The 124577-nt window shown below is 40.8% G+C and overlaps 7 protein-coding genes across 12 annotated transcripts; 2 read left to right on the forward strand and 5 right to left on the reverse strand.

The window, feature by feature from the left end:
• Positions 1-7008: 7008 nt before the first annotated feature.
• Positions 7009-16738, reverse strand: slc25a37 (solute carrier family 25 member 37). Its single transcript, XM_049579258.1, has 4 exons — positions 16447-16738; positions 10911-11139; positions 10509-10565; positions 7009-8309 (listed from the first exon to the last, which is right to left on the reverse strand). Exons 1-4 carry the CDS (start codon positions 16639-16641, stop codon positions 7780-7782), a joined length of 1011 nt encoding a protein of 336 aa, XP_049435215.1. The 5' UTR covers positions 16642-16738; the 3' UTR covers positions 7009-7779.
• A 3678-nt stretch (positions 16739-20416) lies between these two features.
• Positions 20417-28109, reverse strand: entpd4 (ectonucleoside triphosphate diphosphohydrolase 4). 2 transcript variants are annotated; one of them, XM_049579265.1, is made up of 13 exons: positions 27944-28109; positions 27438-27567; positions 27128-27325; positions 26836-27041; positions 26520-26670; positions 26222-26325; positions 25856-25915; positions 25575-25705; positions 24789-24955; positions 24374-24698; positions 22629-22714; positions 22346-22507; positions 20417-21667 (listed from the first exon to the last, which is right to left on the reverse strand). In XM_049579265.1, exons 2-13 carry the CDS (start codon positions 27443-27445, stop codon positions 21433-21435), a joined length of 1833 nt encoding a protein of 610 aa, XP_049435222.1. In that variant the 5' UTR covers positions 27446-27567; positions 27944-28109; the 3' UTR covers positions 20417-21432. The 2 variants fall into 2 exon arrangements, with proteins under 2 accessions (XP_049435222.1, XP_049435221.1); XM_049579264.1 differs by having other exon boundaries at positions 25551-25705.
• Positions 28110-29313: 1204 nt separating this feature from the next.
• si:ch211-214j8.12 (uncharacterized protein LOC100000539 homolog) lies at positions 29314-34026 on the reverse strand. Of its 2 annotated transcripts, none has more exons than XM_049579493.1 (5): positions 33905-34026; positions 32841-33153; positions 32513-32679; positions 31043-32235; positions 29314-30423 (listed from the first exon to the last, which is right to left on the reverse strand). In XM_049579493.1, exons 2-5 carry the CDS (start codon positions 33082-33084, stop codon positions 30063-30065), a joined length of 1965 nt encoding a protein of 654 aa, XP_049435450.1. In that variant the 5' UTR covers positions 33085-33153; positions 33905-34026; the 3' UTR covers positions 29314-30062. The 2 variants fall into 2 exon arrangements, with proteins under 2 accessions (XP_049435450.1, XP_049435451.1); XM_049579494.1 differs by having other exon boundaries at positions 32841-33148; positions 33905-34019.
• Positions 34027-38209: 4183 nt separating this feature from the next.
• On the reverse strand, positions 38210-49065 carry gda (guanine deaminase). Of its 2 annotated transcripts, XR_007449572.1 has the most exons (15): positions 48902-49065; positions 48176-48264; positions 47892-48063; positions 47584-47671; positions 45288-45393; positions 44596-44623; positions 44394-44501; positions 43986-44093; positions 43805-43902; positions 43542-43609; positions 42413-42559; positions 42051-42169; positions 41922-41949; positions 41643-41827; positions 38210-39132 (listed from the first exon to the last, which is right to left on the reverse strand). XR_007449572.1 is itself a non-coding variant. In XM_049579463.1 (14 exons), the coding sequence occupies exons 1-14, from the start codon at positions 49028-49030 to the stop codon at positions 41751-41753; spliced, it is 1365 nt and encodes a 454-aa protein (XP_049435420.1). In that variant the 5' UTR covers positions 49031-49065; the 3' UTR covers positions 39166-41750. The 2 variants fall into 2 exon arrangements, 1 of the variants encoding a protein (XP_049435420.1); XM_049579463.1 differs by lacking the exon at positions 38210-39132 and having other exon boundaries at positions 39166-41827.
• A 7258-nt stretch (positions 49066-56323) lies between these two features.
• On the reverse strand, positions 56324-59093 carry lg6h9orf85 (linkage group 6 C9orf85 homolog). The gene is made up of 4 exons (XM_049579794.1): positions 58902-59093; positions 58418-58524; positions 57474-57587; positions 56324-56817 (listed from the first exon to the last, which is right to left on the reverse strand). Exons 1-4 carry the CDS (start codon positions 59001-59003, stop codon positions 56583-56585), a joined length of 558 nt encoding a protein of 185 aa, XP_049435751.1. The 5' UTR covers positions 59004-59093; the 3' UTR covers positions 56324-56582.
• Positions 59094-59476: 383 nt separating this feature from the next.
• abhd17b (abhydrolase domain containing 17B, depalmitoylase) lies at positions 59477-79048 on the forward strand. Its single transcript, XM_049577939.1, has 4 exons — positions 59477-60012; positions 61669-62145; positions 74908-75087; positions 75537-79048. The coding sequence occupies exons 2-4, from the start codon at positions 61679-61681 to the stop codon at positions 75754-75756; spliced, it is 867 nt and encodes a 288-aa protein (XP_049433896.1). The 5' UTR covers positions 59477-60012; positions 61669-61678; the 3' UTR covers positions 75757-79048.
• Positions 79049-81264: 2216 nt separating this feature from the next.
• cemip2 (cell migration inducing hyaluronidase 2) lies at positions 81265-108351 on the forward strand. 3 transcript variants are annotated; one of them, XM_049577941.1, is made up of 24 exons: positions 81266-81494; positions 84721-85072; positions 85184-85324; positions 85465-86032; positions 89260-89429; positions 90484-90675; positions 91968-92137; positions 93474-93686; positions 94642-94847; positions 96966-97035; positions 97671-97799; positions 98624-98712; positions 100154-100285; positions 100471-100506; positions 100823-100978; positions 102690-102867; positions 104464-104679; positions 104991-105202; positions 105556-105738; positions 105980-106199; positions 106271-106372; positions 106472-106617; positions 106795-106901; positions 106992-108351. In XM_049577941.1, the coding sequence occupies exons 2-24, from the start codon at positions 84739-84741 to the stop codon at positions 107189-107191; spliced, it is 4170 nt and encodes a 1389-aa protein (XP_049433898.1). In that variant the 5' UTR covers positions 81266-81494; positions 84721-84738; the 3' UTR covers positions 107192-108351. The 3 variants fall into 3 exon arrangements, with proteins under 3 accessions (XP_049433900.1, XP_049433898.1, XP_049433899.1); XM_049577942.1 differs by having other exon boundaries at positions 81279-81386; XM_049577943.1 differs by lacking the exon at positions 106992-108351 and having other exon boundaries at positions 81265-81494; positions 106795-106906.
• Positions 108352-124577: the final 16226 nt, after the last annotated feature.

Consider the following 124577-nt stretch of genomic DNA (forward strand, 5'->3'; position numbering starts at 1 on the left):
ATGTGTTTTTACATTCCTTTACTGAGGGGGGCGATGTCTGTGCACCAAACTGAAACCTCTGGCTGACTTGTCAGCGGACTTGTCAGTACAGAGGAGTGACCGCATATAAAGACAGAGAAAGATAAAAATAGATAAATGCGTCTTTATTTCTTCCCACTGTACAAAAAAGAAGCCAATATATCTTGGACACGACCGCTGCCATCTTGCGCTAGTGACATCATTTGGAGCCAGAGTCTATGCAGTAGCAATCTCCATAGCATTGAGTTCTTGTCCATACAGCTGTCAAAAAAATCGTGAGCAGCATCACTGATCACAAGCACAGTGACTGGCACACACAGCTGTCAATCATGATGTCAAAGCCTTTTTATTGCATCAAATAACCAACTAATACTAAACTAATCAGATAAATGAGCACTTGAACACATTGACATGATAAGAACTACTTAAAATGACAAACACTGTGATTGGGAAAATATTATTTGACATGACCTTTAACTTTTTATAGTGGAGTACTTTTATTTGGCCCACGTACCATCGGCTAATATGGAGAGGGCAGGATGTACTGCAGCCAGCCACCAGGGGGCGATTGAGATGTTTTGGGTTCACTTTTGGGAAGCTGTCATGTTGTCCACCTTTATTGTGCCATCTGTGATACAGAAAGCAAAGTTTGCATTAGCATATTGAAAGTTTTGACAGCAAACATGGTAGAGTGTGTTTGTAGGTGTAAAGTGAAACCAGTGTGAACACACTGTGATACCACACCAAATATTAATGTGTTTCACAACCACTAACACTGTGTCAGCTAATGCTAGTTAGCCTACAAACTGTCAATCAATATAAAAAAAAATAGGAAATGTTAATCACACGTACCATTCTGATGCAATCTACTTGTCACAGATGTAAGTGCAGAACAGTCTCCTTATTTAAGTCTGGGTCTGACTGAGGTTCAAACATGAAAGGCTGAGTCTCTGATGCTTCCTCGAACATTAATGGAAGCCATCTTGATAATGCGTACTGCCCTTTCACCAGTCAACCTAGGGCTAGTCTCCCATAGCAAGACCTATCTCCATACTTTGTTTTAGTGCTGTGACAGTGCTGGAGAAAGCAGAAAGCTAAAATTAGAGCAAGCAGCAGTGGCAAATGGATTGCAAGGCCAGATCCAGAATTTCTGTGAGGGAGAAAGAGTAGATCTGCATCCAGAAACTTTTTATATAGAAAAAAAAGTTGAACTATTTCTAGTATTTTTACATACTTAGAGCAACTTTAGAACTATTTATATAAAAGCTGAATAGCAACAATGAGGCCTAAGTGAGTAACCTAGAGTCTCATGGAGGTTGGCATGCAGATCTGACTAAGTACAGTACCTAACAGTGCTGATAAGACGGCATGCAGGATTTAGGGCTTTACATACTTTAGGAAGGGTAAGTTTGTGGTAACACAACCAAAGTGTGAGCAGAGGACTGATGCAACCAATAAAGGGAGACTTGAGAGCTGTCACGCCAGTAACCTGTCTGACTTTGTGAAGTAGCTGCCCTCATAGGGATTTGTCTTATAGCTATGGCAACAAGTGTCAGATTATCAGGAGCTTATTTTTCTTTTTCCTCACTGTTTCTCTCCACATCCTTATATTTTTAAGTGCTGATCATTCTAACCTCTTAAGTCTTTCTGTGGAGAGTTTTCATCAACTCAGTTGTCGTATCTAGAGGCTGATATGAGCCTGAATGGTACTGTCCTATTCAAACATGCAGAACATAGTATGGCATATCTTAGAATGTAGAAACTGGAGAAAAAAAAAAGAATCAAATGTGAATCTCAAATCTTAACGATTTCCTTAAACTGAAGTGCGCTCTTATCAACAGCACCATTCATTCTAGGCCCTTGGAGTAAACAGGTAATTAGACATGAAGAGGGCAGATAGCATCTGTTTTGACGGCATTGAAAATCTGACAGTATCTCTCAGCGTCTCTCAGTGTCTCAGGCCGCGCACGAGCACGCTCATCAGATAAAGGAGCTTGTTGAAGGGTGAAGTTGAAGGTTAGGAGAACTATTATTTTTGCACTTGCCATTGTAATACCTGCACTTCCGCAGGCTCAAAGAGACATGGTGCATTGATTCAGAAACACAGAGGACTTTTAAAAAAAACATCCTCCTGTCTGTTTACCTCTCTGGCTCTAGGGGTGTGTCTGTAAATCTGTCTGTGCACCACCTGGATTAACTGGATTTGGAGAGTAATTGATGAAAAGCAGTTAGGAGGAGCGTACAAACTCATGGCCTTATCTCCTCTATACTGGGATCATAATTTCTGCCAGTACGTGGCTACATAAAGATTTGCTGGGATATGGCAATAAAGCTGGTTAATGCCAAGAAACACAGTGTTAAGTCTCTGCTCTCAAGAGTCTATGGTCTTTGTCTATATATTTAGGGATCAGATTGTGAGACGCAGTGTGGTCACGGAGCCATCGTCGCGCTCTTCAAGGTGGCCAATGATGCTTTGAAAAACAAGCAGATCTTCATAACAGATGAGTAGAAAAACCGAGCCCGACCACAAAGACAGCCTTTGTCAGTGCTCCAATATGCCGTGACTGTCTGACAAATTTGTTGGAGTTGATAAGGAGGTTTAAAACAGCCCTGATCTTTTCACATGGGAACACTCATAAACTTCCTCGGGTAGTGTAACTGGATCCCTCATGTTACGGTACCAGTAGAGCAGCTGCCTTTCTTCTCCCATCAGCAGATACACTGCTGCTTATCCGATGGTTGACATTGATTGCGTTACTGCAAACAAGTGTGTGTGTGTGAGGGAGAGGAACAGGGGGAAAATGGGCAGACAGAGAGAGAGAAGAGTAATTTTCCAGTGTTCTTATCTGTGGGAGAAAGATATAAAGTAGTGGGACAGTTTACTTCAGATTTGAGTGATTAGAGGACAGTATGACAAGGACATGGGCTGAGGGAGCCGCTCATTGTGCACTTCAGATAAACAACCTGCTCAAGGACAAGGGCAAAAACTAAACACATCAGGGACAACAGCCTTACAGCACAAGTGTACGTGTCCTGAGGCATGCTGCTGTGGAATAAAGCTCTGCACTGTCTGCATCTCAATAAAAAATCTGATCAGTCACATCAGTATGTCATTACAGACTGTATTATATGTAGGACACACATGTGAAAAACAGTTTTCACCTTCATATAAACAGCAGAACAAACAGAAACATTTAGACATACCATAGGATCACTGTGAGCAAAATGAGGTCAATGAGGGCATGCAAAAACTGATGTATGTATGCAGATGATCTTCAACTTTTAATGCTGTGTTCGGTGATATTCACAAGTATTGAGTAACCAGAATTATGTGATTGTGCATATTGTCTCTACATATGTGTTATCAACTATCCAATGTGCAGCTGGACTGTATGTCCATGTCCACGTAGACATGCAGCTGGCTCTTTAAACACTGTGCACAGACTGGAAGTGTTTCTTTCTATGAGACAAAATAGGAGCAGAGCCAACAGGGCAGGACTGATTATGTCAGCATGTGGATCCAAACACAGTGACATCACATGTCAACATCATCTCTGCTGTTGGGGATTGTTCCCCAGGTGTGTGGACAACCTCTAAATGGTACTATATCTCCCTCTACTGGAGCTGTATAACTCCTGCAGGATACACACTTGAAGGGTACACAAGGGTACAAAGGGTTCACACAAATGTCAAACTTACTTAGCTATGCAGATTGTCTTGGTTTCGAGACACATCCCACTTTGGAGAAGCAGACAGGAGTACTAACATATAAGGTCAGAAATGCACTGGTGAGGATGGGGGTCAGCAGCAAAACATCTTTTGACCATTTAAAAACTGTCAGCAGGACAATTCACCCCAAAATCAACAGTAAAAAATCAGGAATGTTTCAACCTCATTTTCCTAGGCGAAACTACTACTGTTTTCTGTTTTGGAAGATTTAGTGACTGAAACTATGAATGACTAGTTTCTGTACCTGTACCTGTTACCCCACAAAACCAAAATTACAGATTTTCTTACAGAATTGTTTTGGTGTGAGTTGCAGAGTGTTGGTGATATCGGCCATAGAGATGTCTGCCTTCTCTCTTATACAATGTAACTTGATGGCGCTCAGCTTGTGGTGCTCAAAAAATACATTTGAAAAACTCTACAGCAATGTCTCTTTGCAGAAGACTGATACATGTAGCTCACCTAGCAACACTGAGCTAGCTAATGCTACAGCTCAACTGAGGAGGACACCATAAATGTTTACATCTCGCACTGCCACAAGGTCGTGCCCCTCCATGAGAAGATGCTTCGTTTTGTACAAGGTACTGTTGGTGGATGTAGGGGATCATCTTGAGTAACCGGGTCATGACTTCTGGAAAGAGACATCGCTTTTGAGTTTTTCAAATATATTTTTTTGGTGCTTCAAGCACCATTAGACAAATGCCATCTAGTTCCATTATATTCAAGAGAAGACAGACATCTCTATGGGCAATATCTTCAGCACTCAGCAACTCACACCGAAACAATCTAGATTGATAAATAGCACTACAGGTAAGAGGAAAAATATGTATTTTGATTTTGATCTGTCCCTTTAATGGTTCTGTGGAGTAACAGAAACGGATTGTGAGAAAAACTATTACTACTGTTTTCAGACACTAAATCCTGTAAAACAAACAGGAGGCCATTTCACCGTCAAGGAAAATCAGATTTGTTTGTTTTTCCAGGTGCGTACAGTATAATCCTTATGTTATTTGTCACAAACTGACACAAGGAAGAGACACAAGTCAGGTTAAAGTCCCAATTAAGTGTTTTTACAAGAGATTAATTATAATGACTATTTACAAAAGATGAATGCAGGGTGTGGTGGGTGAGTGCATAAGCTGAGGGTGGAATGTATGAATGAGTGTTGCATGTTTGTGTGTTTACAGTCATGGTGGAGGCCCTAACAGGTGCTACTAGTTTATCAGTGGAGGCGGAAAGGGAGGGGTCATTACTACTACTGGAAAAGACTAATGTATCTCAACAGTAGGTAGATACAGTGTTGCCTATTTTTTCTTGTTTAAGTAGAAATATTAGTTACACTGGAAAGATGGGAATTTCAAATTGAAGTCCCAAGAATTGTAAAACACTTGGTGGTTGTATTTTAATGCTGAGAGAATAAAAACCAATATGTTCCCCAACATCTAAAAGACTGACTGTGACAGGCCATACAGAGAATCAAAGTTAATACTGAATAAGTTAAGAGACAAAACACACAAAAACAAAGCACTCATCACTTGCATGTTTATTTCAGCTCCAGTGTTACATACTGTAGCAGCATTATCACAATCATTTCATATTTGCATGGTCATACTTCCAAGAACTCCAGCTCTGGAGATGGCACTCTATCATCCCAACTCCCCATTTCAATCATTTGTGCGTAATTAGCATTAAACTATTTACATTATAGAAAACCCCACATGGAATATATCAGCTTTGCTGTCGCCTTTAAAATGTACGTATCTATTAGAAACACGACATTGACACATTAGAAGTACTTAGACACAGGTGCTGAGACAGTTTAGGAAACATGATTCACTGATATGAATCGACACGTCAAAGGAATGATGGGGTGCTGTAGGGCAAGCAGTGCTGAATGCAAGTACAATGCAATTAATCAAAAACTAATCTGACTTCATTTTACGTTCGTTTATGATAAGTAGATTTTTGTCAGTGGATCCAACTGAAAAAGAAAAATTACATAATGTGGGCAACACTCACCTAATTAGAATGAAACATTATGAACTGCTTAATTAAGACACTTTTTCATATTCATATGAAATCTTTCTCATACTTTCAACTGAATTCAAGTAGTTAGTCTAAGCACAGATCAGTCAATAAAAAACAGATCATCATGTAATTTTCCAAACACATTGAAATCTTTTCATAACAATTATATTAACATAAAATTTTCATTTTTCACTGTATTTTCTTAAGTACTTCAGTAGTCTATGAAACTTTTTGGAGCGTAAAATGAAAATGCGGAGGCAGAAAATACTTTTCTGACACACATACAAATAATAAGCCTCTAGAAAAGATATAGTTTAAGCAGTGGGGCAATTAAACACCACTATGGGGCAAAAACATGGCATGACAAGTCACAGCAGGCGGGCAAATAGCATCATAACTGCAAGTTAAATGTAAGATGCATAGAATACAATGCATGTCTTTGGTATATTAAAAAATCATCCAAGTATAATGAGTCTGTTGCTAAAGGGTTTGTGAGACCACTGGAATCTGATGAACTCACTGAACTTTACCAAAGGGGGAAAAAAAACCTTCATAATTAAAAATAAATAAATCTGGCTGCTCGCTGGATTACATCAATATCTGCAGGAATGTCTCGACTACTGAATGGAAAATAGTCAAGAGGCTGGTTCGAGCAGCGAGCACACAGGAAATGGGAAACTACAACAGGATGAGTGGAAATAAATGACAGTGCATTGCCTGCTTACCAGCTGATTTGTATCAGGATTTCACTGGTCTAGTAATAACAGAATGCCCCCAGTTTCAGAGTAATGTAAAAGTTGGGATGTTACATTTTGGGATCACGGAAAGTCAGTCAAACTTAATGCTCTGAAAATATTTTACATACAATATACAACCTTTAGAGTCAAGGTCAATATGACGCAAACAAAACAACTCAAAAGCTAAACATCACACATGTACAAATGCATGTGAAAGCGAGGTGAGACGTAGCCACCTCCCACGTAACAGCCTCGTTTGATCCACCTTTGGATCTGCATAATGACATTTCTCAGAAATAGTCACCCTCAAAATATATATTCATGCCTTTGAATACAAAAGCTGCCCTCTTTCTGCAACAGGTATGATTCTTTAAGTGAGACTATTATTGTGCGTGATGCAGGAGCAGTGTTTGCTTTAACAAGGCAAATAACTAGAACACAACTTGGTACTGACAGAGAGAAATAGTCTCAGGGAGGAAATAGTATTTTGCACTAAAGTAACAAAAAAAAAAAAAAAAAAAGTGAGACAAAAATAGGTTTGCTGCAGACTGACATTTGACCATTAGATGCAGAGATAATAATTAAAAAACAGCATTCAGTTACACTCGTTAGATTTGACCAGTTATGACATAAAGAGTGCTGTAAGATTGGATCTCATAACAGAATAGTATGTTTCCTTGCTAGAGCTTGAACCCAGGAAAATAGTTTCATATTTATGAGGCACTTGGAAAGCGTCACTGTTCCGTTCACTGTGGAGTGAAAATGAGGAATGTGTTGTAATGTTGTTGTTTTTTTTAATAAATACACAATGAAATAAAACAAACAGCATTGTGTTTCTTCCACATCCGTAAAATACAAGCCTCTGAAAGCTAACCAAATAAATAAAAAAGTTCCAATATCGAGAACTATAAACATCATTGAGGACATCTTAATTATACGGCCTCCACATGTAGAAAAGACAGTCTGCAACGTGGCGGAGAGGAGGAGGAGGAAGATGACGTCATTGTGTATCTGTCCTTCAAAGGATAGTTATCTCTGCTGCATATCCTGGTTGTGTAACATCATCTTGACTTGAGAATGCACACAGATTACGGTAAGTGAACAACAATGGGCAGTCCTCCTCTGCCACTCCTTGACCATGACAACTTCCCTGTGAGACAATAAGTGCTGTTATTTCCTCAGACAGCACACAGTGAGCTCGCACAGCTTCAGGCTGGAGTCTTCTTTCATCGGTTCCAGTCTAGGTGTGGTTTGCTCCGACACATTTCCATTACATTGGTCCAGGTCTTGCCGCCTGTTTCGGTTGCTGCTTCGTCAGGAAGTACTTGAAGAACTCGTACACTGACCAGGCAATGGCAGTGGAGGGCATCTGGTATATAACCCGAGCTTGGGCCCCTTTGAAGAAGGCCGCCAGACCACCGAGCCGGTACACTGTCCTGAAGGCATTAGCCATTCCCGATAAGTGGCCGCTGATGTTCATGGAGTTTAGTGCTACGTTCTCCTGTGTGTTGAGAAGAGTTTTACAAACGTCAAGTGGAGTGGTTATTGCTGCGGAAACGGCGCCTGCTGCTGCTCCTGACACTATGTGGGTGCCAGGGTGGTAATGTCTTTGGGGGTTTAACTGTTCCTGCATCAGCTCGTAAGTGATGAAGTGAACAGCCTGGAATGGGATGTTCATGGTCAGCTGAGTGCTGTAGCTGCGGTAGAAGGCTCTCACACCCTCAGTGCGCCTTACTGTTTGGAGACAGTCCCAAAGTCCTCGATATGGCGAGTTGTACATTTGCATCCTCTGCTTAATCACTGAGCCATGGAAAGACACAAGTAACCATGTTAGCATGTTCATCACATACATTTATATTCATTCTACACTTTGCACTCGAGACAAAAATATCTCAAATAAAATGGCAAGAACAGACATTTACATGACAATTACGTGACTGTTTCAACCAAACGATAATTCAAAATTACAAGTATTTCTTTGTTTTAAATAGGTTTTAAATGTGTTAAGGGTCCAGAGTGTAGGGTTTAGGGAGATATATTGTCAGAATTGGAATATATTATAATAAGAGTGTTTTTACTTAGTTTATAATGACCTGAAAATAAGAATTGTTGTGTTTTCGTTACCTTACAGTGAGCCGTTTATATCAACGTTTAGGGCAGGTGCTTGTCTACGGAGACCGCCATGTTGCACCACAGTGTTTCCCCTACCATTATATTAGGGGGGCGCCCCTCTGCTCTCTGTATCACACACGGCGGAGTTCTTCCCCGATGTGCACACACACGCACACATACACGCACGCACGCACGCACGCACACTCCCACCAGCGGACAGAGAGCACACGTCGGAAAATATATTGCGTCAACCACCTGAAAAGCAGACAAAAATATCTGCGTTTTTTTAAACGCTCCCAGGGTGGTGGAGATGGTGAAGAAGAAATGTTCTGATGTTTAGTTCAATGTACAGTTCAAATAATTGTTCAGTTGTTATATTGACTGCTGTCACTAAAAGAAACACATGAACACTAAGATTCCTTTAAGTGTTTGTGTCGATGTCCCCCCCCAAAAAAAAGCTGTAAACCTAGGGGAAACACTGCACCATGTTTTTTTTTGTTTTTTTGTTTTTTTTTAAGTAGCCAAGAACGAACAAACCAAACATTTGCTCTGGGTAGGGCCATTTGTGTTTTCATGTCGGCCATAATAGTTAGCGACCCCTCCTTGACGAGGGCATCGGAAAACTGCATTCAAAACTTAACGTGAAACTACTTTATTCAGTGTTTTTACCTGTTTAAATTACCGGGTGTGATTGTTTTAGAGAGGAAGAGACCTCTGTGGATAGACTGACATTTGGTAAAAACTTCCTGAACAATGAACACTGAAGGAATTCTAACTGGAAGAAGTTTCAGCTGATTGCAATCTGCAATCCTCACCACTAGATGCCACTAAATCCCCCTAAATCTTACACACTTCTCTGGGGCTGCAATATTAATGGAATATTAATCTTGATTTTGGCTTCCCACAAATAAACAAACATAATCGACTATGTTATTGATGTTTAAAAGCCATGCTCCGCTAATCCCTCGGGGATCAATAAAGTATTTCTGATTCTGATTCTGATAGAAAACTCTGCTGCATTTCAAATCAAGCGCCTCCTAATATAACAGTTACCTCCATTTTTGAAGAGCTGTCATGCCGCTTCGTATACACTCTGCAGCGGGAGCTAATCCGTAATCAACTACCATCATCTGTTGTTTGGACTTGGGAGTGAACAACTCGTATGCAAAGAATGCATGAGACGTGTCTGCGCCACAAAGCAACACAACTACCGTGTTAAACCACCTGAAAAAACTCCACAATCTGCAGTGCGATGAGTGCACAAAGGCCAAGAACAGTAACGTCCCCGACTTTACTGTACCGTTACCGCCAATTTCCGTACTTGTCCAGCATCAGCTCAGACATTCATAACAGCAGCAATGCAGTGCATCACGGTGGCCGCTGTAAAATAACATATATACAGAGGATACGTAGGCTATTTCATGGAAGCTGCACTAAATTCAGAACCTTATTTTAAATCTTATTTTGATGCAGGAATGTAACATGATATGAAAGTGAGAACAGTGCTATGTTGAGTTAATTTGGGGTTGAAGACTTTAGTACAATTTTATGTATATTACTTTGCTTCTAGGAGATGCACTGTGAATAAGGACAAGAATTATTTTGAGTGCAAATATTTGTACACTTGTGGGGCTGTAGCACAACATGGGAGTGAATATAGTGCTCTGTATATTTCAATGTGAAAATGCAATAAATTATTTTGTCCATAAAATCTATAAATGATCGTGATAAATAACTGTGATCTCAGGACATACGTATGCATGTTGATCAAAATAATCGTGAGGCTCATTGATTGCTTTTGGATGCATACATAATACTTGCTAGTATATATACAGAATATTGTAAACTTTATCCTTTGAAGGACACAAACAACATTTTTTTTCTTACCTTCAGCTGGGTTCATGACTGCATCGTGGAGAACGGTGGCCACACTACCTGCAATACCTGTTAAAACATTAAGAGATTGTGTCAAGTTTAAGTCAATGACTGATTTCAAGAATTTTAACATTAAATTCATTTGTTACAGATATGGGTCTTATTTTAGTAAAGGTCAGGGTGAATTAGCAGTTTTTTCATGCCGTTTAAATGCTAAAAAACACAACACATCTCAGATAGCAAGTTTGGATTTGTCCTGTTTGGAATATAGCCCCATCCTTGCCACTGTAAACAGGATATGGCATTAAAATGATTTATCCTAACTACACTGCTCCAGGCCTTGTTGGTTAGCCCAGTGTGAAAGCTGTTAGTGTGACGATCAAGTGATTTGTGTTGAGACGTGGGAACATGTACCATTGGCTAAATGGCTGTTGCCTCCACTCTGAATGACGTCACTGAGTGAGCGTTTGACCCGTTCGTAGCAGGCGAAGTAGAGCGCATGTGCAGGTCCCGCTCCCATCATTGTGATGTTGAGGCCCCTCAGCGGCCTGAAGACCCCCTCTGTCTGGATGATCCTCTTCAGAGCCTGGTAGACACTCCTGTACTGTGCATTTGGGTCTGGCTGCAGGCTCTGCATCCTTGTCTGAAAAAATAAAGACAGATAAACCATTGTTTGTAATTTGCTACTAACTAACGCCAAATGTATGTGACTCAGAGTGGCTTCAAAGTGGGCACCGGTTATTTGCCAAATCATGATTTCTACTTGCATTGTTCCTTGTAATGCTGTCACATTGTTGTGACAGTAAGTGTACTTGGCAGCAGCAAGGTCCTGACTGACTGATGTGTGTCTCTCCCAAGGCTGGCGTGGGTGGCTGTGGCAGCTCTTTGTTTTACATAACCACGCCAAGTTATCTGGACGCCACAAAGCATGTTTTTATTTGTGAAGAGATCTAGGGCTGGCTCAGGAGATAGGCCAAGTCTATCTTCCTCAGCGTGTTTCCTTCCTTCGGCTTAACAATAAAATATCAATTACATTTCCGTCTGATACAGATTTAGGAACTTGGGGCACACAGTTTGCGTTTTAAGTTTGCGTGACTGGCGTGGTGCATTACAAATCACATTGTTCAGAGGCAAACATGTGATTTTTTTATATTCAAGCCAAAGAACACATGAAACTAGTTTTCTCTCTAGATAATCTGAAGGGTAAATTATGCTGGCTACAAAGCAACCTGCAGACAGTTCAAACCCTATATCAGGACTGTGCTCTTTTTTAATAATAACTCTCTTAATGCCTGATGATAAAAGACATCTCATGCACTTATCAGCCAAAATAGGTAAGTCTTCAGTAACCACAAGCTCAGTACTCAAAGTTTAAATAAGATACAGTGAAGGTTAAATATATAAAATCCCCTCCTTGTGTAACTGGCATGTTGCTTCTTGCATTGACAATGAATACCAGTGGACAATTAAGAAATTCATTTTTCAACCGTGAAAAAATTGGCACATGTATCATTATCTTACTTTTAACAGTACTAGCCTCAGATGGGATATGTTAACAATGACTGAAGTGTGTCAAATGCAACAGGCATCTGTGTGTGTCCAATAAAAAAATATTTTTGTAAAACAATTTATGAAAATGACTGTATCATTAAAAAGTTTAATGACTCAAAATGCTTAGCTAACAGCATTCAGTGAGACAGTGTAATTTTAGATGTGAAACAAAGCTGTGGTCTGATGAAACTTTAAGGATCTGTTTACACATGAGATGAAATGTAGTGAAAAACTATTTGTCCAGCAGTTTCAGGTCTGTTTTTTAGAAAAAGCGTGCAGATCATATCATCATTAGGTTCTCAGTGGGACCCACTGCATTTATTTTTAATTTATTTACAAATTCTAAGCATTTTTCTACAGTGTTCACAAAGCAGCTTGAACCTGAGCTTACTTTCTTTGGAGCATTTAAGAAAAATAATAAAATAAAATACTACGCCAATTAAGAATATGAAAAGAAAAAATATCATCTTTATCATGCATCACATTCCCCTTTCTAATTGCTGTATCTCTCAAAGGATTTGTATATTTTTTTAACTGTCTGATATTTTTACCCTGGTTTAATTACTTCCTTTAGTCCTCTCCACAAAAATCACCCCACAAATAATAATACGCGTGCTTTTAAGATTGGTCCGAGCACAACATTGTTTCCAATTAAATTTCTCTCTTAAGTTATGACCCTCCCTCTCTGTCCAAGAACATTTTTGTACACTGCCAGGAAGTAGATTATTTCTTTCTAGCACTAAATCAAACATAAGTGTTGTCTGCATAAAGATGGTATTAACATCACTGTCACACTGTGCTAACAAAACCATTTAAACGTACTAAAAAAGGAAACACTCCCATCTTCTACATTACACTGTGTCACATCTGTCCTGTCTCTGTGGCAGTTTACTAATCAACACTGCAGATGAGCTGCTGCATTCACACACCCTTTACTGTGTGAGGCCGATTCCAAATGTGCAAAACACCGATAAGATCCCCCTCCTTGCATTAGGACAGGCTACTCCCGTAGTCTTGGCTGAGTCTCGTTCTTTACTGGGAGGTTGAAAGATAGAGGCTGACAGGGTCAGTAGATTGTTACCACTACCTTCTGAACCAAGTCTTATTAAAAACATTCTGTTAAACTCATCTCAGGTTTGACGAGAGACACTAATTCATTACTTCATAAAACACATACTGGAAATGAATGCATTGGAGTCTGTTTTTGATGTTTTAAGATGCACTGTTTTACTCTACATCGCAACTGTCAAAGTAACAAAAATAATATAGGAACCATGCTTATCTATTTCTTTAGAAATTTCAGAACAGGTTCTTTGTCAACTTCAAACACACACTGATCAAACTGAATGAGCACCTACAGCTGTAGGGTGCTTGTGTAAACCTGGAAACCTCAAGAGGAAATGGCAGCAGTGGTTTGTGTAATAAAGGCAAATGGGTTCATTTGGAAAGACTATGACACAGAAAAAAAAGAGGACATAATGTCTTTTTTTTTCTTGCAGTATGTTAATACAGTTGTCTGTGCCACATCAAGATTATTGTTTGGGCAGCACGCCAAATTATCAAAACAACACTACATTGTTAGGAAACAATGGCTGAGCAGAAGAGGAGGATTGCAGGGGGCAAAGTTCACATTCAAAACCAACACTTAGCGATTTGCTTTGCAGACACAAGCCAATTTTTAACAAGCTTAAAACTAGCCAATAATGTCATTCAGTTACTGAACATAAACTTCAACATCAGGCTTCAACTTCTTTTTTAGTGATACCTCTCTTAATGCCTGATGATAAAAGACATCTCATGCACTTATCAGCCAAAATAGGTAAGTCTTCAGTAACCACAAGCCCAGTACTCAAAGTTTAAGTAAGATACAGTGAAGGTTAAATATAAAAAATTCCCTCCTTGCGTAACTGGCATGTTGCTTCTTGCATTGACACTGAATACCAGTGGACAATTAACAAATTAATCTTTCAACTGTGAAAAAATTGGTGCATGTATCATTATCTTACTTTTAACAGTACTAGCCTCAGATGGGATATGTTAACAATGACTGAAGTGTGTCAAATGCAACAGGCATTTGTGTGTGTCCAATAAAAAAATCTTTCTGTAAAACAATTTATGAAAATGACTGTATCATTAAAAAGTTTAATGACTCAAAATGCTTAGCTAACAGCATTCAGTGAGACAGTGTAATTTTAGATGTGAAACAAAGCTGTGGTCTGATGAAACTTTAAGGATCTGTTTACACATGAGATGAAATGTAGTGAAAAACTATTTGTCCAGCAGTTTCAGGTCTATTTTTAGAAAAAGCGTGTAGATTATATCATCATTAGGTTCTCAGTGGGACCCACTGCATTTATTTTTAATTTATTTACAAATTCTAAGCATTTTTCTACAGTGTTCACGAAGCAGCTTGAACCTGAGCTTACTTTCTTTGGAGCATTTAAAAAAAAATAATAAAATAAAATACTGTTAAGAATATGAAAAGAAAAAATATCACCTTTATCATGCATCACATTCCCCTTTCTAATTGCTGTATCTCTCAAAAGATTTGTATTTTTTTTTAACTGTCTGATATTTTTACCTTGGTTTAATTACTTTCTTTAGTCCTCTCCACAAAAATCACCCCACAAATAATAATAATACGCGTGCTTTTAAGATTGGTACGAGCACAACATTGTTTCCAATTAAATTTCTCTCTTAAGTTACGACCCTCCCTCTCTATCCATCCACAAGCCAATTTTTAACAAGCTCAAAACTAGCCAATAATGTCATTCAGTTACTGAACATAAACTTCAACATCAGGTTTCAACTTCAAGATGGCACGTAACGAACAAATTTGGGTTTTGATTTGCTACACCAGTCACACATAGACTTAAATTTAGGTGGGTTTTCTCTGTTCGTGAACTTTGTTTGAATGTATGAATGACGTCACACAAGTTTTAAAGTTTACATGATTATAGAGGAAAGAGCTCCTCACTAATAAATCCAAATCTGAATCACATTTTATTTATACCAGGCATTAGGTCTGCAACTCACAATTGCTTTAATCTTTCATTGTCCTGCAGACTATTTTTTGAGTCATCGTTTAAGCTTATTTGTGAAAATATGCTCATCCAAATTTCCAAGAGCCTGAGGAGATGTCTTCAAATGTCTTGTTTTGTCTGACCAGCTGTCCAAAGCCAAAATATGTTCAGTTTTCAACGGTTAAAAAATGGAGAAAAGCAGCAAATCCTCAAGTGTGAACATATAACTCAAAAACAATTGCCATTTTTGATTAATAAAAATGACTCGATGATTAAAATAGCTGCAGATTAAGTTTCTTTTGACCGACTAATTGATGTATCGACTAAGTTTTCAGCTCTGCTATGTACTGCAGTGGTTGCCCTCTATCAAGAACAGCAAAATCCTCATTAGTCATACTGTACATTTTCTAAATTTGCTTGTTTGTTTGTGCATGACTCAGTTACATACCTTTTTACTATTTCTACCCCCACTGGTTTATACAAAATGTCATAATTTAATCTTTAAAATATAGAATCTGGTTAGATATTGAGCTAAATGCTGTACTTCCTGGGAGCACTGTCAATGACACCAATCCAATCTAATAAATGCAACAAATGTCTTGATCATGTCAGTGACCAGACTGAGACCATTTTAATATAGTGTTAATTTAATTTTGTAATCTTGGACATTTCAATAGGGATACAGATGACTTTCGTTTATTGGTAAATGCATCTATGGGCGGCCACAAAGGTAAACTTTATAACTACACTACAGAGTTTAGAAACAAGGTGAAAACCTATTGTTTGTTCTTTAAGATTGGAGGTACATTTAAAGGCAGTTTGACTTATTTTACAGCCAAGCCAGGTACTTGACCTTCACTTACCTTAATAGTCTGGGTAACTCATGTCGTTTCACTGTATGAAAAACACTGACTGAGACAAAAGCTTGAGATAGCATGTGTTTACACTCAGCCAAACGAGCTCATTATCAAAATGACAAGAACTTGTGCTAACCTTGCTAAAGAGTAACTTGGGTAAATTAAGGTGACACTGTTCGCCCACTGAGCTCGCTGTGTTAGCAAAGTTCTCAGTTAGAGGCTAAAAAAGTAAAACTGTTGCTAAGTGCTCGGTTTAGCTAACGTAGTGTTTTTATTTCGGTTTAATTTGTGCTAGCTTACTTAACTAGTTAGTTGAGTTGGAGCAAACAGGCTGTCGTGCTTAAATTAGCTAACACTGGGGCTAACTAAGGATGGGCAGCAACATTTTAGAGCTAACGTTTGTTAGCACGCGATAGGAGCCTGTCTGTGCAGTTAGCAGCGCTGTGTAGCTCGTTAGTTAATGAGCCGTGCTGGTTAACAAGTGTGATTGTGCTGCTAGGCTGCCTGTGTGTACGTTACCTTGACAGAGTCCACGGGGTACATCACCGTGTGCTCCAGTATGCCAGCCACGGCTCCTGCTGTCATGTGGGTCGCCACTGAGACATGAGGTGGCAAGCTCTCATAGTCACCGTCCACCCCGAAAGGCTCATCGTCTTTGCTTTTGACCTGCGACATGTCCAGTGCTGCCACCGCAGAGTCCGAGCTCAACTCCATGCGTGGACGGCTCTCCCCGACGGTCTTCTGAGCAAGATAACACTCAGAGAGGTGTCGGCGGCATGGATAACCACAACATCATCACTACTTACTGGAGTTCCAGCGCCCGTGTGACGTTAACACCCGGGGGCGTGGCTCAGAAACGTATGGACCAATCATTTTCCGGATACTCAACAATTGGGCGGGCTCTTGGTTTGGCGCGGCCAATGAAAAGTTTCCGTGGTAGATTCCTCTGACACTTCACTATGCTCCTGCGCATCCCTGCTTGTCTCTGTTTTTGAATGGGTTTGACAAAACTGTATAATCGCACTGTCCGACGTGAACAGATAAAAAAGGTTTGGTCTCCTTATCAGGCAGCATCTGTTCTTTAATACTGTGGAGAAATCATACAACTCTCCTTTTTCATAAGGACATATGTCCAACTTCTCTTCGCGCCGAGCAAGTGGTGGAAAAATATTCAGATCCACATGCTATGTAAGCAGAAGTACTAATGACTATGTACAGTATAAAAAATACGACTTTAAAAGGAAGTGCTTCAGTGCTTGTTTCAAAATACCTTATGGGGTAAGTGTTAAAACACTCTTTATGCAGAAAGGCCCTCCAGAGATTCAAATTAATAATAAAATTGATTAGTATTGCTAATTCATGAACATTTAAGGCTCTCTTTAATGTTGTAGTTTATTTAATTGTTTAATCAAGAACACTGCATCATATTCTGTTAACTGATCATATGTATTGTACATAAAACTTTAAACGAAAGGATAAAGTGCAGTAGAAATATAAAGTGGCAAAAGTGGAATACAGAAATAAAGTACAATAGCTAAACTGTATTAATTAAGTCAATGTAATTAGTTACTTTCCTCCATGATGGGGGGGTTGTATAATGTATGTACCGCAAATATAGACAAACAGGACAGGAAACAGGAGTTCTTACTTAAAAAAAATAAAAATGTTTTATTGGTTATTTCTTCATCTGTATCTCTTTCTCTCTATCTCTTATCTTTTACTTTGAATGTAAAGTCATTTTTGTTTGGTTGCTCATAATCTTTAGGTTGTGTACAATGTAGAGCATCAAGATTGAAATCAGTGACAAAAAGTGCTACTCCATGCTACTGTGTAAGCATGGATGGATTACTGATCGGGCCTAGTGGGCACAGGCCCAGGGGCCCAAAGTGTCAGGGGGTCCTCTTGGTCTTCACCTGCAAAATGTCACTCAAATTAACATGTACCGGCCAGACAGAGGCTCAAATTGACCACAAAGAAATGCAAAAAGATATAAAATAACTACAAAAAAGGGGAAAATAATCAAAAAAGACACAGCATTACCTCAAAGAGACACAAAATGACCACAAGGAGATAAAAAAGAAGCAAAACAACCCCTGTCTGTGTGTCTTGCTCCTATGTAAGAGAGGTGTTGGGGCATTTTGCATGTCTATGCCCAGGGGCCCATTGTCTCATAATCCCTGTAAAATACTAGTAAATTGTTCCAGCGACATGTACTTTTGGTCTTTTGGATTGAAGAATTATGAATGAATTTGTGGGAGAATTCACTGGAGAACACCAGATTAAAAAGGCATAGAGGAACCACAGACTAAAATAGGCTCTGTAAAACCATAGGGTGCTACAATGAAAGATCTTTATGCCTAAATAACAAAGAAAGTTGTTTCAAGAGGTAAAAAAATAAATGAAAAAAAGTTACACAACAACCTCACACTGCTCTCTTACCTGTCCCCCTGTTAAATTTGAACATACTGATCTGCAGACATCATCCCTACCTCACATCATGTGAACAGTCATATGAAATAGCCTAGAGGGAAAACAGAAGCCTCTTAACAAAGGTTAATGCCACATCCATGCCTCAGTTTCAGCTCCTGAATAACAAATGTGACATTATCACACTTAGCTGATGCTGCCAGGTTCAGATTAATGACACATTCAAATTAAATTAGCTCAAAGAGACCAATCATTTCAACGAGTCTAAACGAATGTCTTAACATGTTTCTCATCACACCTCCTATTCTTAATAATTTATATTCTGTTTGGTTTTTTGGCCGTGTCATGCTGTCTCTTGTTGCGGGCCAGAAGTTTAAATTTCACCTTGATATCCAACTGGATGCCAGTTTGTGTCCGAATGAACATACTAAAAGATTCTGTGGCTCTCTGTCGATCCACTCTCCTTCGTACACCACAGAGAGATCTCAACCTTTGTGTTTTTCCAATTCTGTGAACACGCTGTTGGTCAGAATATTTGATTTGTAAATGATAGCTATATTCTATTACATAAAGGAACACAATATTAATTATCTTTACAGCCAATGGGTTGAACTGGATCTATTTACTATCCCGTGTCACTCTCCATTGGCTGAAACATAAGCTCCAAACACAAAGCACACTGCAGTGTCATTGCGGGTGTGTCCGCGGAGCAGTGTGACATATCAATGACTCAGCACTGTAGGAGCCTGGCATCTTAATGAGCCACTTGTTCCAGCAGTGTTCCTTTAGTGTGTATTCACATGTTCGGTAGGGGAATTACAATCAGACCTGTAAGACTGAAGACCTCCAGGACTTTATTGGACCATGTTCAGTCTAAACTATAATTCACAGGTACAACAGGAACAAGCAAGTTGTTAACCAAATGCTTTGTATCATAAGTAATGTGGACATGTTGACATTTAAAGTATCTTATCATTCAATCTGTAAGTGAAGTAATATACTCTTTTATAATGGACTAAAGTTGTTTTTGACTTGAACTGAGGCAACTAATACCACCTAGCAGAATTATTATAGTTTTGTATTTTTAAGTAGTTTTATGTTTATTTTGTTTTTTTATTTTTTATTTTAAATTCAGTTTAGTTTCAGTTAGTTTCCAGAGTGGGTTTGTTTGTTTCAGTAATGTTAGTTCATTAAAATGTATTTTCCGCACAGTTTTATTTTTAGTTTAGTTTTAGTTAACTGTAACGACCTTGCCACCTAGTTGAGGTCACACAGGATGTTCTAGTGTGTCCCACACGCAGAGTGCATCAAGTATTAACTCTGATCACTGTATGTTACATACTGTCATCAGTATACAGGTAGTTATCAGCTGAATACTGTGAGGAGCCTCAATGAAGCTGTTTACTTTTATATATTCAGCAGTTTTATTCCACAGCTGAGGATCCTCACATGTTGCAGTTTAAATTACTTCTAACTTGTTCCATTTTCGCAACCAGCAGCCTTGCCAAGTAGAGCCCGACCTATGTTTATGTTGGCCGATTTTATCGGCTGACATTGGCCGCTTAGAGATATATTGGATTCAGCAAAAACGGCAGGGGTGTCAAACTCATTTTGGTTAATGGGCCACATACTGCCCAGTTTGATCTCCATCGGCTCCAATATTTCCCCTTTTTAATGTAGAGAATTGTGAGTATATTCTGAAGATGTCCATCCTTTTACAAAACAGATAAACAGCCTGAGATGTCATGAGAAAAATAAGCACAATTTTAACAGTCTTAGTTTTCCACAATCAGACGGTCTACCTCTCACTGTCATTACATGTGCATTTATTCACACATTTCCTGACACAGATACTTTTGAACTGAAGCTGCTGGCTCACGCAGCCCTTCCACTTAAATCCTAAATCTGTAGTCGACAGGAATAAACTCTTGCCTTTTCAGTGACGCACAGGTTGGTGTTTACATTACACTTTTAGAACAATTACAGATTTTAGATTGCCTGCAGGGAAACACAGGCACCGTTTGTTTAGTCTGATCTCCCCCTCATGAAACAAACAGCCAGATGAGTATACCATAAAACCTTTATTACTGAATTGCAATGTGACAACACTTACTTCGCATTCACCTGTGCAAACATTTCACTATAGACCATTTTCATATAAATAATGGGGCATGTGCTCTCATTTGCAATCCCCTCACAGCAGTGATATGACAGCTTCTGAAAATGAAGCCCAACGTAAATATACGCAACGGTATCCAACATCAAAGTCAGACGACCCAACATAAGGATTTCAGCAGGGCGTTAAGAGAGACTGATACTCTCGACAAAAGAAAAGATGTGTTTTGGAGAGTTTCCCCAACAGTGACAAGACATGTATTGCACTAGTATAGCTATTAAAGGCTACTTGTCTTGTTGAGGCAGAACAATCTGGGAAAGACACACACACACAAAAAAAGAAACCATTTCAGCTGGGATGTACATCTCAACTGCATTACAAAGTGCTCCTTCCACTAATTATAAATCATATTGCATTTGAGGTTCCTGTAGAAATTACGAGTGCTTGTACCATTTAACAACTATAAAAACAAACAATAAGATGTGATCATAAACAGAAAAGGCATAAAGAAAGGCAAAAGTCCCAATATGTCCAACTTTGTGAAATTCAAAGTAATATTATTTTGGGTATGGGAAAATTGCTAGCAATCAAAGTACCGCTGTGTTTGTCTTTTTTTTTTTTTTTTTTTTTTGTAGAAATAAATAGAAGACATCTGGAGGCATGAACAGGCAAAATGCGGATTCTAAAAAAAGACGTCATTATTAAACAAAATAACTTAATCACAAATATTTCCATGGCTCAGGTAAGCCTGAGGACTCACATAAGATCTTCATCGTTAGTCCAACTCTCACCACCATCTCTGTTTCAACTCACAGAAAGGTTTTCAGGGTCGCACACTTCAAAAGCTCACTGAACAAGCAGATGGCCTCAGAGAGAGAGAGAGAGACAGAGAGAGAGAGAGAAAAAAAGAGATCTGCTTTGGAAAGCCAGACATGATGTCAAGACTTTACGCTCTAGAAACTTTAGAGGTTGATAGGGAGTGTGGGGGAGCCGAGGCCGTCTTCCAACCACGCTACAGATGAAGGACTGCAGCGCTGCGCTGTGAGCCGATGGATGCGGCGGAGTCGCAGTAAGTACAGCATAATAGATAACAACACAATGAAGAAACAAGCCAGGAATAAGTAGTGGTTGTTTACAAAAGAGAAGCTGTGCCGCCAGTGGGAGTGCACTCCTTTAAGACTTTCCTGCTGGATGTCCCTGGAAGAAGCAAAAAACACATACGTGTTAAAGCCACTTTAAACAAAGATATACTGCCTAAATACAAAAATTCCCTTCAGGGCACTGGTCATTATATGTTTTGACCAAAGCAAGTTTGACTTGATGGATAAGATTCTTGGAAACATGCTTTAAATGCTGAGCAGAACAGCATTAGTTTTATTGGATTATACTGATCGTACTGATCATTGTTTCAGTTGTCTCCTCATGTTCAAAATTAGTGAGGTGTTATCAAAGATAGCTCTCATGATTAACCGTTCATTCCTCCACTTACTCTAAAGAATAAATTTAAGGCGATCACTAGAGCCATCTTAAATTACTAACACACAATGACTCCGATTTGTTGGCCAACATTCAAAGCTGGCCCCTCCTACCCAGCTCAAAGGCTCCGCTCAGATGCTTGTTTATAGATCTGGCACCTGATTTATTTTTTATAGATTCTTGCCCTTACACCCTGCATGCTGTTATTGGCTAGGGTCTACACACACCACTGCCCAAATGTTGATGCCCACAAACTTCCCAAACACAGCAAAATATTTTTGCGAATTGAGAGAGATTATTTTGTATGAGTCTATACATGTTTTTTCAGAACATATACTCATTCTGCCTTCAAGGCTTGGCTTAGTTAAGTGACAAAACGTGGGAGAAAGTCTGTCTTACCTCAAAGGCAGAAACCGTGTTCTGTAGAGAATAGCCCCAAGAGTCCACTGGACTTCCTTATCATAGACCAGTAGGGCAGTCTTCAGGTTTTTATAGTTGGCTGGGAAAGAGAAGCCTGAGTGCAACACTTCATACATCCATGCTGATTTAAAACACTGGTACCTGTCGGCATAAACACAAAGCTATTGAGAACAGTCTTGTCCAAACATGTAGGCATTTTTGGGAATGTCATCAACTTGTTAGTTGAGCTTTAGAAGCAGTTTGATAAACATGTGTGACTTACTTTAGTCTGTGGAGATCAGCATGTGAAGCATACAAGCCAGAGTCAAAGCGTTCCCTCAGAGTCTTCCACTGGGTCGAACAGTAGCTCTGTAAATGGTAAAGGACAACATCAGGACAGGTTCAAGTGGTGAGACGTCAATAAATAGTACGACCCTGATTCCAAAAGAGTTGGGACGCTGTGTAAAATGTAAATAAAAACAGAATGCAATGATTTGCAAATCCTTTTGGACCTATATACAACTGAATACAATACAGACAGGATGTTTGATTTTCAAGCTGGTTAACCTGATTGTTTGATGCCTGCAACACATTCCTAAAAAGGTGGGACAGGGGCAACAAAAGACTGGGAAATTGTGGAATACTCACAAAAAAGAAACTGATAATTTGGTATCAAAGTGGTATCCTCAGCTGTTCCCAAGCGAGTACATCACAAGGTTCAGCACTTTGTGAAAACTACAAGGGCAAGTAGTCCAACGGTTTAAAAACAGCTTTTCTCAGAGCACAATTGCAAGAAATTTAGGGTTTTTACCATCTACAAACCAGAATAAACTATTCAGAGCATCTGGAGAACTCTCTGCACGTTATGGGCAAGGCGGAAAACCAATTTTGAATGCCCGTTATCTTTGACCCCTCTGATGGCACTGCATTAAAAACCAACATGACTGGATACTACCTGGGCTCAGGAACACTGGAAAACCACTGTCAGTAAACACTGTTTGTCGCTGCATTTACAAATGCAAGTTCAGACTTGCATTTGTAAATGCAAAGTGAAAGTCATATATCAACAACACTCTGAAACTTAGCTAACTTCTCTGAGCCCGAGCTCATCTGAGATGTACTGACACAAAGTGGAAAAGTGTGCTGTGGTCTGACGAGTCCACATTTCAAATTGTTTGTGGAAACCATGAACGTCGTGTCCTCCAGGCTAAAGAGGAAAAGGATCATCTAGACCGTTACAAGCTCAAAGTTGGAGAGCAAGCATCTGTAATGGTATGGAGGTGTTTTAGTACCCATGGCATCATGGGTAACTTGCACATCTGTGAAGGCACCATAAATGCTGAAAGTAACATAAAGGTTTTGGAGCAACATATGCTGCGATCCAGATGATGTCTTTCTCAGGGACGTCCCTGCTAATTCCAGCAAGACGATGAGCTACATTCTGCACGTGTTCCAACAGCGTGGCTTTGTGGTGAAAGAGTGCAGGTACAGTGCAAACCTGTCTCCAATTGAAAATGTCTGGTGTGTTATATAGCGCAAACTACTACAACGGACACCCCAGACTGTTGAGCAACTGAAGTCATACATCAAGCAAAATAGGAAATAATTTAACTTTCAAAATTTCAACAAAATTTCGTGCCCTCAGTTCCTTAATATTTATGTGTTGATAAAAGAAAAGGTGATGTAACACAAAAGCAAACATGTCCCTGTCCCAACTTTTTTGGAACTTGTTGCAGGCATCAAATTCAATTTGAGCTTATATTTACAAAAAATAATAATGTTCGCCCGTTTGAACATTAAATATCTTCTCTTTAAACTGTACTCAATTGAGTATTTATCAAAAAGGATTTGCAAATCATTGCATTCTGTTTTTATTTACGTTTTATACAGCATCCCAACTTTGTTGCCATTAGAGATGTACATTAATCTCTGTTGCTCTCAAATAATTATGGAATAATTAGTTATCAATTGAAGGTGTATCTGGCATGCTTCATGAGAGTAAATGTGATCTTTCTATGCAGCATTTACCTTGGCAGCCTGGGCATATTTGGAAGCATTATAATCCCCGCCCATACGCAGCACATCCTCCGTGCAGTAGTAGAACTCAGAGAAGCCGTAGAACTGACTGTTGCTGTAGTCGATGGCTGGCTGGTAGATGCCACTGAGGGAGGTCAGGGTCTCATTAGTGCGGTTGAGGTACGGCTGGAGAATCAGTCTACACTGGTCAAAGTCTCCTGTGCCTCGCAGATACAGCTTCTGTGCAGATGAACCAATTTCGTCCTGCAGGTCTGTAGGCAGACAAGGGTCCAGGAGCGGAGAGTCTGCTGTCTCACCATTGTGCTGACCTAAGAGCCTGGAGAATCAGTAATATGTTAAATACACACAATACTGCGCACTGACTGGTACATGAAACATTGAAATGTGATCTAGCTGTGGTTCTCACTTGTTTCGAGTGGCAGTATTTCTGATGATGCTCTCCTCGTATCTTTGGCGTGCTGCATTTCCTCCAAAACCCAGGAAGGTGGAAACGTAAACACGATAAACGTGCTCTGTGCGATGTGCGTCACATCCCAAGTTGAACTCGGCGAGTAAGTTCTTGGCGACTTCCTCCTGAGGAACAAATAAAAATCAGCCTGGGAATGATGACACCTTTATAATATACCAATGCATATTCTTATCTGTTTAACATTTATAGATGACAGTGGTGCTCGCATGCAACACATTAATTAATACAGGAGGTCGCCTATGTTTGAGGCCACATGTCTAGTTTAATGTATCTCAAAAGATCAAAGACACCAGAGGCTGAAATTATCTGACACGACAGGGAAAATTCATTTGTGCATCATGCAGTGTAAAGCAAAATATGAGAACAATTAGGAAAAGCAGTGTATGCCAAACATGTTAATGTGCATAAATCACAACAGTAACAAAAATGTTGACGCTGACAATTTCTGTTGCATTTGATGATCTCTATGTGAATGATTTGATGTTCTCAGTCCAAAAATCCTGCTATTGAGTCATGCAGCAGGCTTACAGTACGCCTTCAATAGTGATGAATGGAGAGCAGATCATCTCCACGGGACAAAAATGGTGCATACAGGGTTTTAACCAGGGAATGACAGAGTACGGAAGGAGGGAGAAGAACAAAGGGTGAGTGACAAAAACCAAAGACAGCACAAAAACAGAATTGGTCGTGGATAATAACCTGCTGTGGAGAAGCAAAGCTTACAGTTTTGGGCACTTCGTATGCGATCTGTGTGGAGACCCCACCCATGTCCAGGACCCCAGCAGTTCTTTTCCTCACCAGCGCCTCCTGCTGATCACTGCCTGGGACATTTACCTCCACTACAGCTTCGCCATCTTGAAAGAATGACAGGAGAGGTGACAGAGTTACACAAGGAGAGTGTATCATGTGATTAGAGTTTTACTACGTATTAGTGTGGTAGACAAAACTACAAAGTGCTTTTTAAAATGGCACATTGTTAAAACACTACTTGCTTGGCTACTTACCATTGTGCACATGGTTAAACCTTCCGAGGACAAAGTTTATCCCAATCCATGCATAGACACCTAAAACCAATGAAAACAAACAGTTAGGTTAGCATCTTCAATCTTGCGTTACTTTTAAGTTAGGGTCTACAATACAGTGGAAAATCTTTCAAAAAATGCAAATTTGTTCCCTTTGTTAATTTGTTATTGTGACAAGTGTCAGGAAATCTGTAAACATCAATGAAGTGTTGAATCAAACTATGGCATTATGTTAAATATGTTCTAACAAAATCAAAATGTTTCATAATGAATCTATGTGAAGCTGCAACCACAATACATTTCAGCTGAGCTTGCTTCCTTTCTGTTCTTATCATTCCCCTTACTGACCTTCCTGTTTTCCAGAGATCACTTCCACATGGGAATCAGAGAAGAGGAAATTAAAGTGGACTGGGATGTCTGTTCGCAGATCCTCAAGAAGTGCTTCTTGTTGACTGAAATAAAACCAGAGAAACGTCATCAGAAAATTCACATCATATAAAATATCAACACTTTTACCATTTCAGTGTAATGTCGTATTTTTTAAACCCCCGGTATGAACATTTCTTGCAGCTGTAATTACATGTGGAGCTTCTGGGGGTTGTGCATGTTTGAATTACAAGATGAGGCTCATGAAACCCGACTGTACCTTTCAGGAAGGATTCGCATTCCAGCTGTGCACAGGATGTACAAGGGTGTTTCTTGGTGCTTATTTTTGGGGATGTGTTGGGCTGCAAAGCTCAACAGTGGATAGATATAATCGCTGGCTTTTTCAGGGGTTTTAGCCAATTCGGAGATACCTAGAAGGAAGAAAACGTTTAGACAAAAAGATATTTTATAGTGGGTAAAAAACTAGTCTTACTCTATATTTAGTTCTTATTTAAACAGTGCTAATTGTTGTGTATCTAATGCTCATACTCTCCTTTAATGGCTGTTTTTAAGCAGCCAAACTCTGCGGATCTTACCTGGTTTAATCTTCATGACGACCGGCTTACGGTGTTGATCTCTCATTTGACGAATGTCCAGCAGTTCATGGGGATTACCATTGTGCCGGGGCCAGCAGTAAACAAACACCCTGGAGCCGCTGCTGCCACAGTCCACCACCAGGCCATAGTTCAGGTTGGGGTTGCTTGTATCTGTTGCGTCCACATCAGTCACCCTTGCCAAGTGTCTTTTGGACAACAAAGAATTGTTAAGACAATGCTGTCTGTGTTCATCATGATTATGTTGACACTGAGCGGCTGTGCAGCAGTTTACCTGTGGAAGTGATTTTCCTCTCTAGTCCAGCTGGCGTGCCCCTTTCCAGTGACAAGCAGCAGGTAAAGCAGTCCTATGAGGCAGAGCACCAGGCCAATGAAGAGCAGCTGTCTGAGGGAAGGTACAAGGAGCCGAGGAAGAACCTGGGATGACAGGCTGAAATGCCATGGGGCTGGGAAAAGGCACGAAAAGCTGATCCTGTCAAGGGATGTAAGAAAGGAGAGCCTGAGCAAAAAATAAGCCATAAAATGTGACAGATATGAAACTTTCAATATCTGATCTATAGTCCCAAAGATGACGGCAGACCAACCTTCCCATGGTGCAGATTGTCCTCTACTTGTTGGTGTGCTTGATTTGTGAATCAAGAATCAGTCAGCTGAAGATGGGAGCTTTGGCTTGTTCCACGGCTCCATCCCGTTTTCTTCATGTGCCATCATGACCTTTAGGGGAAATGTCCGAAATTTAAACATTTACAAGGCAACTTCTCAGGTCTCGTGCGAGAAAGGCCTAGCGTTGGTCGAAGTGCTCAGACTAGTTACGGTATTTTCTCGCCTCGACGAAAATGCCGTAATGGACAATGTAACGCATTTAAACTGTAAACAGAAATGAACCATATTGAAAGGACGCTACTTTAGTTCCAAAATAAACGTCGTAAGGTTAGCTAACGTTGACGGTTGGCACCGTGTAGAGTAAGTATGGTGCATGTGTGGCTGTAGGAGCGAGCTAAAACACCAGCATTTCACATACTGTTAGTAATTATCAGTGTCAACACAGTTTACTTATATGTTCGCGGCCTTTAAAATATTTCATACTTACTAATAAAAATGTGAAAGTCCCCTCTTCTCTGGTAAAACAGACATGTCTGCGCAGCCAGATGCTAACCGCTGGCTAGTGTTTGGCGAGTATGTGGCAGGTCTCCGGTGAGTGACGTGTTCCCGACCACGGTGCGCTTGATTTTGTCTCCGTGTTGCCCGAACAGGCAGCAAAATAAAACTCACCGCACGACGTTCCTCTTCTTCTTCTTTCAGTTAATAGCCGGGCGCAGCCGAAATGAAGAGGCAGTATCGCCACCTATCGGCTGGAATTTACACTGACTCCACCTTTTGTTAAACTGATGTTCAATAGATCTATCTGCAGATTTCTAATTTCTACTATGGTTTTTACCATTACAATAACTATGTTTAAATATGTATATATATTGAGAGATATATTTACGTATTATATATTGCTTAATTTTTGTAATATAAGGTAATATTTGCTTTTGTTACATTATAGAAATTAAGGGTATGGGCTTAATTAAGGGTTGCAAATTATAAGCACTTTCCTTATTGGTTATTAGTAAAATTACCAATGAATTCATTGATTAATCATGATTTTGAAAAACCATAAAAACTTAACTTATACCAGACAATGCCAAATGTTTTTTTTCCCTTAGTCAAAGCTCCCAGCAACATACTGCATATACTTTGACAGCGTTGCATAGCCTATCGATTGATCGATTAGATAAATGTCACATGTTCAGTTAAATTATGAACAACTTATTAATTGATTGTGAATTAATCGTTATCATCTCTGGAGGGACAAATGCACCTGTCCTAAATACTGAGGGCTCCCGTGGTATAATAATGCAGCTGTAAAGTGTTTTATGGTTTATAGTGAAATAATGTACAAACCATTTGTTGTCTTTTTTCTATTACACTTTTTTGTACATTCGTTTCTTACTATACAGCTGCATTATTATAACATACATTTATCATGACCCATCAAGCCACCTTTATTCATTTGTATGTCATCCCTGTATTTCCTGTTTTATTTTTGTAACCACTAACTGTGTCATCTTGTTTCAGATCCCATGTTCTGTCAAGTTCCCTTCCTTTGTGACTACTTTCCTCACCCTAATGTGTTTCACGTGTGTCTCAATGTCTCCCTTATCTTAGTTTATCTAAGTCACTATCCTCCCCTTGTTTGTTGCCAGATTATCTTCACTGTTGAGTGAGAGTTCCAGTGTTTCCCTAATGTTCCTTGTGAGTGTGTTTTTGACTGTTTCTGCCTCCGACCACCCCTTTTGCCTATCAGATTGAATCTTTTGCCTGTTTGACTGACTACCCGTGTACTGACCTGAGCCTGATCAAAGACGCTGAACTTTTATCTGAGTCTGTGAGTCTGCTTTGTGAGTCCTTCACCAGTTTGTGTTTGACAACATTTTATTATATATTACATTGTAAACATTGTACAATTTGCTCTGGCAATAGTGTACAATATTATTGTCAGTAAAAGCATATTTGAATTGGATGTTTACCTGTTAAATGCACTTTTAAACCTTAAACTTAAAATTTTCTCTTCTTCAGTGCTGCCTCCAACCCGTCCCTTCTGAATAGAGGAACAGTAACTGTCAAGGAACAAACTTTTTTATACTAAAATATAATTTAAATACATAGCACTTTGGGTACCCTCTGTTCAGTCCATATCTAATTTTAAATCAAAACACTGGAAACAGTCATTTCTAATGTGATTTTATGCTGACAGTGTACTGAAAAGGTCATAATACACAGAAAAGTGTTCCTCATAAGTCACATGTTGTCTGTTGAATTCGCCATCATCTTAAAAAAACATGACAGTCAAAAGATTTACTTGAAATACAGCACAGATGTAGCTGGTAGTTCATTCAAGGCACTTTAGAATTAACATGTCTGATGTGAGACAAGTATTAACTACATACTGCAACCTGTCAGTGCCAAATACAGTCAGTAAAATCAATCTGTGTCTGTAAGGCTTAAGTTACAAAAATAAGAAAGACTTGTAGTTATACGAGCTAGTATACGAATGTAAGTGACACTGTAAAAATCATGCATTGTATTTTATTCAAATGATTTAAAGCTTCACTCATTCACCTTCAGCAGTGCTGCTCGTGTGTTGGAAGCTGCCCATCTCTTCACTACGACCAGACAACTTGGACCGTACTGAATGTCTTGCAGTTCTTCCACTGGTGCTGACTGATTTGCCAGCAGCAACTCAAGTCTACATACTTGAGTCTCCGGCTCCGTTGCTGAATACTCAGCACTGTTATCACCCTCACATCTGTCCGTGACAGGTCGACGCGTTGTACCCGACCAAGTGGCCAGGGCGCTGGTGAGCCCATGTACAGTACATCCTGTAAAACGCAGTCCAGAGGGCAGGGCAGGGAGACCAGGGAGAGGTTTTCCAGTAAAGGAGAGCCAATCAGAAGACACTTGAGTACCCTCCTCAGGGACATCCAGAACATGATGGGCTTCATTTGGTTGTGCTCGTAGGAGAAACTTCAGAGAAAGAGGACACACAAAGAAGATGGATAACAATAAGAGTGTTATTTCAATAGGGAGTAGTTGTAGTAATAACTATTTTTTAACCTCAAGGCCTTCATCGAATCATGACTTTAAAATGACTTTCGAAATGATAAGAAATAAAAATGTATTAACAGATTAGTAGCAATATTGGTACATTACACAAAGACAGCCGAAAATAAAGCCTGACAAAAGATGAGTTGCTGGATTCATGTTCCTGTTCCTCTTAAAATAGATACAGGGCTCATCTACCTTGTTGACTCTTGTTAACTAGTAAACATCGATGTTTCTAGAGGAAACATTTTACTTCCCTATCCAAGCTCCACAGCAAATCCAGAGGTCAGGTTTGGCTGAACAACAGTGTCTGTGGGGCTTGTTCAGAAGAGTAGATGCTTGTTTCCATTTTCATTTTACTTAGTTAGATATGATAGATACGTATTATGCCCATGAGACGCCATTAATTCCCTTGCAAAGCTCATCATAGCCACGTCAAAGACATGAACATGTGCAGTCTGTATCAGGAACAAGCAGTTAGTCCACTGACTCCCAAACGAGGGTCAGTAGTTCCTATAGAGTACCTCATTAGTAGCCTTACTTGAGTGAGAGGGAGCTGAGGTAAGGCAGCTTTGGAAGATCCCTGTCTTCCCTCTGATCCTCCTCTTCTTGTTCTTCCTGTGGGGTGCTTGGGGGTTCGGCAGAGATGTGCAGGTCTCTGAGTCGGGGACAGGCATTGACGAGCTCCAGCAAAGGGGTGCGAGGGCTAGTTTTCACCCCCTCAAGGGTGAGAGAGACCAAAGAGCAGCCTGCAACATGCAAGGCAGGAAGGAGATCCACTAGAGGGCCTGGGTAGTGCACCGAGAGGCTCCGCAGCTGGCCTGACCACGCCTGGAGGCCTGCAGCTAACACAGACCCCTGGCTTCTTCCTCTAGTGTTTTCATCATCATCAACATTCACAGATACGGCGTGGATATTAGGACATGCTCGACTAAAACTGTCCAGAGAGTTGCATGACAGGCCTTTGACCTCCTTGAGACGCAGGATGAGGCGTTCATCACCTGACAACACTCTTCCTCTCCTTTTTTCCCCTGCTTGGTTCTGAGAGCAACTTGGCCCTTCATCTGTGCTCTCATCTTCCTCACTCTCACTACCATACTCCTCCCACAACATCCTCTCCTCCTCTTCATCCTTATCTTCTTCCCCTGCTTCTGCTTCTTCTCCCTTTTTCCTGCAACTGTCCGTGCCCTGTCTGTGCCTCCACTCCCTCCACACCTCTTCCAGCCTGGGAACTCCTTCTCTGTCAGTGAACTCTTGTGTCTGGCCGAGCTGTCTCTGCTGGATGAGACGGGAAGCCTGCCCAAGGCCCTCCATGGCCACTCTCGTCAGGCAGGGCAGGGAGAGGAGGAGGTAGGCTGCTGCCGCCACAGGGTCTCCCTCTTGTTCCCCAAACCCAATATCCAGAGCCAGCAGGCTGCTGAGGGGGAGAGGAGACAGGGGTGCAGAGGAAGAGGAGGAAGAGGTGTTACAAGGTGACGCAGAAGAACAGCCGGAGGATGAAGAGGAAGCTCCACCTCCAAGAAGAAGTAGTGCAGCAGGGGAAAGGAAATGACACCGTGATACGTCCAGATGGCGAAGCAAACGACAGCGGTGGGCAATCGTGCTGATGACACATCTGTCACATAGTGTACCAGCCAGGGAGAGTGAGCGCAGGGCGGGTAGACAGCAGAGGGTTTCAGACAGGACCTTTGAGGACACCTGCTGTGCTCCAGATAGATCCAGACTGCACAGACCCTGAGATTAAAAGGAGGAAATATGAAGACATTACAGGCCAAAAACAAGATATCAAAAGAAACAAAACAACTTTTACCATCCTAATCAAACTGTGTATATCAGTGGTAATACATCCAGGTGAGATGTTTATTATCAATATATTTAGTATTTTACTCAGCTGTAGTAATCTGTCAAACTGTGGAAAACACTGACAAGATTGAGTGAACAACATAAAAGTCAGACATGTTTCTCTCTTAAAATAACTGATCCAGCGTCTGTGCAGGTGACTCCATCTCACCTGGCAACGTGCAGCAATGTGGGCGCAGAGTGCTGAGGTGACCAGACCAGGACATTTATCCAGAGACAGGCCACGGAGCTGGGGGACCAGCAAAAGGTGGAGGGCTGCCCGGGACATTTGCTTTCTGGCGCACAGCAGCCCAGTCAGCTCCTCAACCAGCTCACCCGCTAATGGAGAGTAATAGATAGAAAGAGAGTCAGACGGTTGTAGGCAAACTTTTTAATTTGCTGATACAATCAATCTGTTGCAGTACATTGCTCAAGCCCACAGGCTTAAAGGATGTTAGACCTGTGAGAGAGGGACATTCAATATGCCCTCAAACACTCACGCAGTAAGTTGAAAGGCCCCATGATGTATCTGAATGAATAATGATCCAGGTAGTTGTCAGCATAGTCCTTCACCCACACCTCCTTCATGTTGTCAGCAAGACTCAGCAGACACAGCCGCGACAAAGAAAGGACAGAGCCATCTTCATCTGTCTTCCTCCAGTTCCCCCTCCACCTTCTCAGCTTCTTGCGCCCGGGCTGAGCCTTCGCCCCACGACGTTCACCCGAAGCTCGGAACAGAGGCATTGTCCAGTAGGAAGTGGACGTTGGATCTGTGTGATGGGGAGGCTTCTCCTTTGCTGCTGGAGGGCTGAGCTAACAGGATAGAAATGAGCTAAATATATTGATGATACCAAAACCTATGCTTTTATAGTTTAAGGGACAGAGGTCAAAACATTTAGGAATCACTGTGTCATTTATCTGCTCTTCACATATTTTTTTTTATCTGTTTCAAACATATCATAGACTGTGTAATCCTCCTTATACGTACTATTCATCAGTGGTGGAAAGTAACTATGTACATAAACTCAAGTACTGCATGTAAATACAATTTTGAGGTACTTGTACTTTACTTGAGTATTTCCATTTTCTGGTACTTTGTGCTCCTACTTCACTACATCTCAAAGGGAAATATTCACACCAGTACATTTGTTACTTCACAGATTTAGACTGATAATACAAATAATAATAAACAAATTAATTACACTATTGTATCAATAAGACTTTATTTATCCCCAGAAATTTACAAACTACCCAGCAGTGTATTAAGTAGCCTAGCCGAGCCGAGCTACACATTTGACCTGAAGTAACCTAGCCTTCATGTTCACTCCAACACTTCTGTACTTTTACTGAAGTAACTTTTTGAATGCCGGACTTTTACTTTACTTTTACTATACCTAAGAAGCCTAACTCTTTCTCCACTGCTACTGTATAACTAAGTTACTGAACTCAGCTGAGAAGAGAGACAGACCGAAGATAGGGAGATATATATATTTATTTATATATATATATACATTAATGTGTCCAGTGTCCAGTAAATAAGACTTCCTACTGCAGTTAGACTTACCTGCCAAATGTCTTTGAGACTTTTACGTCCAATAATCAAATAATAAAGACTCCTGTGGGTGTAAAGCAGAAATAATGTGTAAAACCTTTGCTCTACATGACTCACAGCAACACTTCCTGGCTCTAACACTGATGGTGGCGTAAAACTCCTGAGTTTTGTCTCGCAGGTACAACTTCCTCTTCGGCTGTGCGGGCTGTCACCATTTATTTAAGGGACAGCCTTGAGCTCCAACCTGAGTCTCAGTCCTAAATAAACCACACATTAGTATTCTATACATGTTGACAATGTAATTGTTGAAACAGCAGTGCAAACCAAACGGGTTTGTCTTCCTTAAAGACAAAACTCAGGCAATAATACCCCGGTTCCTGAAGTAGCTGAATTGGAGCTTGGTCAAGGCTAATAGGCATTTTAATAACGTTTCATATACACGCTTAGCGGGCTGTTTAATTATCCATAAACGCTTTTAATCCATTTTATTTTGCCATATTATTTCTATGATTCCCTAAGATTTAAACACTGCTTAAAGGTCCAGTGTGAGGGATTTAGTGGCAGTTAACATTAGCGGTGTGAGGTTGCAGACATATCAGCTGAAACTTCTCCCATGTGCTAAGTGTGTAGGAGAACTACTGTGTCTGACATGAAAACATGAAAATGCAAATGACCCTATCTAGAGCCACTGTTTGGTTTGTTCGTTCTGGGCTACTGTAGAAACAAAATGGCAGACTAGAAGAAGAGGACCAGGCCCCTGAAGAAGCGAATTTGCGAATCCTAAGATAGCGAAGGAATGGCCCATCTTTCTCTGCCTCTGATTGGCCTGTCTTGACATTGTTACCCTAACCATAACAAATCCCACTCCTCTTGCCTAAACACTAATCAATTTAACCAACAAAGGCAACAAGTACAAGTCAGTCATAGGAAGGTCATTCCTTCATGATATCCCGATCCTGGGATTCGAAAATTTGCTCCCAGGATGAGTGCCGAGCCTTGAGGCCAATTTTCATAGTGGCCAAGCAGTGTAATTACATTGGTCACATGAAGCCACTGAGTGCAGAAATACGTGCAGGGGCCTCGGCGATAGCTCACGTCCTTCACTTCCGGCGGTGCCCCCAGGGAATCTCCGTGTTGTTTACAAATACTTCGGGTAGAAAACCAGCAGAGTTTAGCTATATATGACATTTTTCATGTCACTATATCACCGTGTAGACTAATCTGATGTTTAAGTCTATAAACACAATGATTGAACAGACGTTACTATTTCTGTGTGCACGTTTTGTAATTAATAACATGGTTATCGTAGATTAGCTGGGCTAACCGTTAGCTGTTAACGTTAGTTGTTAGCGGTGTCTGTAATAACCATAGACTGTATAAAAATAAGGTAATAACTCAATAAACAGTCCGTGAATAAAATATTTTTTCCAGCGGATATCTTAGTTACAACATGATTGAGCTAGCAAAGCAGTTTTGTGTTGCTATGTGTGGTATTTATTCAGTTATGGGAAATCACGATGTCTAGAAAGCATCAGTGGCTGCAGCTGACAGGGACAGTTAGCAAAGCTAACATCAGGATGTCATCTGTTAAAAGCCTCCCGTTGTCGGATACGACATGAACCTACTCCAGTTAGCTCAATCATGTTGTAACAAAGACATCCGCTGGAAAAAAAAAAATTAAAAAATTTCACGTTGACGAGACGGCGTTTTGGGTGGAGCGATCGCTATGGACGCGGAGCTTGCTGTTTCTGTAGGTACACATTTCCTGGGGACACCTGCACTTCTCGGCCCCGCCCCTCCGTTGTGATTGGCTGAAGCGCAGCATGTTCAAACTCAAAGCCCCGCCCCCCCTCTAGTCGTCTTTCACACAGGGCTGCCGACAGATTGTACAATTTAAATTGCAGAATCTGTCTTGAGAGATTAATGCAGGTATGAACGGCTCATTCTGAGATAACAGCAACATAGGCCTAACTCTTAGTTTCAAGTGATTATACGTTAATGAAAACAAAATTATTCATATTATATTCCTTCTCTGCCAATAGAGTGCTCCAGGAATGAGTCCTAAAACCTGAAATTGAGTTTACAATTTGCACTCCTGGTTCACTTGTCGCGAAGTCAATAATTTTTTGAATGGGTTTTTGGTTAGAGATACTAACTCGCGCGTTGGCCTGCAGAAAAACATCATCCCTGATGCACTCCATATATCCCTCTAAATCCTGTGCACTGGACCTTTAAATGAAATGACACAAATATTTTCTCACTTACCCCTGTGGATATTAAGACATCTCAACAGCTTTGGTTGACTGCAAAACAAACTAAAACAAAAAACAGACTTGGTTACCAGGGGCAACATCATTTCATACATAATGAGAACATAGTGCCTTACAGTATTTTGAGGGTTACTTTCCTGTTGTCAGAGATATGGCTATGCTTGAGTCATTAGTTAGACCTCCTTGTCCACTTATACCTCTTTTTGACAGTCATGGGCTGGCTTGGTTTGGTTTGGGCCATCAGTTCAGTGAGGCAGGGATTCATATTAAACATTGTCAAACACTGTCTGATGAGTCTGAAGCAGTCAAGATTTTCTTTAACTTCTTTGCAAATATTTTGTAGTTGTTTATCCAGTCTTAGATGTGAGTCTAAGATGGTTCCTGAATACCTGACATTGTCAACTTCATTTATAACCTCACTCTTTATTCTAACCATGAATCTTTCATTTTTGTGTCATTTACGTGTAGAAAAACAGACTGAAAATGTTTTTTTACATTCAGTGTTAATAGAGCACACTCAAGCCATTGCGATACAGCATGAAAGGATTCAGTGAGTTGGTCAGCGGCCTTACTAGATGTTCTGGCAGATGTATAAATAACTGTATGTTATGTCCCACCCTTGGGCATCTATGGGTCGAACAAAACGCCACCACTGACCCAAAATAAGACACCTGTAAAACATTCAAACCCATTTGATTTATTAACAAATCCTGCAAACAAGGCAATAAAATCTGTTTAAAATCAATACACCCTGCCAGAAGCTTTTCTGTTGAACTTCTGTGAGGAGCCGGTAAATGTCGTCAGCTGTAACTTTTATCAGTTAATCATTCTTTATATCTAAATATACAGGATGAAGGAAATAGACAGCCTGGAAATTCCAGCTCTGGCACAGCACCATGCAGAGATCCTGATGACCAAACTCCATGAAGTGTGTTTGGTCCTTACTGAGCAGGTATCGTACACACTTTCATCTTGGTATCTGTATTTCCCTCTTTTTGTTTCAAGCATTTTCATTTGTCGACCTCTGTCTATGAGTGTGCACTCTGCAGTCATGGCTGATGATGTTTATTCTTACGATACAGGTGAAAAACCTGCGCTCTGCAGTGGCCTGTGCAGCCATGAACACTGTGGCTGAGCTCTATGATCACCTCTAGAGGGCCATGGACCTGGAGGTGGAGGGAACAGGCCAGGCCTTGATGCTGAAGCTGATGTCATCTACACATGACTTTATTCAGCAGCAGGTCAATCTTACACTGGATGCCATGGTGGCAAACTGCAGCCATTGTTGCATCCTGAGCGGTCTGTTGAACACAGGGCTGAGGTAAGAGGAGAGAAGAGGCAGCATTCATTTGATAAGCTGAAACATTTAAATGAAATTAAATAAGATAATAAGACATAGTCACCTGATTTGGTTGTCTCATAACCCCCTGTCTTTGTCCCTCCTCAGCCACCATTGTGTTGCCGTTAGAGCCAGCACAGCACAACATCTGCACCAGCTGGCTGACAGCCCTGGAGCCTTCTTGCTGTTTCTAAGATGTGCGCTGATGGTGCACCAGACGTCAGGTGGGTTATCAGCTGCTTTAGATTTAGTATAACATTTTATAATGTGTAATGCTGTCATCCTGATTATTATACTGTAATTTAATGTAGAATTATTCTGTACATAAGACATCTATCAACATGTCTTTCCATCCTCCGGGGTCTTCCTGAGGTTTCTTTAATTTTGTTTCCATTAAAGTTTTCTGTGGAGGAGCCTTTCCTCATCTGAATGGAGAGTTTAAGGACAGACAATGTCATGTACAGACTGTAAAGCCTCTTGATGCAAATTTGTAATACTGGGTTTTAAAAATAAAACTGACTTGACTCAATAAGCCTCAGTAAAGTGGGATGGATCTTAACTTAACGTGGATGCATATGAATGTTGAAAATAGATGTCACAAAGTTGTTGGTTAAAATGCAAATTAAAAAAACTTGAGCAATGCTGCAAAATAATGACCAACAAACATCATAATTCAACAGAAAGAATCAGTTTAACATTTGAGGAAGGCAAGACATTTATAAAAAAAAAAGACAGTGCTACAGCTAATGAACATGACTAAACTTATGGAAAATACAGATACAGTAGTTTAGTTGAGTTTAGTTCAGTTTAGTTTACTTTTTTTTTTTTTTTTATACTTACACTTATGGACATCACATTAGAAATGTACATTTATGCACAAGAACCAGATGTCCTGTGTTAAGTGTTTGTTGTGAAATGCCTATTTGCAACACCTGAAATGTGTCTTAATGATGAAAATACATGTATTTATCATGTAAATACATATAAATAGTATTGTCAGTAATATGAGTCAATAAGTTAATGGCTGTGCTTGATCCAATTTAAAGGTCAACCATACACCTTTTCATTGGCCCCCTTGCCCTTTGGCTGGGGTCATCTGCACTCTTTGACCCGGGCCTGTTTCTGGCACAGCTTGGCGTGGCATGGAGCATCTAAACTGATAATGGAAACTCAAATTGGCACAACACAGCTTGACTCGGCGCATCCAAAAGTGACAGTGGAAAAGGCCTACTACACACAGATACATCAAAACAATTTCTTGTTTTAACCCACAAATAACAGAAACTAAATTGACACTGAATGGACTGAAAATGGACATGGGATTGGAGATGTGAGATATCTGATATATTTGATGCAGTGTCCCCCTCCAGTGGCCGAGACTGAAACCATGACTTCTCCTCAGTGAACATTTTGCCATGGTGTATTTGAAGTGGAGCAGAGGTCTTGATGTCAGTGGGACATGACAATAGCCATTTTCATGCCTCTCTTCTGCCATCTCACCTTCTCAGCTGTCTGGCCCAGATGGTGAGGATCATCTATTAAAGGAGCTGCAGGCTGCTCTGTTAGCGGGCTGGAGGGGTCAGTTTGTAAATCCAAAGCTTTTAACTACAGCCTGGGTTCTTGATTAGTAGCTGTTTGTTTAAAAGAACACACAAAGATCGAAACAGACTTAGTATTATTTATTTCCATGATGTGACACCTTAAAGATTACAAAGAGCACCTTTGACATGTACAATTTGGTATCATAGAGTGAAATTGGCTTCACTGCAGTAAAAAAGTCAACTTGTCTTAAATACATTCTAATTTATCAGACAAACACACATTCAGCAATCAGTCTGTTTGATTTCCCTTCATTTATTAACATTCATAAAACAGGATGTAATGGTAACATAAATACATGAGTTAATTTTAGTAGAGCGACACATAAAATCAACAACCTCAGTAATAAAACTATTAATTAATGAGCAAACCTGAGGTTAGTATGACAGAACTGTATCAAAAATAATTCTGGTAATAAGGCACCAGGTTGGGTGTAATATCATTTTCCACTAAGTCAAATCAGGGCATGGATTCTGAGGTAAAGTGTCAACACTTCTAAATGTTCAAACAGACAATAACAGACAACAGTATGAGTTACACCACACTGGGTGAGTCGCACTGAAACTTAGAGAATATTGCAAAATACTTTTGTGTCTTTGTGAGTGGAGTGTACCGTGTAAAACCTGAATGACTTATAACTCAAATTAATCCTAGTCTCCTGATCACAAAGCATTATCCAGCTACACAAGCATGAAAATGACATCACCAAGCCACTGACGATAATCAGGTCAGGCACTGCCACTACACTGAGTACAAGGCCTCACGGCACCTAAGTCCGACGTCATTGTGTCACTGAAGTTTACAGATAATTGTCCAGTTCAAATTTCTTGAGGAACCTATTATGCTTTTACTTTTTTCTGTCACATATTTATAATTTTACAATGTCAGATGTGCATATTAAAAGTGGCTTAAGTTTTAAATAATGAGGTATACGTATGTAAAAGTAATGCCTACGAGTGTCAGACCGCTCTGAAGCCTGAGGTGTTTTTTAAAAAAAAAAATCTATTTCCAACTGATTTTTCCACTTCTGAGACAAGCTGACATCAACTCATGACAGATTTCCTCATGGTCATATGCTCCAGTCACACTACTGCAAGTGTTAACATTACATACATGTAGCTACATGCTAGCGTCAGTGAAACATGCAGTCTGGGTTTCCCATGTTGTTAATTTCTTCCTGATTTTGGAATGTTGTTGTTAAGATTTTGTTTTAGAAGCTTTTATGGGGATTTGTCATGGTAGAAAGTGCCGCTTTGCTCAGCTGCAGTGATTCCCCGCCTGTAATAACAATGCAGAGATAACATGTATGTGTAGCGACAACTGGATACAGCGTGGGAGACGGATATTCATACTTGGAAGTTAATGTACTTTTAAAAACAAATATCTGCTGATTTATGTCTCTTTTATGATGTAACACTATGGGGAAAAAGTCTTTATGAGCCCTATAGCATCAAGTGATGGATCCAGAAGTTGTAATTACATGATTTGGCCACTGAGTCAAATTGGCTTCCTGGCCCAGCTCTGATCCTGGGGGCTTGGGCATAGATGTATTAAGAGACCTGGATACAGCATTGGAGGTGCACCCCGTTCATTCACATGACGCCAAAAAAGCTCAATTTCAGCAGTATGAAATTACCCAGATCTTCTGCATGTTCTGCAGTGTTTTCAGACCAAGTGGATCAAATCCAGACAGTGAAATAAGTCATTTCGCGAAGGTTATGATGCTCTAAAAAACGTATCCACTGATTTACAGACGTCTCAACATCACCTTACACTTACGTTGAGATAGGCGTCTCTATCTCAACGTAAGTGTAAGGTGACTAACCCAGTTGTTGTAATTCAACATTTGGCCAATATGTAAAATTGGCCTCAAAGCCTGGCCCTGTTCATGGTGGCCTGTGAGACAAATAAAGCGCAGATATTCCATATCTACACTTTTATACCCAAAATCACTGACCAATCAGAGCAGACTGGACTTTTTGGGGAGGAGGGGGCTTAAAGAGACAGGCGCTAAAATGAAGCATTGTAGACAGAGGGAGAATACAGGTATAATCAGGAGGACAGTATGAGTATGAGTATGAAAATAAAGTGTTTTTTGAACATTAAATAATGCAAACATGTTCTAGTAAAACCCAAAATTACAACTATGAAACTGAAAATGAGTGTAGTAGGCACCCTTTAAGTTAGCAGTTTAGCTAAATATAACAAAACATCTACAACGTGTATATAAACAAAAAAATGACTTGTTAATCAGCAAAGTGCTGTCGGCAGATAGTACAATGTTCACAGCACTTAATAAGTCCCTTATTTCATGTTTTAAAGTCCAGTAATTTCTCTTAAAGACTTAAAAGATGGACTGGATTTGAGCTCAGCTGATCACAGTCTTATTTGACCCTCACTGAACCTTATAAATAGTATGTCACATATTCTGTCATCTGGATTTAACAGTAAAATGTTTATGGTCCCTATGACCCAGCCACGGGTAAGATAGAAAATAGATGGATGCATGGATGCTTATGGTGATGATTCATTTTTTACTTACAGTGTTACCAGCTGATCATTCTTGTGCTGCACATATTATATCTCTCAGATGTACATGTATTTTGGTAGTTGACATCATCTTCAAACTGACGTTCCCAGGGCCTTGAGTTTACTCTGTTGTTGGCTCTGCGAATGGTACCACCCTTCTCCCAGCCACAAATACCTCCACTATGTTACGATCATCACCTGTCAAAGAAGAAAAAGAGACAACCTTAAAGTAAGTGGTAAGTGGCACATAAGTCTGAAAAGTTTGGACCAAAAAACTGAAACTGACACTCACCCAAATTCAGGAACTTTTCCAAAATAATCTAAAAATGAAGCAAGGATAAATTAGCATTACACTGAAATCAAATGTTATGTTTTTATTAATTTGTGTGCGAATGTATGCAGATTGATTAGGACCAACTACCTTTGGTTCCTCACACTGGATCATGTCAATGGGTCCACCAGGAGCAGCTACATTCACCCTCAGGGCATCAAAGTCTTTGCCCACCTCAAAGTTCCCTGTCTGGTCATCCAGGGACAAAGCTACAGATAAAACGCATCATGAAAGAAACTGTGTAGTCTCTGCCATCCTTTGAAATTGCAATCAGTCATCCTCAAAAATATCTCGTTCCCACAGCTACTTGTGTATTGAATCAGGCATTTCTGCTGCAGAGTGACTCAGCGTGGGTAAAGACACTTAAGTAAGACTGTTGATGGAGAACATAACCAACAAAGAGACAGAACACCTCATGTTTTAAGTGTAACTCCTACACAGTGCCACCATACCTTGGCTGCCTCCCAGTGTGGCCAGTCTGAACACCTCCTCAAAGGTAAGCGTGTCATTCTCTGGGTTCTGAATGGTCAAGACTTTAGATGTGTCCAGAGCTTTTCTTATAGCGTCCAGCATAGAGGCAGAGTAGCCCCCCGCCACATCTGACACCACAAACACAGATCGGATGGGTCAGCAGGATATAAGCAAGCATACAGACACAATTTACAAACAGGTATTGTTTTCAGATTTCTTCATTTCTTCTTCTGTACTCATTAAAGGGATACTTTGCCGATTTTTAGTCAGCTTTGTTTCATACCAATGTGGGTTGTATATGTAAATAAACTGTGTTAAACCTCTCTCCATCTTGCAAGTACCTAGATCTCCCTGCTCATCTCTCACCTTAAATCTGCCAAATGACAAGTTTAGCGTCGGAGTATAGAAACCCTAACCCAACAAATACCGACTTTCAACTGGGAGAGCGGTGTTTGTGTTCCATAAGATTCTAAAGCCAAACCCTGTTCTTTTTTCCTCAACCTAACCACATGCATTTAAAAAAAGTCAATTTGCAATACTGACGTAGTGCATTTAATTTGAAAGAGACTGTATGTAAATGTTACATTTCTGTAAAAACCGAAGTGTATTTTGAAAGAAGACAAAGCATGTAACAGGCAGAATTTGACACGGCGTCCCAGAACCAACGCACCCAGGGTACCTTACACATGGTATCTGGATGTGGAAGGTCCATGACCAAACGTCGATATGTGACGAGGTCAGAGTGAGAATGTGTTGGTCGAATGCGTTGCCGTGCATTCTGGTAATTGTAGGTTTTCTGCCTCTTGACCAAATGCGAATACCAAAGCTCTCTGGTCACCAATTTCAAAAGTATTTGTGTCTTTCTACGGCATAGACAGCCCAGTTTTATGAAAAGACCATCTTTCCATTAGTGAAATACGTCTTTAAAACACAAAAATGACCGACTGCTGTAAAAGCAGATGCAACAATTTCCTAGGACCTTTCTCACTGCTGCATACCACATCAAAGTCAACATAATTTTTACTTCTTTTTGGGAGTGTAATATGTTTGTCAAAAATAGTCTGGCTTAAGTAAGAAGTGAAAATGTGCACACAGTTGCTCTGCCCCTACCTGTTCCCAGCCCCAACTTCACTTTGTGTTTCAGGACGTTGCGGACATCCAACATTCCGCTGCACAACCTGGGCAAACACAGAGACAGAGATGATAAAGCTTCTTCTGTTGCAGATCTTTTGTATTCAGGCAATTACAGTGCTATGTTTTACTGTATTGCTTAAGTGCTATTTTCTTGTAAAATCGGTGTCATGCAAATCTTCATAGGACTTGGCGCACAGCATTTGCTCACATTTAGTCTTAAGAAACTATCAGAGACTTACGAAATGTTGGAACTGGGACAGTGAGACAAAGAAGCTCCTGTCTCCCTGAACAGAGCCAATTCTTCATCGCTGAGGTAGCAGCCATGGGCCATCACTGTCTGTACATCATCATCATGTTCAGCATTTTTATCAGCATTTATATTTTTCTACTAAATGCAGAAAAGCAGAGATGTGTCCTCACCTTGTCAGTGAGCAGGTTGTATTTGTGATAAACGTCTGTATAAGACTCTGACTCAGGAAACAGCTCCTTCACAAGCTTGATTTCCTCGACATTTTCACTGATGTGACTCTGGAAATGACACGTCATTAAACTGTTGCTGTGAGAGACTCTGGGGTGTCATCTTTGACCAAAGCTGTAGCATTTATTCAGATAGAGCCAGGTGTTGCAGAGCAATCACAGGATAACTAACACCAAAATGTTATGCTGCAGTACTTATTTTTTCATTCTTCCATGTCAGCATCCTGCCTTTGAAAATTGCATGTGTGTGTATTTATTTCTTTGTTCAAAACTCCCAAAGGTCCAACACGAAACAGTCTCTATGGCAACAGTCCCCTGTGGACATAGCCTGGTTTGGTTGCCACAGCTCACCTGAATGTGCAGGTTGTTATTCTTAGCGATTGCTCCCAGCTGTCCTAGCAAGGCTCCTGTGCAGGATAGAGCGAAGCGGGGAGTCACCACTGGCCTTACCAGAGGGTACTGCTCAAAAACAGAGGGGATAGGGGAGTAACCGAGGATTTTAAAATCTTTTTTCTTATATCCTTGAGTTGTTCTGTTAATTGTATTATCTTACCTTTTTGTTCAAGAGCTCTGCGATGAACCTTGAGGGAATAAAACAAGGATTGTTACTCATCTGGTACAGCCACATTTGCAAATATGAAAATGCCCAAACTTTTTCAACTTTCATACAAATTACATCTGGAAGGCATAATGGTACTAAATGTATAAAATTGATAGGTGATTTTATGGGTTTTATGAGGCAAATATAACTTCAGACGTAAGTGCATATTTTCTGTGATGTCCATGTGTGTATTTCAGATATAAAGGAAATACCTATGGCAAGTATCAAATAGTAAAACTATCAAAGTCAAGAGTTAAAAGACGAGAAATGCTATATTATTGGTGAAAAATGAAGTTATGCTGACATTTGAGTCACTCAGGGAGACATATCGAAAAGATACATACACCGTGGCAATGTACATCTCAACTATCTTTGACATTTGTTGTTATATGTCACTTTCTATTTCATATTCTATCACATACATTATACTATAAGAGCTTTGATTGCAAAACTGAAAACGACACACATTAATTCAGTGTAACTAAAGTTGTTGCCTTAGGCAATTTTTCCTGACTGAAAAAACTGTAAGCTGCACATACAGCACTGTTTGGCGCTGTTTCTCAGTGTCATTTCACTACACTGTATAGCTCGAGCCTACACACACTCTACACATACTGCTACTGTATTAAACAGCTGATACCCACCGACAGGTTTCCTCCTGAGACTCCTGATTGGTCTCTTTGTAATGTTTCACAGAGTTGTTCCTGTCCATACACACTTTGCCCACCAAGGCACGCTGTCCAAAGTCATCTGCAAGAAAGGAGGGTGATGAGTAACAAGAAAATGAATAAACGTTAATCCGCTAAACTAAGCCTAGTCAGTTAAACTCACACCGAAGTTGTTAAAGTGGGGCTACATATTCCAACTTTTTTCATATGGCACATTTTGAGCATAAAAAAACACAACACTTCACATCATGACCATAACAGGATGATGACATATGAATAAACTATCTGAGAAATGTTGGATATAACTGAGTGACAACTCAGGGATAACTGAGTATTTTATACTGATTTCTCTGTCAAATTATGAAGATTATTCACTAGGTGCAAGGTGAAATTTTAACCTGTTGCCTGCAGCATATCACAACATTCCAGGTCCTTCTTGTGTCAGAGTGAAATCCTGCTGTCACTTACTAGTCCTGTCTTCTGGTATAGTATGAATGCATGCACAGACACACATACCACATACGTGCATCACATACAGATAGATATATGCATACATGCACAGCCCACAAGTGCACATGCACACTTTTACACAAGCTCCTACACATCAAAAGTCTGCACTTGAACTATCTTCCCAGCTTTATCTTTTAGAATAGACCATGTATGCTTTCAAACATAAATGTCACCACCGATGCACTGTACCAGCTGTTTGCTGAATTGTACTTTATGAGTTGAACCTTTTCTTTTTAAAAAAAAGTTTCTTAAAGTTCATATTTGGATCAAGTATCACGCAAAGATATTTAAAATCAGTGACTGTGTCACCCCTTTCATCTTTAATGAGAATATAAGTGTTGGCAGGTTGTACAGTGGTTTTAGAGGAGCATATTTTTTGTCTTGTTAACCTCTTGTTTAGACTCAGGCATGACTGATCAAACTAATGTGTGATCCTTTCTAAAACAATCGTTAGTTTGGCAGCTGCTAACTCACCTGTTTTTCCATGTGTGTATGCAGCATTATCATCTGCATACATTTGCAGTTCCATATCACAATACTGACAATCTGGAAATCCATCGGTTAAAAAAAACAAAAAACAAAAAACAAAAAACTTTTTTTTTTTTTTTTAAATTGCAGAATCTGTCTTGAGAGATTACAATACTGTGGAGAACCATCATTTATATTCAGGCTTCCCTATAATAATAGGGAGCCCAATACTGACCCTTGTGAAACACCTATTGTGCACTTCATGTTACTGGACAGTGCTTAAAAAACTGTAATACACTGCATCCCACAAGATAAATATGAAGAATTCCATTCCAGTGCTCTACATGAAAATACAGTACAGATGGGGTGTGGTTTGGGAGAGGGGGCATGTGAGAGGTGATACACAGTCGTACTAAGTATTTTTTAAACTTGTTGATACTGTACATAATCATCAGGTCACTCGGACACTGTGAGAGAGCTTTGTGTAACTGTGACCGAACATTTCCAGTCAAATCAGGCAGAAAATGAGCATATATATCAGATTTCCCTGGGACCTTGAACTCTGGACCTTACAAGATTCTTGCCTGAGAAAATTTAGCACATTGCATTTAGTCTGTATATATTTTTTATTTTAAGACCAAACAATAAACTAATAAAGAAGAAATTAGGAATACATTTTAAATATGTGTTGGAAATTCTCAAACATGCATGTGCATACACAAGTATGCTTACGCTGAAAGAAAAACAGCAGCTCAGAACAGGACAAAGTTGAAGGTTCAATGACCCTGATAACACAGAATGACTGATTAAAGCTGCCAAAGCCAGTGTTCAATTCAGTATGGCTGTATCATTACACATTCATGTGAGTATGTGTGTGTGTGTGTGTGTTCAGCATTACATAAGATGACACCATGATGATAAGGACGAGGCGTAAAGGTGAACAAAATAAGTGTGTTTCAGTGGAGACTATAAATAATCAGTAATAGGGATCGTACATATTTTAGGAGCATGTTTACCTAACAATAAATAAATAAATAAATAAATGATAATAATATAAACCAGCATAAACAACAGTTTAGATTATTATTTTTTTATTCTTACTTTCTGGCCAAGACACTTCTAGTGACCTGCAACAGTGCCATTTGACTTAAATTGTCTCCAAACATAGTTTCAGTTTCTAACTTCCCAGTCCACAGTCCACATCAAAGATTGGGCCAATGCTTAAAGACAAGGTTTAGGTTAAAATGTGTGTGTGTGTGTGTGTGTGTGTGTGTGTGTGTGTAGGGCATCTTACTTGCAATCTGGCCCAACAGCAGCGAGGCATCTGTATGTATGGTAGCAAAGTAACATGCAGTGGTTGTTCCGTTTCTCAGGGTCCTTTTCTGTAAAGCAGAGGGATTGTGTTACAGGATTAAGACAACATTCAAACCTATTCCCTCTTCTCTATACATCGTTAAGCCCCAAACCTGTTCACACCCTTCTCAAATCATAGATTGTGTGACAACAGAGGGAACCTCACTGAATGTTTTGCAATGCAAGTGACAACACCTCAAACTTATGAAACCCAGAACAAAGCCCTGTTTTCTATGCCAGCAAACTCACCACTACTTGAGAGTAGACCCTGTGGGCAAACTCCAAGTCCTTGAAGTGTGACTCTACAGGAAAGGTGTAGGTATTGAGCCACTGCAGTAGGGGCATGTCCAGGGCTGTGCCAGCGTAGCTGTACTGGGATGCATGGATGTGGGTGTCCACCAGTCCTGGCATGAAGAACTCACTGCAGCGCAGCAAGCCATGAAAATGTTTTTATGGCATATGCAAGATCTGATATAATATTGATATACTGTTGCAAATGTCTTTATATTCTGTAATTCATTTATTCTACTTACTGTTGTTGCAGCTGTGTGACTTCAGACGGACTGAATCCAAAGGTCTGAGACAGTCTGTCGAGTTCTGTGCCTCTCCCAATGAAAGCAATCTAATGGCAGAATAGAAAACCAGCTAAGAGTTGATGACTTGATCCCCTTACACAAAGACCTGATGGATAACTTGTGGAGCAAGATACATGTATTCTGAGAGATTCTGTAAAGAGCGCCCGTTTGTGTACCTATATGTCTTTGAGTTTGCTGGAGTTTTTGCCATATCTTTGATCCACCTCTTTAATAACCAGTGTATGGTTTTCACAATGTCCACATATTGTATTTCATTGATGATAACAACAGAGAATGGACGAGCGCGTACATGCTTGGTTTAAGAATGTTCTATGAATTTTAATCAATTGTGTTTGAAGAGGGCACTTCAGACTGTGATTCAGGTTTTGCCTCAGCTTGCTGTGAGAAAATGTTTAAGTTACTCAGCAACAGCTGTCATTGAAAGACAATTAGTTAGACAAGTGTTACGTACATGTTGACATGCCAACCCGTTTTAACCATACCAATTTTTTTTTTTTTTACCGTGCCAAATTTAGTCTGTGGCGCAGGTTTAGGAGTAGTTTTGAGCTAAATGCATTTATCAAATTACAGATAACATCCAAACGCACTTCGAAACCACACAGTTTTAAAAAGCTGCATAAATTAGACCAAAAGCTGTTGTAGATATTTTAGATTCTGACAAACTTTTCCATCTGTATCCACCCCCAGGAGCTCATCTTGCAGGATCTGCAGCGCTGTTTGCTGCGTCGAGTGGATGAATGTTCCCCTGTAGACGTGAGCAATTTCGGTGGTGGGTCTATGAGAGTTCGCCATCCTTCAAAAAGATCAGTCGGAGTCGCGCAGCAGCAGCAGTGCACCGGGGTTTTGTCCTGGGGGAGCTCCAATAACCACGACGCACCAGGACGCACGACTCCACCTGACTGCAACGCCGCTCTGCAGCCAATGAGAACATAGGGTGTGTGTCTATGTGTGTGTGCTGGGGTTCATCTGACCGTCACGTTGTTTTAGAATAACTATCCACCGGTCAGAGCCCACAAGACTAAGTGATTAACTTAAGTTTCCAGTTTTGCTTTTGTTTTAAAGCTGAAATCATAAACCGATGGTTATCAGTCAGTTGCAGGGTGGAACTTGGAGCACCTTTGAATTCTGCCCGTTAATATTTTATCACAGTGACCAAATAGCCTCAGTGACACATGAGTCACAAGGTGCTGCTCCTGCTACACAATACCGAGGAACTCACAAGATTTATATGGCAAATAACACGTGGGTCAGATGCAGAAACTGGGTACATGACTGCGTTACTCTCCTGCGCACATTTATGTCAAATATTCTGATCCAAGCCTTGTTGCGCAAAATCCAACTTCACATTTATTAAACCTCAAAGAATAAGGGGAGAGTGCTGGTGTTATGGTATGACTGAAATGAAAGAACCAAACATCTCAGCAGCCCAGTCTCACCAGTTCAATATTTAGGCAATTCTAATTTTATTAATTTTATATTTGTCATCTTGGAAGATAATACTTAAGTCAGTGTAACAACTGTCATACACCAGGTCTCCTATATGTTCCAAGTAGCTGCAAGAGGACCTGTGGATTCTTTAGTGTGTACCAAATTATAATATTTACAGGTTTTTAATTCCTGTAGGCCTTAACACATGGTCCCTGGAGACCAAAGTGCATTTTGGGTAGTAAGCTGCAGAGAAAGAAGGCTATATATAGACATATGAAAGAGGACATTCTGTACCATCTGACTGTCAAAAGTAACAGCAGCATATTTACATTCAAACATAGAGTATAGGAGGGCACACAAAAGTATATAGACACTTCTGTAAGCACACATACGTGTCCCAGTTGGCTACACTGTTTTGGGTAGTTGCTTGTTCCAGTGTCAGTGCATTTTACCCATGTTTGTCATATAGGTCCTCATAGTGTTTGAGATGTTTCCTCATAGTCAGTGTAAAGGGGGTTACTTTAAAAATGTAGTAAGATACAGATTTACACTGTCAAAATGTAAAAAGTTATGTAAAAATTATAATTACTTACTCAAAGTAATATAACTAATTGCATTTGTTTTTTTAACAAAGGTTTTAAACTGGACATTTAAGCTGAAAAATGTACAGACGTAGTCTAAAAGAAGGCACGTAAGCAAAACAAATATATTTAGATGTAAAGCCTTTGAAATCACCAACATTTTCATAAGTAACTGTAATTTATTTTTTTTTTTTTAAATTCCAGTAACTATGACAGACTACAGTTACATTTATTTCTAAAATTACCTGTGTTACTCTGTTACCCGTAACTAGTTACTCTCCAGCACTGCTCAAAGCAATCATGAGCACTGTCAGTGTTATTACTGGTTACATGTACAACCCAAATTCCAAAAAGTTGGGATGTTATGTAAAATGCCAATAAATATGAATGGAATGATTGCAAATCCTTTTTGACCCATATACAGTTGAATGAGAATATGTTTAATGTTGAAATGGATAAACTTGATTCTTTTTGGTAAATGCACAGTCAGTCTGAAGCCAATGTCTGCAACACCTCCCAGAAAAGTTGGGACAAGGGCAACAAAAGACTGGGAAAGTTGAGGAGAGCTCAAGAAACATCCCACAGGTAAACAGGTTAATGTGCAACAGAGAACAGTATCGTTATTGGGTATGAAAGTGGCATTCTCGAAAGGCTCAGCTGTTCACAAGCAGGACAGTGCCAGGTTCACCACTTTGTGAAAAACTGTCAGGGCAAATAGTTCAACAGTTCAGAGAATTCAGAGAATCCAAAGAAAGCTCTACACATAAGATGAAAGGAGGAGCACCATTATTGAATACCCATGATCTTTAAACCTTCAGGCCAATATGACTATATAAATGATGTTACTACATGGGCTTAGGGAACACTGTGGAAAAACATTTATGGTAAACACAGTTCATCGCTGCATCTACAAATGCAAGTTTAAAAGTCATATATAAACAACATCCAGAAATGCGGCTGACTCCTCTGGCCCTGAGCTCATCTGAGATGGAATGGCACAAAGTGGAAAAGTGTGCTGTGGCCTGATGAGTCCACATTTCATTGTTTTTGGAAATTATGGATGTTACGTCCTCTAGGCTAAAGAGGAAAAGGACCATCCAGACTGTTACTAGCGCAGAGTTCAAAAGCCAGCATCTGTGATTGTATGGAGGAGTGTTAGTGCCCATGGCTCATGAGTAACTTGCTTACCTGTGAAGGCCATAAACACTGAAAGGTGCATCCAGGTTTAGGAGCAACATATGCTGCCATCCAGACAACGTCTTTTTCAGGGACGTCCCTGCTTTTTCCACAAAGACAATGCCAAGCCACATTCTGCACATGCACAGCAACAGCATGGCTTTATAGTAAAAGAGTATGGGTGCTACAGTGGCCTGCCTGCAGACCAGACCTGTCCTCCGTTGAAAATGTGTGGCGCATCAAGAAGCACAAGATACCACAACAGTTGTTGAGCAAGTGAAGTCGTCTGTCGAGCCAGAGCAAGAAAGAATCTCAATTTTAAAAACCTAAACAATTAGTGTCTCCAGTTACTAAGCGCTTACTGAGTGTTGTTGAAAGAAAAGGTGATGTAACACAGCGTTAAATACGCCCCTGACCCAACTTCTTTTGAAACATGTTGCAGGCATCAAATTCAGAATGAGGGTATATATACAAAACATAATTAAATTCATCAGTTTGAACATTAAATATCTGGTCTTTGTACTTAATTCAATTGATTATAGGTTAAAAAAAGGATTGCATATCATTGCATTCTGTTTTTATTGACGTTTCACACAGTGTCCTAACTTTTTTGGAATTGGGGTTGTGATTAAATAACAAAAAATTGTAATCCGTTGCAGTTCTTGTGAAAAAAACATGTAATTAAATTACAGTTACTAATCAAAATGATGGTGATTACAAAGGGGTAACATCTGCAATATTTGGCTTTTTGGTAAAAAGCTTATTTCAAATAAAACATTCATTCTGTTGCTTTGTGTCTTTTCATCATGCAGGAATGCCTTCTTTTGGTATTTCCTACATCTTTTTTTTTACCTAGTTTAAAACATCTGCTAGAAAAGCAATCAAATGTGCTAAGTAACATTACTTTTATGAAGTGACTAAAATAGCAACATTACTTATTTTATTTCTAACGGGGTAACTAGTGCTCTGTAACATTGCGTCACATTACAAAGGTATCCTTCCCAACATTGAGCACTTAACATTATGTCTTCATAATAATGAGGTAATGATGGAATGGTTAACCTATTACTAATATCCAGGTAATATTTTGTAAGCAGGTAGTGATAAAGGTAGTAAGTGGGGAGAAAGTGTTGCATAGTGTGATGATAGACCAATTCACAGTACACTGGGTAATTAAAAACAAAAGTAATACAGTAGTTATAGTGCCTTTACAAGCACAACCTAAATCTCCTTTTTGTGCCAGTCCGAAAGTTTCTTTAAAGCTAACAAATATAATTTTATCTGTTAAACAGAGACAGCAGCTTCTAGTCTATAAACCTTTCAGTTGGAACAGATCCAGAATGAACATAAGGTCTGCATGTCGAACATAGTCATGAGTGCATAAGCAGAAGAAAGCCATGTGAAACTTCAGTGGCATTCATAAAGGGTCATCCCATGAGTTCATTCATTCCTCCTTCAATCCGTCATGTCACATATCCTAATGAGGAAGTAAGGTTTGACATGTTGCCACATTGTTTTAAATTTATCAACCCCTCATGATGAATTACTCCATACGCTCACTTTAGATGACCGTGTTACTGCAGGTTACTTAGTTAGTGGAAGAGTAAAGGGCAGCTGAAAATAGTTATGCTTAATCCTTTTCTGCCAGAAAAGTGTATGAGTGAACTGCTTCACAGCTGCCTACAGAAAAGTCTCTCAGCCACCCAGTGGTAAACAAAAATTTGAAAGGCGTTGGGGATAACTTACTTGAAAAATGTGCAAACTGCACATTTATAAGCCATATTCATAATTCTGAGGAAAATCTATTATATACTTTTATTGCATTTAATTTTCTTTATTCTAGAGGGGAGTATACAAAGTATAGGTTTAAGACAAGCCCAAAAAAAGCTCGCTAAAATTAAAAGAAATATATTTTTTAGTGGTTATACTGAAATGTGTTTTAATATGTAGTTGACCCTCAATAATATGCAGTGAACAAAACATGAAAAGCACTTCTCATCATAATGATGCAATTCAAGAGTATCATTATTACAAAGTTACATCAGCACCTCTCTACAGCAGTTTTAAAAAGACTGAACATGATAACTTTCATGAATGTAGACAGAGCCAGTTCCTGGGGGGTATTCCATCAAGCTCGCTTAGCTCAAAGTCTGGCTTAAATGGCCAAGTCCCGCTTATTTTAGTGAGAGTTCAGTTCCACCAATGTGGCTATTTAGCTCCAACTTGGTAACCATGGAAACATGGTTCTGGCTAAGTCGGACACTTGGAGCTAAGCTCTGACTTTCTGTTCCATCAATCTGAGCCTCAATTCTGTTCCATGAAAGTGGTTAACACGAATGCCAGCCTTGTAACCATGGTGACTTATGCTGCCGGCCAAACCTGGTCTGGAGCAGGATTAAGGTGAAGATGAACTCCACTAATGTCCAAAAGACATGTCTGTTTTGCATTTACATACACAATGCACTGATAAAATAATTTGTGAAACCAAAACGTGCTTTCCATCCACTTTGGAAACTAAGCAAAAAGTGCATTTGGTAAGTATTATGATTTTGTAACAAATAAAAATCAATCTGTTTTCGTTTATCTTGATTTCATCCTTATAGATAAAGATGAATTAAATAAAATAAATTACAATGAATAAATTTAAAAAGGTATGATTAAAACACATAGAGGAAGCCTACATCAGTCACCTAAAATGTCCTCCAAATGACTGCACCAGGTGGAGACTATTAAGCAGAGCAGTCAAGACAGGCAGAGGGACACACATTCAGCAGAGACAAAGACTAAGAGAACATGGCAAGTCCATTCATTGAGCCTAGCCACTTTATTCCCCCACCCCACATTGTATGGCCCATTTTCACAGACAGTGCGTCACAAAGGGCTTCACATAGCAACATGACATCCTCTACCTTTAGACCCTCACTGAAACAAGACGGAACAACAAGACCAAATGGCTTTTGAATATTTATTGTCCTGAGTCACCAAGCTGGGGAGACAGAATGCTACAGAATTAAATACTGTAAAAACAATGACCTTATTCTCTCTGCCTGGATTCATACTTACATCCTTTTCCATCTTGTTGATTTCAAGTTTTAATTTTTTTATCTGCAGTTGTTTATGCTGGATCTGCAGCTTCAGGGACCTTTTGTAGAGCACCTTCACATCCTATGATCAGAAAATGTGTCAGAGTGCAGCCAAAATGCAGCTACTGGTGATTTTGAAAACGGGAAAAAGAAAAGAATGGTAACTCACTTCACTCCTTCCGGTTGAGGATGGGGTAGTCTGCTGCAGCAGGATTTGATTTATTAATTTTGACAATGCAAACAACATGAATAATATTTAACATTCAGACTTACATCTTGGAATACAGTGTCTTCTACAGAAAGAGTCTCCTCTTCATCTCTGTCCTGGTGATAGTGATGACTAGGTCCTTCACCCTGGAAATGGAGGAACATCAGTTAGGAGGCTAGACAGCATTTCAGTCACAGATTGGGACTTACAGGGTCTCCTGAGGGCCCTGCTGCAACTTCCGGGGGTTCCGATAAAGTGATTTGTCCCTCCGTTACTAATAGAACAAACATGTTAACAGTCAGAAAAATCAACTGAGGGGCTGTCGCCATGCAGCAGAGGGACAGTGGTTGACAGTGCAGTACCTTCAACAAATGCGGCCCGTATCTCTGGATCAATAGGAGAGGAAGCACTCCCCCCCCGAATCCCATCAATTTTGGGGCCCTTGTTGGAGCTGAGGGCTAGGGATTCAGCCTGTGTCAACTCCTCAGGTGGTGGGCCCCCACCAGTGGCTCCCAGTTGAGCTTTTTTCTTGGTTGCTGCAAGGAACATAGTCACAGCTTTACACATATTTATACATTTCACATTATTAAAATTATTATGCATCACTGACCATTTGTAAGGATGTTTTTATATTTCATTTTGACCTGTTGCCAGGTGCGTTTCTGGCCTCCGAGGTTGCTTCTGTTTGGACAGTAAAAAGAGGTTAATTAAAGACACAGTGAATGCTGAGTGAGTTTTAGTTTGTTCCTCATCCTACTGCACAGACATAAGGGTAAAATGAAGGAATTAGCTCCTTGTTATGCAGCAAGAGAATCAATTAACCCCTGCAAACATTTAAACAGCGCTCCTCTGTTGAATAGGGGGAATGAGGTAAATGAGATAATACATGAGCAATTGTGTGATAAATGTTTTGCATATAAAACAATTTGATTATGGCCACTTCAACTCAGATTATAAATGTGATTAAATCACTATCTGTAGCCTACAATTTGTCGTGTAGTGAATTTCTTTAATTTTACAGCCGAAATTACAATTATCTTTTATGTTGAACATAACAATTAACATTGAGACGGTTATCGTCTGAAATAATGAATGGATGAATCACTTACGCATTCAGCCTGTCGGCAATTGTCTTCCATGCTGCCTCTCTGGCTTTGTTTATTGGAGCGGTGTTACCTTTTTTCGTTATTATCTCCCGGCAATCATCATATAGTTCCATCAGGAGAGTTTGTTCAGCAGCAGTGAAACTCTCTGCCCGTGGTTTAGCGGCATTCTGAGCCATTTTGCAACACTTTCAGCACTCGACTTGTTGGGTCTTTTTATATTCCGCGGGGAGGCGCTCAGTGTGAGGCTTAACAGGTGAGGCTGGAATTAGCGTCAAGTGGAGCCAGCTGATCTCGTTTGATGGAACGGGTTGGGGTTTGGTTTGGAGTTGCCGTTCATTCAAGCTTCAAGATTACACCATAGTCCCGATTTTCTTAGCGACTTTGATGGAATACCCCCCTGATGTTCTAGCAAAGCCTGAACTTCTGTTTTTAGTGCTGCCGACACTTCAACACCTCTATTAGTTCAATTATTGTGAGAAGAATGGGTTGCGTAGATACACAAATTTTAAATAAATGCACACCATGTACATGTCTTTATTCCATTCTATTCAAATGTGCGGTACATATCCAGCTGGTTTTATCTGTGAATAGGTTTGTGAATGTGCAGTACATTATATGGCTCATCTGAGTATCATCACATCTCAGACCTTACACTGTACTGAACTTTGATTTGTGAACTTGCTTTATATACATATTTTTTTCAAAAGTAAAAAAAAGGTCCACTTGGTACAAAAGAACCCTCTCACTGTTGTTTCACTGTCGTTAGTCTTTAACTTTGACTCTGGATACATCTGGAAGCACATCAGACTTTTTCTGAGCCTTCTTGGTTTCTGAGTCACATTGGAAATCCTCATCATCATCTTCGAGGTCACTTAAGTCGTCGTCATCATAATCATCATCACTGTCCAAGTCATCCAAGTCCTTCTTCCCTCGTCCACGTCCTTTCTTAACCTGTTTAACATTCTCCTCTTCCTCTTCATTGTCCCCTTTGTTTATTCTACACAGTGGGAGAAAAACAAAGTGAGGCACTGTCAACTGGAATCTTGGAAGAGCAAAGTAGAAATCCCTCAGGCCTTGGTTTGAACCTTATAATGTGAACTAACTAACTATCTAACTAAATAAATAAATAAAATGACATACGAGAATAAATTGATGCTAAAATGTTAAAAGAAAACAATTTCTGTAAATGGCAATAAATTTAAATGAAAAGACAGAGGCTAAAGTGCTGCCAATAAGTTAAGATAATTCCAAGAATCTGTTGTAATGTATCGTACTGTCCACAAGATGGCAGACTTGCAGTAGAAATTCTTGTAGGGATCTGCCAATGATTTAAAAAAAATATTAAAATTGGCTTCATAAATGTGATTTTACCCTGCCCTCAGATGAAAACCCCACATAACACATTTTTACAATCGTCTTCTACAATGTGAGGACATCTAATATGAATTGCGTCTTCATGAGTCACTGATAACAATGTGGACAAGAAAAGCCCAGACTTGGCTTTATTAATAGGGACATATTCTCTCATTAGTAAACAGAAAGGTTGATCATTTCAGTAAGATCAGTCCAAAGTGACTTTATAGTATTTTATGCTTTTTCTGTATGAATCTACACACACAAATTCACACACTCTCACAATACAGGACCACTCACGGAATAATGATGTCCTCTTTCTTCCCACACTTGCAGCAGATCTCAAGCTGAAGAGAACAGGGCTTACAAACAATGTGGTATGCATCCTTCACTGTCTTCTGAGAGCACTTGACACTGAAAGAAGACAACATGCATGCACAAATGTCATACATTTTCATACTGGAACCAACTACAACTGTCTTTGAAACACAAATAACAAATCCAAAACACCAACACACTGCATATATTCAACATGTGACACATCTACAAAGACCATGCGAGTCTGACTCAACTGATAAAGCAGAGGTTGCCATGCCAGCACGAGATAACTGGAAATCTGCAGGACATCAGGAGCTTTCCTGAGTGCCTGATGAACTGTGGACCCACAGTTACTCCAGCAACACCAAACACCAAGCACAGGTTTTGCTAATAAGACTAACTCTGTTCTATTTAAGTGCTCCAGTGAGAGTGACAGAGAGTAAGCATGCAGGATACATGCATCCTGAAATCAAAGCATGCTAAATGGAATTCAGTCATCATTCATTTTATCATTTACACCTGTGTTGTTCCTACTGTGGCATGTCAAAATGTCTCCTGTGAAAAATGCCTATGCACTCAACTTGCCAACTGGTTTGCTACAAGCATGCGTCCTTTTAACTTAAACGTTAAGACTCAAACTTTAGCTCAAAGTGATGACTTAACATTTTTTTAAACAGCCTTACCAGAAGCTTCTTCCTGTGTAGCAATTTCACAATGTTATGAAGCTAAACTTAGCTGTTGTGAGCCTGTAACTTCCAAGTGTTTCGGCTGATAAATTAATACACCAAAAAATTGAGGTGTAAGCATAATCCATATTGAGCTTGCGTATTGACAGATCTGATCATTTCAAATGTGTGTGGTCATGAGCAGTTGTTGCAGTGCAGATACATTTGTAATGAATGTCTGTAGTATCTAAGTATACTCACCATTTTTTGGGCTGTGTCAGTGCCTTGTATTTGTTGTACTTCACTTTCCACTCAAGAACACCCTTACAATGTTGACAGAGGCCATCGTGGATCTTTGAGTTTGCCTTCTGTAGTTAAGATAATGGAAAGGTTATATTAATAATAATGTTATAACATGGCTTTGACAAAACAACAGGTTGTTAAGGCAGGGTTTAAAGGAAATGCATTATCGTTGACAACAATGATAGCAGGAGAAACTGTTCATTGCTTAACAACAAAAAACACTCCTTAATTTCATTTTTATACATAATTTCTAAATAACGCTACCTCAATGTCGTTTCAGATAAACAAAAGTTATACATAGTTTCGTCTTAAATAACACTTTGTTAACTCTATAATGATATACATATTGTAACGTTAATTCAAAACGTTCAAGTGTCTTTACATGAGCTCAGTATCTATGCAGGCTAGCTACACACGCCATATTACTTCAAGGTTCACACACCTTCACTTGTACAGTCGCTCCGTACTTGTCATTTTTGTAGGCAGTGCTGTTTTGGTGCTTCTGGCCTCGCGACCGAGATACGTTACCCTTCTGAGAACTCATCTTATTTTCCAATCTTTAGATAAACAAATGATATGGACCCGAATACCATGCCGGAGAGAAGATAACCCGGAAGAAGTACGACCACGTCATGAAACGTCATTGAGGTAAAAACGCGAATTTTCCACTTTTCTCAAAAGTGGTTAAAATTATAAAATCAAAGAGCTGTTTGTTAGGGAAAGAGCAGGGAAAAAAACTTTTTTTTACGTTTAAAATACGCTTTTAAAAAAGTTACAGGTCAATGACGTCACCGATTGAACGTTAGAAACCCTTCCAGCGGTGCTGATTGGTCGGCGCCTCGCAATAGTAATCCCCGGTTGGCTCTTCTATAAGTCAATCAAAACATTAGTGTCACCACTCTGCGGCGTCGCCAAGGTATCGCCCATAAATGCCTACCCTTTCTCCCATTGGTGGGCCCGTTTCACTAACCTCTTTCCTATTGGCTCAGACAGCTGTCAATCACTTCCCTCCTTCCTTACAAGCGAAGATAACAAGCAGAATGATATTCACAACGAAAGTGGTGATGTTTCAGAGGCAAGCGATACTGCTGTGAACTGATTGAAACCGCTACGGACGCGTGACAAGAATTTAGTTAATTTTGGACCTTTATCGAATTCACCCATGTCGCTGCTGAGCTCTATAGACTTGAACGTTTTGAATGAATCGACCTCGTTATCATTCAGGACCATATGTTGAGAAAGCCGAGCGGAGAGAAAAGAAACGACAGTTTCGGAGGCTGTCTGGACCCGGAGGACGAAGCTGCTAGCTAATAGTAACTCCCAGCTGTGGTGCCAAGAGGGATATACACACTCAAAGTGCCATAGCCAACAACCAGGACACGGGACAAAGGATAATCTTGCCGAGGATAACGTTGTCAATCTGCTGGCGTCGTGAAGAAGACAAGTTAGTTGGCTTGGTGCGAAGATATTAACACCTGACCACGGCTACGTTGGCCAATACTGTCACCTTAAAATAGAAAGGAAAACAAAACCAGCGTCCAGCCGCCGTCCAGGTAATGTTGTGATCATTTCTCTACTCTGTAAGAAACATCTTTAGTGTTGCTTGCTAATTGGCCCATCACACTCAGCAATAATTGTGTCTAGCCACTGGAAATCAAATGTCCACAAACCAGCCCAGAATCATTCTAATCTCTCCCAACACATTGCAGCCTCCACCACCATTTTACAGTAAGTCGCTGCGGGGCTCCATTCTGTCTCCGCGGATGGCAGATTATGGACTATTTTGGGGAATATGGGAAGCAAATAGCCTCCACTATGTATGTATTCTGCTGCTGCGTGCTCTTTTTGAATGTCACAGCATCTTGTATAAGTAGCATTCACAGAGCACAAGTGGCTGCAAAAGTATCCACTCTCAAGCATCTCTGGCACAGCCAATCGTTTGTGGAAGTGGCACACAGGTAATTAAGTGGTATTGAAGTCACCTGTGATCAAGAATTTTAGGCTTTAACACACGTGGTCAAACAGCTGGTTAGACCACTTCCTTGCAAATCTGCAAAAGGAGGAGTGGACCATTATAAACAAATCCACCACAAATAGATTGGATGTCCTCATCAGTAAAGTTTGGGAAATTGCAAAATAACTAACTGAAGTAAATCTGCTGAATGCCTTCTAGAAAATTTAAGTGTGCAAGAAAATTAGTGGTGAAGCAGGCCACCAAGAGGCATGAGGAATGTGCTTCATCTTTCATTGTAAGAGTAAGTCACTCTAAACAGCACTACATTATGCAAAGATGCTTCTCTGCGAAGCTTGTACAAGCTACAATAAAATAAATTAGTAATATGCTGGTGTGTCCTGGCAAAAAAAGCAGCTGCAGGCTGAGAGTTGCTGTTGCATGATCACATAGACTAGGATGTAATTGGAAAGATGTAATAGCAGGGTGTAGCCTAAGTTCCTACTCAAGCACCTTCATTTGAAATCCAATCCTAAACACATTGTCATAACCTGACAGTGATGTGTTTTGGCCCTGTTCGAAAGGGCATGTGTAGTTATGCAGAGTCAAATTACTTGTGCAAGGCATTCCTGGAGGATATTTTGTTAGGTTGACCAGCTTTGGTGTTGCCAAAGTGAGCTCTGCTGATATGTTTAGTGCCAGTCGGCCAGCGAAATACAAAAGCAGCCGGAATATCTAAAAGGTAGCCTTAGGTAGGGGTCCAGGTGCAGAGAGGGAAAAAAAAAGAAAGCCTTTTAAGTCAATACTGTCTGAGTGGTTGTGGAGCCTCGAGGCAGCCAGAGAACAAACACTCAATCAGAGTCACTATGTCTTTTTTATAATCCTGGCTAAAGAGAGCCATGTGTTCTGGAGAGGGGAATTGATAGTGTATAAAAAGAGAGGACAGCAGCCTGGTCTTAGCCTCCAGTCCCGGAAACCCCCTGCTCTTCCACTTAACAAAGACAATCTGTTATTATATTCTCAGAGAAGACATCATTCAAGACTTCTGTGGGGAATTGCTCTCGTGGTGATCTCCTTGTGATCAATTTGCAGGGGGTGCAGAGGCAAATTCAGTTGTTTGAGAGAGCGTAGATGCTCTTGTTTGATGAGATTGCATCCTTTTTTTTCTCATTAGTTCTCAAAGGCAACTCTTACATTTTAATCAGCTGATGAAATGTATCTGCTTCTATTTTAACCTTTCTCCCTTTCCCTGTCACAGTGTTTTGAGGATGAACCACTTATCCCTCAGTGAGCTATGTTGCCTGTTCTGTTGTCCACCGTGCCCCAGCAAGATCGCCTCCAAGCTGGCCTTCTTGCCCCCAGAGCCCACCTACAGCCTCATGTCTGATGACAGTGGCAGCCGATGGACGCTGCACCTCTCTGAACGCGCCGACTGGCAGTACTCGTCCCGTGAGAAGGACGCTATCGAGTGTTTCATGACACGCACCTCAAGAGGGAACCGCATCGCCTGCATGTTCGTCCGCTGTTCACCCAGCGCCCGGTACACTCTATTATTCTCCCACGGAAATGCAGTGGACTTGGGTCAGATGAGCAGCTTCTACATTGGCCTGGGTTCACGGATCAACTGCAACGTCTTCTCCTACGACTACTCGGGTTACGGGGCAAGTTCTGGGAAACCTTCAGAGAAGAACCTGTACGCTGATGTAGATGCCGCCTGGCAAGCACTCCGGTCACGGTAAGGAGAGATGATTGATGATGGTTGGGGGAGTACACAAATGTTTGCACAGCCTGTAGAGAAAGGATGCAGTGATTGATAAGTAGTGATGAATGCGTTGATATTAGAGTTATTGAATTGCACACAGGCCCAAAGTGTTGCTTTAAATCTGTCCCGGGCACACGTTCCTGTAAGTGGACTTGAAATGCATTGCATCAAATTATGTCACAACCAAGAGCTGAAGAGGAAAGGGAAGTAGCATGACACACATTGGTAATGTAAAGAAACTATAAGAACCTTCCTGTGCAGTTTATTCCTCTACATATTGCCAGTCTAGAATGAGGCTGTCAGCTGTGTAAACCACGAGCAAAGAGTCATATTAATAGCAGCTCCCTGGTCACGTCATTCCCATTGACAGCTTTGCTTTGGTAGCAAGAGATAATGTTGTGAATAACAACAATGGCAACCTTTCTTGTTGTCCTCAGACTGTGAATGGCGACAGCTATGGGGAAGTTTGACAAAGTAAAAGGGGACTTACTGAAAGAAAAGCTGATGTAAAGTCTTGAGAAACCAGCCTCTTGTAGGTTGATTAGGAGAATCACAGAGACACGAAGCAATAGCAGGAGGAGTTGAAGATGTAAAAAGTTTACAGCAGGAGCTGGGTGGAGGGATGATTAGATTGGACCTGATAAAATGATGGGTGGAGATGGCAAGGAACGGTTGAGTTGGGATGACATGATGTTCTTGTAGGAGGTAATAAGGAGCGTGTTTTCTGTGATTATGTTGGCCAGCCATATGTAGGTGTGAGTGGGAGCTCTGCTGCATCTTTTTGCTCTGCAGGCTATGAATAGACTGATATTTATTGGCCGATATTCGACTACTTCTTCTGATTTCTCAGCTGATACAACTTACTTCTTCAGTGCTTCTTGTGTTTGCTTTAATCTGTATCATAGCCTTGTAATGATAATGAAATAAGCGATGACTTGTGCTTTTACATCACAGATGGTCCAGAGGAATTTGCCGTAGAATTCCTGCTCTATTACAGTATATTAAATCATGTCATTTAGAAACTAGACTTACAAGTGAACTGCTGGAAACATTTTTTTTCTTAATTTCATCATGTTGTCTCCATTTATTACTCTCTTTTCATGACATACAAAACTTAATAAAACACTAAATTAAATGACAACAAAAATGACACTGTATGTAGATAGATATTGCTTTGTTAGGATCTGTATAACGATCTAAAATTCCATCTGATCTGACTCTGCTTACTGCAGGCATGGACTCTTTTCCCCAGATAAGATTAACCTCATGTCCCTCACTTCCTTTTATCCATGTTTAACCCTGTCGTCACTGCTTCCTTTTGTCCTTTTTATGACACAATAGGCATTGTACTTCATGACTTTGGGGCTGGTTTGCCACATGTATGTAGAGCTGAACCAGTTAGCTATTTTTCAAGCTAAATGGTGAATCTTTTCTGGCTCCAATTTTTCAAATATTTTAGATGATGTTAAACTAAATATGTTTGGAGCAAGCAATTGAAAGATGTCACCTTGGGTTTTGGAAAAATTGTGAAAAATGTTCACTGTTTGTTCGAGAAAAGGTTGACAGATAAATTGTTAATGAAAATAGCTGTTATTTGCAGCCCTACAGAGCGTATAAGATCGATATCCTTTCTCCGCATAAACATAAAGCACGCGGCCACTCACCTGTTCTGACAGAGAACAGGATGTGGTGGAGGAGTGTACAGTGTTCGTCTGTGAGTACGAGTGGAAATATCTCGTCCATCATATTCATGCTATTTTGTTTACGTGGATGAGGGGGAAAATAAAAGTTCAGCTTGGTTGGTTTTGTATACTTCCTGCTGGAAGACAAACAAATGAGTAAGAGAGGAGAAGGGGAACTTTGGCTCGGAAAAACTAAAGGCAGGAAGAGAGGAACCAAAGCAGTGTAAATCAGCTGCAAAGAGAAAAAGTAGGCTGCTTCTGTGGAGTGCCACTCCTGTGTCAATGCTTATGTGGGTGTATGTTCTTTCTGTGGTAAATGAAGGTGTTGGCACTGCAGAGGTTTCAAAGTGCTGATGGATAACACTGGTAGGGTCACTGGCAGCAGAGTGCTACTGTTTCTTAGCTACTGGCTTTCGCTGTGAAGCTCACTGCACCTCTTTTACATCTCACAGAACCCACTGAGTGGATTTCTCTAAATAAGGCCCTTTAAATAAGGAAGCTGGCAAGTTAAACAGGAAACTCTTGATCATAAAGGTTGTGCATACAGGAAACGGGCTGTGAAGAAGAACCTGCTTTTCTGGTGGCCAGACACTCTGTGTCTCCTTGTGTCGACGTGTGTGTGGGGACAAATGCATTCCTTTGCTTCAAAGATGAAACCTTTCCAACACTTGTGTTTCCAATTAAACATGCTTCGTTGAGTGCCACAAAACAGTTTTATGAAAGCTTTAATTACAATGTTGAATGTGATAGAGAGGAAATGAGATGAAGGCATAAGAGAGGCCTTCTGGGCAGTCTGAAACCCAGTGTTTCCTCTTTCTTTCTTTCTATTCACAGCACCAGACAACTTGAAAGAGAAGAAGCACTTAAGACTGCTGTGTTATTCTGCTTTTTATTTATTTATTTATTTTTCTCATTTTCCAGCTCACTTACTTATTTTTGTTGATACACCAAGGAATCTCCTGCTCCCACACAGTCGTGACCGGCGTTGAAATTTTCTTTGAAATTTCATTTAATCTTAGCAAAGCAGAACTGGTGCTTTAAATAATATCATATTATGCTTTGATTTTGTGTGTGGGGCAGGAGACGATTGTTCTTGCCGTCGATGTAAAACCTGTTGACTATACTCTTTGTATGTAAGCTCAGCTGTTAGGGCTGGGTATTGTTAAAAAATTACAATATCAATATTAATATGATACTGATACCAATAGACAATAGAGTACTTCATGTGATACTACTTTTTCCCATCACAACAATCACACCACAATTATTGTCTTGTCGATTTTATTGTCATTTTCTCAGTTAATTGATTAGTCGATCTGTCTATAAAATGTCAATCTGTGTTTCCTAAAGCCCAAGATGACGTCCTTGAGTGTCTTGTTTTGTCCAGGACTCAAAGATATTCAGCTTACTGTCATAGAGGAGTAAAGAAACCAGAAAATATTAACATGTATGAAGCTAGAATTGGATCATTTTTACTGAAATTCTTAAAAACTGTAATCAATTGTGAAATAAGTTGGCGATTTTTTAATAGTTGACAATCTATTAACTGATCATCACCATGAGCTGTGGCTCAGAGGTAGAGCGGGTCGTCCACCAATCGAAAGATCAGTGGTTCGATCCCGGGCTCCTCCAGTCTGCATGTCGAAGTATCCTTGAGCAAGATACTGAACCCCAAATTGCTCCTGACGGCTGTTCCATCGGTGTGTAAGTTTGTTAAAACTGAGTAGCAGGTGGCACCTTGTATGGTAGCCTCGGCCACCAGTGTATGAATGCGTGTGTGTGAATGGGTGAATGTGACTTGTAGTGTAAAAAGCGCTTTGAGTGGTCACTAGATGACTAGAAAGGCGCTATACAAATGCAGGTCCATTTACCATTACCATCATGTGAATGGAGGCATTCAGTTTTGTAAAATGCCACCAGACACCACAGGCTTGTAATAGGCTATAGCCATACTTTCAAACGTTTTGGTGACATCTTGGCACGCTAAAGTGCCGTCTCTGTCAGATACAACGTGTTCAACTTCACCATATTAAACTGAAGAATGCTTGCAGTGATTGGCTGAGAACAAAACCATACAAATAGTCATTTTTTCTAGATCTGGGTACAAAAATGATCAAATACAGGAATCATTTGACTGGAAGTTTCACTACTACTTTATACTGGGTTATGTCAGTTGATACCTTTTAAAGGTATTGAGTACACACAGCCCAGCCCTATCAGTTATGTAGATTAGATAAAAATTTGCATGGTTGCCTGTCTGTCCTCTACACACTGTGTGGCCGGGGGTCTGTCTCCACTGTCTGTACTGTAGAGATACTTTTGTTCCAATATTTCACCATTACTGATCATTTCTACGGTCTTTCATTGTATTGTTGTACAACACATCTTGTTCCCACTAGTGAGGTTATTTGCATTGTGTAATTTAGACTGTAATGATATCTAAAAAGCATTGTTCAAGCTATTTTTATGTATGATGGAATTGTGATCGCAGTGTGACGCTCAGAGCCATATGTGACTCTAGTCAACAGAATATTTGCTGATTTAGAAGTTACATTTATCCTTGAACAACAGCACTGCCATTGTATCCAAATCTTTATGTGCACGACCTAATTTGCCTAGAGACCAACTAAACCTGTACACCTTGTCAGTTGGAGTGGCGGTTTGCCACCTGTTCCTGTTTCACTACTAGAGATGAAACGGTATAAAAATTTCATATTTTGATTATAGTGGCCAAAATGATCATTCATCAGTATTGTCATGGTATGGGGTATGGTGCACACACTCCAACTAAAATTAGCAGCACGATGCGTTTTTTCTTTGCGCAGTGCGTTTGCTTTGAAATGCTTGCTCTAGTGTCTGTCCTCCTGGAGATTAGGACAAGGAGCCAGTAGCATCACTGGGTTTGCCCGCTGAACGCCCATTCTTTAAACAAGGGATCAGCAAAACAAACCCACGTTGCATGCTGCGCCTGCGCACTCATGTCTAGGAGACTGTTGCTAGCTTTGGTTGATGCTGGATAGTATTTACTGTGAGGTTTTCAAAGTGGGGTAACCAAACTAACATTTAAAAACGATAACACTAAACATTCGTAAGTGTACCATGGCTTATCATGAAACCGATAACTGTTTCATTTCTGTTCTGTACACAATGTTAATCAGCTGTTTTTAAATAAGGGCAGAGCAGGTATCAACTCCACATCATTCAGACACTGTATCACGTGGCGTTGTAGGTAATCAGGTAAGAATGCTCTTCGAGATCGAATGGGAAACTTGCAGGAACAAGGAAACAATTTGATAATCAAGAAGTCTCAACTTGCTTTCTGACTGTAAAGCTCTCTCGAAAGCCAAGATGCAAGTATGAATGCGAGCTTGTCATGACAAACAAAACATGTCTGTCCGAATGAAGGCATATGGAAATCTCCTCATTTGTTTGTATTGGAATAAAATGCAGATGCCACATTGAACTGGAAGACAACAATAACTTGATGTAAAAATATAACTTTTAAAGAAACCTAAACATTTGAGACTTTTTTAAGGCTTAAAAATGGACAGACTGTCAAAGGGTTAAATAAGGATTGCAACATTATGTAATGTGGAATGGCTGCCTTAAGGCACACAGAGGCACTTGTTATGATAGGGTTGGGCACGAAGACATCCGGGTTGTGACGTTGTACTCCGTTTCTTTTTATAACCTGTGATCAACAGTTTAAATAAGCTAGGCTAATTCCCCAAGTTTATTTTGCATGCTATATTTGGCTTAACCAAATGACAAGCGTCATTGTTGAACTTGTGGTTGTGATACCTGATCACTGGCAACAGTCTCCTCATCCTTTATTGGCATGTCAGTGTCACTCTCTCTGTCTGTGAGAGCTCTGCAGCCTCTCCAGTTACAGTGCGTTAATGGTCTGCTGTCAGGATTGTCTGCAATGACTGCTTATTCTGCCACGCATCAGACTCTTTTCGGCTGGTGAAATTCTGCTAAAACCTCAAACCACCTGGCGTTTTGTCAGCTCAACAGGCACTTTAGTTTAACATTAATACTGTGCTGCAACTTTCTTTCACAAAGAGATTTAAATGACAGTTTTTAAGGATTTCTCACAACCACTCAGAGCTAATTGCTAGTTAATCACTAGAATTATTAAATTTGGGACTTCAAGTCTCATTCATGGGCGCAAAATACAAGCAACGAGGGACTTATTAACACAACATATGCTAGAAATCTTGTGCACAATTTAATGAATATGTTTGGCCTTGCATACTTCTCTGCTGTTGTATGTACGTAACCTTTTTTTCATAGAATCTTCAGCGTTTATTGTTGATAAGGCCGCTAGCGTCATGTATTATCTGCCTTTCTGACTTAGCTGTTTGTGTGTGACGGTTTGAGAGCTGTGCCAGATTCATAATTGACTGTCTGTTTGATAGAAAGACAGTACAGCCCAGTTTTTGACCCTGCCAAGCATGAATCAACTAGATTGTGTTTATCACATCAAAAGGCCTCTCTGCATGGCCCCATATTAGTCGGCTGCCTACGTCCCTTGCGCATGTCTCTCATGTTGGATCAGACGCACAGCCCGAAGAAGAGAGTGCCTCTTGTATCTCTCTCACTGTCTCTGCGTGTTGTACTGCAGCAGTGTTTTCTTTTTCTGATTGTTTGACATTTTGAACAGAGTCTGTCTCTCTCTGCTTCTGTTTTCTGTGTCATCCAGTCTTTTTCTCCCATATGATTCAGCAGTCAGCAAATTTGCCTCCTCTGGAGTGTTGACACGCTAGTGTAGGCTGCTTTCTCTAAACTCCGCAGTCATATGACAGAGGGGAGCCACCTGTCCCTTTGCGAGCAGTCGAACCACAGCTGCTCAGCCGGCGTACACACAGGACACTCAGCTCCTCCTGCGCTCTTTTGTTCAGCCACGGTGGATGAGGCACTCCCTTCACCTGAGCAGGGAGTGGATCAGATGATTCAGCAGTTGTATGAGTCAGCATGTTTACGCACTCACACGGCCTCCATTATCATACTAATGATCAGACATACTTAGAGACGAATGAGTCAGGTGGTGTACTGTTTATTAGTCTGCATTAGTTGATATCAGGCATGAGAAAAAGAGTTTATTGACATAAGAGTGACCAAGCTGACTAAAACTACCAGCCCACTTCCTCTTTTTGACCCAGTGTGTGTGTTTGTGTGTTTTCCACTACAGAATGGCACTGTATCATTTTCTTTTCCCCTCTGAGATGGAGGCGGGCCAGCAGTCAATCCTGCTAGTCTAATATTGAGCGGTAGCCTAGCAACTCATTTCCAATGAGCTTTCAGACGAAGGTCTTACCACACTTTGGCCAATAAAGTCAAACCAGAAAAACTCACTTCCCGGTCAGTCATGATATTGATTCAAATTGAAACGCCATTTGTCTTGTCAGACGTTTAATAGTCAGGGGAAATTCTCATAGAACGGCAACCCACCATGTCTACGCATTGTTTACTTGGGATATCAGTAGCGGTTAAGCTGATGGCCAAAGGTAGACAAAGGCTGCTCTGTGTGTGTGTGTGTGTGTGTGTGTGTGTGTGTGTGTGTGTGTGTGTGTGAAGTCAGCTGGGTGGAGCGCAATCGCTCACCTGACTGAGAAACAGGAGCAGAGCTTAGTGATGGTTTTGCTGATTATGTAAGGAATATGCTCACATCTTGATATTTGATTAAGCCTCAATGACTTGACTAATATTCCACTATTATTCCAAGTATGACAATATTCTGAATTTAATGTGGGTCATATAAACGGCATACTACATTTTGATTTTCTGAATTAGGCCTTTGTCTGAATGAAGCTTTCTTTGATTAAGATGTGGGACATGCTGATATTGGTATTAGATGCAGTCTCTATTCAAAAAAAATGCACCTCAGCTGGGGGGTTTGCTGCGATTTGGATGCATTGTACACAAACCAACTCCCCAACAGTTTGCGAAGCTGGGGTAGAGATGCCTGCCCAAAAGAAAAGCCAATATTTCTGGTCAGAAGGAGAAATCTGCCGACTTTTAAACATCATGGAAGACTTGGATATCTACAGGTTTTAGGAAATGCACAAATATTGCAATGCTAATTTCCAAGAAGGTGGTTGAAGGAGTGGAAGAGGGAGGCTCTGGCTAGTCTGCCACTGGTGGAAAATTTTGAGAAAATCATATTTAGATGCAAAGAAGCAAAACAACACAAGCAGTTCCACTTTTTCATATTATGACATGTTCAAGGACATGTTAGGGCATGTTAATTGGATTATGCAAGGCTGCAAGTAAACAAGAATATTAGTGGGATATTCATTTTCATTAGTCAGTCTTTTTCAGAGCAAGGTCAAGAACCTGAATGTTTTGTTCATGCAAACATAGTCAGTGACTTTTGAAGTATGTGGTCACTGAGCCACAAACATTGATGTCATCCTTTTATTTTCGGGACAAATCTGTATAAGTGAGTATACAATGGAAGGAAATGAGTAAAGAGTGCTAAGCATGATAACTTATTGTCGGAGTGCTAACTGAAGAATCCCCCTGCTGTAGTGCAGATGGTACGCTAATCTGTTAAAAATGCCTGTACATATGTTCAGGATATCCTAAAATATCTAATAGTCATCTTTTTGGTCTTCAGGGAGCAAGAGGTGGGCAGCCAAGAGGGAGCGAGAGACAGAATTGGGGAACAGGAGAGGATGTGATGCATAATAGATTGGATTTGTGTCAGGAGACTAAATTGATGAAGGTTTGGGGGAGGGTCGTAACCATGGAGCGTGGTTGGCAATGGCTCGGTGAGGTCTATTCAAGCTGAAATGCAATGGAGTAAATTGCAGGCTTGCGCTGGCCGGTCTGGGGGGTAGCTGCATCATGTGAGGAACTGGGTTGGTCAAAGCCTGTCATGGTGTCGTCTTAAGACAAGTGCAGCTGCAGATCTGCCCTTCAACTGTCCTTTCCTGAATGTGTAAGCAGAAGACACAGCAGTCTGTCTAACAGTGCCAAGATAGCTGGGTGGGTTAGCGGTTAGAGTGACCTTGCTGTAAGTGGAAGGTCACAGGTTCAAGCCATGCATTATTTATCATGTCTCCTCAAGCAAAACACTGCCACTTGCACAATGTTTGTTAGGTGTAAAGATGTAAGCAAAGCGTTGGGGAAAGCCTTGCTGCGGTATCTTATATCCCATCACCTGATGACTAAGCTGTAAAATGGTTTCAATTTTCCCTCTCTATATTGGCATTGTATACATTGTATTGACACCCATGTGGTGAGTGTTTGTGTGTTAGGATTGGCCAGGCTCTAGTGGCCTGATGTGGCAAAGAACATTGACTAGATAAGCATAGACACATGGAGATAAGCATAAGTAAAAGGTAGCTGATAAAGGTCTACTTGAGGGTTACACTGATAAAGCTGTTCACAACAGCAAACAAATAACAAACTGTTGTGACAAGTAAGCTAAATCTTAAGTGAAAAGGTCACTGTGCAGTCTTCAGCGTTATGGTGGAGTTGTGAAGTATAATTAAGCCCACTCATTCAGATTTGTTGATCATTTCTTCTCATCAAATGCTGCCTGTCAACAGTCATGAGTTAAGGAAGTAAGCAACCAAACAAACCCTTGTACCAAGCCATTTACTTGTATCGTTTCTGGGAGGAGTTAATATTGAACATTTATTCCTAAAGTGGCAATCACCTCATTTATTGCTTGACGTCTTCTGTTACTTGTCTGTCTTTTAAGATATAGTTCAGTACTCCTAAGAGAAGAGTGGGTTTGATTTTACTGGAAGTTTCTTGTCCTGAAGCTCTGTCATTACCTTACAACCTTACAAGATGTCTGTTAGCTGAGCTTAAAGGGACACATCACCCCAAATCAAAAACATGTATTTGTCCTCTTACCTGTAGTGTAGGGCTGGACGATTAATCGAATTTTAATCATGATTTCGATTTTGGCTTCTCACGATCATAAAAACATTATAATTGAAGAAAAATGATTAATGCGCCGCACGGCGCGGCATGTATGTAAGTGAATGCACCTGTGTTATGTGCAGCAGCAGCAAGCGCGTGACGTGTGTGGATCAATAATATGTGGAGCGAGCAATTGAGAACATGGCAGAAAGGCAGCCTTTGGTTGAGAACAAAGGTAGGACAACTTAAGTCATCTGTCATTGTCACGCTGTCGTGTCTGCCCCCCAAGGCAACACGAGCGGAAAAAAAAGTCTAAAAAAGTTAATAACTTACAAATTATGGTGAAAAGTAGTTTCTTGCAAACCTAGAATTAAGATAAAAATATTCACAAATGAAAAAACACTGGTTGCTGATAAGTAGTGTTTAACTTCTGATTTAACACTAAAAATTAAAACCCTCGGTGTGCACTGCAGCGCAAGCAGACAAATCCGTGACTCAGAGCAGCATGTGTCACTGACACCAGACCGGTGGAAAATGTCACCATCAGCACCATTATTTTACATCAATAAAATCTATTTATCATTATTTTGAGTCACATTGTTGAAAGAATTTAGCTGTCTGTGCTCAAGCAGGATAATAGGTCTCCATTCATTGCACGTCGGGCTTTCTATTTCCTTGTTGGAGATGGTGTTGCGTTCAAGGTCCCCCCCCCCCCTTGCTTAAATTACCAAAAAAATACATTTGAAAATTCATCATCAATGTCTCTTTGCAGAAATCATGACCTGGTCACTCAAAATAATCCACAGACCTTGTTGTGAGCAGTTTATGTAGGAACTATTTTCTGTCCACCAAGTACACTCGCCAACTGTATCACTGCACAGAAGGAAGCAGGCATCAACTGCTAGCTTACCTAGCACCACTGAGCTAGCTAATGTTGTAGCTTTGCCAAAGAAGACGCCATTAATGTTTACATCTCACGCTGACACAAACACGTCTTCCATTAGTAGATGCACACTACCTTCTGTGCAGTGATGGGATTGGCAGGTGTAGTTCGGTAGAAGTAAAATAGTTCCTACATGAAACAGCTCACAACAAGGTCTGTGAGTTATCTTGAGTAACCGGTTCATGATATCTGGAAAGAGACATTGCTGTTGGGTTTTTCAAAAATATTTTTTGGCACTTTGAGCACCACAAGCCAAGTGCCATTTAGTAACGATATACTGGAGAGAAGGCTGACATCTCTACAGGCAAGAGGAAAAATAGCTATGTGTATTTTTATTTTGGGGTAAACTGTCCCTTTAACCCTTGCAACATGAAAGTCATTTAACTAAATCTTGTCTGGCCTAAAGGGTCAGCTATCACGTTTTCCTTTCCTTTCCATTAGTCAATAAACACTGAACCAGGAAATAGTGGGAATCTAACTAACCAAAGAACACTGTTAAGCCTCCTGCAAAGATTTTCACAAATTATGCTTTTTTTTAAGATGATTATGATCAAAACTTCAAATCCCTTGAGGCTTATAAGGATCTGAGAAACGGCTTTTCCATAAACTGAACTGGATCAAAGTGGATTCTCATTAACAGTGGTTAAGTTTTTTTATTCTGACGACGGATCATCAAGAATGCTCTGAATGTGGCCAGTTACAAAAGCATGATGGCATTTACTTGCAAATGTTGAAACAAAGATGTTTGTGGCACATTTTTTAAGGAGCTGTTAGTCTCTAATCGGACAGTGTTATTATTGATGCTGTCTGGAAAAAGACTATCTCTGTGGTCTCCTCCTTACTGTCCCTCACTTCCCCTCACCAGCCACATTATGTTGTATACTTGAGCTAATCTTTCAGTCCGTGTATTGTATATATTATCATCAGCCAACCTTGAGTATTAATGGTGCTGTTAACGCCACAGCACCCGACAGTGTACAGTAACACTTTAACATGCCGTGCCAGTATTTTCACCCCTATTTATACTCGCTGAAGGCCAGCTGACACACCAACAGTAAACTGTGCATATATTCCTGTTAATGACTTGTGTGTCTGAGTATGTACGTATCCATGTTATGTCTGAAGTGGATGCGCCTGCACTTAAGTCTGTTGCAGTAGCAGCAGGACTACATTACTCTGCAGATGGGTCCTCTACAAAGGTTGTGTTAGACTTGTGTTAGTGGCCTTCCTAATTATAATAATCCATCACAGCAGTGTAGAGTGGTGTCAGACTTTGGTGTTCATGTATTGTTCATCACTGTGTATTATAGGACTGTAGTAGCAGAGGCTGTACTGTTAAGCCTGTAATGTTAGTGTTCCTAATTTTAATAATAGAGTAGGGTAGTGATTTTTTTTTTTTTTTTTTTCCCAGGCTGGTTGTGGCTGTGTACTATGCGCTATCCAGTAGTGCAGCAGTACAGACAGTGATGCAGTGTTCTCAGACTAGGTTTCAGGTTGTCAGCTGACTGCTCGCTTGCTAGAGTGGGTCACGTTCTCCGTAATCAGCTGTGGAATGTCTTCTCCTCTGTTTTTTCCCCCAGTTTCTCCCTCACCCCTAGTCTAGTATCAGTGTCTTTTTTTGCTCTCTTTCTGCTTGTTTTGCTTCAATTCCCCCTCCTTCCCCCTGAATCACGAGACTACAGCGGTGGTCCACTCTGTTCAGCTGCTCTGAAAAAAAGCAGCAGACAGCCACTGAACCGTGGCTGTGTCCCATCTTTGTGCGCTTGTTTTAGGAGGCCGTATAATCACTGAGTCACTGTGGCATGACGTTTCAGCCGATAATAGAGCATGAGTAAGTCTCAGTTAGCGCACAGGTGTGTGTTTGCTTATGGAGCAGCATGTGGGGGAAATGAGGGAACGATGGGAGACTAATTGGCAATGTGAGTGTATTTTTAATTTGATAGGCTAAACAATAGATTGTGATGGCCAGAAGTTTCTCTTTTACCTTAAAAAGCACTCAAAGAAAATCTACTTTACCCAACTGTTGGATTCCAAACTACAACATTTGCTTTTCTGATTTTGCCAGCCAAGCTGCTTTTTTCTAATTAACAAAAGGCCTAACTGGACGCCTGCCAGTGTTTGGAAAAGCACACAAGATTTACCCGAATATGTTCAGCTGCTAGTCGTGTAAATATCCTGCTCATGATCAGTAAAAGCGTGATACTCAGATATTCTGTGTCCTCCTCGCAGGTATGGCATCCGGCCAGAGAGCGTGATCGTGTACGGCCAGAGCATTGGCACCGTGCCCTCCGTGGACCTGGCTTCTCGCTATGAGAGCGCCGCAGTCATCCTCCACTCCCCGCTCACCTCTGGCATGAGAGTGGCCTTCCCCGACACCAAGAAGACCTACTGCTTCGACGCCTTCCCAAAGTGAGGTCACTGTATGGGACAGATGGCATGCATGAGAGCCAGACCGAATACATCACAAACATTCAGAGAGGCACACGCCCTCCCTGTACAGATATTCAAATAACCAAAGCACACATGCGTTTAAAAACACAGCAATGCATGAGTGAATTTGCATCAGGAAAAGACACACAACCATGGAGTTAAACATTTAGATGTTTCAAATTCATACAGGGAGTGTTCTTTAAGTGACAGCACTTAAAAAAACACTCTCAATAGCTCCCTCTGCTGGTCAGTTGGCAAACTAGATCTGCTTCAGCTCCCTTTTATTGGTGAATTTTCAACATTTTTTTAAATTTGTTATAGTGTTTATGATCCCTATAACTCAATCATGTGTGATATTTTCTGACTGTCTTTATTTCTGTGTTTTAATTCCTTCCCTAACACTGCTTTCTTATCTTTTCACTCCAAAGCATCGACAAGATTTCGAAGGTAACGTCACCGGTGCTGGTGATCCACGGTACAGAGGACGAGGTCATCGACTTCTCCCACGGCCTGGCGCTGTATGAACGGTGTCAGCGCCCCGTGGAGCCGCTCTGGGTGGAGGGGGCAGGACACAATGACGTGGAGCTCTACGGACAATACCTGGAGAGACTCAAACAGTTCGTTGCACACGAGCTGGTCAACTTGTAGAAGAGAGAGCTGGGGGAAAAAAGGGTGGAGAGGGAAGGAGAGAAGAAAGCAGTGGTTTTCAGTAGAGGTTGGATGATGAAGGGGTACAACTTTTTTTTTTTTTTTTTTTTGGTGAAGTGATGCAGGTGCAAGTGGTGTTTGTCTGTGTAGTACTGACGTTTCGGTGGCAGTCTTCTCTCATCATCAAGCGCCTCTCCCCCTCGGAGCTCCAGTTTGCCTGTCAGTACCATCCACTCCACATGCTGCAGCTGTGAACTTACACGTACCCATCGTTTTGTTTTGCTTTTAGGTTTTATTTTTATTACATTGAAAATTGCACATCATGAAAGTGCGTGAATGAATGAGGACGTAGGCATGCGCGCATATAACACACCGCGTGTACATGCAGTGTATGAGAGTGTGTGTGTGTGTGTGTGTGTGTGTGTGTGTGTGTGTGTGTGTGTGACATTTTTAATGCCTTTTGAGAAAGACATGGTCCACTGTTCTTAACGGAGAGGTTCCTGAGGCTTTGAGGTTTTGAGAAGCAGCCTTGCTACAAACTGGACTGGACCAGAAGTGGACCAGACTCTCTCCAATCCAGCTGAACTCCATCTGACTGTGAGGTCAGAGTCGACCCTACACTCTACAGTCACCATGAATTTCTTTTTTTTCTTTTCTTTGGAGTACTGTTTATTATATTTTTTTATATTATACATGATATTTGCACGTATCAGCTGTCACTGAAGAACTGTACACGACAAACTGACGTTATCTAGCTGTGCCAGTGTTGCCAAATGTTTAGTATAATATATAGCAGGGGTTGGACACACAAAGAACTCTGTTCAGAAACCATCTAGAAACCTCTCCAAAGCTCTGTTAGCTGTATTCAGTCTCTACTTCTCAGTTTAATCTGAAAATGGTACAATTTGATGTTACACGCCACAGGAGAATGACTCAAGATGGGGCTTAGTCAGTCAGCAGCTCATTTACCCAGTGAAAAGGCTGCTGCTGTGTATCGTTGACCAATGAGTGTGGGTTATTTCGTCACACTCAAAATGTCCCCACGCTTCTTACTTGAAGGTAAACTCGGAAGTATTGTTGCTGTAAGATCAGTATCAGTACGCTGTAGTCGATGAGCTGGATGCTTTTAGAAAAATGCAATGCTGGACGGTTTTGTGGATATCTGAACCCTTTTTTTTTTCCCCCTCGGAATTAAGTATTCGCCTTGATATAGTAACTATAATGAAACCCAGTGTTGAGAGTCTTTGGGTGTGAAGATACCAAGTTAAAGGTGCAGTCAGTGATTCTAGTCTAATGCTCTTTTTCTCAAATTCAGCAAATATCTCTTCACAGTGCACCACCTGTGTGTTCTGTGTGTGTGCGCTGAAAAAACTAGTGTTCATACACTGACTCTCAAGTGGGGAAACAAACCAAGCTACGCAACACTATTCCAGCCAATCAGCAACAAGGAGTATTTATGCTCATGGATTTATAAAGAGAAAAGGCGTGGTCACACATGAGCAAATGCAGGCCTGCTGAGATAAAATGCATGCAGGGGCCAGACGTGACTGATATAGCGAGCTAGCTGGCTAGCTACTGTTAGCTAGCTTGCTAATAGATACTGCAAAATATGATGTTATTGGTCCATTTTCCTTTTTCTTATGTTTCATGCCTGTCTCCTGTCTCACTGCCAGCCAGGCAGCATCTCTCATATGGGGCAGTTTATATTTGTCATGGCCAGTATCACACAATATTGGCTGGTTAGACATGGCAACAGTCACTGTCTCATCACACATACTACTTTGCTATTCCTTAAGGCTCTGATTTCCTGATTAAAATTCACCAAGTTGAACTTCACGCAATGCGAAAATGTGAATTTGCTTTGCTGCCGGAAACAAATGTTTCATTCGCCCATCTGCTAGCTCTGACTGGAGGTGAACCAGTGGCGAATATTCACCAGTATTAATTTTGCTCATGTGTGACCGTGCTCAAAAAGCAGTGGAAGCGACAGGGAAGCTTCTGAAGAAACACTGATGGGAGGGGTGTATTTGTTTGGGTGTTCAAATATCAGCAGACCTTCACCGGAATCACTGACTCCACCTTTATTGTGTGTAGTTATTGCAGATCTTGCTTATGTACCTAAATCAGATCTTTCTAGATGTGTCTTTTTATATGAGAATATAATGACTGTGACAGCAGCTAACGGTCTGTGCTCTGATCAAGACTTACACCACTAATGCCAATCAGGACTGAATGGTGAACGTTATTAACACAGCCGGTGTGGATTCCTCTTCAGTTCAGGAAGCTGTTAAAAATGAAAATGTGTTTTAAGTTATTGAGAAGCATAATTCCATTCCATTCAAGCTGAATCATGAATGGATGGTGGGTGTTATCAGCGTACGTGGCTCAGCATTAAAGGCCTCCATCATGGACGGAATGTTTTGTTCTTGTCTTAACTTTATCTTTTTGTCTGCATGGTATTTCTGGATCCATTGTTGTCTGTCGATTTGCCCTTTAATGCTGAGTGAGGAGAAACAAAGCGTCAGCCAGCTGATGACTCCATCGAGGCACTGAAAAAATGTCAAAGTGCTCCTGCATGCCATGAATGGCTCGTTTCTCTTATGTTTTTTTGGTCTGTATAACAACCTCAGAATGACATGAGAAATCTCAATGAATAATGTTGTTATGGGTATTTGTAATACCTGTATTACACTTGAGCCTGTGTTCACAAAAGGGGTCAAATACTGTTGGTAAATGACAATTAACCAATAAGCCAATGGGTGCTACTGTAAACCTTCAGGTCTGATTACTTACAGGTTGAGAGGAAGCAAAGATTAATCGCTTAATTTTTTATTTTTTATTTTTTATTTTTTTTTGATTGACCAACATCCAGATCAGGATTGGTAACCGCCTGTCAGGTCTGTTGTTATGAAAACTATTTTTTTTTCACAACTCATCTGTCTTATAAACAAGGATATGCTTTCTTTCATTTTCACTTTGTAAATAATATTTGTACTGGACTTTTTTTTTTTTTTTTTAATTTTCTTTCACAAGCTTTTGTCATCATCTCTCAATTGTAGTTCTTACTTCTCTAACTCTTGATATGACAACTACTAGACCAAGGTAGGCCATCGTTTTGGCTTTTCAGATGACCTTTGTACCGGTCACTTTGACTAATGTCATCTCTGATTTGATTAGATTAATTTTGTATAGCATATTTCAGTACAGAAGGAACTTATATGTAATAACAATATTAATAAAGTAATTCTAACATGGATAGAGCAAATAAAATGGTATTTGAGAAGCAACAATATTTGTGACTGAACTGTTGATTTTTTGGGGGGCTTTTTGTGTGTCTAAATTTCAGGTCTGTTCTTTAGAGCTTGGTCTCTCATGTGCTTAAGATAGGACAATATAATAGAGTGGGGGCTTGCTTTTATCGTGATAGGGACAGCTCATGTCCTCTTCACAGGAGTGCCTCTGTTATGACAGAGATGTGATTTGCACCACAACAAAGCAGATTTACAGTCAATAACACACAGCACTCCCTCTGTACAGATCATTGTCCGACCAAGATCTTGCGTGTAGCTCTAATATTTTCATAACGTTAAACTGAATTGAGACACAAAGGGTGCTGATACATTCTCAACTATGAATGCATCAAATATAATCTGATCCTTCATGGGTCAGAGGCAGGTTTTATCTGAAGGTGTACACTGAGGTATTGCTGTATATTGTACAAAATACTGCACCACATTTGCATAGATAATATATAAGAGATTGCCATATTCTGCATAGTGTGTTTGTGAGGAGCACAGTTGGTACTCTCCCCAGATCGTATTGAAGAGATGCTGCAAAGCAAAAGAGAAAGTGTGAACCTGATACTGCTTGGGGTCAAGAGGTCAACTCTGCTTAGACTCGGGGGCAGTAATGGTATATGGATGAGGAGACAACTGGAGGATTACAGGGGTTACTAAAAAAAGGATGTTGCAGAGATCCTGTAGTGTTACCATAAGGAAAATGAGTCAAGTAAAAGTTATGGATTTTATTTAGTTTATTGATCTGACAGCAAACTCTTAGTGTATTTGTGTTATCAGTGTTTGATGTTTTAGAATTCATCATTTAGAGCATCACGGTAAAGGCGCTGCCTCTCCTGGTTTGTCCCCTTGTGTACCTTGGAGGGAGGTTACGGAGTTTGTTCTCTTTGTCACCAGCAGGCGGCAGTGCGGTCCAGCTTTAAGCCCCTCCCCTTAGTTCATGCTGCTCAAGTGGTCCTGGTGACCCGTTCAGTGACTCCTCGGAAACCCCTCATTCCTTTCTTTAAGTCTTTGGATGGAGACCTGTCCCACTTTCAGATACCTTAGATGGGGAATAGAAACGTATAGGCCACATAATAAAGCCGTTTATTTGCTTTATCACATGAGTAAACAAACAAAAAGCTTGTGCTTCAGCTCCAGAATCACTCATGTGCTTGTGTAGGAATCTACCCTCTGTTTTCACACCTTACTGTTTATTCCACAGCTTTTACTTGTGAAAGAATCCTGTTAACAGGATATTAATAGCGCACTGCATGAAGTAACAACCATTTGCTCCATACAAGGATATTATCACAGGACACTGACAACAGATGACTGTAGCAAAACTACTGGTGGTGTGCCCATTCCGAGAGTACAAAGAAACTCCTGCACCAAAGTTGCCACATTTCTTTAGCTTTTGGTAGTTTTATATTAATGATTCAGTCATCCTGGTCTTCCCATAAAGCCTACACATCAACATATTTTTCAGTTACACTGAGATATACTCGCCACCACTACTAATCCAAATGTCAGTGACAAGAATGATACAACTATTACTGCTTCTACTCTTACTGCCTGTGAGGTCAAATCCTTAGTATTTTCTTTGTGAATTTTCTAGCAACCTGGAGGAAATGGCACTCTATAATTAAAACAAACAAACAAACTACTACTTTTAGGCCAACATAACACAAAAACAAGAAAACATAATAAATAAGACAATTTAATAAGCCGAATTAAATAATCATGAAATAAAAATGCCATAAGTAAATAAATACATTTAAAATAAATTAACATAAAATAAAATAAAATAAAATAAAATAAAATAAAAATATTTTACTAAAACTGCTATGGAGAGTGCTTTAAAGCAGTAACTAATCCCTCGTGACAGGAGATACAATTTAAGTAAAATATAGCTGAACAGGTTGTTAAATGAATGATGCATTATTAAGAAAATCCAAATAATATAATGTAATTTGTATTTCATACAATGGTGTTTGGTCAAAATATTCTTCTTCTGAACTACTACTATTATTATTATTATTATTAATAGATAGATAGATAAATAAATAAATAAATAAATAATAATAATAATAATAATAAATAAATAATACATAATTTAACCTTTTCATGTGCTCTCTAGTCTCTACACAGTAAATGTCCTGTGAATCTGAGGTCGTGCCTGGTTGTCCGACAGAACTGGAACGCAGCACTACTTCCTCTCCCCGAAGCCGCGCCTGCTTTCCTCTCGGTGGGACAGTGGGCTGACCGACGGACGGACGACAGCCCATCAGCAAAAAAAACACCATGTGAAGAAAAACTATATAAAAAGGGACACGGAAAACAAAACTGCAAAGGGTGAGAAGCAATTCATTCGTCTCGCCAGCACCAGGTCCGCGTTTTTTTAAAGGCTCGGCAGAGAGCGAATGGACAGAGCGGGAGAGGAGCAGGATAGTCTCACCAACGGTAACGAGCTCACCGTCCGTCCGACCGTTTACATTGTGTCTGTGTGTGTCTGTCAGTGTGTGGGGGTGGTGGAGGACTCACCGGGTCAAACTTTGGAGCCGAGGCTTGTTTTTCTTTGTGAGAGACTTCTCTTTGTTGTTACTAAGAGAGTATAATGTGACAAATATGAGTCATTTTTGTGTGTCCGAGCTAACGTTTAAAAGTTGTAAGTAGTGGGTTGCTAACGTTACGTGTCCCAGTGTTAAACTACCTTAGCGTAACCTAACCTGTCAAAGACTGTTAAACCACTGTAATGAAAACTGTTGTATTATTTCTGTTTCAACCCTACGTTACTCCGAAACTTTTGCCATATGTTGTAGTTTAGGTTCCTCTTTTGTGGCGACATGTCATTAATAGACTACCCAGCGCCTGCAGCCCTTTAAAAATACAGTATCATAAGGTTAGTGTCTTTTCTTTGAAGACAGGTGATGTATGGAGGGAGTCACTCCGGCCAAAACAAGCCCATAAATCAACACAAGTAGTAAAATCCTCTCCTTTAACACACCTTATTTAACCCTGATATCAATCAGTGCGAGCCAGTTCATCCACAGCACTTACTGTAGGAGTAGTAGTCCAGTAGTGAGAGATGTGTCAGCGCTGCTCTGGCTTACAGATTTGGGTTAATATAGGTAACACGTGGCTTAATGTTTGTTACACTGCCAATATCTATCCCCAAAGTACAGGATGACTTTACAGCTGAGGAATGTGTGATGGTCTGTCCCGCTTCAGCTCCAGTGTTTCCCCCCACATCTGTTTGATATTCAGTAGCTCTCAAATCAGGAAAATATGAGAGCGAGGGAGGCAATGAGTGAGTTCCTGGTTATTAAGGACATCCATGAGGATCATGAGAAGCAGGGCAGCCTTGTGATGAGTGTCTGTTCTGCAAGTTGAACAGCCCCAAGGTGGGTAAGTACACAACTCTATCTGCTTTGACAGGTCAGTTAGTGGCAGGGGAGCAGGAGCAGCCGGGCCCTTTTTATGGTCAGGAATGTGAATAAAAACATAGCCTGAGATAGGGTTATAAAGACTGATGCCTGGGGGATCTTCCCATCACAGGGCTCCCACTGAGTCCGTCTGATGCAGGGCACTGACCGTGAGAACATGAACAGTGTAATCGGCATGCCTTTCTTGATGACATTCCAGTTTAGATAGAGAATTATCAATGTAAGTCCTGTGAGGAATGAGGCAGACACTGTAATGGGATGATTCAGGTTGAAGTGGGTGAAACAGCTGCTGATGGGCCTAGCTTATATCGTGGTGGCCTACGTAACTGACTGAGCCCTTGTTAAGCAGCCCTTGATTGTACATTGCTTTGTTTATGAGTTGAAGAGGTTTGTTGTGCTCTGGGCTAAAATGATGACTAATTGGCTTGGCAAGACAATGGACGGTTGTGTGTGTGTGGGTTGGCACGGGAGTGTGTGTGTGATGCGCGGATACACACTGGGAGGATTTCAAGCTTGACAGTCATCACTTTCAGGGTGTCTTTGGTTTAAAGGAGAGTGTTTTGGGAAGTTGTTGCGGTTTTGCCCTTTTAACAACCACTTAAAAAGACTGGGTCGTTCATCAAGCCATGTGGCCAGAATCTGACATATGAGAGCTCGAACTAGCTGACTTTTGTGTTTAAAGATCTATAGTAGCAGGCTGTAATGTCATTACAGTGCTACAGGGTGTTTGTGTTAAAGAAAAATGCTATTGAAGCCCTTTTTTCTGCAGTGTCATTTCCTTTACCCCTGGATGTTTGTGTGTGCAGGTGTGTCCGTATGACCTTTCTATGTGTGTGTGTGTGTGTGTGTGTGTGTGTGTGCATGTGTCAGTGCCTTCAGATCACTTTGTACTGCCTCCTCCAGTTGCATGAAATAAAGTGAGTGCAGACTCAAGCTGGCGCACTCTGCTTCTTCCCTACTGTAATTGGTGCCATCTGTTTTGGCTGTGTTAACATAGTCTGAGGAATGTTGCGATCCATTATTCACAACCTCCTTCATTGCTGTGGACAAGAGCAGCCAATGTCACTCTGTCTGAGCCAAATCAGCCAAAGGATACGATGACTGTTTTTGAGTAGGCTAATAGATTAATGGTGTTTTTAAGACCCACACCCAGGTTCTTTACCTGGAGGTCTGTGAATGAGATGCTCTAAGGGTTATTGCCCGTGTCCCAAGAATCAGCCCTTGTTCTGTCTTCACCTCCTACTGTTTTTACTCTCATTTTATGTGCTCCTCTCCCTTTTTCTTGACCTCTTCTGTCTGACCTCTTCTTTTATTCACTCCTTTGTGTCTCATCCCTTAGCACTTCAAGTCAACTAACTTTTATTTATTTAGTCCAATATCACGGATCACAAATTTGTCTGGGGGCCTTTACAATCTGCACGTTATACCACACCCTCTGTCCTTTCGACCCTTGCTTCTGATAAAAATAAACTCCCCCCAAAAAAAGCCTGTAACAGGGAAAATGGAGGAAATCATGATCTTTATATTTTACTGACCTCTGTCTTATGGCAGTGCTTACCATTTTTGCTTTAAACTGTGCATTATTAAAGTAATTTTGCTGACAACAAACCAGTGACTTTAGTACGAAAAGAATCTGTTTGCTATGATCAATTTCAATCTATTTGTAGTCAGTCTTAACCAGGGAGATATATCTGGTTAAACCTATTATTAAAATTCTTATTATTTTATTAATATATATATATCTAAATTATGTGTTAATACATATTCTGATGCCTAGGCGATTGCGAGGTACCCAACGAAAATGCTGTTGAAATAATCAGGCATGTTTCCTCAAGATTGATTTTGCCTATAGAACACTGTTTTCAGTACTCGGTATTTGTTAATTTTTATTCAGTGAGTTGTTTTGTAGGATAGTATGCACTGTTCATAATGCACAGTGCAAAGTGCCACACATTTTAGCTGCATTTAGAATACAATTTGGTCATTAAGAAATGTGATTAACAATTTGAAATGGCCCTTGTAGTATACACAATATTTTTTTGGACAATATTTAACCTTAAAGTTTAAAATTTTGCTTAATTTTTACTGTTTTTTGAGTGTTGCCTGGCTTTTAGCGTAGTCGACTAGACTAAGTTTAATCTTCTGTTCGTACGTTGGGGAAGTTAGTTGTTAGAAACATCCCTAGTCTTGACCGAGTGCCCCAACATTCTCAGTGAATCCACATTCTCATTTTCTCCTCTCAGGCAGCAGACACGTATACCATGCCGACGAGTGATGGCCCCAGCCGCTTCCCGGTCTTTGTGGCTCCGCCCCACGGCAACCACCAGCGGTCTCCAGGTTATGTCCCCGGGCGGGTGGCTCCAGTCCGCTCGCCACCACCTGCCAAAGCCCCACCGCCTCCACCGATAAAACCTCACGGCCCCCCGCCAGAGCGGCGAGCCACTTTCAACCTTTCAGAGGAGAACCAGCGGAGAGAGCGTGCTCAGAGCCTCCAGCAAAGAAAGAACACATTTATCTGTTTTGGAGTGTCAATTGGGGCTTTCTTCGTCACCCTTATCCTCGTCCTTAGTCTCACAAGTGGAGATGTGTTAGATGGTCAGTATGACAACAAACTGATTCAGATGTTTATGTTTTTTAAAGACGTATCTCTTTATTTACCCAGTGGCTTCTTCACTGTAATTTGTAACTGATGGGTTATGTTTGCAGAGAACTGTCCAGACCACGACCTATCCCTTAGTAGCTGGAACCCAGGTCACCAACCAGAGAAGGCTGTGATTGTCAGGAGAGGACATTTGTTGAGATTAGAATCTTCTGCTACCTTCCAAACACTAACCATCCAGTCAGGAGGTGAGTGCATCAAGGTGCATGATTTGCTAAGTCGCATTTTGAGATGTAACACTGATGGATTTGCATTTATTAAATAAAAAGGATGCGTGGATGTAACATACACCACAGACTAACTTGTGTTTTTCACTGCCTCTTCGCAGGTCGAGTAGTTTTTGCAGACAACTCTGATGGCTCCAAAAACATAACCTTGAGAACACATCACATCCTTATAGAAGATGGTGGAGCCCTTCACATCGGTGCTCCCAAATGTCGCTACCGTTCTCATGCCACCATTGCCCTTGTGGGGCGCTCTGATGACAAGACAGTCCCTGAAGTGCCTGGCATAGGCCGCAAGTTCATAGCTGTCAATAGTGGTGGGACTCTGGAGCTACACGGCACTGAGAGAGTTTCCTGGTCTCTGCTGACCCGAAGTGTCCCGGCCTCCGGTCTGGCCACAGGGGGTTATGCCTTCCAGCGTAACTTCAGCAGAGGCATCAACTTGCGCGTGGTGGACCAGGACACAGCTGCTGTGCTATTCTCTGAACGCTACGATACACATGAATCACGTAATGACAGTCGGCGGCTCACTCAGCTGCTGCGGAACCTGCCGGTGGGCCGCATTGTCACGCTGGCTGTGGGAGACTCAGCTGTCAAAAGTCTTTTGGATGAAACTAAGAAGGCCATTGAAGAGAAACTCGGCAGCAGCTTTGTCTATGATCTCAAATACAGGTAAATAGTACCAATGTATGAATATGTGAAATGTTGCACAAACTTATAAATGATATATTTTTCATATCAAATAATGAAAAGATACACATGGATTGTTTACGTTGCCCTGGCGAGTGTGTCTGTTGTCGAACTGTATAAAAATATGCGTGAGTGGGTTTGTGTCCCAGCTGTGCTGCAGTCAGAATGTGCCAACTCTTGGAGAGTTTGTGTTGGTTTCTCCATGGTTTGTTGTCTATGCAAGTCCTTGGGAGTGTTTTGTTTATTCTTGGTCTCCTGAGGCCGATAAAGACGGCTAATGTGCTTTTGATCGAGCCTTGAAGCAAGACCCCTCACTTACTTGGACTGACGATACCAGCACTTTGTTCCATGTCCATTCTCACTGGAAAATTTCCTCTTTTATGTACCTTTCTTTTCATTTGAGATGTTCCCCTGAATTGTTCCTAGTTATTCCTTTTCAGTTTCCCCTGAATTTCCGCTTTATCATGCCCTGCCAGAAAAGGAAGCATGTACAGGATAATGGGTCAGAGAGTTTCCAGGATTTGTGCAAAAAGTGTTGATTCAGGAGATTTTAATGCCAGTTACAAAAGGACAGATACTGGAGGTTTGAATGTCATCCTGTCCACGTGGGCTCATGCTTTCTTTAAGGCCATAAAGTGAGAGAATTGGATTTTATCTTAACATGACATTAGATCTTCTGTTACCGCCACTCAAACACATGTATGCACATGCAAGCTTCTTTCAACAGAAAGTCTAAGTGCAGCATTTCACTCTGAGTTATTTGTAGCTCAGCCTGGTTTGGTCCTTGGTTGACTGAAAAGCCAAGTGCTACGCCAGATTCTCCAGTGTCACATTTCGCCTATGGGGGTGGTTGCCAAGTCTTCAAACAAATCCCCTTAAAATCCACAGCACAGTGGTTTAAATGGATCAGATGATGGAGCCCTGCGAATGTTCAGAGGTGTTTCTGTGTGTGTGTGTGTGTGTGTGTGTGTGTGTGTGTACCAATAAGTTAACGGTGTGCACTAACACTTCTAATCCTGTCACCATTTATTGGAGTGCGGATTTTTAAATCTTAGCTTTCTGTGGATTTGCTTGTGGTAGGAGGAAACACATAGCACACATTTATGAGACAGCGTGCAGTTTAATGTCTCGTTAAAGTCACATAATGTTTGGCTGAGCGATTTTAGGCTGAAAGAGTTGGGTGGCAGAGGTGTATGACCTATAGGAATTAGTGTAATGATGAAGTGTAGATCAGTTTATGACCTGTTATGGTGTGTTGGAGACAAACGGCAGGGCAAGTAGCTGGAACATACTTTGGAACAATTTGGTGAGTTTTTTTTCTCAGTTTTGTGTTATTTTGCGACAGTGCTGTAACACCACGCATACAGGGGTGCCCAAGGGCATGTTTCATGGACCTCTTTAACCCCTTGCAATGTCCAACTTACAAACACAGACTGGCACATTACCCAAATACCTTTTGAATTTATATAGGTTGATCTCAGGGGCGTCAACCATTCTTCCTTCCACACGTACATGCATGCTTTGGCTCCTGCCTCGTGCCTATTGACCCCTCTGTCTTTAATCTTTGCCTCTCAGGAGAGCACTTAAACACACGCTCACGCTGATCTGTAGTGAATTTACCTCTTGCCTCTACGCATTTGCTATTTCCCGTCAAACAATGAGGTTGTTAAAACGCTGATGAACATCAAACCAAGGATGTGGCGAAAGGAAACAACCACTCTCTCTGAACACAGAAAGCCACACACTGGGGCTGTAATGACAGAACGGAGTGGATCCCCAGATGGATCCTGTTTGTGTATCAGTGGGGTGTGCAGTGACATAACACAGGGGCTCCTTCATCTCCAAGAAGATGTGTTTATGTTGTGATTGTGCCAGTAGGAGCAATTATTATGAACAGAGACAGATATTAACACAGGGGCAAGGTGAATTTTGGATTGTTTATTGTATGTGGAACGGGCCAAGCAGCGCCTCAGTGGAAATGAGACTTGTGCTCAGATTACTTTCCTCTTGTCTATCATAATGTACAACTGCCTACTCAGATATGATTACATAGACTACTGAATGGTTGACTGATACGAGAAGGTCATATTAGTCAGGACGGTGTACTGATAAGGTGTTAAAATGTCATGCCATAGTTTAGGATAATGGTTTTAAAATATTATTATGTCCATGAATATTAAGGAGGCATTAAGATTGTTTGGACTCATGATTTATCTAATGCTGGACAATAAAAAAGCAAGAGGTCATTCTTAAAAAGCTGAGGACATGACATATGAGACATCCAAGGCTGCAGCTCTCAGCACACTGTCTGGCTTTAGGTCATACGCCCACAAAAGCACGCCCAATCCCTTTCGCCATCCACACCCTCAAGCTCCTCATCTCAAATGATTTCAGTCTCTCCATCTTATTTAATCAATGTAATCCCATTTAAAAATAATTTTCTCGACATTCCTGCTCTATAAGACAGTGTGCAATGGAGTGAGAAGGGAGGATTAGGGGCTAAAGTAAAAAGTTGGATTTGAATGCAGTTTGCGACATGACAGGTACGCCCAATATTCCTCTGAGTCATATAAACACCCTTCCTGATATCCCCTGTCCTCATTTTAATAATGCCCTGACCGCTCTGATTTCCTTCCTTTAGTTTTCTGCCTCTCATTGTCTTTTTATTATTACTGACATTCACTCTAATATTCAGACGCCTCCTCCTATATCCTGCTTCAGGCTCATTGCTGACATTTACTCTGCCTTCAGGGCATTAAACTACCTTCTAGTTTAATCTCTTTTGCAGTAAGTGTCCCAGTGTCTGTTACTTATTGTCTGTTTCAGTGAAAGAGTTTTGTCAGTGTGATCAACACATCCTCATCCTGACGCCTCACACGCTCGCACACACACTGAGACAAAGAGAAAGTTTATTATGCAGTCCAGGTCACACCCTTTATCTGAGTAACTGTTGCATCTGTAAGACATTACATCAAAATTCTGGTGCTGCCTCGGGCTTCTGCAGCTACCATCACCTCTCAGTGGCCTAACATGGTGGTTAGTGTTGTCTGTCACAAATAATGGACCGAGTTATTTTCTTCTTGATAGCATTTTTGTTGTTCTTTGATACAGATGTGTGAAACTAGTCTATGTACTTGAATGTCTGGAAATAATTCCCTCTCCTCTCTGTCTCTCTCCCACTTTTCTCCTCATCCCTCTGATCCCTCCAGACAGGCGTGGGCTTTGGTCTCGGTTGTAGGTGGTGGTAACGCGTCATGCTCAGAGGACGTTAGGGAACATGAAAACCACGACACAGGAGGCAGAGCTCTTGCAAGACGAAACTTCACCACTGTGGATGGAGTGGGCTTCTCAGTCACCGCCTACAGCGAGTGGAAGAATGGTGAGAAACGGCTTACAATGTATCACTTTCAAAACCAGTGTGAACGTCGATGATTCAGCGGTGACGGCAATTAGAACTTAGAAAGTGATTGGCTATTTAATCTTAGTTCGTGCCTTCTGTCATTTTGTGTAGGTCATCTGAGTTTGATGCCATGTGTCTGTAGTTTCAAGCCCCAGTAGCAAGCTGTTCAGGTGAAATGGACAGGCTTCTCTAGCCTTGAGGTGGTGAAGGGTTTGGAGGAAGGTGACAGGCTCAGGAATGAGGTTTACCACATGCCAACTGCCTTACAGATCAATCACCTGAACATGAAAGACATTCTTGTGCCTGAGTGTGTGACAGTGGTTTTGTGACTATGCCGTTATGACAAATACTAGGTCTAAAGGCAGTTGTAAATGTGTACGCATTTTGTGTGTGTTTGGTTTGGGTGAGGCATCAGCACACCGGCTGTCTTTATTTATTGTGGCCGTGCGTGCCCACACCTTGTAAAATACGTTTTGACAGTGAATCAATTTTACTGTGGAACATAAAGTGTACAATGATTTTTCCCCGGGTTATCTAACAGCTTTTTGCATAATTGTTTAGGTGGATATTATCCGCAAGGAGACAATATTAATAGCAGCTGTACACAGACATTTAATTTCTTGGCTTCACAATATCTCAGTGGTTATTACGCTATTTAGAAATCAGGATCTAAATTGCTATTCAGTGTAAATATATTACTTCACTATGCAGTACTGTAGAAAAACACACAAATTGCTATTTATTTAGTATAATTTGTTTTCTGTTATCCTCATGTTTTTCTTCCCCATTTTATGGATTTTATGGGTATGAAGAACAGATGGACTAATCTGAGTGTCATATTAATTTGCTATAGTTATTATGGAAATTTAAGTCCATATAAGGAGATTTGTTTTTGCTCTCACTCTAAGAGAGCTTTTGTAAGATCCTTTATGCCTGAACATAATAAATATGAATATGAATTTTGTTCTATAGTATTTTAGTTTTTTGTACTTCGTGTTTCTGTTAAATGAAATGCTCTATCGTCCCCCCCCAGGCTTCCCCATCTCAGGCTTCCAGGTGGATGCCGTGGACCAGGTAGTGCTGAACCTGCAGGATGAGGTGCAGCAGACCTGGCAACCCGGAGATCAGATTGTAGTCGCCAGCACAGACTACTCCATGCACCAGGCTGAAGAGTTTACCTTGTTGCCCTGCTCTCACTGCAGCAGCAGGCAGGTCAGGATACAAGGTGAGAAAGGCCAGTGGTGTGTGTGTGCGCGCGCGTGTGTGTGCGTGCGCGCATTGAGAGAATAGATCTGGTTGCCCTGGCTGCAAACTAAAAAACTGGCTTTGTCTGTGTCAGTGTTTGTCTCCTGAGGGCCCATTCCTTTCATGTGTGTTGTAGTCTGACTTCAGTTTTACTCAGCAGGTGTCGTGTTGAGCTTTACAGTTCCTGTAAAATGTGTTGAAGGAGCGAAAGAAGAAGGAAGGAACAGATAGGGGAAGTACAGTGCAGTCATATTTAATATCAGAAAGACTCCTAGGCATGGATGTAAAAGATCTTACACTTTTCATTATAGTCAATAAATTTAATTGGCAGATGTGCTGCTAATCATGAGGTCCAGAGAGATCTAATTTCCTGTCCAGCTGTTACGGTGATGTAAGGTTATTGGAGGAGGCTGAAAAGAGATTGCCAGCTTATATTTTCATAGTAACCTTGTCTTATAATGATCGCAATAATTGTGTGGATTCAGATATATTGCCTCTGCTCCACATCCTTCTACCTTTTTCTGCTCCTCTAATTTTGTTCCCTCACAATCTCTTAGTTACTTCTTGTCCATCTCTCTCACAGACATGTTTCCTAATCTCAGTCCACTGTTACCAACAAATGGCAACTCCCTTCCTGAAGAGAGGGGTGTGTAAGTGTGTGTGTGCACCTAGTTTCTGTGTTGCTGCCATGAGGAAGGGCTGAGCAGCTGGAGGACTGCTGTGCATTATCGTTGGCAGCTGCACCCTGTGGGCACGGGTCCTTTCTGTATCGTTGAAGAGCTGATCATTTTTTTGTTTCATATGTATTTGATTACATTTGCTTTACATGTCTATAACTTTGGTTGGTTGATTTTGGGGCGTGGGTACTTGTTTGTGTGTTTGAGTGTGTGCTGCTAGGCATACTTCCTGTGGTTAGCAGTAAGAAGCCCACCATTGCCAGAAATAAAATACCTGAGTTAAGTTTAAATGCCACTTCCTATTTGTTTCAACATTTTATATTTAGCCTAACGTTTCACTTCGAGTATGTCTTGTGCCACCTGAGAAATGTTCCACAAGAATTTGAAGCCAAATAGGGTTATGTTATTTAGCAAAATCAAGTGACATTCCTCCAGTGTTCCTCACTGCTTTCTTTATATGAGATGGATTGACAGTCAAATGAAGCAATGACCTGCACCTTTTATAGGTTTTGTCCAATTGTACACCAGATGTTTCCTTAAAATGGTCAACTTGTTGCAGTGTATGACCAAGAATCTCCCTGTCTGTCCTACCCAGGGAAACCTCAGTACAACCATGTTGGCGAGATCATAGATGGGGTGGACATGCGTGCTGAAGTGGCTCTGCTCTCCAGAAACATTCTCATCTACGGAGAAATGGAAAACTCATGCTACGGGGACAATCTGTGCCAGTTCTACAGCCACGACACCTATGGAGGCCACATCAAGGTATGTCTTGTATAAGTGTTAGTTTACAGCACAGGCTCTACATGTTAAGCTTTTTTATTTTCATGTAAAAGATACGCATTGTATAAATCCAACAAAAACACTGAAGACATAAGACAGCTTAGGGTCAAACATGGCCATAACTAAAGCTTTATATCCTCCCTGAGTGACTGGTCTCTACATAGGCAATGAGTTCACTGTAACGATGGTCCAATTTTATGCACTTTGGTGGCTAATACACAACAACATTCCTTAAGCTCTATGTAAGTGACCCCCCTTGTGCTAAACAAAATAAACACTCCTTCTTTTTTCTTTCCACCATTTTTTTTTGCTACATTTACTGTCTCCAACAAAAACATTCCCTTATACTGTATTACACAATCTGCCTCTAAAATGATTGACCTCGCCACCCCCAAACTAGCAAACCTCAACAACAGAGCCATCACACACACAGCACTCACCACTGCATATTTTCTCAAACCATTTTTCATGAAACTGCCATCTGGACATAGTGTGAATATGTATGTATATACTGTATGCATGCAAGGACCCATGCGTGTCTTTGTATGGATATTTATACGTTAAGTATTTATGTCTTGAGGCATCATGTGCAGTGTGTATACTGTAAAAAAAGATTAATTCGTTATCTAAGCCTGTGTGTGTGTGTGTGTGTGTGTGTGTGTGTGTGTGTGTGTCATTCAGAAAGGGAGAGAGAAGAGAGACGGAGCTAGAAAGTATGTTGTGTGTGTGTGTGTGTGTGTGTGTTAGTGTGTGTGTGTGTGTGTGTGTGTGTGTGCGAGTTACAGTTAGCTGGAAGGATTGGCCAATACCTCCTTAACTGGAACCAGACTGTGTGGATTATGCCATACCCACAAAAAGACCTCCTAGAGAGTATTGTACAGCACATTTGGATTATTTATTGATTCATGTTTAACTGTATTTGCTGCCCAGTCCGTTTGTGTTTTGCATTTATGCATCCCTTTGTGTGTTACACTTTTAATTTGTGCTTCTATAACTTCCATCTCCTATTCATCAAGAGGAATATCCGTGGTTTTAGTACAGTTTGACTCACTGGAGCATGGTGCCAACAGAGCTATGGTTCATATCCCAGTGGGATCATAGACAAACACAGAGAATGGTACTGTAGAGTTAAACCTTTAATTGGACCGGAGTGGGTAGACGGTTAGCCTACTTTTGTGGCATAATATGAACCTTCTGTTACCCTCTACAAGGCTGGTGTAATTTACTTTAGCTGTGTATAATAGTTGATTGTTCTTGCTTGATCGATTTTAAAATCACCCCTTCTTTTTTTGTTGTTTTCTTTCTCCCACACCGACAGATCTTCGGTAACTTCTCATCAGTGCATCTGTCCCATGTGGAGCTAAAAAACATGGGCCAGCAGGCCCAGCATAGCCGTTACCCCCTCCACTTCCACATGTGTGGGGATGTGGACCAGAGGGGAGGCTACTGGGAGCCCACCTATGTGGATGGACTCTCCATACACCACTCCTTCTCCCGCTGTCTCACCATCCACGCGACCAACGGTTTGCTGGTTAGTGAAGTGTGTGATGAGTAGGTGTATCATGTATGTGAGAACAAAGAAAAGACAGCTGTAGACACATGAAATCATCAGTATGTTTGGAGGACGTGTAAGACAGCTCTCACTAATAAGTACCATGTGATATTTGCTGTTGAATACTCATCACTTACAGCCTCCATTGCTGGATTACTGTAATGGCTTGTTTCCTCCTCTCTTTTTCTTCCTCTCCTTGTCCTTCTTTTTCTTAATCTCTCATGAAACTCTCTTATCCCATAGTTTCCTCTGTTAGAATAATCTGTCCCTGGAAAGAGGTACAGTAGTTTACAAGTAGTCCCTGTCTTTGGATAAAACGTACATGTTTTTATATCCTTGCTGGCTAATCGAGTTCATATGACATGTCTGTCAGCTGTATGTGTGTGTTATGCTCTCTCTTGACGTCAAACGGGGGTCTGTCCTTGAGGCCATAGAATGAAAAGCTCTTCCTATCTGCATTGGGGAAATGGAACCTACAAAGTAATGGATAACATTGTTTGACTGCTGTTTTTTCCTGTTTCCCCTCTGGCACAATGACCATGTAAATATTGTCTTCTTCGACAGCTCTCTTGACACCATCATTCTTTCCATAGCTTCAGTTGGGTTAAATTAAAAAAATGGTCCTAGTAGGAAATTATTTCAGTCATTTTAAGTTTTTAAGGAGGCAGGCACATCGGTGTTGGAATGTACTGTATTTTCTTGTGGGTTGCTGATGATTCCAAGATGGACTAACTAAATGTCGTGTAGTGTTTACCAGGATTTTTTCTGCATATTTCCATTAAGTGTAAACCACCTCTTCCTTGGAAAGTGAAAGCTTGCCATAAATGGGATATAGTACTTTATTTTCCTCTCCTGTCAAGAGCTCCACTCTTAAAATCCTCATTTTGTTCTCTCTCATTTATATGAGTCTGATGGTCTTCTCTCTTTGACCCAGGTGAAGAACACCGTAGGCTATGACACCTTGGGTCACTGCTTCTTCCTTGAGGATGGGATCGAGCAGCGCAACACTTTCTTCCACAACCTTGGCCTGTTGACTCGACCCGGGACTCTGCTGCCCACTGACCGCAATGAGACCCTCTGCACCAGCATCAAGGACAAAGTCTACAAGGGCTATACTCCCTCGCCCAGCACCGAGTGCAAGTAAGATTGGAATATTAATTGGAGTGTCTCTAGTTGGAGAGTACAGCGTGAATTTCTGCACCAACCTAAAGAGGATGCACCACTGCAAATTAAGAATTTAGGATAAGGATAATACTTATACTTTCTTACTTTACAATACAATATAGTTGTATTATTAGTGTTATCAAAGTGTGGGTGTAACTATCAGTTATTTTGTCAGTTTGTACGCTGTATATACTTTCACACACCACCCATCAGACTGAATTTAGCAGTCTTGACAGTTTTTAACATCTTCCACAGACCCATAACTGCTATGAAATGGTTTAAAATGATCATCTCAAAAACATCAATACAAGGTTCCTACACAGTGTGGGAAATTATGGAATTTAATTTTGGTAATTTCCTGGTCTGGATAAGTATGGAAAAAAAAGAAAAAAGAGTATGGAAAAATATTTGTGCTTCCAGAATATTGCCCCATTCTGTTTTCTTACAAATAAAATGAAGAATTTCGAGAAAATAGAGCAAAGAGTGTGGGCTGGAGCGAGTTTGATGTCATCGAAAGCAAGGCAAGAAGTATGGCATACGACAGGATGCCCCTTCCTACGCAGAGCTGCTCCACGCTTGTGCGTCACAGCCTGCAAACAGCTCTGCCCCAAGTGCCTAATATTTGTACAAAATCCTGACATCCACAACCGAATTAGGGTTGTATGATATTATTTATTATTATTATTTATTCAATATGTCAATGGAAAATAGTACAACTATAGGTTGCATTGGTTCATTTACTTCCTCTCTGCAGTCTGCACAGAAATGTGTAACAGTGGAAGGTCATCCAACTTTATGCTAATGTGTGTGTGGACTGTGCAGCCACACTGGGTAAATGGAAGATTTCCAAGAGCTGGCTGTTTGTATGCAGATGTCAGATATGGTCTGAAAAATCTACCAAGATGTCTGGAAATTTGAGTCTTGAAAATTGTGTTTATTTAGAATTTAGAAATGGAAAATGTGTAGGAGCCCCATCAACACATTCACTTAATTTTTGGAGTTTTATCCTATTTGCATATTGATACAGGTAGTGTAGACTTTCTGAACCCTCGTCCTGTACACAAAGAGGCACATTTCCATTTTAGCACTGATGGAAAAAAACATAATTTCTTTTTTTTTTGTTTGTTTGTTAAGATATTTTTCAGGAATTTTTAAGCCTTTAATTGATAGGACAGATGAGTGTGAAGGGGGGAGAGAGCGAGAGGGAGTGACATGCAGCAAAGGGCCACAGGCTGGAGTCGAACCCGGGCCACTGCGGCAACAGCCTTGTACATTGGGCGTCTGCTCTATCACTAAGCCACCGACGCCCCAGACATAATTTCTTAGTATCCTGATATAAAATGCCAGAACCATCCACGAGCAACAGCTGCAATTCAGAGACCCTGGGGTCTTGTTGAGCATAAAACTGAGGATAATTGTAATAACAGATAATCGTAGGGACACTGCAAAAAGCACTTGCCAAGCCCTGAGATCTGTGAATAAACCAACAGCTTGATTGTAAAGCAGCTTGATATTCAGGGAGGGAAATATAGTAGACACTGAGCGACGTCCTTATCTTTGAAAGTACTGAAGAGCAGGGCCAATTCAACTCGAATGACTTTTTAATCTCCCACACTGACATAAACGTTTTTGACTCTCAGTCAAATGTCTGTGTGGGGTAACAGGGTGATAGTGCAGAGACTCTGAGAGAAGACAGAAGGTCCAAGTCCATGTGAAAAAGGTATTGTAGTAAGTAAAAGTGTGTGCAAGAGATATCAGCAGGGGGGTTTTATCCATGCAATAACAACCTCTACTCTCCACTGGATGTTTTTCTGTTGTAGCAAGAACAAGAAAAGTGCCTCTGTGAGAGTAGCAACAAGGCCTGTTTCCAGTAGTTGCAGTGTGTGTGTTGGCAGAGCTGTTCTTGTCCAGGGTTTATGTTGGAGAGGTGGATTATTGAGGGTATTTTGAAAGATCACAGGATTCTTTGATCTCTGTCTTCTGCTTATTAGTCATAGTCTCTGTAATGCCAAGGTACTCCCTTTTTAAATGTGTTTTTCTGCATGTTCTGTCTTTGTCTCTGTGTGTGTGTTTGCATGGTGGGATGTTTTCCAGGGCTGTTTCAACTTTCTGGATCGCCAATCCCAACAACAATCTCATCAGCAATGCAGCTGCTGGTTCTCAGGTAATAACATCAGAGTTATGTAAGAAAACAACTTCCACAAGTGATTAATAAAAAAAATTGAATGACTAACTAGAAGAACATCTGATTGATATGAGTTTAAGCTGCACTGGCTTTGGTGTTCCTGAACTTTACACAATAAAAACGGAAGATTTTCAAGCTCATAACAAATTGATCCATCAATAAAATAGGATTTAACAGGCTTTGGTGTCTGATAGAGGGGTGCAATAACAATAGTGAGACGGGAGAAATTGAAGACAAGGATCCCTCACCACGTCTCTTTTTCATTTTGGCACAAACAGCGTGGAGGTCCACTGGGGAGGGCTGTGTACTAAATATTGGTAGGGGGTATGCTCGTGATATTTAGGTTGTCCATCTATATCTGTTGAACCGTGAACTTTAATCAAGTATTGAGCTAGTATAAACTCCTCCAGCTGGTTTATGCTTTCTGTGGGGCTTGACCCACATGAAGTATGACATCCCGCCTCCAGTTCTGCATATTGGTTTTGTATGCTACTTCAGCGCTCCACCCAGGATGTTATGTGTATGAGCCCAGATAATGAAATTCCTGCTGTTGCCTGGTTGTACCATGAACCTGATTTATCATCTCATCTCTCCTCGCTTCCTTCCTGTTCCAGGATGCTGGCATATGGTTTGTGTTCCACAGCTCTTCCACCGGGGACTCTCATGGGCTGGTACCGGAGACCAAGGCAGAGCTCACTCCCCTGGGGATTTTTTACAACAACCGCGTACACTCCAACTTTAAGGTATCATCACTGTAGCTTATCTTTAAGCTTTTTTTATTATTATTATGGGTGTAGCTTCTAGTCAGGGTGTGCTTTCTCACCCATATCAAGACCAGTGTACCAGGCTGTGCTAAATCCTGTCAGTGTTGTCTCTGCCTGCCTCTGTTTTATAGAGACAAGAGAAACACAGTATTTATAAGTTGTGAAAAAAACAAAAAAAAAAACTTTGCGCATATTTTTCTGCTTATTCACCTGGGTCCTGCAAAAAAGAGACACGGACATGCACACATGCATACACACAAGTGGACTCTACAATAGTGCTCTGTTGTGTAATGACACAAGTCGGGCAGGTGAACTGTAAGTTCTTTGTTCAGCCTGTCCAGCCTCTCGTATAGAGGAAGGAGCCCAGAGGTTTAAGACTTTACCTCGCTTATACCTTGCCTAGGGCCAACACAGAGCAAAGGTTTCCATATATACACAGACACACAACGTTTTTTCCTTCATTTATTTTACAATTCATTCTCTAAACATACAAAACTAATCCATATGTGATGTAAATATACATTATGTGCTCAAACACATTATAAATTATTCACATGGATTCCGTTCACCACCTTTCTTACTTTCCACAGCACCCTGTACAGCACGGACTTTATAACTCTGTTGGCCCGGGATTTAAATTTAGTACGTTTATTATTGCCTCAGGTCCCACACTGTAAAATATACTAGTAGTCTTGTTTATGTCAGTCCAGCAGAAATAGATCTGTGACCCATCTTGGATCTCTAACTATGGTTTTAGAGAACTTATAACATCTATACTGTAATCATACTTTTCATCTTCCCAGGCAGGGTTGTTCATTGATAAAGGAGTGAAGACCACCAATGCCAGCGCAGGTGACCCCCGGGAATACCTGTGTCTGGATAACAGTGCCAGGTATTTGTGTGTGTGTGTGTGCACGCGTGTGCGTGTGCAGTAGCATTTTACATTTTGAGGAAGTATAAAATCTGTCATTTATAATATATATCTCAAGATTTTTTTTATTATTTTGTACATTTCGAGTAGTTAGTGTATGTAAATGGAGTGTGACTTAAAACTGACGAGTGCACTATGCTGCACTATATACTGTACACGTGTTTGCACAAAGTCTACAACTGTGCACTATTACAGGGTCTATAGCGGGTGATCATATGCATCACGGTGCACAGTTTCACTATGTAAATATTATGGTATTTCTGGTTTACTAATGTGTTTGTTTAATGCCACTGTCAATAAATGTTTGTGAATTAAGTTATTTATAGCCCCCCGCTGTATATCTCCTAGGATATGACCATTGACTGGGATAGATAGATGGCCTTACACTCTGTTGCTGCATTTTAGTGGAAGGTCTGTCAGGTTTGTGTTGACAGAGAAAACAAGGCTTCACAGATAGAGTTTCCACTCTCCCTACCCAAATACAGCCCTCAACTAGACGGAAAAACTCTTGCGTGTCCACCGAGACTGCTGGCCACGCTCTGTGCTTGTGTGTGAGTGTATGCATGTGTGCAGAGGTATGAGGGGGAGGATTTTAAATGTTAAAATGTGCGCTAAGTATAAATCTTTCATGAGAGAGAGTTACGAAAGAATGATTCCCTCTGATTTATGTAATCCTCTGACCTTTTCGTCTCTCGCCACATTCAGGTAAATATTTCTCCTTGACCAAACTTTTGTCTGTGACAAGGTATTTTAAAACAGTCAGATTGTCATCAAATTTGTGGCTAGTTATTGTATTTAAAATGTAAATGCTGATGTTAAAGGAGAGCTTTGATCTGAGTTAACTAACCACCATGAGGCTGAAAAAAACAGGATGAGCCCTGTCCATTTTTGAAGACTACAGACCTCCTTTTCAGTTTCTACACAAGTTATTTCTTAATCTAATGGGACAACGGCCATACACTTTCCAAGCACATTCATGCACCCAAGGGGGATAAACCCTTTTGTACTCAATAACACCATATCCTCTTCTGCAATACCACACGTAGCGTGCATCGTAGGAGGCAATGAGCGTTGACGCCTGCAGTCTCTAGAGTTCAACAGAAGGGCTTTAGACTTTTAGTATAGTTATAAATTATGTCTGCACAGATTCATATTATGATGATGTTATGATTGTAAGGACCATTACTTTCTCTGAACCCTCCAAAACTTTAATTGGTTAAATCTATCTTGTGCGTGTGTGTGTTGTCTTGTGCATCGGCCTTCATGAGGACCACATGTTGAGAAAAAGTAGGTGAAAAAATAGGTTTGACATTGTGGTAAGGGTGAAAGCTTGAGAGGTAAAGAATGTGGTCAATGTACAGTCACAAGGATAATAATAGAAATGCACATGTGTGTTTTTCAGATTCCGACCACACGAGAATGCTGACCCTAGCCGTCCACGGGTGGCGGCGGTCATTGACACTTTGATCTCCTACAAGAATAACGACTTAGGAGCGTGGATACGCGGAGGTGACATCATCATCAAGGACTCTGGGTGAGAGGACTCATACACTGTGATGTGATTAATGTGCAGCAATCAAGAGAACCGAGGTTGTCCCTGATAAAAAAAGAAAAGATGAAAAGATGATGTCATCACTTAAACCTAATCTGACTCATGGTGTTTCAGTAACAGACATTTTGTAAGACTAAAACGTACTTCCTTTATCTTTCTCCAAACAGATTCGCAGACAATGGAGTGGGATTGTCCTTTGCCAGGTGTGCACTTCTAAATCATTCTGGTCCAAGCAGTGTCATGGGTTTATTCAGCCGTATTTGCTGCTTTCCAAAAACCCTGTGTGATTAATAGATACTGAGCAAAGAACAGACAGCTTAGATTTATTGTCACAAGCATTTCTGTCCTGATTAATACAACAGCATGCTCCTTTTTCTCCTCTGATTTCATCCTTGAATAAAAAAAAGTACAAACATTTTTCCTGCACTATATTCCATTGTTAAGTCATCAAATTTTTACATATGTGTATGACATACATTTTTAATTTCTATATGCCTTTATCTCCTTCATGCTCACCAGTGATGGCAGCTACCCTAAGGATGAAGGCTCCAGCCAGGAAGTGACACAGTCTCTGTTTGTGGGTGAAAGCCGGAACAGAGGGACAAACGGAGGACAGAATAAATACTGGGGCTTAGGAGGGGCTGATGCAAAGATGAGGACACTGCCCAGAAACAGGTGAGGGGGAGCAAACAGAGGGAGGGATAAGCTGTTGAGAGGAGAAGGAAGGAAAGCTATATGTGAGGAATTGGAGGGGAATCCAAATCAAGCTGAGTTTTGTCAGGAATTGCAGGGGATGGCATTGAAGGAGTTGGCAAAGAAAAATATGCTGGGAAAAACAAACACGGAAGAGAGAGCCAGCAAGGCAATCAGGTAGTTGGACAGATGGACAGCTGCTTGGAGCAGAAGGTGGACTTGTGAAAAGAAGTTCTGTTTTGACTGACTTCCCTCAAGTGATATTTTAGGCAGTTTGGGAAAAACTGTGGTGGCAACACTTAACGTGGTTTCATAGAAAGGGATTACTCATTGTAGCATTTGATATGCTATGAGCAAGGAGAGGCTTCATGACAGCTCTTCCTGTTATATCAGTTATATGTCACTGTTTCCTTCCCTTTTTTTCTATTCTTTCTATCATTTCAAGTTTGTAATCGTCTTTGGAAGGAAATATATATCATGATATAGTGCTCTAATTGACAGGTAAACCAAAAGATGTCTGACAAGACCAAAAGTGGGTCACACTACTTGTGCCTCACTGACAATGCTTTAGATAGGACTTCCATTATGAGGACGTTTAAAGAGTCTCTCCATGCTATAATGCCATGTTGGTCTAAGTGGACAGTCCTAACAAGACCAGAGTTTTGAACTTTATATCCCTTTGGGTCTCCTTAAATTCTTTTCTGTCTTTCTCTCTCATTACACAGACTGTTATACAAGAGGAGAGCAACATAAACAAGAGACTGGCAAATAGCTGCCCTTTTTTAGTCTCAAAAAACTGGGTTTATGTCAGTTTGTGACCACTGTGTACAACTTTACAGTCAGTTTACAGGCTTTCTGACCGCACTGTGACATCTGGCTCAGTACGTTTGTCTGTCGTCATCGTGGTTAACTACAGAGCTGCTGACACTCTTCTTTTTTTCTTGCTGAGAGAAGATAGTTCCACTAATATTAAGGAAAAATCTGATCCTTTAATTAAAGTTTATAAGCTTTCATTAATAGCAATTACTTAAGATTTAGATCATTGTCTGAGGGCAAGTTAAAACTAAAAAACGGAGTGATGGGGAAAATGGTACCTTTGTCTTACCAACACGGGGTGCACATGTAATTATTATCCAAGACCATCAGCCTTATTAACTTAACCAACCCAACTTTTTCCATATGTATGTAATTATTACTAGTGTGACACTATTTGTTCTGGAAAAGATGATCATTTTCAACTATGATTCTCTTTACTGAGACTGTGTGGTCTGTTTTTCTTACATATATACATTTTTCTTTATAAAAATGTTAAAATAAAATTTACCACTGTTTTATATTGACCATAGTGTCTTTACTGCTGATGTTCACATAGTTGTCATTTTAGGGGGAACTTGTGGAATTGTAAAACTGACTCAAGGCTCATATGCCCAAGACTTATGGAGCATGTCACGTCTGAGGCAGTTGATGTCCTGCTCCCCAGTGAGCTCATGGCCTTACTGAAATGTTTTGGAGTTTTTACTAACATGTTCCTCCCCTTTTAAAGTTATGGTTTTGCCAGTCCATGACTAAAACCTCTGGTCATGTATTTGAATGATGGCCCCTTACTCTGTTTACTTCATCAGTCTCCCTTTTATTTACTGCTGTCAATTGATTTGCCTGACCACAGATTATTTCCCATTCCTCTTCACTGTAGGACATTCCCAATCCGAGGTTTCCAGATCTATGATGGTCCGGTGCGGCTTACACAGAGTACATTTCGTGGATTCATCCCCACACCAGAGCGTTATACCAGTGCAGTGGGATTCAACCTGAAGAACACCTGGCAGCTCACTCCACGAAACAACCTCTCCCAGCTCAACTTCCACTCCACTGTGAGTAAACATCTATTTTTGACATCAGAGCACACTATACAGTTACTGTTTTAATATTAGCATTGCATAAACAAATTAACGTGCAGCGCAACACTTAGACTGGGGAGTTAACATAGAGCTGTCTGTATAAAGCAATCCAACCATTCACTTACATACATTATATTTACAGTATTACAGCATATTGTGGCTCTCGATTCTGATTAATCAGTTGTGGCATCCTATGATCAGTTATCTCTGATTAGCAGATTGCTGCTCTAAATGACAGACCATTGAGTTTTTAAATCAATAACATAATTTAAATAGATATTGTATGTCTTAATTAGGACTTATTTAGCAAGTTGCTGTGTAATAAGCAAGATTATTATTGCAAAATTAACAGCTTCAGGGGGATGCTTCTCCTCTGGGTCTTACATCACCCTGTTAGAGTTCATTTTGCAATAATCACTTGCTCATTGTTCATTATCCCTTACATGTTTCAGTTGTCATCCACTTTTAATAAGGTTCTAATAGCTCATAACAGCCAATGACTAACACTACAGATGCAAGTTTCACTCCCAGCTTCTCTTGTTTGACCACATCACCTGGGGTCATGTGTCATTTTAGGCTTAATACTCCCATGTGACTCTTTTGCTCCTGTTTGCAAACATTGTATTTTGGTCAGCTCTTTTTCCATCCTGTTTTCCTTCCTCTTTATGTGTGCTGCTTACTTTGCTGTTTTTCCTGTTCTGCAGATTCACTGCTGTTAGGAATGCCTTAGTTGTTACACTGGGTCTGACTGTAGTGTTCTCCCGTTAGTTCATCACCCTTATAAAAATCCCCTCATACTGATTTGATCACAGCTCAGATCACAGTCATAGAGCTGGAAGTTATTTTATTTGAAGCATGGATGAGACAGAGGCAAGGGGAACCCCTTTCTGAGTCAGAGCTGTGGAAAAACCATTGTAAATCACTGCTGCCATCTTGTGGTGAAGTAGTGTAGTGCACTGCCTTTACTTCAGTGTGTCACTTAAAAACCCTCTCTCCTCTTAATTTCTTTGTGCATCTTTAGTTCATAAAATTGATTTTAAACTGTTATGTCAGGAGGAGTATAGCAACACAATTTCTACAGTTTCCAAGTGCTGCTCTCCAACACCCATAAAAAAACATATACTGGTAGCTGCAATCAGATTTCTTCCTGGCAAACCATCTAGAAAAGATACAGTCAAGACATGAATGAAATTACGGATGTAAGAGGGGCCTTCTAAAAAAATAAGATCTTCTGTAAAAAGCCAGATGTCAGAGAGTTAGGCCTTGTCCTCCTGCAGTGCTTCTAAAATCTTTTGTTTGTAAGGCATTTAAATAAAATACCAGGCTCATACTTCTCTGTTTTCCTTAGAGACAAAAATTATCACTATTGAATTCATAGCTACATTATGCTGATGAAAAAGAATTAGTGAGTGAATAACAGCTGCTTTGAGAGCGTGCTCCCAAAACAAACATTTGTCCGAGGTACCAGAAGTGACACTTAAAGCAAAGCAAAATACCCTAAGCTAAGACCTAGTCATCAAATATATATATGGTGGTATTCACAATGCTCTTTGCAAATAACATCCTCAGGTGGAGCTGCGATCGTTCTTTGGTCGCCCGGGGCAGTGGTTTGAAGAGAACGACCTGGACGGTGACAAAAACTCCATCTTTCATGATGTGGATGGGTCAGTAACAGGCTACACGGACACCTATGTCGGCAGAGCAGATAATTTTCTGATTCAACATCCTGGCTGTGTGAACATGTCCCAGTGGAGTGGAGTGATCTGCAGCGGCCGCTACTCTCAGGTACAACATGTCAGAGTCTTCACCTCATTTTTGTCACACTGTTCTTCTAATGTAAAATGTGCACTCTTCCTACTGGCTTAATAAGTGTATACTTCCTCCTACTCCTTTACAAACATGTAAGATTTCATATTTGTTGTCTATTGAAACTGTATTCATTGAGGTTAGTGTATAGATTATCATCCATTTCAGTTATTATTTTGTTTTGTTCATCTTTGTGTCTTTTCATTTGTTTGTTTTACGTGTCTGAAATAAATAAATATCAGTCAGTTAATAAAAAAAATAACAAACACCAAAAAACGTTTCCTCTTAAGGTGTACATCCAGACCCAGGGAGCCCCCAGCCTTAGTTTATCCATCAGCAGAGATGAATACCCCTCTGCTCCTCTGGTATTGAGAGGGATTAACAGCCAGGGGGCGCTGTCTCAGCAGTATCAGCCCATCTTGATGATGAGCAAGAGCTACACTCTGCATTGGAGCGGACCTGCACCCAGAGAGGTTGTCCTCTCTCTCATCAACTTTGACAAGTGAGTAACAAGAGTCAACTCTGTGTGTGTGTGTGTGTGTGTGTGTGTGTGTGTGTGTGTGTGTGTGTGTGTGTGTGTGTGTGTTCAAGTCGCCATGCATGCTGCAGATAATGGGATTTCTGTAATGTATTGCAGATTTTAAAGGAAAACTATATGTTTCTCTCCGAGAAAGCCATGGGATGACAACAGCATTGCTGCATTAACGTGTATTTCAGCAGTTTTTGTGTAATGTGTTCATCATCACATTTATTTCAGAGAATACGTGTGTCCAAACATTTTTTCTGTTTTTTAAACTGTCTTGGGGGAAGCCCTGTGTAATCTAACATCTCTCTCCTCCTTTTTCTCCCACTCAGAGATGACTGGGTGCTGGTGGGACTCTGTTACCCATCAGACACCACATTCCAGATCATGGCGGACATCAACGATAGGCAAAGCAACACCTTTGATGACCCCACAGACTACGGCACTTTGTCATCCCTCGCAGAGCTGGAGAAAAAACCCATGGACAGGAAGTACTTTTTTGACAAAACTGTTGGGTGAGAGCACAAAATTCAATCCTCTTAAATGCAGCATGCTGAAAAAATAGGAGTGTGTTAACCTTTGAGAGTTTGACTTGTTTTTTAATCCTCCTGACTTGCACTGACCTGTGAAGGTCAGCCGTCTGACATCAATGGCTTAGCAGTCTGACGCGTGTCTATCTTTCATCCTTTTTTATCTCTCTGAGTCTCCCCTGAATCCTGAAAGTAACTATTTAAACTCTTCTCCTGTCACACCTAGCTTGTTGTGGCTCTACCTTCGGGCACGCCATGGTCGCGATGGTCACAGCTACTGTTCGGTAAAAGGCTGCGAAAGAGTGAAAGTCATGGCCACGACGTCCTCCAAACAGACTTGTAACTGCACAGCCAAAGCTTACCCCAAATACTCAAAGAAACCTTCAGCAGCAGTGCCTATGCCGACCCTCAATACACAATCCTGCAAAGGCTGTGGTGCTAAAAAGGTATGTGTTGCCACACTTAAGATGACTTCTGTCACAAGCCACCAGTGCTGACAAATGTGTCTCTGTCTCAGCTTGTGTTTTCCAGTGAGCCATGGACGTCCTACCTCCAGACACAAGTCAAGTCTCTCAGCACAAAAGAGCAGCTGAGAGGAGATAACAGCTCCTTTATCACTGTGAGTATGCCAAACCTCAAGTACACATTACATTATCTGTGTGACTTCATCTTGTAAATCAGAGTTTATTTAATCTGTTTTTTTCCTATTACCTGCCAGGTGAATGAGGTGACTATGCCTTTCCTTAAGCCTGGGTACTTCCTGGTCTCAGTGGATGCCTGCTCTGGAAAGGTCACTAAGAAAACCACATTTGCCAAGATGGACGCCAAGATGGAACAGTACCTAAAAACTGGGATACCAAAAAGGTGAGCCAGGGAAAGTAACACTGGTTGCACCACTGAATTTGCATATCTGACATGGACATATAGTGGAATCAAAATCTGAGACAAACTTTCCTGTTTAGTATAAATATACAGCAGCCCAGTGTGGCAGGATTGTGCACATTCTTGCTTAATTTACAGATGTGTTTGTTGCCTTAACAGGTCAATAGTGCTCATGGCAACACGAGGTCAACTAGAAGGCCTGGTTGGCGTAGCACCATATCTGGTCTCCTTTGGTTTGGCCAAAGCTGCTGATCTGCACAGTAAAGGTTAGTGTCATGCTGAAAAATTTCCCCTTCTTTGTCTGTCTTTCAAAGTCTCTCTTTCTCACGCACTGTTATTACTACCTCTCAACGCAGAGAGTCTGGCGCTTTGGGGGTTCCAGGGTGGTTCTTCAGCCCCTCCGTGGGTCTCGCTACAATCCGGGCAGGGGGATGAGTTCCTGGGGCTGCAGGAGCGGTACTTGCCTCTGGGTTTGGAGGCATACGGCTGTACGCCACCCGCAGCTCAAACACGCAAAGACCTGGAGCTACTCAAAATAGCAACGGGACTCCAATGACCAATGTGAACTATACAACTTAACTACCCAGAACACTCTTGCACACAGATACACAAACACACACAACCAGCTGATGAATGTGAACTGCTGAACCTTTTAATTTATTAACAATGGCAAAGATGTTTACCGATTTCAAGTGAAGAGAAGGTATTTTATTATAAACGGGGTGAGTATTTTTGTGATAGTTGTGTATGTGTGTGCGCGTGTATGTGTAAGTATGCCTTGGGGCCGTTGAGTCAATGCACTTTCCTTTTAAAGACACAACTTGCCTTATCAGCCAAAGTGATCAAATGGAGCTTTACAATAACTCAATTGTTTATCTGGAAACAGAAAAAAACAGAGCAACCTTTAAAATCTACCTACCAGTCTATTATTTATTATGTAGTAGAAATAAAAGCGACTGAATTTGTCTGAAAACAGAACACAATGCATTAGATACACACAGGCCAGGAGGAAATTAGGAAAATAAATTGTATTGTCCCTGAAATGAGAACAGAAAATGAAACAAGATGGATTAGATAAGCTCAGGTCAAAGGGAAATGGTGAAAATAAATGCCAATGCATCTGAGAATTAAACAGCAATATTAAGCCAGAAATGAACATGTAATATAAAACAGCCAGTGGAATAGGTGTGTTAGCTGTTATGATTATTTGATGCAAAACGCCTGTATTTTTTAAACAAAGTCACAACAAGCCATAATAATATTTAAATGATTATATAGACATATGGTAGTTTGAAGCAAAATAAGTATGGCTATGTTGTAGAGCTGGGCAATATATTGATATATTAGTATCATGATATGAGACTAGATATCGTCTTAGCTTTTGAATATCGTAATATCGTAAATGGCTGCATTACAGTAAAGTGATATAATTTTCTGAACATATCCACTCTTACAGCTGTTTTATTATTTACCTTTACCCACTTAGTCATTGTATCCACAGTACTGGTAGCTATTTATCAAAAATCAATATTTTGTTGAGGTATTTGGTCTAAAATATTGTGATAATTGATTGTCTTCATATTGCCCAGCCCTACTATCTAAGCAAAATGCCATTAAATAGATAAGTTACTATATTTTAGGCCACTACTCTTTCTCCACCACTCCTCACACTCTTCTTTTAGCTTTTTAGCTGATGTCTGCAACAACTGAATCTTTACCTGGAAAACCTCCTCTGATCATCGTGCAGCTGTACAACTAAAGACTTAAAGCACCTTTTTTTATGGATTCCTACATGGACTTACTGGATCTTTTATCTCAGATTTTTATTTATCTCTTCACAGTGACGGTGTCTCAAGTGCTGGCCGCAGTGCAGCACAAATACTTTTGTTGTTTTTCTTACACAGAATTGAATGTTTTACCTTTCATCTGCCTCATTCTTTTCATGTGCATTTATGCCAAAACCGTGTTTCAATAGAATACAGGGTGCCTTTTTTTTTAGAGTGGGTACAAAATGCATACAGATCATATACCAGCTGTAAGGCAGAGGGCTTTATGTTGTGACTTACAGTAATCTTTTAAAGGGTGTTTGGATGTGAGCAGGGCTCCCCCACTGAGCAATGATAAGTACCTATCTGTGACTGTGTGTTTGTGTGACTGTGTGAGTATATCTATATATATATGACTGACCACGTGAGACAGAGACAGCGAGATCCTCTGGAGGACAATGACCTTGTTGCCTTTTAACCACTCTACTGTTAAAAAGAGCAAAAGAACGAGAGAAGAACTTTTCCAACCCTTGACTTTTGTTCAACTGATGCTTTGAAGATGCACAACCAGAGAGTTCTTGATGTTTTACTTAGAAGTGAGCTTTGTAAATATGGTGTTTAATGTTATAACTCAAACTGTATATGTAATGGAAGTGTCAAACAGGTTGTCTATCGTGTGTGTATTTACTGTGTTTTGCATTAATTTGAAAGAAATTAAGCTGATTCGTTCAACACGGAAACTCAGCTTTTGTTATGAAATTTGCCAATTAAATAAACATTTATGCTTTGTGATAAAATCAGATTTGCTTACAGCAGTGGGAAGAGGAGAACGGCCTCTCCTAAGTTACACATCTTATGTATGTTTGGTTTTTGCGTCGGTTACACAGCTTCACCACACGGGGGCAGCCTAGTATTCTTGAGGAATTCTACTCCAATATTCACGCTTGTACAAATCCACATTTTTATATCCGAGATGCTTACATGAAGAAGAGTAATTGTATCAGAGTGATAGTATATAGAAAAAAGGTATGCATCACTGTATGTAAAAATGTTTGGAACTTCTGGAATAATATTATATATTTCACCACAGCAGCTGTCAGCACAGAGGGATGTCACCAGAGGGTTTTTTAATGAGCCTCTTGAGACCAAAATAAACATCTATCAAATATGTAAATCTATTAGATGTAAAGCATAATATATATGGCAAGATGGAGTACAGCTGTCACTTTTACAACTATAGATTATTGTTGTTATGATTATAATATGAAGTATGAATTAATTATCCAGGAGACGCAGCTTGTTCTGAAGTCATCAGTCAGAGCAAAAACAAACAGCAACATATGTAGGGTAAATGGATGGATACGAGTTCCACAGACCTGCCTCATCGAACCAGACAAACACGTGGCGTGCTACTCCGACTGAGACTGATCGTTTGTGTGTGTGCTAGTGTGTGAAAACCATGACAAGAAAAGGATATAAAAACTGACACCGTCTTAAGAAATATGGCGCAGTCCTAACAGACCACAGCCCACCATATGGCCCACATAGTGAATTTACTTGTCCATAAAATGGTCTCTGACCATGAAGACTGAGTGCTCCCACACACTTCACACCATCCTGGAAATGAGCGAGGACAGATTGGTGTGACACAGTTTGCAGGCAAAACGACGCACATGAGGACAACAGCTCCCTCTGACACCAGGCATCTGCCATAAAGAAGAAAAAACAAACGCACTGCATCTTTCTCGTTGTGTTTCACTGATTGTCTTAAACTGTGTTTTCAGTCGACCTGGACGTATCTAAACTTTCACATTCAGACATAATCAGTGCAGTCAGTGAGAATATTTCCATTAGATCTGATATTGCCACAGCACATTACCAAGGCTTTGTGTAGGGTGATATTTGCAGCTTTTTTTTTTTCTTAAATCCTTTGATGATTATGTTTCTATGTCACATGGATGGACTGAGCGTTCTTTACAGCTGAGTTTAAATTATGTAATACCCGGGCTTTTGAACTGTGCAAATACAATTAGAGAAATGCCATGGCTAAAAATATGACACTGTAGAGGCTCGTGTGTGTTTTGTGCTGGAGAGTGGGTGGTAGCCTTTAGCGATATCCTGTATGTTTTGTTTCATGAGAAGGGTATAGCTATAGCAACATGCACTCCACATCGTGACATCATTAGCTGCTTTCGTTTTGTTTTTCATCTGCCCTTTCAAATTGATTTTAATTAAGAAACCTGTCCATACGAAGGCTGAAGTTAAAAATGATAAGGGTTTTCAGGTCTAATGGGTGAACTATGCTTTCATTTCATGTCTTGTAGACCATGGGTCTTCAATAGAGGGTTCATGACCCCTAGGGGCCCCTCAGAGTTACTGCAAATTTTTTTTTTTTTTTTTTTGATGGTTTTATTTTATTTTATGTTCAATAATTAAAATATGTCTTAAAATGCACATTAACGTGAGCCCAAAATATCATAAGCAAAGATAAATCGGCCTATTCATTAAAAAAACAACAAAAACAAACAAACAAAAAGCAAATTTGATTTACAGTACCCAACACTGTGGATGGGCTAACTGTTACTCATGAACCTTCCTGCAATCATGTCAGCTAACTAACCTACCATGAATCACTGTGCTTTCCAAATGTATGTCAAAAATTATCCATGGTGTAATATATGGAAAAAAAAAAACAGCTTAGTAGGCTTTTGAATGCACCAGAAAAAGGTATATTTATACGTGGCATTTTAGGCCACCCTATTTGTTATTGTAAGCCCAGTAATATGCCACACAGTGTATACAATGTATGTGGTTGGGGGTCCTTGGCCTGAAAATGTTGAAGACCCCCACAGTCTAACAACATGACATCAGTGGTGTAGTGGTAGTTGATAACGTGGGCACACTACTAAGTGGATATGGTCACTTATGGCTAAGTGGGTGTACTCTCCTGTGTATTATAATGGCATTTTGGCTGAAGGAGGTGGGTATACCCAGTATACCTGCATTTGCCCTCCATTACACCACTGCATGATATGGTCCATAGAAATGTCCTACAATTGGAATGTGAGGGGAAAACAATTCAACTTTAACTTTATTGTCCCAGTGAGGGAATTGTCTTGCAGCCAGGTAAAAGACACTGAACACAGAGACGCAGACACATGGCCTCAGATACAAAACATAATGAAATACATGAATACAAAATCAGGTTTAGCTTTTCGTTATCCATTTCACTAATTACATTGAAACCAAAATAATAAATTAGTTAATAATTGCTTATCATGGCTGGCAGCTATTTATGTAGGATAACTCATTAAATCACCAATGTGTCAATCCATCATCATTGATTTAAATTACATGAAACAAGTTGGGGGGAAAAGTAGGCTAAGTAAATTTAGCTTTAGCAAAGGCTGACAGGGGTTTATCTCTATGTTCCCAGTTTCCTATGTCTCCTGATGGTAAGACTTTGGTAAGGACTAGCTTTGCAGCTCAAATTACAAAATAATGAGGGGATATGCACGTTGCAAATGCTGTTTGAATGATAAAAATCTGTTGAGCCACTGTGGAGTTAAATAGAGGTAAAGAAACTTCAGGCCATTGGTTTCAAGATGTATAACATCAGTAGGCTATAAGCTGTAGGTGGATCATTTCAACATAATGACCCACACAACCATTTGTTTAAAATGTAACCTCTAGGGAAAAACAGAGAACATAAAGCCCTTTGAGAGGTCTTACTAATAAGACAAATTAAGAGGGTGTTGATCTGGGGAAGGCAGGACCCTGTAGATACAACCTCCCGTCTGGCCCATGGCTATCTCACCAGCTGGCTATAACCAGGTTTAACCAGCTTACTTTGACTGGTTTGATTCATAGCAGTATTTTGTCCTAATTTACTAACCTAACATGCAGTTTTCCTAGAAATGATACATTTCTAGAGCATGAGACAATATAAATATGTTGAAACAAATGTCAGCAAGTCAGATTCTGGCCTTAAGTGAATTTATATTCAAAATAATATAGTGTACACCTGAAGCAAATCTAACATGGCCTCTCATAATAAAAGAATCGCCTCCTGTCCGCCCGCCTTGGATTAGTGGATTACTGGTGTGAACTGTGTATGTTTGCATAGAAATGTGTGTGCAGCACAGCAAATGCTCATGAGTTGAGTCCACCCAGGGGCTTTGTAGCCCAACAGTTGAGTATATTCAAGGTAAGTTTATCTGGATTCCCCAACTCGCCACATCGTATAATTTTTTAATCTCACCATTCAATCGGTTCAGCGGTTCCAGTTGATTCCCCGCTGATGCTCGGTGATGGTGGTCCTGAATAATTAAACAATTCTGACAGCCGTGTAGGGGTCCGTTTCCATGACAACCCCTCTCCCGGTGTCCTCTCTGCCCTGAGGAGTAATGTAAATCTCCTGTCTGCTTAATGTCACAGTAACAGCAGCAAAGTAACACACAAAGACACACAGGGGAGTCAGTGGGAGCTTTTGATGACGTGTCCGGCCTCGGTTTCCTCTCTACTCGGTGCTGACATGCAGGGAAGGTGTGGCGGACCACCTGTGATCACATGAGGAAGAGGTTCCTGTGTCATCATGACTCTAGGAGGGGTTTTCAGTGTCCAGGTGGGACAGGATGTGGCACAATCATAGCTTTACGCTGTGTTTGTAATACAGTTGGAAGAAGCCAAATACGTTTACGTAGCTTTCTTTAAGATGACTGCGTATAGCAACTCATGCAAAATGACCACAGACTGATTCTTTAAGTACTGATGAGTCAGTGCAGATGTGGGTGGGATTGCTTTAAGGTCAGAGAGGGAATATTTTAATGATCACCATAATCTATTCTGACAGTATGTTGACACACACACCTAGAGTCTCCTGATTTCCCCTCACACACATCTCAGACATAGTCAATTACCCTTTACATCAAATGCTTCATCAGCTCCCAGGCCCATTACACAGTAAATTAACCTTATACCTGTAGATGAAGAGGTATGGCAGTGATGGTTATAGGCTTGTCCCAGTCAGAGCTATTACGAGAAAATATGCCATGTACTTTCCACACAGCACGATACGGGCTAATCAGGCCCAGAGAAATGCAATAAAAAAGGGATTATGATGCAGTTATTTATTGTCAAAAGTGCTTATTCTTGTATTTTAATCATTCACTCTAATAATATGTGGCTACGTGTTGTGTTTGGGGACTCGAAGGGGCTGCGAGATGTTTAAATGCTAAAACCCAGCATGGGATTTTTAAAGCCAAACTTCAAGCGCGTCTCGGCTGATTTGTGTGCTGCTGTGTTTCAACATGACCCAGCAGATAATTCAGAGAACTGCAAATGAAATTGCACCATGTGTGCAACAAACATTAAAAGATGCTTTAATTTGGTCATTTTCATTTTGTTTGGCTCTAAGGAGTCCTTGTGGAGGCTGCCGAGGCTGACTGTGTTGCTTTGAACAGAATCACAGTTTTGTGTCACTGCTGTGGACTTACTGAAGGCTTTTGCTGCTGCTGACATTCATTAGTTTGAACAAAATCTGCTCTCATGAGGCCAGCGAAATGTCCACGGAAGTATGAGGCTGTTAGTGATGGCAATCGCAATGATGCTGATGACTATGAAAATGATGATGATGGCGGTAATCACGCCCGACGCTGCCAGCCTTAATCTCCAACTAAACTAATTCTTGCTGTGAAACCAGTTGGCTGTTGAGACAATTCAAGTTGAGACATGAAGTGTGGATACCAAACCAAGATAATTATTGTTCCCTGGAGAAACTACCAGATCTGTGTCTGCTGTGACTGACCAAACATCAGAGCCTGCTGCTCTGTTGAGAGCTACTGCTCCAGGCTGTCGCTGATACATCTGATCCCGCAACATAGCTAAAACCAACATTTGTCAGGCCCCAAGAGCCCAGGATTTACCTTGTAGGGGATCACAGGGTAAATCCTCCGAGACGCCGCTCAGTATTTAGCCAGAGGACAGCCTACAGACATACAGTTAGTTACCAGAAACCTACCCTGAAAACATTCTCAGCTGCCTGACTCAATATGTAATGCAGTTGCTCAATATTTGTGTTTCTCCCAATAACCTTACACAGTTTTTGTGTTTTGTGATTTCTGTGTTGTGGAGGACAAACTGTGCCCTAAAGTGTCACCACACTCTATGATTAGATATAGATTTTGTGTGTCCTTATGTGAGAATAAGAGAAAGACCTTAATATTTTCTGCTTTTGCACGGTGTTGATCGATCGTCTATAATGTTCTTGCCCTTCAGTCACACATGAAACCTTAAACATCTATTAAAACCACATTGTGTGCAAGATTCGGGGCATGGAGTTACGTATGAGGCGACAAGTTTCTGCTACAGCTCAGGAAAGTTCTCTGTAGTTTACCTTGCTCTTTTTAATAAGGCAATCATTATCTGCACAGGTAGAATAAGATGAAATGGCTTTTGTCCTTTGTGGATGTTTTAGTGACATTTTTTCCCATTAAAGTTAAAATTCTTGTCCACCCTTTAAGTAATGTAAAACACTCAGTCCTTGGTTTTACAACTGAAGGTCACAAGCTTCTAATGTCCTCTTTATTTTTTCACTTTTTCGTCCACAGCATTCATCCTCACCCTCAACCTCCTCCTCATTATCCAGCTCCTTTTTCCACAATTATTGTCGCTTCTTATTTGTGCCCTACATGCAGTATTTGTAATAACAAGTTGCCGAAAAGAACCACCCACTCACTGCTACCCACAGTCAGGTAATTGATTACTAATTGCCACGCTGTTATGCGGACCCATTGTCTAAGATGCTACGCCTCTCTTAATTGCTTTATCTTGTTCATGCACTCTTCTCTCAGACTTGTCTGTTCTCTCTGATTTGAGCACGTTCAAGGTTTATTTAAGAGTGCAAAGCTTGAGAAAGGCTTCTGGTATGTGCATGCGTGTGTGTGTATGCAGCAGATGTGCACAGTTGCATGATTGAGTGGTGTGGAAATGAATGAAGCCCTGATCAGTACCAGTTTGTACCTGATGTGACAGGCTATGATTGGATGAGCCACTTTGCAATCTCACAGCTGCTTCGGCAGAGACAGGCCATGATGGGAGACGAGACAAAGTGATGAAGGGAGGACGGATGGAAAGGCAGTGCAAGACAAGCAGGAATAAAAGGGGAAAAATAAAGAAGTTAAGATTTTTAAAAACAAGAAAAAGAAAAGATATTGACAAGTGAAATAAAAGGAGGGCAGTCTGTTGCTGATGGATACCAGCGAGCCAAATGAGACGTTATGTCATGCTCATGTTTCCAGACAACAGAGAGGCATCTCAGGGCCCTAAAACTATCTGTGGCCCCTCGCTGTCATCCCACAAGACAGCTCCTCCCCTCTGTTGCTGTGGCATCCAAGTGATCTCTTCATTAATTCATAGCAGAGCGCCGAACTAAATTAGTACTCGTTAGCCACCCGCTGTTTACTTTTCTTTATTTGCTATCATTAACCCTCCCTTGAAACTGTGCAGTGGGCGTGTGGTCATGTGTGTGTTTGGGGGTTGAAGGATTTGGGGTGGGCATCATAACAGCCTCACCTAGCAACCTGCCCCGTTGAGATGCTCAAAGGGTCTGGATCGCTGGGGGTGAAACACACACTGAGTCTCCCACCCTGCAGCCCCTCAGAGTAACTGTGACTCAGGTGTTTTTGGTGATGACGTTCCACCTGCCAGATGCTCATCAGGCCCAGACAGCAGCCAGATCTGCAGGGACGAGTCTCTCCTAACATCCCGATTTCAATTCTCCTCCAGTCTGCTGAAACACAAGGCCTTGCCAGCTTATCACAGGAAACAAGGTGCAGACGGATCAGCCAATGAGGAAGAGCAGAGGAGACTTGCCACATCATTCAAAGAAAAGGGAAGCCATTGCTTCAGCGTCATTACCATGGGCATTTATTTAATCTTCATGGCTGCCAGATGTGAGATGTTTTGCGTAGAGGTGCAACACAAGAAGAAATCCTCCTTTTCCTCTTTATTTCATTCCTATTTCTGACTTTTCAGGCTCAAACACAGACAAGGCTTGCCATAACAAGCAGTTAAAACAAATCAGCAAGTGTGGCTAGAACTCTGGATTATTACAAACCTGTGATGATGATAATCAGAGAAAATGCTGGTTGGTTTTGGTAACAAGATGATTGTGGAAGATCTGGATCCTCGTTCTCGGCATCAGCATTTCTCCTGGATCTGCAGTTGTCTTTTAATAGAGATTGACAGCATCTCAAACACACACACGTACACAGGCTGCGTCATGCCCTGTCCTTCAACACGCCCCCACTAGCAGAGGGACGTCTTGCCCACCTGTGGCTCCTGACTCCTGGAGCTAGCCATCTTCTCTGTGAGCCACCATTTCTCTCTCCCTCCAATCACCTGGCTTTTTTCTCTCTTTCCTCACCTGGCTGTGAAAATACCCAGCTCTACACCTTTCTGTTCAAACTTTTTTAAAGGAAAGAAGGACTTTTTCTCAGGAGAAGATTCAAAAGTTCAAGACTCTAGTAAGGGCGAGAAAGAAAGCGATCCCCAGAAGAGCCTCAGAGACCTTCAGAGTGGTAAGACATCGGCCATTTCGAATTTGAATGCTCTCTTGGAGATTAAATATAATAAAACAGCCAATGATAATGATTTTACGCATACACAGAAAGTTTGATGAGATCAAAGTTGGGCGGAAAAAAGTAGTGGAAATGAGGACACAGTGATTTGGCAGTGTTACTTTTGGGATCACTGTTCATGTGTTGAATTTTATTGGGTGATGATAAAAAATGCATTATGTAAGCCGTAGTAACAGATCAATGCTGAGAAGTGGTCGGCTGCTGGGGTGCTAAATAAATGATAGTCGTCTCTCCATATTCTCTCTCTTTATGGCTTTGCTCCTCCATCTGTTGGCCGTTGGACACTGAAGCAACCATATGCTCTCTATGTATTAATCATCCACAATAGCCTGATCCCTGTTAGTCTGATAAAACATGGATTTAGCACATTTCTCCAGGACAAGCCTTTAAGGGATTCTCTGCCCCTTAAATAGAGCAATCATCTTTTTTCTTTTGTCTTCTCTCAGATCTTTAACTTGCTTTTTTTTGGACTGTGTGATGTTAAGTTTTCTCCAGCACACCTTTAAAAACATAACAGCATCCCCTGCCACATGATAGCCCGAGGGCCAAGCATAGTTATATAAAAGTTTAAGAGTTTCATCTCTACGAAGCAGAAGTGGCTGAAGAGGAAAGATTCGGTCACGACCTGAGCAGTTCTCCCTCAGCACAGAATCGTCATTACAGATGGAATTTGTGTGTGTGTATATGAGCGGGCAAACACTTCGGTATCTTCTCCATGGTTCAGTGATCAGTGACTTGTCTCCAAGCCGGTCTGTGGCTGTCGCTCAGACACAGATGAGCTGTCCCTCATTAGTGCGTGTGTGGCTCGGACGGAAAGCCAGCACGAGTGAGTCACTCAAACCCCCCCCCCCACACACACACACACACACACACACTCGTAAATTACCGATGCATCATTGTGTGAGCATACTGAGAATATCATGGGTTTTCTGGCTGCCATTTAGACTGTTGTCAAACAGCCTGTGAGATGTGTAGGAGTTTCAGCAGCACTGTGGACAGTTTTGGTGACACCTCTCTACAGGAGGCTGCATTTGCTTTTGGCTCATCTGCTATTACATCTTGTCAGCGAATAGAGTCTTTCCCAGACAGCTGCAGAAAGGTTGAAACAACAGAGCAAAGAACATTGTTCTAATGTGATCATGGGTTTACTGACTTTTATAGTTGCAGGATGATCACAAATGATAACTCACAGACTCCATATCGTAGCTGCAGTGTTGGTTTTGTACATCCTTTTTTCTTTGGGACAGTAATACTCCACCAGAGTATTATCTGTAAATACAAACCAGGTGCACCCTGCAATTCTACTTGAGAGACATCACAAATTCAGGCAAACAGAAACACGCATATTGTCTGTGGATGCTGTGCGTGAATTATTGATAGCATCAGCCTGCTTAAAAATGCATCCCCAACCTTTCTGTCGCACAGAGAGGAAGCAGTAATTAGTGTTAGGATATGAGAGAAGACAGGAGCTAATTATCAGTGGGGTAAACACGACAGCACTTGTACTCTTTTTTTGGAATAAACTTTCTTATTTCCAACAGATTCTGTAGGTATATATACCAAAATGCCATATTGTTAATTACTTCCATCCTATGATCCAGCTGGTTTAGTTTCAAGGGAGGGAAAAGGGTATAGGGAAGATGAGAGAAGGTGAGAGATGTCATTTCTGTTTGCATAAATGTACAGTAAGGTGACAAAAAAGATGGTGGTGGTGTCTGATTATGAAAATATAAATGCAGAGTTGGAGGAAAGACGTGGATGAGCCACTTACCAGACCATTCCATGTTCGAGGACAGTACGATCCAGAATTCATTACACCAATTTCCTACATTGATTTGCCCATTTAAGTGAGGTGGCTACATGCCAGAGTCTGAGTATGGCACTCACAGCTGAATAAATTAAAAAGTATGAAGGAATGGGTGGACGGGGAGTCGGGGCCACTGCAGAAAATGAGGAGTAGTTCGAGAAAGTAAAGTCAGACGAGCTCAGCTTGCTTAAGTCTAGCTGGCTGTAATGAAGCTGGAGAAGCTGATGGTTAGATGTTGCGAAGGAAACAGGGATGACAGGTGAGACCTCAGCTCTGTTGGAGTCTGTCACACCTGCCTCCTGCCATTAATACCAATGACTATTTAGTATGGAGCCCCTTGATGTATCGGCGTGGTCAGCATAAGGAAGAGGAAGGAGACTTATAGCAGCAGGAATCAGATCATCAACACCAAAAAGGTGAAAAACAAAAAACATGAAATCAGATTAGGAAAACAAATAACTGATCTAATGAATCAAATAAGGAGAAAGCAAAATTTTGCATGCCAAAATCAATCTTCTCTTCTTTGGGGGATTTGTGGTCCTCCTTTGGCAAGACAGTATCTGCTCACATAGACCAGAAAATAATGTCCATAGCTACCATGACGTCAGCTACTGGTTTGTGTTAGCCAGAAGTGACCATATTTGGACAAGAGGGTAGAACTGAGGAGGAGCTAACTTTAAGTGTTAATAAAATGTAAACGGGAGTTATACAAAAATTAACCCCCTGTAGAGTTGTCAGGAAGGGGGAGATAAGGTAAGAGACCAAAACTGTGTTTTGTACCAGGCTGTAAACATGTTTATTTCTGCTATAAAATTGGACATTTTAACAGGGGTGTCTATGGAGATTGACCAGCTTCTGGAGCCAGCCTCAAGTGGCCATTCAAGGAACTGCAGTTCTGGCACTGTGTCGACTTCATTTTTCAGCCCTGGAGGTTGCCAGCTGTCTGGTCATGACAGTGTTCAAATATTTAAAGGTCTAGTGTGTGGGATTCAGGGGTATCTAGCAGTGAGGTTGCAAAACTAAAACTTCTCCCAAGTGCCAAACATGTAGGAGAGCTATGGTGGCTGACGTGTAGACATGAGTGACCCTATCTAGAGACATAGTTAAGAATATTACATACCATCTGTCTGCTGATAGACACATTGACAATGTTTATATCTTTGTGGCTAATTTGACAATTAAATCTACCCTCTGCAGTTTTCTTCCTTCAGTTATCTTGCTCAGAGACTGGAAACCATTTGGTGTGTCTTGGCAACACTTTAAATGAACTGAGTCTGAGTTTCTTAACCCCTGAACCAAAAACATCTTGAGAGCTAATCCTCATACCTAATGCAGTTTGAGGAGAAAACATCGGAGCAAAGTTCAGCATGAGAAGTTGTTAAATCATTAAAATCCTGCTGGAAACCAACAAAACACCAAAACAGACCGTCACTTTAGCCTCAAAAACACTTTATGTAGTAATTCTTAACCTCCTATCACATGGATTTCCTCTTACAAATCCAGGTGGACTGGATAATGCAGTCATGCAGCAAATACGTCAGCTCAGAGTGAATAAACAACCGTGACAAAGTCTTATGCAGCCATATTCAGTGTGCATGTTTTCAACATGTTGCGTCATGCTTACAGTATGAAGGCTACAAAATCACCAGATCTTTTGTACATGATATTATTACAATTATGTTAGAAGTGTACAAATGTGAGGAAATTCTGAAATTAGTCTTGTTTAGTCCCATTTGCATCGTTATGAAGTACAGCAGATATTTTCTTATGTTCTCTGTCTCTGATTTTGTCCTCCAGAGGAAAATGACGAGGAAGTCTCACACTAGAAGAGTTCTGACCCCGCTGTGCACAGAGTTGAAGGTAGGAAGGCACCCTCTGTTCCTCCACGATCTTGACGGATCAGACAACATTTGTGTGAGATTTAGAATTAGTACAATATAAACTGATCAGAATCTTAAATTATTTCAAAAGCTCATCTGCAAAACTGTCTCATTAGTTGCTTCTACTGCTGCTAATTAACTTCAGAAGGAGCCTTAGTTATCTCATTAATTACCAGAATTTGTTCACTCTTGAATTTTAAGTATAAGTGCATTGAAGTCAATTAGATGTTAAAACTAAAAGGTCTTCTTTAAAATCTATACAGCGCATATAGAATTTGAAGATGGCTTAAAAGGGTTGCAATCAGGTTTTTTAGTTTAGTAATTTACTATATTTTACTCGTAGCTCGCAGCTTTGACTACATTTTGAAATGCAAAGATGTTTCGCTCTGATATTCATGTTTAGTCAAAGCTGGGTACTTTCTAACTGTCAGAGAAGTTTTTTTAATGTGATGAATACTGTGGAGAAGAATTTATGTGCAATGATTTAAAAGCTCAGACTTAGAAGAACCTCAGCCCTGGATATATGAAAGTTGGATAAATTGGCGTTCAGCGTGAGATGAATAAATTAGACGAGATCAATTTGTGTATTTTAACACGGTCAAACAATAACATCACAGAATTTCCTCGAATGTGGTTTTCTCTATGGTGGTGACATGCAGCACTTCAGGGTTAAAAAACAAAGGATTTTGTAATGTTTTTCATGGCTTTTGGGAAAAGATGCTCTTTGATCGTCAACACACTGTAATGCCTTTTTAAGAAAGTCTGACAATGGATAATTGTTTCGGAGATTACAAACTAACTGTGCAATTTTCTCAAGTATTTTGTTATTCCTTTGGCTAATGGCATCTCCTTTTGCAAGGGCATGCTTTGCTCTTTTCTTTCTTTTTTTTCTGTGACTTGTCAGAGTTGGAGCTTGACACTGCACAACCCCGGAAAAAGTATTCCACTAATCAGACAGCCAATTAAAAAGCCTTTCTGAAAAAAAGTTACTTACAGACCTTTCAGAGTTTAATGGAATGACCTGAAATTAACGGGTAGATATTAAACAGGCGAGTAGGTGTTTTTAATTGCATTTATTTATTTGGTGTTGGGCCATTTACAGGTCAGCCCCACAATAGCTGAAACTGAACAAGGTGTCCTTTTGTGATATTTGCTAGACTCAGTACATTGCTTTTTTATTTCTGCTGTTTGGTGGAAACTGTTCTGGCAATTCAGGATATAGTGATTGATCCTGTAAGATGGCTGCACTATATTATCGTGCACGTCTATGTGTATGGGTGTATTTGTAAGAGACATAAAACAGTAATATTTTTGTGGTTGATTGAAGGAGTGTTCACTGCTGGTGTGTTAATGGATATAACGGTATGAAATTGTACACGAGCACACGTGGTGACACATGGGGGGATTATAATGAAGCACTGATGATGCAACCCCAAAGTTTTGGGTTTAGTAACCATGGCAACTACACAACCCCGTGTGGGTAGATCTTTGATGTTAAAGAAAGGGAGTGGTACTGGGGGGACAGGAGGAAGGCGTATGTCAGCTAGTTCATACCGACTTTACGTTAAACACACCACATCAAATTTCCTACAAGCGCCTTAAAAACTTTTATTCCCCCTTCTGCTTTTCAGAGTTTCTGTTTTCTAACACTCTATCACAGGGTTTCTCTCTTTGTGCCCCACATCCCCATTTTCCAGTAACCAGTAAATTGTTAGTAATATGCTGTGAATTTGAGTTAAGCATGACATTTGGTTTTACTGTGTTCAATAGCTAGTTTCAAAATGGTTTTAGCGAAGCTTATCTGGGATAACTTCTATCTTTCTGTCTGTCAAAACATCAGTCTCATCTCCTGTGTCCCTCTCTGTGTGGTGATTTCCCATGACAAACTTCTTTAACTGCTACAGCCCCACTGTCAAATTAGACTAACATTCTGCATAAACTTCTTCTTCTGTGTGTGTGTGTGTGTGTGTGTGTGTGTGTGTGTGTGTGTGTGCGTGTGCGTGTGTGTGTGTGTGTGTGTGTGTTTGCAGTGGAGTAGTGGAGGGTATACACAGGTATATGGGTATACTCACCTATTTTTCTATCAGTTTATGGTATACCTACCTATGAGCCAAAAAGCCATTGGAATATAGTAGAGTATAGCCACTTCCTTCTTGGTAACCCACCAATCTAGGCTACATAGTAGTACACTTACCTTATCAACTACCACTACAGCACTATGTGTTAGTGGTGGGAATCACCTGAAATCCTATGATGACATTATAACAGTACTTAAGTCATGACACAATATTATTGCACTGTTCAATGTCTTGCAATATGCTGAGAATTACAAAAAACATATACTGTGATATATTAAGACTTATTACCTAATTTCAACTGCAAAGTATCTCTTTGTCAAAAGGCTACCAAACATTTGATTTCTATTTGCAATAACAATAATTTAACCTAGCCTACATTATAAAAATATCAATACTTGGCGTCCAAGTATCACTACCATACTGACACACAAAAAAAGTGTATTGCTGTTTTGATTTTTCCCATCCGCTGTTTGAGTGTGTTGAAGGAGGTTTAAGACCCTTCAGTGTTAAGATAATTCTCACATCCAACACCAGTTAATTTATGGCTTCCAAAAAACCACACATATTTCCATATCATACACAACACATATCATGTCTTCATCCGCTTATTTGGGGCTGGGTTGTGGGGGCAGCAGGCCAAACAAAACACCCCAGACGTCCCTCTCCAGGGACACTTTCCAGCTCCTCCTGAGTGGCCCCAGGGCGTTCCCAGGCCAGATGAGATATGTAATCCCTCCAGAGTGTTCTGGGTCTGCCCCAGGACCTCCTACCAGTGGGACGTGCGAAGAACACCTCTAATGGGAGGCACACAGGAGGCATCCTGATCAGATGCTTAAACCACCTCACCTGACTCTTTTCAATGGAAGGAGCAGTGGCTCTACTCCGAGCTCCCTCTGGCTGTTCGAGCTCCTCACCCTATCTTTAAGGCTGAGCCCAGCCACCCCAAGGAGGAAACTCATTTTGGCTGCTTGTATCAGTGATCTCATTCTTTCAGTCACTACCCAGAGCTCATGAGGTGAGGGTTGGAACGTAGATGGACCAGTAAATCAAAAGCTTTGCCCTCCGGCTCAGCTCCCTCTTCCCTCTCGCAGTCCAGCACAGTGCCCCCATCACTGCAAACACCACACCAAACTACCTCTCTATTTCACGCCACATTTTACCCTCACATGTGAAGAAGACCCCAAGATACTTAAACGCCTTCACTTGAGGTAGTAACTCTCTCCCAACCCAGAGGGGGCAATCCCCCATTTTTAGGCAGAGAACCATGGTCTCAGACTTAGAGGTGCTGACTCTCATCCCTACCGCTTCACACTTGGCTGTAAACCACCCCAGTACATGCTGGAGTTCACGGTGTGATATAGCCAACAGAACCACATCATCTGCAAAAAGCAGAGATGCAATTCTGAGGTCCCCAAACCAGATCCCTTCTTTTCCCCAGCTGTGCCTTGAGATCCTGTCCATGAAAATCACAAACAGGATCAGTGACAAGGGACAACCCTGGCGGAGGCCAACACCCACTGAGAGCATGATTGACTTTACACTGACTATGTGAATGCATCTCACTTTGGTCATACAGGGACTTGATGGCTCAAATCAACAACCCCAGTACCCTGTAATCCGGCAGTACCCCCCACAAGAGTCCCTGAGGGATGCCATCGTAAGCCTTTTACAAGTCCACAGGTCACATGTTTGCTGGATAGGCAAACTCCCACGACCCCTCCAGCAGCCCTGCAAGGGTAAAGGGCTGGTCCACTGTTTCATGACCAGCACGA

The sequence above is a fragment of the Epinephelus fuscoguttatus genome, linkage group LG6 (assembly GCF_011397635.1).
Source record: "Epinephelus fuscoguttatus linkage group LG6, E.fuscoguttatus.final_Chr_v1".
NCBI lineage: Eukaryota > Metazoa > Chordata > Actinopteri > Perciformes > Serranidae > Epinephelus > Epinephelus fuscoguttatus.

Bases quoted from the DNA above. Each gene is read 5' to 3' on its own strand.
- gda (XM_049579463.1), bottom strand. From the start codon at position 49,030: ATGGCGAACTCTCATAGACCCACCACCGAAATTGCTCACGTCTACAGG. The intron at 48,265-48,901 runs GTTTGTCAGAAT...TTCTGCCATTAG, and splicing joins GGGTGGATACAGATGGAAAA to ATTGCTTTCATTGGGAGAGG. The intron at 44,094-44,393 runs GTGAGCTGTGGC...TGTCATTTCCAG, and splicing joins ATAACAACCTGCACATTCAG to AGTCACATCAGTGAAAATGT.
- abhd17b (XM_049577939.1), top strand. From the start codon at position 61,679: ATGAACCACTTATCCCTCAGTGAGCTATGTTGCCTGTTCTGTTGTCCA. The intron at 62,146-74,907 runs GTAAGGAGAGAT...TCCTCCTCGCAG, and splicing joins TGGCAAGCACTCCGGTCACG to GTATGGCATCCGGCCAGAGA. The intron at 75,088-75,536 runs GTGAGGTCACTG...TTCACTCCAAAG, and splicing joins TGCTTCGACGCCTTCCCAAA to CATCGACAAGATTTCGAAGG.
- lg6h9orf85 (XM_049579794.1), bottom strand. From the start codon at position 59,003: ATGAGTTCTCAGAAGGGTAACGTATCTCGGTCGCGAGGCCAGAAGCAC. The intron at 58,525-58,901 runs GTGTGTGAACCT...TCTTAACTACAG, and splicing joins GAGCGACTGTACAAGTGAAG to AAGGCAAACTCAAAGATCCA. The intron at 56,818-57,473 runs GTGAGTGGTCCT...CCCACTGTGTAG, and splicing joins AAAGAGGACATCATTATTCC to AATAAACAAAGGGGACAATG.
- cemip2 (XM_049577941.1), top strand. From the start codon at position 84,739: ATGCCGACGAGTGATGGCCCCAGCCGCTTCCCGGTCTTTGTGGCTCCG. The intron at 92,138-93,473 runs GTATGTCTTGTA...CCACACCGACAG, and splicing joins CCTATGGAGGCCACATCAAG to ATCTTCGGTAACTTCTCATC. The intron at 100,286-100,470 runs GTGAGAGGACTC...TTCTCCAAACAG, and splicing joins ATCATCATCAAGGACTCTGG to ATTCGCAGACAATGGAGTGG.
- slc25a37 (XM_049579258.1), bottom strand. From the start codon at position 16,641: ATGGAGTTGAGCTCGGACTCTGCGGTGGCAGCACTGGACATGTCGCAG. The intron at 11,140-16,446 runs GTAACGTACACA...TTATTTTTTCAG, and splicing joins ACCCCGTGGACTCTGTCAAG to ACAAGGATGCAGAGCCTGCA. The intron at 10,566-10,910 runs GTACATGTTCCC...ATGTTTTAACAG, and splicing joins CAACAGCCATTTAGCCAATG to GTATTGCAGGTAGTGTGGCC.
- entpd4 (XM_049579264.1), bottom strand. The intron at 27,042-27,127 runs GTAAACTGCTGC...GTTGTCCAAAAG, and splicing joins GAGGAAAATCACTTCCACAG to ACACTTGGCAAGGGTGACTG. The intron at 24,956-25,550 runs GTTATTATCCAC...TTTGTTCCTCAG, and splicing joins GCTTTGCTTCTCCACAGCAG to GAGGAAGTCGCCAAGAACTT.
- si:ch211-214j8.12 (XM_049579493.1), bottom strand. From the start codon at position 33,084: ATGCCTCTGTTCCGAGCTTCGGGTGAACGTCGTGGGGCGAAGGCTCAG. The intron at 32,680-32,840 runs GTGAGTGTTTGA...ACTCTCCATTAG, and splicing joins GGGGCCTTTCAACTTACTGC to CGGGTGAGCTGGTTGAGGAG. The intron at 32,236-32,512 runs GTGAGATGGAGT...TTTTAATCTCAG, and splicing joins ACATTGCTGCACGTTGCCAG to GGTCTGTGCAGTCTGGATCT.